The sequence below is a fragment of the Aphelocoma coerulescens genome (assembly GCF_041296385.1).
Source record: "Aphelocoma coerulescens isolate FSJ_1873_10779 chromosome Z unlocalized genomic scaffold, UR_Acoe_1.0 ChrZ, whole genome shotgun sequence".
Lineage (NCBI taxonomy): Eukaryota > Metazoa > Chordata > Aves > Passeriformes > Corvidae > Aphelocoma > Aphelocoma coerulescens.
In genome coordinates, this window is record NW_027184085.1 from 53588354 (window position 1) to 53732532 (window position 144179).

The window sequence follows — 144179 nt, forward strand, 5'->3', positions numbered from 1 at the left end:
AGCAGGGGAGGGAGGGGATTCTGCCCCTCTGCTCTTCCCTGGTGAGACCCCACCTGGAACACTGCAGCCAGCTCTGGGGTCCCAGCACAGGAAGGACCTGGACCTGCTGGAGTGAGTCCAGAGGAGGGCCATAAAGGTGATGGCTGGAGCATCTCTCCTATGAAGACAGCTGAGAGCATGGGGTTTGTTCAGCCTGGAGATGAGAAGGCTTCAGGGAGACCAAATAGCACCTTCCAGTATATAAATGGAGCCTACAAGAGAGCTGGTGAGGGACTTTTGACAAGGGCATGTAGTGAGAGCATAAGGGGTAATGGCTTTAAACCGAAAGAGGGTGGGTTTAAATTAGATACCAGGAAGAAATTCTTTACTGTGAGGGTCTTGAGGCACTGGCACAGGTTGCTCAGAGAGTTTGTGGATCCCCTGAATTGTTCAAGAACTGGCTGATGGGGCATTGAACAACCTGATCCAGTGTAAGGTGTCCTTGCCCATGTTGAGGCAAGTTAGAACTAGATGATCTTTAATGCCCCTTCTAACCCAAACCCTTCTATAATTCTATGATTTTGGAGGGATGAGCAAGAAGCTGGGCAATGCCACAGCATACCTGCAATATCCCTGCTATAGTTCTGATTTGTCAGTCTGCTCCTCTGGCTCTGCCAAAGATGTGTGCAGCCGTGGGAGGATCACACACTCCTTGCTGTTGCTACTTAATTTCTATTTTGCAACATTGAGCTTTGGACAGCCTTGGTATTCATTACTGAAAATGTTTAAAGACTCTTCTGGTTGGATGGACAATCCCACAGCCACTCTTCCTTTCAAGAGAACATTTTCATTATTTCCAGCATCTATGACAGGGGTCGTCTTTCCGTGCCGTCAAATAATAGACAATAACTTGTTTTCTGACAGTGAAGGAGCCTGGATGAAGTCTTTATTTATTTCTTAGAAATCTGATAACAGAGTTAGCTTCTAAGCATGAAAATACATATGACCTTAAACATCATTGTAGAATTTCTCACAGATATTAAGCGCAACTGCTGACCCCAGTGTGTAAGTATTCAAGGGGTTCCATATGGGGCATAACCTTTCTTGAGAGTGGTTGTGCGGATTGCCTTGTAGTTCCTGTGTTGTGGTATTGAAAGTCTGGATATATAACTATAATATAGCAATGGATTTTTCGTGAAAGAAACCTTATATGAAACTAAAACAATCTCACAAACACAGATAAAATACTTTTAACAAGGCAAAAGACCTGTGTCTCAATGTCTTATTGTCATATATATCTTTTCTTTGTTGTTGCTCAGAACAAAAGCCTGGCTACATGCATGTACACACATGTATACACACATGGACACACAAATGTTTAACGCTATTTCATCATGAAATAATAGAGAACATGCTAGTGTTGTCCTTTGGAAGATGGTCAAACCTGCTGCCAGGAAGAAAGTAGAAAGTGTAAGATGTACTTAACTTAGCAGTAAATCCTGTATGTCCAGGTGTATCTGAAAGATTTCCAGGCAGATTTTGCTGACACTGTGAAAAGTAGTGAAAGTTCTGCTGATAGGAGCAGGAACAGGATCAGACAGTGATATCTTACTATTTTGAGATTTACAATGTACAGGGTCTGAAAGAAAATAACTCTTCATTACTGCTGTGAACCTGAACATCATGCAGGCAACAAAGTCTGGGAACTACCTCTTGTGCCATCCTCTTGTGTTCAAACACTGGTCAGAGACAGTGACTCCAGAAAAAAATGCAGCCATTTTAGGATAATTTTGGAGGAAATGGTTTTGTCTGAAGTTTGTCGTCTGGTCCCCAGAGGATTATTCTGAGAATGGTTATGAGCTTTAGGGTCTCACAAAACTGGTCCAGAGAAAGGCTGATCATCACTTGCTTGGATCTGATGGCATTTGTTTGACACTGCATAAATTCTTGAGCAGCTGATAAAATGCCGTGGCTCAAAGTAGAAATCTGGCAGTCCAATGAGATGATCTGTTCCCCTTAAGTTGTTTTACAGGGCAGTTCATGGTAACCACTGAGAAACCCACTGAAACCCACTCAGTCAACTGTGTACCTCTCCTAGAACCAGTGTACATTTATGAGTCTGGGCCATATTTAGATTACAATTCTCTTAGTAGGATGGCTACAAAACCAGAAAAAACTGTCTTTGGAGAGATCCAGCATGACTTTCCAAGCCAGATTTTCTGAAACTGCAGAATGATGATGAGGATGTATAAAATATGCCTGTCTATTACAAAGCTCGTATGTGACCGGTGATCTTCCTGCCCAAGATCCTCATAAAGGAGAACTGGATGTGGGTGTGTTTGCAGAGCTCAAACACCTGAGCCCAACTGATCCATCCTCTGAGAAGGCTGTCAGGACCCTCCCAAGGCATCTGGATCTTCCAGAGGGAAAATAGCAAAGTTTTGTAAAGGATTTCTCAGCTGTTCTTTAGCTGAATTACGACCTTTTAGCTTATTTACCAGCTGCAAAGACAGAAATCTTCCTTTTTTCCTAATGTTCTTGTCTCAAAAATTCTCCTGCTATTTTTTTCTCCTATGTCACTTGGCAGTTTTTATGCCTCCAGGTAATTAAAATTTGTATATATACTTCTGTTCTGAATGTGAGAAAGAATACAGGAAAAATGAATATGTAGATGTAAAATAACCATTATATTATTTTTCAAATAATCTTTAATGGAATTTTTCAACTCATTCAGTTTTGAAAAAGTATTCCATTATCCTCTTCTGAGGCTCTCTCTGCAATTTCAAATTCAAGATAGCCATTCATAATGAAACTTATGTCTGAAAAACCTTCATTTTCACATGTAAGTCAAAAGAAAATTAACATTCTTCCTTCTGGCTGTTCAGTACATTCCCACATATATTAAATATGTGTGACATGTCCCACTGGTCAGCTTTCTTTCACATAATTGTGTGTTTGTTTGGAGCCACTGCTGCTAAGAATGTGTCGCCTCAGTGTGACTTTACTGATGGTTAACAGTGCAAGGTTTACTGGGAGGGATGGCACCTCGTATTACACAAACACACCCACTACTGACCAAAAAACAGATCAGGTGACAGGCACACAAGCTTTCTTTATATGCCCAAACCCAAAACATTAGATTAGAAGCTAAATGTGTGTAGACATTAATTTTCCATTTCCATAATTAAAGACATTTTGTGTTTGTGGCACAGGGTTATGTCAACAAGGTTACAGAACTCTTAATGCCTGGGAGGGGACACAGAAGGAGGAGAGATTAATTTTTGCCTCTAGACAGTCATTTCTGAAGTGGGGAAGATTGCATTTTGTTGATATTTTAATACAGATTTAAAAATAATATAATAGGGTAGCATATAGTCTCCCTGAGTCAGTCCAGTGGGTTCTATGCGATGAAACACATTTGTTTTAGAAGGGAAGCTGAAACGAGTCTATCAGATAATGTCTCCAGATAGATCATGTACATAGGAAATGGGTCATTAGTCATCATTATTCAATGATCTTTGCAGGACACTCCTTTCCCTTCTTCATCAAGGCTGCAGGTTTCATATGGCACATTCACTTCTGCACCACCCTGGGGTCGGCATTCCTGCAGGGTAATTGGAACCAGCTGTTTGCCTCCAAAAAAGGCAGAAGGAAGAGGTTATGAAAGTTGAATTTTTGTAGCCAGAGACAACCCTTTAGAGATAGGGATGGCTTTGACAGTGATATTTAACTTCTATTTGTCATTAAAACTACTGCATTATTTTCTTTTCCTGGACAGCTGCAAGGTCTGGTGGCCCTATTTCTGTGAAGAGTGAGTGCATTTAAACTCTTTTTGGTGAAGAGCAATGACTTTTTTCCCTCCATAAAAGCAAACCAGTGTAACTGCACTGTTAGTGCAGTTAAGTGATTTTGTATGCAAGCATTTTCAGGAGAGGTTGAAGAAGGTGTTAACAGTGAAAGAAGACACTTCAAACTAAACAGATTCAGCTGGGGGACAAATCCCTCAAATCACTTGAAGTTCAGGAAGCCTTGGCCGGAATGTGCATTTGCTTCCTTACTTTCTGAAAGACAGAGACAAACAAAAGCCACCACAAAGTTTTCATCCAAAAACTTGAGAGGTGAAGCCTGCCTAGGAGGTGGAACAGGGGACCTAGCAAAGCTGATGAAGTGGCTTTCAGAGGCAGTAGGAAGGAAATTGTGGTTTCACGGCTTCGTAGGGAAGCAACTGCAATGCCACTGCAGTATTTTCTTGCTGTGACTCCTTGGAACTTGCAGGGGGTGTCACAAAGAGCCAGGATGTTTAGAGTGAGTGAAGGTGCAGTTGGTTGGGTTGAAACCCCACATCTGAGAAATCTGAGCAGAGACCCAGGATGTGGGAGAGTGGGAAAGAAATACCTGAGAGCCGATGCAATCTGAACTGCAGCAACAAAGCTGGGGAGGAGACAGCTGTGGCCAACATTGTCTTGCCTGCACAGAGGAGAGCACAACGAGCCTCAAGCAGCTCTTGAACACTAGGTTGGACCACTCTTGGTCAGGACTAGACAAGGAATCTGTAGACTCTCTCAGAGCTGGGAGTGGTGTTTGTCCGCCTCTGAGGCCACGGAGTTTTGGTTAGCATCAAAAATGCATGCAGATGTCCACAGCATAAATCAGGAGTTTTTCCAGAGTTGGGCTGTTTCTGGGTTCCATCCTGTCAGGCACTTTGTGAAAGTGACTGGTCTCTTCAATCACTATCATGGCCTCCTTTTTATTTTAACAGCTTACCTTTTGTCCCTACAAGGGGACAAAACATTCCATGTTTTAATGAAGAAGCACCACTAGTGTGCAGATTTCTTTAAAATTATATTATATTTTCAGAGTCCTTTATGTTATGACATTTGTTCAGAAATGTCAGGAAACTTCTAGACAAAACTCAGTCATGCGGACTTATAATGTAACTAAATGGTGTTAGTAACTTCAAGAACCTCTCTCCTTGGCATTTTCAGTAAGTTACAATCAGCAATTACTTCAGCCTTATGACCCTTACTTCTTAGCTGTGGTTTCTGAGTTTCACCTCAAATTCAGCTTTAGATATGCAAAAAATCCCATGGGCAAGTTAAGGAAACACCAAGCCTACCTAATTGTTTTTTCATCACAGAAATGCAAGCCACAGCCTATGCTTTGAAAAGAGTATGAGCTATATCTCCAACAGGCCTGTGTTTGGTCCACTTCAGATGCTGCTTCTGAACTTCAGCAAAAGAATTCATCCATTTTTGATTTTGTTGCAGCTGAAACTCAGGATATTTTTGTATCTTCTCTGCTTCTTTTCTTTAAGCGTTTCTAATTTACCCAAACTTCACAGTTTGATATCACTCTGTAAATGAATTCTGCAATGTTTTAGAACCACTCTGTTGCCTTTGTGTGTTTTGAGTAGAAAGATGACAACTGTGCATATCTTGGACAAAATAGTTCACACTTATGAAAAAGGCAGATGATGATTCCAGTACAGAAGGGCAGAGGCCTGAAAATATCATCTGCAATCCAAGCAAGGAGTCAAACCAAATACAACAATTGTGAGATGGCCCAAATATCTTTTCAGTACCACTGAAGTCTGCCCATATTTGGCCTGCAACAGATGATGAAACCACAGTCAATGAGATTGAACTGGAGCAGAGGGGTTTGCAAAGCACTTACCTGCCAGGAGTGGGTTACTGGAAACACTGGTCAGTGTGCCAAGGGATGCTGACATGCAACTTATGTGTTATCACTGAGTTAATGATGTTGCCTGGAAATGAAAGAGTGGACATGACTAATGCCCAGTGAAATCACTTAGGGTGTCTGTCAGGATGACTGATGCAGGCTGTATCAGCATATTTTCTGTGGTGCCTTGTAGCACATCTCTTTCTTTGAAGAAAAAGATGGGCATTGTCTGTTGACCTAGATGATCTATGTCAGCAGCATTTTGATTCTGTATGTGTATGTTACTGAGAAGAAAAGTCTTCAGCCTGGTCTCAGCTCTGTGACACATCCCACCACAGGAGATCCCTTGAGTACTCGCTAATGTTGCAGGTGTGCTCCAGAACAAGGGCAGAGCGAGCACAGTAACACACAATCCTCCCTTGAGAAACACCAAGACATTTTATCTACAGAAACTTCTAACTTGAAAAGCCTGCCTGCTGGCAATTTAGGAAGGAAACAATGAAATAAATAGTGTAAAATATTCAAAGGGAAAAGCACTAGACAGGAACTTCAGGAGCGGTTTAAAGCATGTTCCAATTATAATGGAAGTTTTAGAAGTAAGTGAATGAAAATAACTTCTCTAGCATTCTTTAGATAGTCTGCATTATTTGAGAAAAACTATGTTGAAGCTATTTCTTTTAATTAAAAATAATAAGATTCCAGGGAAAGAAAACCAAAACCAATAGCATCAGCAAAGAGAAAAAGAAAAATAGGGAGGAGGACGTAAGCCTAGCTGAAGTTAAATATACAGGATAACCTAGGGTTTGTTTGCTAGCTCCTGGAAGACTGACTATAAGATAATGTAATGTGTGTAATAACTATTTAAGAGTTTCATAAAATAATGGGTTTGGAATAAAAAGATAGTATAAGGGTAGAAGTGCGATAAAGCCTTGGAGATCACCTAGCTCTGCACTTGAACTGCTGAATGCAATGAATACTTTATCAAATTTGGGACTGTCCTGGGTAACTCAAAATGTTATTGTATTCCATATGTCTCTGTGCTACGTCATATGCCAAAAATTACGCCAGGTCTTTAAGACCTGGTGTCTGGAAAGCGAATTGTGGAATTGTGGTTGGGAAATGCCAGGGTCTTTTTTAAGGTCAGGGTTGCTCAGACAGGTGCTCTCTTGCCTTTATCTTTCATTCTTGTGGGGAAGCTGGGATGGTGCAAGGCACAAGCCTTTTTTCCTGTCCCGTGCCCCCGAGGAGGTTGCTTCTGGCAGGTCTCCAAGTAGCAGCCCAAGAAGCTGCACTTTGCAGTCCTGAATGGTTTCAGGCAGATTCCACAATCCCTGTCTACAGCTTGTAGCTGTAGTGATTTGGGGCCAGGCTGCTGCTCTTCAGTGCTTAGTGGGTCCATTTCTTTCCCCCCTCAACACACCAGCAGCTCAGGAACCACAGTGCCAGTACTGGCTGGGTCCAGTTGGCCGAGGGAGAGGCAGAGATGCTGGCACTGAGCCTTTGATGAGTTCTTCTGTTCCTGACTTCCAGAAGCCAGATGTTCCTCTCCTTATTGGTAAAAAGGGGAGTGGTTAAAAACTAAAAGGGACGGTAACTCATTTTGGAGTGTCTGCCCCTTAAATTGTATTAAACCCAAACAGGCATCCACCGTACCCGAAGAGCCCAGAAATATTAAATATATTTTCCACATTATTGCCCATTTTAATCCCTGCTATGCTTTGCGATGTTGTGTAAGTCAGATGTTTAGACCATTGCTGCCACTTTCCTGTGACAGGCAGAGAGGTCACCTCCAGATCCACAGGTGACACAGCTCCCACTTGTCCTACTCATCAACCCCTTGAATGCAACATTTCATAAATGAATAATGGGGTGGTGGTTGTCCTCAGGGCTGGAGCATGAGCGGTACAAAGATGACAGATGCTACACCGCCTGTCTGGGTATGAGAGATGTATCTTGGGCTGTGTTTTGTAGTTAAAACATCTGACAGTGTTTTTTTACAAGGGTATTGGTAAGTCCAGTGCAAAGGAGAGAGGTTTTCTGCACTACCTCACACAAAAGCCTTTGGTGTACCTGGTGTCCTCTTACCTTTCTGGGGAGCGATGGTACCAGCTGTGGGATCACACTCCCCTGTGCTCAATGTTAATTTCCCACTCAAGCAAAGGCATTTTTGGCACTGTGACCAAAGGAAAATCCCAGCCCAGGAGCAACCCAAGGTGGAAATGGAACAAGTCCTTGCCAAATTATGTTGCCCATTATCACAAAAACTGAGAATAAAAAAATCCCAACAAAACCAAAAACCCCCAAGAATTCAAGAGTTGCAACAGTTTCCAAGAAGCTGTGCCTCATTATTGCATACCTTGAGGTTGCATCATGAGGTTGTCAATCACATACATTTTCTTTCAAAAGTCACTGTCTGCCACCAAGGCATGTTACCTGTTCTAATGTCAGCATGATGTCAGTCCAACACCACCACCACTGCCCCAAGGTTCTTCTTCTTTAATTAGTACTAATGGGGTAAATTGCAAGAGGCCAGGAGCACACACCTCATATCACTTTACAGAGGCCCATGTGGGTGGGTGCCTCTCCAGCTATTTCTGCACTGGAAAGGAGTCAGTGGCCTCATGGATGGGACCTTCTTAACTGAATGACTACATTCAGGGACACTAGAAGGCAAGTAAAGCAGATACCAGTTGATCTGTTCCTTTGGTCTCCCCAGATTTTTCAGGTGTCACTATCCAACCTACTGTAGCAGACATCATTCCAAAGCACCACAAAATCCTGAACAAAAGCCTCAGGACAGCTAGATTAGAAGAAAACACCCTCAACAATTTTTGGTACTGTGTAGTGATTTCCCTTTTCTTGATTTTACAGTTGCTAACCTTGCAGCAATCACTTTACTCACATTTTTAAGCTTTTTTTCACCTCTGTGAACAGTAGAAACTGTAAAAATGCATTTCCTGGGGCTTCATTCATGTTCATTCATTCAGTGTAGCCTCAAGCAAACAGCTGCATGAGACAGAGGATGAACAAGAAAAATACAACTATTTGATAGAAAAAAAAGAAGAAAAAGAAAATCCCAACAAGAATGTCAAATTGCTATTTCTCTTTTCATTTTCAATTTGAATTTTGGAGTACATTTATGAACCACTTTTTTCCCACTGCTGCATATCATTATGAAGACTACAATGGCAGCAGCAATAAATAGTCTTGTGCTACAGCTGCCTGTGAAGTTCAAGAAACAACTTCATGAGCAGAGACGGGCTCAGTGACGTGTACGGTGCTCTAGAAAAGGTGGTGAACTCACTGTTTGTGATGATGGTAATTAGCTCAGGATCATAGCACCACAGAGCTCTTCTGGTGAAATTTCACCAATCTAATAAAATCCTTTTCTTACTGCGTCAAAACAGATACAACACTTTTGTGAGATTTAACTTTTCTTAAGAGTTGTTCAAATGGATCTGGATCTAAAGCAAGCCCTAAAAAAGATGTGGTCTTAGTGGGGATTCATTTTTATGATGTGATCTAGAAATTGCTGAATTTGCTGGTAAATTTCTCTGAAAGCTTTGGCTTACACAAGGACTGTCATGAACTTGTTTTATTATTAAATGCCAGGTTTGCGATTCCTTTCACCCATTTGATCTAAATGAGACCCACATTCAAAAACGTCATGCACATATAACCTTGCATGTTTATTTAATGTTAGTTAATTCAAGACCACTTAGGATGAGGAGAAAGAAGGCTTGGTTCCTGCATGTGCAAAAGTAAAGGCATATACAAGCTGTGTTATGAGATTAAGGGCACACTTGGAATTAATTTGTTTCTGCATTGCTTTGAGAATATTGTATGCTGGGCTTGAGGAGTGCTGCTGATGTCATCTGCCACGAAAGCACAGCTGGAGCACAGCGTGAAGGCAGCAGATCCCTGAGACAGAATCACACTCTTGGTATTTCAGCCACAGCCACGTGCAGTTTTCTGGCAACTGGTGCTGTCTTTCAGAAAGGAAGCTTGTTTGGAAGCAGAGACATAGGTCTGTCCCTGCAGGTAGGAGGGATTCCTGCCCAAAGGCAGGGTGGCCCTCAGAGCTAGCTGGCACAGCCATGCACTGGCTCCCACGAACTCAATCAAGCCACGGCCATTTGGGTCTGCCTGCACCTGCACACTGACCTACGCATAAAAAACAATGAGCACTTCTCGCATCTGCGTTATGGAAATGTCTTTGTACCTGAGCAGGACAGACGTACCGACAAAGCACAGGGAACAATAGACTGAGAGCAGCAAGAAGGTAAGGAATGATGGTCCCAGTTTAGGGGAAAAGAAAAGAAAAGTTTTGACTGAAATTATGTCACTCCAAGTCCTGCGTATTGCCTTGAACCACAGGCTGGGAACCTGAGCCCCAAGTGGTGGTAAAATCCCCACTTGGCATATAAATCCTAAGCCAAGAACCCTTTCTGTTAGGGTAGATCCTAAAAGAGGAGTAGAAAGAAATACCTGGTTGAAATGAAGGCTGAATTTTCATGGTTTGAAACTTGGAAAAAGGGAAAAAGGCACGAGTTTTATGTCAGGCAGAGCTCAGTATAAATCAGAATGTATTAGGTTCTACATTTATTCAGGGCAAAATTACAACTGTAAGTGCACAGCTGTTTTCTACAGTGTTGTCTCACATCTTGTTGATGAGAAGCATGCACCTTTCCAGTAGCTCCCTTTTCTTTTTCTTCTGCTGTATCCTGAGTCACTGTCTGTGAGTCCCATCTTCTTAAGACTGGACTTCCTCTAACACCAGTGCAGTAAGGAAGCTCTTGCCCAGGAGTCTATTACTAATGTAGTGATCTTTTCAGAAGTGGAGGCAATTTCCTCCTGCTTCAGCCCTTTCATCTTCTAGATCTTGGGCTAGGAATTCTCCATCCTGTAACATGACATGCTGTTAAATTCATTATATTGCTGATATCTTTACTCATATTGATGGAGTTGCAGTTTCTCTTTCCCCGTTCCTTCATAAAAGAGCAGCATGTCATCTGTATTTACAGCTCAGTGAAGGCGATGTCATCTTTCAGTTGAAATTTGGCTGCACTGTGAATTGTTTTGCTCTCTTTTCTCTTTCTTCTTCTGCACAGCTGGAAATTAATTCCTCTCCAATCATTTTTCTGGATGAGGTGAAGAGTGGAGAGAGAAAAAAACAAAACTGGCGAGGAAAGTGCTTGTTCTAGATAAAGTGAAATAAGCTGAAGTTAAACAAGGCAGTGTCACCTCTTCAGGGTTAAGCTGACACTTGTGTCAATACTGGACATGGGGAACAGCAGCTGAAGTGTGGGGAGCATAAGCTAGAAATGTTCAGCACTTTGGTGAGAAGGGGTTGGCTGCTGACCAAAGGTTTGGGCACAGGTCTGTGAAATGTGCACACGCCCTCCTTGCCCTAAAATGGGGGACAGAGAGAAACACCCAAATGGGGGAGAGAGAGAAACACCCAAACTGTGGCTGACCCCTCCTTTGCACTCACTAGATGTGGTGAAGCTCTGTCTGGGTGTAGTAATGCAGCCACCACCCTCCCTCCCTGGAAACAGGGTAAAAATTACTGCTCTTAAAGGCATTTGACACAACTGCAGATGATGAGAACACACACTTGAAGTGAAGCTGAGATGCACAAGGCTCCTCCTGAAACACAGCTTGATGCTGCAAACCACTCAGAGTGTGACTCACCCGTGACTCTCCCCCGTCACCACTATTAGGGCTGCAGGACGGCTCTGCAGGCAGCGACAGACTGAGTCACCAGCTCCCCTGTTTTCATGAAGCTTGCAGGGGAAGAAATTAAATCAGACCATGAATCCAGTGAGGTTTTATTGGGGTTTTGCTTTTGGAAAGTATGGTGTGGGTTTCTGTTGGGCCTGAAGTTTTTCCACAAGCCCATCTCAGCAGTTTCCCTGCTGCCTACTTCTACCACTCATTGCACATATACATAGCCTGAATACGTATTCTTCTACCAGCTCAGAAAACATAAGGCTTCCAATTATGATTTTTAAACTTACGAGCAGTAGAAGCAAAACCAGAAAGAACCAGTGGCTTAATTACCCTGAGGCTATTTAGGGTAGTGTTAAGTGATACCAGTTGTGAAGATTCGTGAAGGTTAACCACACACCTCCTAATTGCTTTGAAATTCTACTTTGTCCCTGGAAGAGAATTCATGTCTGTAAGGGCTGATAGAAAGAAGTCTGAAGAGTCACAAAGAATGAAAGGCAGGCTAACAAAACGGGGAAAACCTCTAGCTTGTGCAAGGCGGGACATGGTAATTAACAGGAAATCCCTGAGGTTCCATAAAGTCCAAAACATACCAACTCAAGCCTTCAGATGCAAAACTATGCTATTTTCTTATGTTTGGCAGCATGCTACATGCTTATCAGGAGAAAAATCCTCTTAAATGTAAATAGCCATAATGTTGATTAGAAGGAAATAGGAAAATGTATTACAGCTCTTTGTTCTTTCAGTAGCTCCTTACATTGGGAAAATTTCTTTGCAGTGAATACTTGTTCTTGAACCATGCAGTCTTGTTGTCTTGTTTTGTGTATGTTCCTTCCTTAGGCTGTTGGGTAGAAATGGAACAAAACAAAAACAAAAACAAAAACAAAACAAAACAAAAAAAGGCAAAATAAGCAGAATATAAGCAATACTCAAACACAGAGGCTTGGTTTTTCTCCATCTCTCCTGTTTGGGCTATTCCAAGCAGTGAAAGGATAACTAGAAAGTTTAGAAGTAAGAGACTTTCCATCCTTCTAATTTAGGCATGTACAGTGGTTCTATATTGCTTTAATTGTTTAGTTAAAAATACCCACCAAGCACCACTGGCCCAGGTTTCTATGTAGACTAAACCTACAGAAAAAAAGGGAGAAAGAACAAGAAGTTATGACTACTAGTCTTTGACTAGATTCACTGCAATAGAAAACCCTTTAATGGTCACAGAGAAGAGGTCACCAGTGAAGTCTTGAAAGGGACTGAGATTCTCACTTGAGTTGACTGCACTACAAGAACATATTGCACCATACAGTGCTTTCCTGTCCTTTGATAGAAGTTTCTTCTCTTTATAATAGCTCCATTCATTCATGTTTAACTATATGGTGTCATTCATAATTTCATCTATATTCTCACAGTTATTTATTCCTGAACATATTTACTTGCCTTTTTCCCAGAGCTCTCCAACAAACCACTTCCATTCTCAAGCAGAACAACATACCCACAAGCCAATATAGCCATATAGTGACAGCCATAACTTAGAAGAAATCTGACAATCACTGGTAAGCCTGTGATAGCTGTCCCCTGAATGCCAGTCTGGCAGGAAAGGATAGGTACCTGCTTCTGTGACCCATGTGTGACTGCCACACCACTTATATGGCCCGAAGAAACAAATTTACACTGCATGTAAAAATGGCACAATGTGATGTTTTTGAGGTTTTTATTCTTTACCCATGATCTTAAAATCCTCACTGCATTTGCAAAAGCGCTTCAGACCCACAATTTCACAACTATTTCAGTTGCTGTATCATCATCCAAATTAGCAGTTTAACGCTGAAACTGTTCAGCTGTCACAAAAGCATAAAATAAGTGGTATCACCCATGTGTATGTACAAGGAGATATTTTCCTATCACCAACTGCATTTCCAGTTTGCTTCACTGTGTGAGTGCCTCTGGATTCAATTCCAGTAGAGGGCAGAAATCAACACAAGGTTCACCAAACACAAATTTGATATCCTCAGTTTTTTGCTAGAGATGCTCAGTAGAGATGTGGCCAGCCCAAGATTTTGCATCCAAATGGGATTTGAGAGAGTTTGGTGTTGCATGTGGTGCTAAATTCAGTGTTCACTGCAGTAGCCAATGCTCTAATGAAAAGTTTGTCATCCAGATATCACCAGCCTTTGGGCATATTGCGGTTTGAACTTGATCCCTGTCATCCAAGTCTCTCTCAGCTGTACAGTTCCTTGTTTCCAGAGAAGTAAAAAGCCATCATTTTTTAAAGCATTTATTGCTGTTAATATATTTTTAAGTTCTTAGACATAATGCCATTATATGGTCTGTGTAGCATACTGTTCAGTGCCACCTTTCAGTAGTATGCTACTTGTAGCATCTAGATACTAACAAGACAGAAAACAAAGAAGGAATTATATTTCAGAAAATGGTGTCTGTGCAAAGCAAGTGCTACAGGGGCACAAGCATTTTTCATGCAAATGATACCACCAGAAAGCAAAGTTAAAATATCTATGTGAGAAACTCCAGTTTGGAAATGTGCTGTATTTTGAAGCCCTTCTTTTTCCTCTCTTTTTCCCATGAGATCCTTTTCCCATATATCTTTGCTTTCATCTCCTCCCTACTGTTGGTGACCCTGTCACCCTTGCACCAGAAAAATAAAAAAGCCCCACAGAAGGTGTTATTTCTACCTCCAAGGACTACTGATGACCTCAGAGAGGCCCAAGATCCTCAAAAGGCAGGAAATTCTCTCACCCTCTTCCCTGAAAAACATTTCTGCTATAATCTGGTTAAAAAATATGCACCAAGGGTAACACATAACTTGTATCACCTCAAAAAACCCCATGTTTGTAAGTAAATTATATTCCTAAAGATTGTCATCATTTTCTAAATGTTCGGTTGTTATCCTTAATATTATGTATAATCTAGAGTCCCTGTGGCTCTTGGTTTTACCTTCCCTGTCATCTCAGCCTTGCAGGCTTCCTTTCACAAGAGCACTCTCTTGTTCAGGCTTGGTAAAATATGGGATGAAAGAAGAACCTATGCATTTGCTTTGCAACTTTAATTTGGTGAAATTCTTAACTGCATCTGTTTAGCTGTGGTAATGGTGGCTAATGAAAAAAATCAATAGCTGAATACTTTCAGCAGCTGAGGTAAGAAAAGACCTTCAGACAGGAAGGAAAAGAAAAAAACCCTAAAATATGTCTAAAATAAGAACAGAAATGAATCTTTTTCTATTCTAGAATATGAACTGGATACCTCAGTTAAAATAAGGAGGAAGCATCACACCCTTCAATAAAAATTCCTATTTCTTTATATTTTATGATAGTTTTTTCTTACTTGCATGCACACAGCTAGTCACTGCATATCAGATCAGCAGTCACTACCCTCACCTGTAAACAGAGAAGTGTGGTTCAACAAGACGTTTCGGAAGGAAAACAGGGAGAGAGGTTGCTCTTCAGCTCTGTTTCTATGGCTAAAAGCTTATTTCTGATCGGCAGTGGTGTTCAAGCTGAGGACTGCCTCTTCTGAAATATTTTGCAGACGTGTTTCTGGGGACAGCTGCTGTGTGGAAAGAGAGGCAGGGAAGGCACTGCTCCCTCACACCACACACCCTCCATCCTTATCAATGGTTTATAGACCTCAGTGACTGCAGCCTCCAATTTTGCCAGGAAAACCATAGTCAGAGGTGAGTGTGGAAGAACACTCTGCCCACATTGACTCACCAGGTTTGGTCTACCTGCCTGCACAGCTAAAAGCAAGGGTCCAAGGCTGCAACTGAAAACATCTCTGCCATGATTTTAAAGACCACAGACGCCACACTGGCAGAGGAACTGATACCTAAAGTGACCTGAGCTGTTGAAGTCTCAGATACATAAGAACTTCCTTTTGTGACGCACAGACTCATGCTGCAGTGCAGCTCTGTGTGTGGGGAGTCTGCTGTGGCCATGTAATAACCATAAGCAATTGCTTGGTCACACCTCATTTTGTAAATGAAAGCCACTTTGGTTCTCTGGTGATAGTAAGCAAATGAGATGGCAGGTGACTTACCAGATGATGCTAGCACACTTGGAAACTTGAAATGTTTTACAGAGTCTGAGAAAATTTACCTATTTCATGGAATGGGGCTAAAGGAAGGAGTGGTATGACATGTGTCTCTATATCCTCCTGTCTCAAAGCCTTCCTTCCTTCCTTCCTTCCTTCCTTCCTTCCTTCCTTCCTTCCTTCCTTCCTTCCTTCCTTCCTTCCTTCCTTCCTTCCTTCCTTCCTTCCTTCCTTCCTTCCTTCCTTCCTTCCTTCCTTCCTTCCTTCCTTCCTTCCTTCCTTCCGAATTCCTTCCTTCCGAATTCCTTCCTTCCTTCCGAATTCCTTCCTTCCGAATTCCTTCCGAATTCCTTCCGAATTCCTTCCTTCCGAATTCCTTCCGAATTCCTTCCGAATTCCTTCCGAATTCCTTCCTTCCTTCCGAATTCCTTCCGAATTCCTTCCTTCCTTCCTCCCTCCCTCCCTCCCTTCCTCTTGTGGTGACTGTTAATATATGAGGTTATATGTGCTTAACATCCTGTGCATACTTTACTTCCCCAGTTCACGCTGTGTGTTGAACTGGTCTGTCCAAATCCACATGAGTTCTGCTGCCTCCTCCTCTTGCTTCTCTGCCACTTCTTTCACCCTCTGAGCTTTCTTCTGAACACAGGACTGGCTCCATGGCAGCCTCCACTTGAGCAGGACTGCCTGCCAGGCACTAGGAGCCTTCCAGCACAGGATATTTGCAGGGGAGCAGCCTTTGTTCCATGGTTGTAGGAGCAAGAGAGCGCTTTCATTGACTGCCTACCTCCTCAGGCAATTAGCGTGGCAGTAATGACAGTTCTTAAGGGTGAGCTTCTTACAGGGCTACAGTGAGCTTTAGAAGGGACAGGCCTGATGACAGCAACTTCAAGATGTCTGAAATACCACAGGGATCCTCTAATAGGATACAGGAATGCCTTTATTCCCGTTGACTGGCTACAACTGGAAAGACATATGATTTTAATTTTAGCTAGCTCTGCACCATTTCAGAGAGATAGTTACAAGAGTATAAATAGACAGAACAGCTCTTCAGACCAGCACATTGAAGTACCCCCCCACCCCCAATGCCACAATATGGGACATACAGTAACACCTGATGAAATAGAAAAAAAAACCACAGAAAGTCTTCATGCTTAACACATGTGATTTTGTGTACTTTTTCCTGCCTGAGTGCATTTGTGCCTGTTCACTGAACAGCCAGGGGAAGATAAATGCCAAACTAGGAATCCACAAGGGGTTTTTTTAGAAAAAAACACACAGCCTGCCTTCCCCTCTAATAATTTTGTTGGATCCTATAACAGATATTTTATTTGGATTTTTGTTTGTTCAATTATCTTTTTTTTAATTAGCTTTTTTTTAAAGAAAAAGGTTGGTATGGAACTTGAACACCATTATTATAAGGAAGGACACAGCTGGAATAATACACACATTTCATGTGGCCAAAGAAATGATAGGCTGTCTTGAGGAAGATGGCCCTTCTAGTGCAAACCTGAAGGTTTCTGAGTACAGTAAAGGCACAGGAGAAGCAGAAAGTAAATCAGTAGGATTAAGAGGATCCCAATTTGGAACAAATTAGACTTACTGCATTAGCAGAACAACTATGATACATGTCTGGAGGTCTAGAAAACCCCCCAGGGATAGTTTGTCTTTGGGGTACCTCCCAGTGTCCAGAGCAGAAAGGATGCCATATGCTTCGTAAGTTAGTCCTGTTAGCCAGAAACAAGGCACAGAAGGGAAAGCATCTAAGTCCCGTGAGACATTTTTCAGATTTTTTTATTTTATTTTTTTAACTGGCTGTGTTTTGTCTATGTAGCCAAAAGCTACAAAAACAATAAATACTGTTTTAAAATAATGTGTTGAAAGCACTGGTCAGCTCCCTCACTGTAGGAGTTTTCAGTTTTTCAGTCATGGCTGATACATCTGACTGTGTAAATATGATATGGCTTCTTGTTAGGGACTAAACACTCTTTTAAAAAAAAATATTTTTTTTTAATCTGACACTGGAGAAACCCAGAGCTTGAGGGAGAAGACAAGGCTCAGTCTGAAAGCTCACAATGGAGCTGGACACTAGGGGACTTTGCCTCTGGCTGCTATCTTGTTGTTTGAAAAGACATTTAATTTTCCTTAAATTTTGTTATGAAGAATACCTTGAAACTGTGAGGGCATAAAAAGAACACAGCAGAAGGACATTTGGTTCGTACATCCTCTCAGTAGTCCAGTGTTTTGCAAAAAAAATGCAAGCAAACAGGGATAAGGAAATTTTATTGATTTTGAATTGCAAAGATCTCCTTTTATATCCAGTGTACTTACCAGCACACTGTTCCTTCTTTCCTTATCCTTCTTTTACTCTTCATTCCTGGAAAGAAGTATCTACTAACCATTTGATGATTTTTTGGCAAATTGCCAGCCCACCCCCAAGCTTGGTCCCTGCAGCTAAACTTGACCTGATGCTGTTGGTCACTGCTTTCTGTTGTAGAGGTCCTGAGTCTCCGTGCAGTACCTACAGAGGATGACATGAAGATTGCACTGGGGCAATGCACTCACCTACTCTGTGAACTTGTCTGGCAGGGCTCTTACCCTTCAACATTCCTGGTTTGTCTGTGGAAGAGGGGCTGTGGTACTGCTCCAGTGCGTGCAGAGTTGTGAGCTGAGTGACATTACAGGCATAAAAGCACTCAGGCTCTGCAGTGCTTCAGTGCTTCAGACAGGTCAGCTAAGTTGAAAATCTTAAGGGAAATCTTACCATGTAGAGACTGAGAGGGACAAATAATGAAGGGCTGCAATTTACCTAGATATGGGCAGTGTCTAGTGTCATATCTGTCCCTACAAAGCAGGGAACAAAGCAGCAACATACTCTTTGACATGTAATGTCACATCTTAACTCAGAGTTGTAACTCAGTGGGAGGATCACTGTGGGAATGTTTTGGTTTTGTTTGAAAGTGGAACTTGTGAATGCACTGCCTTGTGCACACTGGTATATATGTGCACATTTCAGAACCATACTTGTGTTCCCAGGAATGCTGTGACTTGTCCAGCAGATCTGGGGAGTCCCAGACCACTCCCAGTAACCCCATTCAGCAGGCAACAAGTAAGTGTACCAGTGATACCAGACACTTTGCTTCACGGAAGTACTGAGTTACTTTAACTTCATAATTAGTCAGATTTACCTTCCTGAAGTCCTACTGGAAAAGTCAACAGAGTGTAAGGGGTCTGTTAGCTTATGCTCTTCCAAAGGATTATTTGGCAAAGCACAGCACCAAGCAGGTAGCTGGCTCCCTGAGCTCAACAGTGCTGAATATCACACAGGAAAAGGTAACTGAGGTTGACTCAATACAGCATTCTATTTGCCATATCGGTAATGCTTCAGTGAATACAGTGTTCTGTCTCAACAGTTAAATTGCTGTGTTATCTGAACACCAACCACTGCTAAAAACCCAAAGTCACTTCAAGCTTTCACCACTCAAAAAGGTCAACTTTAGCCATAGCACTCCCATACAAAGGATATCATCAAGATATCCAGGGAATATCTTTGTAGAGCTCAGGTAGTGGTTCCCTGGATGCAGGGAGCTGACTGCAGAACAACATCCTGCAGCACTTAATGGGTGGATTGTAGAGGAGAGCACTGGGTAAAGAACAACAAAATTACATGGAGAAGTTGCTTTTGGGGGATCCTTCCTCCATGCCTGATAACAAAGCTACAGGGCACACTACTGCCAGGGTCCTTGTGATGGCCATCTATGAAAACCACTCAAAGGAGTTCATTTGTCCAAGACAGGAAACGCCCAGATCTAGAAGACAGAGAACTTACACTGGCAAAAAATCTCCATTGTAGCCATTGAAAAGTAACTCAAGAATCAACACAGCAGTGTAGGATCTCATAAGGGTGTAGGAGAATAAACTCACCAGATGCTCAGGTACTTAAGCACTGGAAGTGCAAAGAAGTGAATAGGAATGACCATCACCCATGAGAACAATGCCAGCAAAGTATGGCAGGTCTGGGTTAAAGTAAGGGGGAAGCAGCAAATCCCAATATTGCTTTAAACACAGTAATTCCTGAAGATATTCACAAGGAAAACCTGCCTCAGGTATTATCTACACAAGAGCAGCATTTATGAATAAACAGTACATTTACAACTCAGTGAAGTAGAAGCTATACAGTGAGAATTGGACTTCAATTAGATAAGAGACCTCAAATGTACTGAGAACTGTACCCATGAGGTTTCTTAGGGAGAAAATGGGAACTATTTTTCCACAGGGTGTGTAGATAGCACCCAGTAGGCTGAGGTTTGGTGACAGAACAACAGGAAGAACTGCCCAGATACACGACTGACCACAGAACAAAACTGTATTGGTGAGGATTAGCACAAGCCAAAAATTGGGGTAAACAGAGATAGATTCTTCCTAGGGAAAAAAAAAACAAAAAAAGGAGGAATTAATTAAATACAGCTGCCTATGATAACACAAATCAATAATAATGATTAGACAGTGAAAAACCTCCTCTCATCTGGAAAAATATTCTTCTGACCTCAGGTTCACAGCATGCTGAGCTTCTCACCAGCAGGTACACTGAGACCCCTGCTTGCTTTCAGAAAAAGAGAAAGATGCAACTTTAAACAGAATAGTCATCTTTCTTCATATTTTGAAGCTTCTAGGAATTTAATTACTAAGTTTCAATTCCTTTTGTATACAAAATTTAATTTCCTGGCTATTTTTTCATTAAATATTAGTATTCAATAACTGTAATCATTGTTGTGTTTCCCAATTATCTTTTCCAGTAAAGATGTTTCAAAGTCAATTCTTTAGAAATTAATCATAAAGTATTTCTGGGACAAGCAAAATTAGGTTCATCAGTGAAATAATGAAGGTGTCACTGCTTAAATTATGGCTGGAATTAAGATTAATTTGCAACTCATGAAGGTCAGGGCTGTAAACAAAAATTAAGCATGCCATTGCAAAGCAGATCCACATTAAGTTTACAAGGACAGACACTAGATTTTGCAATGAAAAAATTAAAGATTCTGTATCTCTGTCCCTAGAGCAAGCATAAATTTAGGAAGAGAGTTCAGGAAGAAGCAATCAGCGCCAGTCAGTAGACTTCACAGAACAAGATCTTAGGTCTTACAGTAACAAAATTAGGAACTAGAATAGGAACTCCATTTGAAAGGTTCAGCATTAAGTTTACAGAAGAAGAGATCATGCCAAATAAATGTAGTACAAAGCCGCACCATTTTAAGAGAGGAACTGCAGAAAATGAAGCAAACTATAAAGCAAAGAGAAATACTTAAGGCAGAAATGGAAAGAAAAGGAAAGATGGAGAGGAGAGGAGAGGAGAGGAGAGGAGAGGAGAGGAGAGGAGAGGAGAGGAGAGGAGAGGAGAGGAGAGGAGAGGAGAGGAGAGGAGAGGAGAGGAGAGGAGAGGAGAGGAGAGGAGAGGAGAGGAGAGGAGAGGAGAGGAGAGGAGAGGAGAGGAGAGGAGAGGAGAGGAGAGGAGAGGAGAGGAGAGGAGAGGAGAGGAGAGGAGAGGAGAGGAGAGGAGAGGAGAGGAGAGGAGAGGAGAGGAGAGGAGAGGAGAGGAGAGGAGAGGAGAGGAGAGGAGAGGAGAGGAGAGGAGAGGAGGAGGGAAAGGGAAAGGGAAAGGGAAAGGGAAAGGGAAAGGGAAAGGGAAAGGGAAAGGGAAAGGGAAAGGGAAAGGGAAAGGGAAAGGGAAAGGGAAAGGGAAAGGGAAAGGGCCTACAAGCAGACATGGAGGTTTCAAAAATATGGTGTTAGAAGCCAAAGTAAACTGGGTACCACTGCTCCCAAAGAAAACAAAGCAAAACAAACCCTTAATCATTCACAGTCTGTAAGAGCTAAAAAGCTTTCAAAAGGAAAACATGACATTTAAAAAATGGAAAGGCTACTTAAATGAAGACAACAGGAAAGTTTTGAAAAGGGACTGGGGCAAATTCATAAATGACAAGTCTGTCAGTGGGCTCTATAGTGCATAGGGAAGTGCTCTGGAACATCCCTGACAAAAGAAGTACGTTCCCAAGCCCCACCTCAAAAAATTTAAGACAGTAGATTTCTTTTCTAGAGTTTCTGAGAAACTTCTCACAGTCTTCTGTTCATTAATCCAGCAGGGCTAAGATAAGGGTTATACTCAGTGAAGCTGAAGCAAGGGGATATATTCATGGTATTCTTCCCTGTCCTAACACTCTCTATACATGTAAAAGCCCCTCTCCCTGTGTCTTATAGCCCCCTTTAACTACTGGAAGGCACTATAAGTTCTTCCTGAAGCCTTCTAGTCTCCAGGCTGAACAATACTGACCCTCTGAGCCTCTCCTCACAGCAGAGGTTCTCCATCTCTCTAACCACCTTGGTAGCCCTCCTCTGGACTCACTCCAGCAGGTCCAGGTCCTTCCTGTGCTGGGACCCCAGAGCTGGATGCAGTGTTCCAGGTGGGGTCTCACCAGAGCAGAGCAGAGGGGCAGAATCCCCTCCCTCCCCTGCTGCCCACGCTGCTTTGGATGCAGCCCAGGACACGTTTGGCTCTCTGGGCTGTGAGTGCTCATGGCTGGGTCATGTCCAGCCTCTCATCCACAAGAATCCCCAAATCCTTCTTCACAGGGCTGCTCTCCACGAATTCTTGTCCCAGTCTGTACCCACATCTGGGATTACCCTGAAGACAATCCTTCAAGTAGAATAGGCAGAAACTTCATTCTACAGGACACCACTTCCATTCATGCAATACTTTGTTACAGTGCGGATACTGCAACACGCGTATCAAACAACAAGGCCCGTGGAGAAGAAATATCTATGGATAGATTCTTGGTAGATGTTTCAGAGATGTTTATTTCCCCAGCCGCATGGCCGGGGCTCTGCCAAGGAACTGCTCAATCCCGGGACCCGAGGGTCCTTTGCCCGCGCAGGGGAACACAAACCAACCAATGGGGAACGAGGCTGACCAGGGGCAGGGAAATCCCGTGTCTGTCCCCTCAGGGCCCCTCTCCCAGGGCTACACGGCAGGGGGAGGGCCCCAACAATATTTAGCTTAGGATTTATTTTTTCATTTACTAGAATGGTATTTAAAGAGCAATGGCAGCAATAAGGAGCAAGCAGTAAATCCAGGACAGTAGATTTCTGCTTCCAACAGATAGAAGTACAAATTTCATTAGGCATCACTGAGTTACGTCTATGTCTAGTGTTAGTCCAGGTACATTAAAGAGCAATGAGAATAACAGTAAGGATATAATGGAAAGGCAGAGCCTTAGGTTAAAGGTTTGGGATGAGAGATATAACTGATCTATAGAGAAGACTATGCCAAACTCCTTTTTTTGACTAGTGCCCACAGTCCATTTAGAGTAAATTGTTTCTTAGTATCATATGTTTCAATTTGTGTTTTCATTTGAGCTATAGAAAATGAAGAAATTCTAAGAAATTCACAAATGTTAAGCTGCAGCAGCTTCCAGGATAGTGAATTTATGTCTGAGAATGAGTTGTTCGCCATGAGAAATCCAGGAAAGTAAAAAACCACAAAGTGACAAAGTTATTTTTTAAAAATGTATCTGGGACACATGGATTATTCCCATGGATTACTGTGGAACACCAAATGGGCACACTAGGTACTCCCCATAAGGAACACACCACTTCTCTGGGACATAAAGCAGTACTGCAGTCAGATGGATGGCAATGTCTACCTTGATGCGGACAAAACTTGCTATTGGTGAAGTATATCCTCAGTAGTGGAAAATGCTACACAGTTTCATAATGGAAATAAATGGCAAAATTCCCAAAAGACCTGGATCAAGTGCTTGCTTCATGTTTCCTGAAGTTGTCTTCCTACTCCAAAGCAAACATGATTAAGATGGTTATGATGTGTCTCCATGCAATTTGCAGAGCAACTGCTCTTAGTTGCCTCTCTGCCAATCTGTGACTTCAAAAGGTTACCTTACCTTACCTTTATATTTAGCTAAGAAATGGAAGCTCTTGCACCAGTATTTACATACTCTCAGTAACTCTGCAAGCAGATATGTTCTTTGCCATGTGACACAGCAGGTTAGAAACCCAGGTTTTTTATTCCTGAAGCCCATTTTCTTCTCTCATAGCAAAAGCAAAAATTTTAACTCTTTATCAACTGAAACTGGTCCTTACTATATAACTAATATCTTTACTAAGCACAATACGATATTTTTTGGTTTTGTTGTTTATCCCCTTCTTGACATGGGAAATGTGAGTTGGATCTCCAGGGTAATTTCTTCTGGTAGTGAGGGAAAACTTCCATCTAGGGATTAGAATGGAAGGGCTGTATATCCAAATTAATACAGATCTCCCCTTACAGTTTGCATCTAGCATCTGCTTGAGTCCAGACAGGTCCAAAGAGAGTTTGTTGCTGTCACAGCCATTTCTGTTGAAAAGGTTTGTGCCACACCCACAGCAAAGAGAACTTGGATGGAACAGACTTCTATTTTCTAAAAACCATCAGCCTTATTTTCTTCACAAAAGCATCTCGTGTGACTGGAACTCTGGCTATGAAATTGTAGGGCTAAATAGGGAGCACAGAGAGAATCTAGAATATATTAGTTAGTCATTAAGCTGCTCAGTTGGGGATTATGAGGATTGATGAGGTTGTTATTTCCATACCAACAGTTTGCTCATCACTCTTTCTCTGAAGAGCTTCTTAGATAAAGGCTGCAATTCTAGGGTACCTCAGAATGGGTAAGAGTTTAAATTAATATTGGATGAAGAGGACCCAGGGAGGTAGAGGGATCTGGACTTCTAACAGGAAAAAGAAACAAAGTTTACTCAAAAATTTCTCATGTTGAAATTCTGGAATTCTCCTAGGGTTTTCTTAATCTTTTGAGTAACTTCAATATGGGAATATGAAGATAAAGAAGGTAATTGTTTCCATTAGACAGGAACAATTTGTGCTTCCAGACAAATAAGTCTTACAAAAAAGCCCAATAAGGAAGGATTTGTTTGCATCACTCCTATCACAGTTTCCTAGACTAAGAAATTGTGTTAGGCATCTGGATATTTAACTGCTTTTCCAAATACAACTCAAATGTATTGAGGCTGCAGATTACTCCTCACCATGTACAAATTGCTGCTGAAGTCAGACAGAAACCCGCTGCATTCACATGTTTGCAATTGCTCTGTGTCCTCATGGAACTATGCAGCAGCAGGACATTAAATGGCATGAAAAGCATTTGTGGAACTGTGATTTGTTACACTTGTTACCTCTGACCTGCTCATAATTCATACTGAAGGCATAGAGCTCACTCTTACTCATGAACGTTTCCTGTGGCAAGTCTTTGTCCTGTGTTTCACTTGCATGCATCTCTTATTTTCCCATTACATCAAAAATTTTGTTCACAAGATGCAAAATATTGGAACATCACAGTTCCTGAAAAGCATCGAATCCTTTACTGAGGAATCTGGATCTGGAGATTACCCCATCCTTTCTTTGCTTGAAAAGAATTTCTGGAACATGAAAGAATGTCATCTCCATTCCTCCCTGCTCTGCTCCTGGTCTGAACGTAGAGTCATGTCAGGATGCTTTAGTGACAAACTTATTAGTTTTCATTGGCTTTCATTCTATCCAGCATTCACAAGCCACTCAGGATAACCGAGAAGGAGCCATCTTCAATTATTTTTTCTACTTTGCTGCACAATAGGTGCTCTGAGGCACATGCTGTGACTCTTGGGGATGGTGCTTTGCAGGGCTAAGAGCTGGTCCTGATGATCCTTGTGGGTCCCTTCCAACTCAGCATATTCTGTGATATTGTGATTTTGTTACTTTTTTCATTAAATTAATCACATTCATACCAAAGTGGCTGAATCATTGAGACAAATTATATCCAGAGAAACAGACTTCTAACTTCTTTGTGCATGAAAAAATTTGGGCTTGTCTTCTTGGTTCTGAGAATACTGAGACAGTTTTGGCTGATGCACATGCTGTTTAAAATACTATTCATCTTAGCTGTTGAAAGGGAAAAAAATTGATGGCTTCTTTGCTGGAGGAAAATGGCATATGCCATAAAGTGCCATACAGCACTTCACTGAGTGGAAAACTTCTTCATGCTAACAACAGGCAGCGTCTTCCTAATCTCCCCAGTTTTTGATCAACTGAAGAAAGTATTGCTAAGGCACCTGAACAGTTTTCCCAATTTCCTGATGTCTTGGAATCATGTTTCAATTCATTGGTGGTACAAGGTTTCCTTGCAAATCTGTAATGCAGAAGCTGCTGAGGTCATGCCAATACATCAGAAACAGTTCTGCATGCATGCAATAGGCAGAGCTTTGCTCTTTGAGCTAAAGATCAAGGCAGAAAGGAAGGAATGGCTTGTTTCTTCATGGGATGAGCCAGAGAAATAAAATTATCCTGTGTACACATTATGTTCAGTGCAAGGTCATGAGCAACAAAGAGTGTGGGCTCTTGTGGTGTTATTTGCAAGAAGAACAAGCAGAAGTCTTCTTTATTTGACTTCTGTTTGCGGACTGTAAGGAGATTTTCCTTTAAGAATCTGGGTTCTGGAAGATACAAGGAGAGGCTGAACACTTCAGACCATTTTCTGTTCTAAACAAGAGTTTCCTTCCACTGCTGACTGATTAAATACTATGGTTAAATACAGCAACCCAACTGTTTGGAGTTCTAAGGATTGGAAGGATTTAATTAGTTTTGGGATAGTCAATTATAGGAGTGCAACGTATAAGCGATAATTAGTTGGTAAAAAGCAGTGAAGCAAAGCAGGAGGAGTTCCCTTTCTTTCTCCCTCTGCTGATAAGCTCCCACAAAATGAAAAGACTTAAGGCTGAGGAAATGTCCATTACAGAATGTGCCCACCTTTCCTTGCAATACCATGTTTGTCCCACTAAAGCAAATTGGTGGTTTGGCAGTGCATAATTGTTGGAAATGCAAATGGTTGCAATGGCAGCTCTGCCCATTGCTTCAGCACAAGCAGAGCTTTCAGTCCTAGGCGTGACCCCACTGCTCCCTCAGGGTCTGCTGCTTGTATCACAAGCTGACAGTGGAAAAATATCCATCAGGCAGAACCACCTCCCGCAGAAGTCCACATGTTCACCACATGTTTTCCTGCCTCACCCTTTGAAGACTCTGCTGGGAGCATCTGTAAATGCTTCCTGTCCATATTGGAGGAGGCAGTGAATTCTCACATCCTTGAGTCAAACCCCGCAAACTCTGCAAGAATCTCAACCTGCTACTGACTTAGACCTCCAGTGTTAAGCAGCACCAGCAGAAGGGCTGAGATAACCTTTCCCCAAAACTATGGACCTTGTTACAAATGCCAGTGTGTTAAATAAGGGGTTAGCTAACCTGGTGCACTGAAGTGATCACAAAATGAATATGGGAAGCTGACCATCACATCCTATACATGTTCACCTGTTCTGTGAATTTACAAAAAAACTCCTGAGAAATGCCACATTGCAAAATGGATGGGAAAAGGCTGCATCCATGACAATAGTGCTCTGTAGCCTAGATGCCTAAAAGGCAGTGAAGGAGAGCCTTCAGAGCCACCATGAAGTTACTGCAGCTCACCTATGAGTGACTTGTGGCAAAGAAATCAGGACGTGCATTTATGACAGTGTCCTCCAGGAGAATCAGCACACTTCCATTGTTTGTGGCAGAGGAATGCAAACAACCCAGTCAACTTACAATAGCTGCAATTTAAGTCTTGTTTGCATCTGATAATATTTTATAACCAGAAAATATGTCTGTCATGTGAATAAGGAGGGGTTACAGAACTCCCAACGTGATGTGTGCTGCTGCCACAAGATAAATATATTCAGCCTGCTTTCAGGTGCACAGAGAAGAAGAGGACAGTAAGGAGTAACTTGCATGTGTTATTCTGATGGTTGTCTGCCCTTTAGTTTCTCCCAGAGGCCTCTGAAAGCATTCAGGAACTTAGCTCTGCATGTGCAGCCCAGTCAACTTAATGTTGCACGGTGGTCCACTCCTTCAAGGAACTACTAGACGTAGAGCACATGAAAAAGGTGTGATCACAGGTCACAGCCAGGGGATAACATCTGCCTTTCTTTATCACTTGGCCAGAAACACTGGAAATTTTAGGGTGGTTATTTTTGCATATATCCTTCCAAAGAACCATCTATTTAGAGTGCATGTACTCTAAGCAACCATGCAAACACAGGCTGCTGAGACCAGTTAAATGAAGTTCAACAAGGCCGAGAGCCAAGTCCTGATCTTGGGTCAAAACAACCCCATGCAGCGCTATAGGCTGGAGACAGAGTGGCTGGAAAGTGGCTCAGCAGAAAAGGACCTGAGGCTGCTGGTCAGCATCCAGCTGACCATGAGCCAGCATGTGCCCAGATGGCCAAGAAGGCCAATGGCATCCTGGCCTGTATCAGCAATAGTGTGGCCAGCAGGACCAAGGCAGTGATTGTCCCTCTGCACTTGGCACTGGTGAGACCATGCCTAGAGTGCTGTGTCCAGCTTTGGGCCCCTCACTGCAGGAAAGACAATGAGGTGCTGGAGCATGTCCAGAGAAGGGCAAGAGAGCTGGGGAAGGGTCTGGAGCACAGGTCTGATGTAGAATGGCTGAGGGAGCTGGGTTGTTTATCTTGGAGAAAAAGATGCTCAGAGGAGACCTTACCACTCTCTACAACTACCTGAAAGGAGGGTGTAGACAGGTGAGTGTTTCTTCTCCCAGGTAACAAGTGTCAGTACAAGAGGAAATGGCTTCAAGTTGCACCAGGTTCAGATTGGATATTTGGAAAAATTTCCTCACTGAAAGGGTTGCAAAGCATTGGTACAGGTTGCCCGGGAAAATGGTGCAGTCACCATCCCTGTAAATGTTAAAAAAATGCGTGATAATGGCACTTGAGGACACGGTTTGGTGGTGAACATGATGGCGGTGCTACCTTTACAGCTGGATGATCTTAGAGGTCTTTTCCCACCTTAACGTTCTCTGATCTGGCCCTTCTTTCTTTTATGACCACTCCTGAGAACTTGACACATTGTGGCAATGAGTTGTGCCTAGGGACACTTGTGCTATCAGAAGTGTAGAGGCAGTGTCCACACTTACACAGGATTAATGTTGTCAGTGCACACTGACTCTGTCCATCCATAACAAATCCTAATATCAATGGAAGGGAAAAGCAGCCACATTTTTAAGGGGTGTTTTAAGGGATGCTAAAAGCGTAATGTTTACGTTTTCTCAGAAGCACTTAACTTTTCTCTTCTTTATTGTTATGAATAACAGCAGGCAAGCTTCTCTAGGACCAAAAGAGTCAAGAACAAAGATTTCTTCAAGCTATTTTGGGAGCTTTGAAAGCCAATGATTTGTTTTGCATACATCTACAGTGGGTTAAGTGGATGTATCTGGTCTGTACAGGGCTGAGCCAGTATGCAATCTGTTCCCAAAACTTCCCATCTACTGCTCCTTTTACTTCATGGGGTGCAGCACTTGCAGAAAACTTTTCAGATAAGATACAGTTCGTGACTTGTTTCCAGACAAGTTTGCAGACATAGTTCTTGCAATCCCATTTTGAGCATTTTGACAATAATTTTGTGTTTTCAGTGTGCTGGAGGGATCTCATTTCTTTCTCAGGCATCACTGCTGAGTTCTGCCACGGTTTCTTTTAAGTTGTGGATGTCACATATCCTTAGCATTACTGCTAGGACTTTTTTGACTGCTGCTCTGTTGTTTTTCATCTTCTCAATTGCAGCTTACATTTCTGACATTTCTATTACCGCGATATTAATGATATCTTGGCTAAGTTCCTGCATTTCACTGGATGTTGTATTAAGGTGGAACTAACTGTTTGGAAGTCCTGTGTCTTCTATTTTTTTTTTTTTTTCTGTGTCGTTCTACCCAAATCTGAGGATGTTTCACACCTTTGCTTTCAATTCACCCATTTCTTCTTTTGCAGATTGTCGCTTGGGAGAAGGCTCTGCATTTACCCACTTTACTGTAGTTTCTCCTTCAATCATTAGTTCTTCACTTACTTTTTTTGCATTGCATTTCCCTGCTCTGTCTGCTTCCTTGGGCGCCTCCCTCCCTCACCTGGAGTTTTCCAGTAAGCTTTGCAAGAGTTCTCATTGTGGTTTTTTTCTTTCCTGAGACGTTCTCCACATCTCCCAGTTTCTCCAGTTCTTGCTCACTAGATCGATATCTAATGGTTCCTCAAGTAGCTTGATGTGTGCTGTATCTGGGTAATGTCAATTATTCTTTCAGTGTGCCTTTTCTCCTTTCTCTCAATCCATTCCTCAGTAAAGAAGGAGCTTCTTGCATCATTATCTTTCTTTTCCAGTACATGATCTGCCCTACATTACTGCATCTACTCTCCATTTTCCATGATCTGATTTCTCCTTGCAGGAGCCTAGCTGCAGTGTTAGCTCAGCTCTCTCTACCATGCAACACTGCTTAAAATAAAATAAAGTATTTCTGAGAACTGACTGTTCCTCTTACTGTGACTGCAGGAATAAAAGTGCAACATGATCTTCTTCGTCACAGGAATTATAATGCTTTCTGGCTGAAGGATAGGAGTTCTGTTTCTGCTTTGTGGGTCCTCCTGCCAATGTTATTTGTGCTGAGTTGTGTCTTGCTAAGCTGGTTCTGCTCTTGAAATCAAAAGAGGAACCTCAGAATGAGGAAGGGCAAAGGGATTGGTCATAGTGTTATACATTCATTACTAAAGCTTTTGCTCAAAGTACTGGACAATCTTCACAAACCTTAAAAAAAAAAAAAAAAAAAAAAAAAAACAACCAAAAACACTACCACAGAACCAGAGCATTTGGAAACATTAGGAACTCAGCAGGAAGGTGAAAAGTTTAAACAAGTGAAAAACACAGTAATAGACAGCTGTTGAAGATTGTGGTGTAGATGGGTTTGTACAAAAATATTAATGAAGTACATTGTCAAAGACATAATACCTCTAAATCAGCCATATGTAGACAGGCACAACTGCAGACGAGTAAACCAAACTCACTCACTTAAACTCCGACTTCATCTTTGTGTGTGTCTGTACACAGAAACTGCATTTGAGAAAGAAGGGATTTTACTTGTGCGTGCTTGGACACATATCAATTATAAAAATCTTTGAGTTTATTTTTAAAGTATATTTTCATTTTCTGTAATTAGAACTGGGCAAATTTTGGACATGTCTAGTTTCTTCATTCTGGCACTTGGGAGCTCCAGAATCCTGTTTTCAATTGCTAGATCTCACAGCAATTACATGCACAGCTTTGAGGAAAGCACTAAATCTCTCATTTCTTAATGGAGAATATACCTCTTCTCTGTCTCCTGCTCTTTGCTTACTTAAACTGAAAGCTATAGAAAGTATGAATATCTGTTCATATCTGGCACAATACAGTCCTGATCCCCTTGGATGGAGTCTCAGAGGCAGGAGAGGTGCTGCTGCAGTAGAGTTTCGAGATCCACCAGCAAAGGACTGAGGTACAGTGAAGGGTAAGCAAGCAGGCAAGCAAGAAACAAGCACTTTAGTAGCCATGACTCACAAGAGCTTTCATGCAACCTATTGCTCACTACAGCACAAGGCAAGTGCTGCACAGTTTAAGATTAAACAAAAGAGCAGAGATGTGTAATTACTTCTTGGTGCGTTTGGGTTTTTGGTTTTTTTCAACATAGACATAAGCCTTGTAACACTGCTATAGTTTGGTCTTGTTTATATGTTTATAGCTATGGCTTTCCCACTCCTGCTGATAAATGATCCCTTCTGCCAAGGTCAGTACTAGTTGCTTCTGTCTGAGCACACCTCTCAAAGACACAAGAAGGTGGTCTTGTCTGTAAACAACACTGGAAAACTTACTACAAGAGATATTCAGTAAGACAGAGGTGTTTATTAGACTGAGCTTAGAAGTCTCCTACATAGACTAAACTGACTGGCATTTTGAAGTAGACACAGATAAAGAGACAAAAGAGGTCAGTGTACTTTGAAAGGAAGAGACCCAAATGAGAAGGAGGAATGTGTGTCCTTCAGCATGTACATTTCTGCTTCAAGCAGTTACCTCGGCCTTTGAAAGCCAGCCTACCTTTTTTCCCTGAAATGTTCAGATACACAAACCATGTATTGATCAAATCTTAGTATGAAATCTAAAATCAGTCATGCCTAGAGGGAAAAATATGTCGTTCACTGCTGGCAGGAGAGATTTATGGCATCACTGATGACTTCAGTCTTAAGAAAAATGAAAGAGAAATATGCTTGCTTTTAAAACATTCATCTTAGGTGAGGTCTTCAGGTATGGTCAAAACATTTTTTTAAAAAAGCACAACTCATTTTTTCTGCCACCATGTTCCTATAGCATACAGATGACTGGAGACAGCCACAGTTCTTTGACTAAATGGAAATTTTGTCTGTTCTCCAGATAATGTTGTTTGCAAAAGGAAACAATGAAACCCATGGGATGATATTGAAGACAAAAGGCATTTTATTATTATTATGCTAGACATTTGGTTTTGCCAGCTTCAGTTTTCTTGCTTTTTAATAAAATTCTGCTCTAAATTCCCAGAACATTACACAGCCATTCAACATTACTGCTCTATAGCCAGTCTTTTCAGTCCATGTGATTCAACCAAATGCATCTTCTTAGCACAGTTTTTCTGAATGGCAGCAGCACATTGACAGTGGTGGAGTTACAAGAGGGTTTGATAGCCAGGTTTGCATCTTTTGTGTTGTCCCCAGCTATCCATATTTCAAGTGCTTCATGGACCAGAGGAGGAGGAATGTTCAGAATTAGCCTGCTTTCAGATTTGCTGCAGGGTGGAAGGAGAACTTTATGGGTCACAGCTGTGCTTATTTGATGGTTTCCTGGCTTTTTACAATTCTGCCACCCGTGAGCCACCAAGTCTGCCATCACACAGCGGTGGGTGGAGCTTTTACAGAGTGGCTCCAAGCTGTGACATGATCATTTTAAAATCCCAGCACAGGATTTGTTTTGCTGTTGGAGATTGGCCTCCTTTTGTCACAGAGGCCCTATTTTATCCTTGTCCTCTGTGGCCCTGCACCACATGTCCTGTGTTCTGCATCACTGAGAGTCAGGTGTGACATTTCCACTGCCAGCTGGCAAAGCCAGGCCAGTCTCGTGGCTGTGATGTCATCAAGGAGCTCCAGTTCATGTCTGTGTCATGTCAGTGACATGCTAGTTTACACAGAGCTAAAAGCGTGTGGCACAGACTGAAACCAGGACAATGTCTGCATCAGTAAGAGCCCATAGCAAGACATGGCAAGGAGTAAGGATACTCTATGCCAATGTACCTTTTATGTCATTTGTAACTCCAAGCCAGGAGTCACATGCTTCCAACAGCTAAAGATGTATGGGGTGGCTGTGCACCAACTGCATTTCTGGGTTTTTTTTTAAATTATAGGACTTGTGGGTTGGTCTTAAAACTGATGTTTCACTCTTCCGAAGACTGTCAAAGCCTGGTCTCCACCTCAAAGAGTTTACAAATCCCTGCTGTTGCTTTCACCAAGTTTTGCACCGATGCATTTAAATGGAACATTTGAAGCAATAATATATTTTTTTGACTACAGTTATTAACTTCAAAGTTTTCAAGGGTCCCCCTCCATTCTGTATTCTGAGGAACTCTCTTCTTGAAACCTCTGACCCTGGCATGATCCAGAAATCTTGGGACCTGTTCTGGACTGCAGCAGCTGCCCACCTCAGAGGTGGGTCCCAGAACTGCACATGCCACCCTCCTCCCCCACTTCTCCTGTCTCCAGCTGAATCTCCACTACTCCATGTTGATGAGAGTTTCTAAGGATAGTGACCTTTTAGAAAACAGATACTTTTTTACAGGCAACCATTCACTACTCACCTGAAGATAATCCTCCTCCAGATAAAATCCATATGTGGGTAGAAGAGAAGCAGATTCACTGTTCTTGGTAGACTCTTGGAGGCAGAGTGGAAACTAGAATGGGATGGTACATGTTCTCATCATGCCAATGATGCTGAAAGGAGCTTTTCCTACTCTGCACAGGCAGCATACTTACTATGAGAGATAATCTGCTATTTCTTGTAGTCAGAGTATTTTGTACTTCCAGCAATGTAAAGCAAAATAAATTTTTAGTGTAACAAAGCCCAAGCTCCTGACTCAGTAGGAAGCAGAATAGGGAAGTCCTGCTGCCTTTTATTCTCAGGCTTCATTCCAGGGAGCACGGGTATTTGTTCTGCTGAATGAGCAGTGTGAGGAGGTTTGCAGTTTGACGAGCAGCACCGTGCGCAATCCTCGCTTGAATGACTGACCAAAAGAGCATCTGGAAACCAACCGTTCTGCGTCACAAGGAGCGCATTGCTCCAGGCTTCCTGGCAATGTGCTAAAATACAAGGCCGTGTTCCTATTTTGAATATGAGGGATATTGTTCTGTCACATTCCTTTCAGGTACTAGTGGGAGTCTCAGGCCAAGCTGCCTAGGCACGAAGACAGTGGTGTGGACCCCTTCATGCAAAGCCACTTAAATGACACTGGCCCTTTACTGACACTGAGAACTTGATTCTGACCCCAAACATTAACTCACCGTAGCCTATACAACCTTTGCACTTTGTGGCAGTAACTGATTCCTGGAGTTCACACACTTATGCATGTAGCTGTGTGAATGACTTCATGGTCTTCTTACTAGGTACTATCACCCCCAAAAAATGTAATCTTTCACTTACTGTACTAGGTAAAATCTTGGCTGAATCATACTAGGCACAAAGAATGGGTCACAGTTCAAAAGGAAAAAGAGAATAATAGGGTCCAGAAGAGTTTGGCTGAGAATATATTCTTTAATGCAATAAATTTAAAAGCTATCTCAGCAAAGTTCATGAAGGCGTAAGAAATCATGGTACTCAAAAGGCTTACTTAGCACATTATACAGATTTTAATTTAAAATTTAGAGACTGTACAAAATTACAGTCCTCTCATAATTTTTTTAAAATAATTTTGCATCAGGATTTTTCAGATCTGTCACACAATAGGTAACTTCACTTAATCAGTGTTTACAAGACCACATAAGCTCACCTCACCTGAGTTGCAAGAACACTCACTACCATGCAACTGCATTGACCCTCGTCTGGGAAGAACCCAGGGTGAGGAGTAGATTTCACTTGACTCATTCAGCTGCTCAAAGTCCTCAAATACACCTTGAAGAAGAAAGGTAGATTCTTTGCAGTCACATAAAGGGAATCCTTCCTTTCTGTCATTGCAATTTTCAAACACATATATTTTTTTACTGTGTGTTAGAAAGTAAGAGACTTTGCCAGGATGATGGATCAGTGACTCAAAATGGTATCTGGAAGATTTTGTCTGAAAAGGAGGCTTATTTCTGTTTATTTCTTTTTCAGGCTATGAATCTTGTCCAATAGATGCCAGCCAAATGGAAAGAGGCACAGTGATACTGCTGTTTCCAGTGATTCAAGCCTTACTCCACCTGAGTCAGGAGTCATTTCTTTGACCAAGAGATTGGGTCAAATCCCTGGCTTAAGAATTTCTTTCCAGCTAGAACAAGTTCAACAGAAAACAATCTGAACAGGGCAGATTTGTGAAGCCTTGATGTTACATACCTTAAGTAAGTGGCCACGAGCGTGTGCAATTCAGCAGTAAGGCTCCCATTATATAGAGGCAAACAACCTTGCACCCTGACCTATTTCTTCTTGTTCAACCTCAACATTTTGCAACTTTCATAAGTGTTTTTGCTGAGAAGGAAAAAACCCCAAATAATTTCAATATATCTGTGTAAGTGCTAAAGACCAAATTTCTGGTTGAGCAATTTAACAATGTGGGTTTTTAACTCCACCTTCCTGTAGGGCAAATGCTTCTGCAGTTCCCATTAACCTTCACAGGGCGTGTGGACCTAGCTCAAAGAAAGAAAAAGTCTTTGTTTTCAGACTTCATGCACAGCTTATTATCTGGAGACTGAATTTTGGCCCAGGGTCTTCTGTGGACAGGTTCCAGAACAATTTGAAGAGATCAGTCTCAGGTGGTATATTAAAGATTTCCTATTGCCTTTGATTGTTGCATCCACTTAATGATCATTCAAATGGTGCCTGTTCCTCTTCATTAACTATAAAATAAATTTTAAAATCATGTTCTTAAAAATTACCATTATTCTTCTGATGTTAAGTTCAAATACTCCATTACAGGTTCATCTCCTAACTGCTATGGGGGAAAAAATTAATGCCCATTTTAATCACTCACTGTTAAGTTCTGGTTGTTAATTTAATCCCAAAACTAGCGAATATCTTCCTCTATTCTACTCTGTTGAATAGTAGTAGTGGGCAAAACCATACAGCATGGTCTGTTTCTAATTATCCTCTCATGTTTCCTCCTAATGAACAAAAAATCTCCATTTGGTACATTGCCTGTTAACCTCTCTAGAGGTCAGTCCCTCATTCCTGTAATGCAGCACACCTTTTTCCCTTACATTTAACACATCTATTACTTTCTGGAAGGCAGGATGTTTCATGTTCAGACTGCTGCACAATCAAGCTGGCCCTTTTCATTCAATGTATTACGTACTTCTGTATTTGGAGGCTCAGGGAAAGGTAATTAAGTCTGACCATGAGGGTAATAGCTGCCACAGAGGTTGCCTTGGCTACTCATTCTTTGTGTGCAAAATTGATGGCTGATAAAACATCATATGATAAAACAACATATCCATTACTACCATCAACAAAACAATAGGTATCAGCAACCCATATTCTTCTGCCTACCAAATGGCTTACTTCTGTCATGGTCTAAAAACCCCAGGTCTGTGACAGGAAATTTCAACCAATATACTTTATTGCTAATTAACAAGCTGCTAGTTACTGATTCTGTACTGAGAAATAGAACAAGTAAACACATAGGGAAACATCTCAGCTTTGTGCCTGACACCTCTCCTCCTCCCTTTTTACTCTCTTTGTTGCACTCAGCCCTTCTGACATGTGACTGATGACACAGGGGACTTGGTTGTTGTTCCTTTGCTTTTGCTTTTCTCATTTCTGATTTCACTGCCCCAGTACAGGGTCCTGCACAGGCTGTACACCCTCCTCAGCCTCCTCCCTGCCCCTCCTGGGTGACTCTTTGTTCTGTGCTGCCTGACAGGCTCCTGAAGGCAAAAATTAAAAACCAAAATCTGATGGGGCCCCAGGTTTGTTTTATGGCACAGCTCAAAAGCCAGAGCTGGAACTATTTTTTGTTTCTCTAAGTGCTGAGGAGGTCACCATCAGGGCAAGTATGTCTCCAAAGAGTTACTATGGAAATTACCATGCACTTTGAACACCTTTTTCCTACTGAAAGAAAGGAGAACTGGGCACCTAGAAACCTTAGAAAACCACAGAAAATCACAAGCCAGCCAACTTCTGGCAGCTGGTAAAAAAAATAGATGTGCCACCAAGAAAGGTGTTCTCATATTTTAAAAATATGGGGTTAGACTTCCATCAGTTTTAAAGTGGCTTTAGTTGATGAGGTCAAGGACTCTGTTCCCCCACTTTGATGGCATTAAACAAATGGCTTTCTACTTGTTTTCCATTGTAGCCCTTACCCTCCCTACCCTGTGAAAGAAACATAAAGGAACTACAAGAACAATTGCAAACAAATGCTGCAAACACTATGTGTGGGATTGTAAACACAAGCAGTGATTTAGCCCTAAATGGCAAAGGGTGTAGCAGGCAATCAGGCCTTCAATTATTAACTAACAAGGCTGGACTGACCCCGAGGTTTCCTCCGTGCTTGTGAGGCAGAGCAGGGGCATTTCACCGAGCGCACAGCATCAGCCTGATTGGGAAAGCAGTGCTGTGGGAGCCAGCCAGCAGAGCACTCCTAAGGGTGCAGCAGCTGGGTTACATGAGCTTTGCTCCTGTGGAGCTGAGCAAAGCCTTCAGGTATCTTGATCATCCTAGCTTACTCTCTCTGTGTGGGGAGCTGAATCCAGACCTACACACCTCTTTCCATCTGGGGGGCCTTAGAGTGTCCTCTCCCCCTATTCCAGAAAGACACAGAAGGGTTTTCTGCAGCTTCCTTGTGTGCCCAACACCTACAGGATGGGTATTAGATAACCCTAACAGTGTCTGTGGAACAAGTAATGAGATGGTGTGGATCCCATTCTTATAAGCTGGAGATCATTCCCTGTCTTTAGCGTCCCTGAGACGCAATGCTGAAGCTCAGGAGAAGCAAATCTCACAGACGATCCCAGGAAAAACCTGCAATGTTCTTCTTAGGGAAGTGGAGTTTCCAGATCTGTTATCTGGTATCCATATCTCTTGACTTCCTGCTAAGGAGGGTTGACATGAAAATTTCCCCTACAGCCTGACCTCTGCTTCTTTCTCGGTGTGGCCGTGCCCCAAAAAGCTGTATCAGAGATAACTAATTTCTACCAACACCAGCAGAGGTTTGGGGGAGCTAGGTGAAAAAGGAGGCAGAAGAGCCCCAGGAAAGAGAAGAAAGCAGAACTTGCCTCCAAGGGTCTTGTGAGCAGTCACCATCCACACTTGTCTACTTCCATTTTTTTCCCTCCTGTTTGTTCTTCGCTGTTTTTTGGGGGTTTTAAAAATTTATTTTACTCTAATTTTAGCTTTCTTAATAAGTGCAAACTCAAAAGGACTGAAATGGAAGTAAAATAAGAAATAAGAGACCTGGTGTCGCTTCCAACACTAGGGATTGGAGCCTTTCCAGCCTCTCAAAGACACGTGTGTAGCAGAAGCCCAGCTCTGGTAGAAAGCCTTTGCTCACAGCTAACCTAATTCTAATTTTGATTTTTTTTATTTTTTTCCTGTCCATTATGTCTGAGTATCAGAGATGAGCCACAAAGGACAGAAATATGTTTGTTACTACAGCAGGCCTTTTTGTGACAAAGAGTGCCGGTGGAGCCATGGTGAAAATAGAGCCATTGCTGGAGTTGAGTACTGGAGCAGAGAGAAAATTTCAGAGGAGGTGTGTAAGCCGGAAAAATTAATCTGCCTGTGGTAACACACACAAGGAAGTGGGTTCCTAGACTGTTCATTAATTAAGCTTGGAGACCAGAAAGATTATTGCAATAGGAATTATGTTTAATAACGGAGGCATCTGCTCTGAAGGAAAAATGTATCTCCTAGTGCCTATCATTGTTCCTGTATTTGCACATATCAGGAAGGAATTTCTCCCTATGTACCTACAACTATGATTTTCTTTTGTCCTACATATTCATCACAGGATAACTCCATTGACTATAATGGAGTGTCGCCTGGCATGCGTTTCCTGTGCCTTGGAAGAGTATATTGTGCGTGAATCCTGCATACATTATTTAAATGGAAGAACTAAGAAAACAGCATGAAATGTATTCATCAGCTTGACTGACAGATGTGTTGCACACCTGCAGGTCAGGCAAAAGTGGGGACAGAGGCATCTTCTCTTTTGCATTCTGAGGAATTCTGAGGTTATTGAAGGTTTTTAATGGTGCAATCAAATCATTATAAGCAAAAAAACTACAAAATCAAATTCAGAACAATGAATGCATCAGTTCATTAATGGAACAGTTCCAGCCATCTGGTATTCATATGTTCTACTCTGGGGCTGCTATTGTGCAGACATAAATGACCCAATCTTACCTTCCAGCAACAGCTTTCATTAACTAAATATATCCAAATTCTTTATTGCTCAGCTAGTATTACAGGCCCTGTCCTGTGTTTTGGGAAGGTTGGTGAGTGGGAGTGGGTTCAGTTTTGGTTAAACCTTCAGTCCCACAGTATTTCTCCTTTGGGTTTGTGTGTGTGTTACCCATCCCATTGTGAACATGGCACGTCTTGGAAAACTTTTAGTGGCTTCTGCTGCTGAAGCTCTAGAAGAGAGAGAAGGGATCAATCATTATTTCAGTAAAAATAACAACACTTAGACACTAGTAAGAAATACTGTCTCCTGAAGGAAACATAATTCTAATGTAGGACTGAATTTTTCACTTGACGTTATTTACTTTTTTCAAATGATAGCTCCAGCAGCTCGTCAAAGCCCACAGAATCACAGAATGGGTAAGATTGGAAAGGACCACAGTGGGTCATCTGGTCCAACCTCAGGGTCATCCCAGAGCACATGGGAGAGGATTGTGTGTAGACACTCCTTGAATATCTCCAGTGAGGGAGAGTCCACAACCTCTCTGAGCAGCTTGTTCCAGTTCTTGTTCACCTGCACAGTAAAGAAATTCTTCCTCATGTTCAGGTGGAAATTCCTGAGCATCAGTATTTGTCCATTGCCTCTTGTCCTATTACTTGGCACACCGGCACCACCAAGAAGAGCCTGGCTCCCGTCTCTTGGCACCCTCCCTTCAGATATTTTCAGATGTTGAAGAGGTCCCCTCTCAGTCATCAGCTCTTGAAGCTGAACAGGCCCAGCTCCCTCATCATTTCCTTGTAAGAGAAATGTTCCAGCCCCCTTGTTGTCCTCTGCTGGACTCACACCAGGAGCTCCATGTAAGACCTGACCTAGATCTTGCCACAGAGGCTACGAGGAACAACAATCTCCTCTGCTTTTGTGGATACCTCCCTAACCCTCATTGTGCTCAGGCACCTATGGGCACCCATTTTTCCCTCAATCCTGGCCTTGCAGCCCAGCTGTCAGGGGCTGGGCATGGGCAGAAAGGCATGAAGAGCCAAAGCTTGGCATCAGGAGCACTATGGTTCCATCAGCTTTTCAGCAATGTGCTACACTTCAGAAGGACTAGGATATCCTTAGGTCCAGGCAACAAGAGGCTGAACCAGGGAAAGAGAGACTTTCCATGGAAAAATCTGCACTTTTACCTTGAGAACTTTAGAGGTTTTAGAGGAGTTTGTGGCTCACAGGACATCATGCACTGCTCCTGCATAACAGCAGGAGCCCTGAGGAGACTGAACCAGGGCAGAAGCACTGCTAACTGTCACAGAACAAAGATGACATGGCTTTATGGATAGGGCTGCTTTATTTCTGTGAGATTTCTGATGTGTCTGAAGTTTTTCTAGAAAACAGCATGTTTTCTAACTGTAGGTAATGTTACTTGTTCAGATTCCTCTGCATCCTATTCTGAACAGGATGCAGAGATCCCCAGCATGTGAGCACTGGGCTTCAGATAGTATGTATGTAACAAATGAGCAATAAGTCAAACTCCAGAGAGTGCTTTATTCTTTGTGAGTTGTTGGAGACATTCTTTGTAATGTAACACATGCTTTAGCAATCTACTGCAAATGGCAGGACTTTAAGAAATAAAAGATGATCAATAAAAAGTGAAAATATTGTTCAAGGTCTCTAATTATTCCTATCTCAGATAGTGCTGAAGCAAGCCATTTGTCCCCACAGAAATTAGTAGTGATCTAATGTTTTGTTCAAAACACCCATTGCACTGAAAATTTCAGCACATTTCCAATTTCAGCACATTTCCAAAATGAAATTATTCATTGATATCCACATCAGAGTACACTGCATAGAGAAGTGAGAGAGTGAAGAAACATCTTAAGTGTAAATTCCATGAATTTTTATTTTTGATTAAAAACACCAGAGGTACTTTCCAGGCCCAGACTGAAGAGGAATTAGATGTTTAACTTTTCTGCGTTTGTATGACTAACCTTGCAGCCACTCAGCTGAAACTGTATGAATGCTGAGAACTAAATACAAATATATCAGTGTCTGCACATGTTAAGCATGCTTATGATTTGAATCAATTCACTAAATTGAGCACATGGAACTTGCATGGTTTGTTCTGGAAACAGAAGTTTTTCCAGACTAAAGGATGTGAAAACTACTTCCCTATCTAATGCAATTCAGTACATCTGTGTGTGATTACATAAACACGTCTCAGACCACAGAGCACCATAGCCAAGTCTCATAGCAGTTACATTCATTAAACGTCAGACCATGTGATCTTCCCTGGACCTTCAATATTTGCCTGTTAGTAAGATTTACTGAATATTCCTTAAAATTTCTATTTAGAGCAAGAGTGCTTGACTGAGAATTAATTACATTATCCTTGAATAAATCACAAGTCAATGTTTCAGGGCTGGGCAAGCATGCCTGTAGTCACTAACAGAAAATAAAAGAACTGAAAAAACATTGCTTTACCTACATCAGTTCGCTGAAAGTAGACTCAAAAATACTTTTCTTTTAAATGTTTGTGATCATTTTACCTGCATATAATTCAATCTCATGCACAGATCAGCCTTTCCCCATGAGCTCAGGACTGCTATTTTCTGCTATTTTCCTTCAGGGGTCAATAGCTAGAGCTGCTGCAGAGAACATCCCAACCAGCAATTTTTGAGTAACCATAGGGATGCTAAGCAGTGGTGATTTCCAATTTGGAGATGCAGTAGCTCTTAGCAGCAAGCACTGTCCTTCTGAAGAAGGCTCCTGCATGCCTGAGGTTGTAGGTCTCACCCACAGAGATGTAAATCTTGTCAGATCACCCTTTGCTTGAAGCCTTGAATGCTTTTAATTTAATCTTGGTTCTTATAGTGGTATCTGGGCAACTGGCTGAGGACAAGACAGACTTTGTAGACATGTACAGGCAGTTCATGTCCCAAAAAGATGAGTGAAATCTGGTTTATAATGAAGCTACAGAAGAAATACTGCCACAGGACTGGAAGAATCAATTTTGCATTCTGAAGACCTGCTCTCTAATCAGCGGCTCATGTAAGTCATCCCTTTTCTACCACCAGCGGAGGACACATGCAGTTTGAGCACACTGTTTCAAGCCTGCAGTTGTCCAGGATGTGGCCTGAGCATAGGTGAGAAAATTACTCAGATCTGCCACCATAATTGGTGTAGAGATGCTAAACCATGTATTAGAGCTTGTAACAGAACATGCTTCTTGGTCACTTCTTGCAAACACTTGGTAGCTTGCTTTGAACAGGTAGAAGACGAAATCCAGCATCTTCCAAAGTTAATAGCCTGCTGAATACTTAACAAACTTTTCAGCATGTTGAAGTACAAAAACAAGATCTGTTTGGTGACAACAACTTCCTAAAGAGAAAGCACCTCACCAGCCATGACAGCAAGAGACCTGCTCTCACTGATGCAAAAAACCTTCCTAATAACCACACCCTTGGTGCAGCAGATACTGCCAGTAGACAATGTCATCACTGTGTTGATGGCGTACAAGCAAAGATCAGAGTTGAGAATTGTCTCTGCTACTTTCTGGTTCCTTGAGAAGTATGAGTGCTTTAAGTGGGTTTGGTGCTTCATTATAGGCTTTTGTACTGCTGAAGGCATCGATGGCTTGTACAGCTGTGTGTAACCTCCCTAGAAATCTCCCTACAGGGGTTAGAAACACTTAGCCATTTCAACCACTGAACACTAAGTGTTGTGCAACATATATCTTTCCACTCGATACATGTACATGCAAAAGTGGCCTCTAGATGCTCCTGCAATCCAAAGAAATCAGAGTATTTCACAGTAAAAACTGATGGGGGGCAGGGCGTGGGGAAGAAGAAGTAATTCGAACCTGGCTTTCTACAATAAAATAATTCTTCTAATCTGGAAAACTGTCTATTGTGCAACCCTGTCCCTTTCCAAGGATGAGTGCTCGGTGAACCTGCAAACTGACTATTCCTATGACTGAGGTTCCCAAACGGCTCTTGCCGACATCGGCAAGATATTCGAAAGTTTCACAGGACGAGCACTGCGGCTGCTCCATAACCACCTGCATACCACGCCACGCAGCCCAAACCCCACGGCCCTTTCCCGAGGTAGCCTCCGCGACCGGCCAAGGTCTGCTGCAGAGAGCGGGCGGCCGCAAGCGCAGCGGCCGCCGCAGCTCCCGTCGCTGCCCCGCCGGCGCTGGGGCACGCGTGGGGTCTGCGAGGCGGGGCGGGCACACCTGGGCCCCGCCCGGCGGAGGAGCGCGGGCGGAGCGGGGGCGGGGGGAGCCCGTCCCGTCCCGTTCCGTCCCTCCCGCCCCGTCCCGTCTCGTCCCGCTCTGTCCCTCCCCGTCCCACCCCTCATTCCTCCTTCCCTCCCTCCTTCTCTCCCTCCCTCCCTCCCTCTGTGCGCGCCGGCGGCGGCGGCGCCGCGCTCCCTCCAGCCGCGCCCGCGCAGCCCCCGCAGGTAAGCGCAGCGCGGCGGGCTCGGGGGCGGAGCGGGGCGGGGGGTCCCGCCATTCTCGCCTGCGAAAAAGTGCCCGCTTCCCATTCCCCAAGGGCTCCGTGCCCACGGCACCCTTCCCCTCCTCACTTCGGCTTTTTCTCTCGTGTTTCTGATCCTGGTGTAAGTCCCGCAGCGCGCAGTGGTGCGTGGGGCGGCGCGCGTTGGCAGGGGGCCCTCGGCGGTGAAAGGCTCCTTCGGAATGGGCTCGAGTGGGCTGCAAGCGTCGGGTCAGGCTGCGGTTCCTGCTGGGCTAACGTCTCCGGGGCTGGCCTGGAATAAGTGATGGGCACTTGTTTGGTTAAGGCACACTAACAGGACTTATTTAGGGTCTATCTTCATATTTTTCTTTACTTTTTTTTTTTCTTTCCTCCCCCCGTTCCCCCTCCCCCCCGCCCCGAAGTCTCTTTGGATTTATTTATACCAAATTAAGGCAGTGGAAAAAGTCCTAGATAAAAAAATGGTTGCCACCTCTCTCTCCTGACTTCCTCAGTCTTTCGGACGAAGAGCCTGCTAAAGTCCGATGGGAGCAGTGTCGGTGTATCCATGGTGTTTATAAAGGTAAAGCACAGGGAGAAGATAAATGACAAGCGTAAGGGTGTGGATTATTAGAGAAAGACTGAGAGCGGGGGGAACAGGAGGGAAGCTAGAGGACAAAAGCTAAAGCCGTTAGCAAACTGAAGTGAGAAGACAGAGGTGGAACCAGAGGGACCAAGTTTCTTCCTCTCACTTCTTTTCCTATGTTCTTTTCAAATAGCTCCACAGCGGGAACCATCCCAAAAAGCTGCTTCCTATGGAAATATGTGAAAAGTTTGCGTTATCAGAAAAATGTTGGAGTGTCTAAATTTAATTTTCTGGGGGATTTCTCTGTGAAACAAGCTCACACCTTCATTATTTCAGTTAGAAATGTGAATGTTAGAAGCTGCCCAAATCCTCCCTTTCTTCTTTTTTTTTTTTCCCCATCCTTATTTGCTCCAGGTTTGGGTTGGTTTTTTGTGTGGTTTTGTTGTCGTTATTGTTTGCTTGTTTGCATGGTTTTTTGTTTGGTTTGGTGTTTTTTGAAGTTTCAAGGCAAAATAACTTGGGGGTGACCCTTTAGGCAGCTTGTGTTCTGAAAGTGTGGGGCAGTTGGGGTAGCTGCAATCTTTTTACTGCTAAGAACTGCTGCAACTCTTATCTCTTCAAAGAAAGCTTTTTCATTGTAAGTCAGGTTTGGTGTGTTGTACCATTTGGTCTGAAATGAATCACTCTCAGGTCTGGGAGTCATGTTTCAATTTGGCGGCCAGGGCTGTGCGCCATGCAGCCTGTTACTCTTGTGCGAGGATGGGCTATACTGTAGTACTAAAATAGTATTTCTGGCAATTTCAGCAGTGGACTGAAGCAATACTCTGTGTGCACAGGCGTAAGTGAAGCTCTGCCCTGCAGCTCGCTATTACTGGCTCTAGGCGTGCCGCGTGTTTTTCCTTAACTGCTATGTGCTCGGACTTACAAAGCAACTTGATAGGCCTGTGTTTTACTCTTTTTTTTATTAAATATTAACCACACAAAATCAAATGCTGTCTTGCTCCAGAATAGATTGACACTGTCTCATCCTGTGCAGTTGTATGTGAACAGTGGTTGTTTTCCTTTTTGTGTGGCAAATAACCAAGGAAATGTTATTTAGGAATACTCAGAAGCATTTTTGCATGATCAGTATGGTGTTGTCTTTATCACTCCCTATTACAGATTGCACTAGTTAGACCCTTGGCTGCTATAAACCTTGTTCTGAGAACTTAGCAGTAGCAGTGCTGGTTGGAGAGAGGAAAACATTGGCTGGTGTCTGCTTTCTCTTCCTCTGCTCTTCAAAACAAATATTGAGGGTCGAAAGGTTAAACAGCTTTTGAGACAAAACACATGGAAAATGCAAAATTAAAGTAATGCTACACTGCATACCCAGCTTTAATATGTGAACTCCACGTGTGAGTAACAGACAATCTTATCGCTGTGTGCAAAAATACTTTATGGTCATGTGGTTTTCATCAGTAACTCTGGAAGACTGTAACTAAAATGTAATTCCTTCTCTGCTTAAAAATGGGAGAAAATAAAAATCTGTCTTTTACTTTGTCTTGTAGTGTCACACAGTGAAACTATTTGGGGAATCCAAGAGAGGGTGTTGAAGAAAGTGTTTTGCTCTGGAGTAGAAATTTGGGTAGTAACATAGGATTCACTTTTATATCACTGTGATGAGCCCTTAATAACACCTTAATGGATAGTTAGCTGTTTCTCAGTAGCCTCTCCATATTAATCTTGCTTTGTCTCATATTCAGAGGTTTAAATCAAAAGGCAAGTAATTTTTCTAAGCAGTTCATTCCTTTGGAAGACCACCACCATCTTCCGTTTGAGTACCCAGCAGTTTGAGCGCTCTCAGAGGTGAGCTGCCTTCTGCAGATGTCAGAAGAGCTGGCTTTGAGCACCTCTAGGTGGTGACCTGCCAGCACTTACTGAGCACTGTTGCTGTGTATCTGGCTTTTTTTATCATATGGATGCAGAGGAGAACTGAGTGCAGCTCTTTTTGCCATCTGGGCTGAGTGGGGAACTCTTCACAGCTGTTGCTTATGGTCTTGTTGATGCCCAAGTGGGAGAATTTGAGAGTGGGAACAGGTTGTACTGTGTGGCAGTTGTCCTTTTCACTGTCATTTCCCTCACAAAATTAGAGCCTGCTACATAAGTGCAATTTCCTTCCTTTCATAAAGAAAAATGCATATAATTTAAGGCGCACTTAAATTCAACCTAAATCCATCTAAATAGGATATTTGAAGAGTGGCTGCTACACATAGTGCCAGGGGAAAGATGCATACAACTTTTACTGAAAGAAGGATAGAACAATCAATATTTGATCCCTCCAGCATCTTTAGTTAGTGGATTAGTTCTCTACATGTTGTGCATTTCACTGCTTCATCTTTCATGCTGAACTGTATTATTTTTTCTATCAGTTTAGTAGGGTGAAAAGAAAACCAACTTTTGAGAAAATAAACAGGGTGTCTTTTCTTTTTCCATCTTCCCATGTCCTTTTCTTTAAGATTGCTTGCAATTTAGGTATGGTCCTCATTTGTTGGCTTAGGATTTTTGATAATCTGAAGGGAGGACACTGCTCTCCAGAAATGCTTGATCATGAGGAACTTGAGACAGTAATAGCTTGAACTGGCAGTGGTTATGTAGCACCTGATGTGGTTTTGACTTTTCCAGGTGTCACAAGGTGATACTGTAGAGATGTGGCACTCTTCAATAGTGCTGCAACTTACACACTACGTGTTTTTCTTCATAGCTAAAGCAGAAGCTTAAGGCTTCATCCATGGCCCATAGATGTCAACGGTAAAGTCTGTATCGGCACTGAATGACTTTGGATCAGGTGAGAGGCTGATGTGTTGCTTTGACAGAAATACAAAATTATTCACAGGGCAGAAGAAAGCTCTGTCAAGGAAATGAGAGCTGCTGTTCTACTGACATGTCATGGAACTTGAATTTTGGTTTTCTTAATTTTTATTTCAATCTTAGCTTCTTTAAAATGTGTAGAAGCATTGCCTGTTCATTCTTGCACCTTCATTGATGTGCTGATACCTGTGACAGTGAACATCTGAATATCTGGTGCTTTGGTTTGATTTTTGGTGAAAGTAGAGGAGTTCTGAGAAGTGCCTGTCTTTGTGTACCCAGATCTCTCCTTCTCTCATCCGTTGGTGTTTCTTGACTACCTGACACTCTTTCCATACTCCCAAGCTGATTAACAGCACACCTGATTTGCAAAATCTTGCTAATTGTTTGGCTGAAGGTTGCACTCTAGGATCAATTTTCATTTTTTAATGACTGGTGTCTTTAATTGTTGAAAGTACTGTTTCTATTTGTGCAACACTGAGCACCAGAAAAGAAGAGAGCCTATGTGGTGATGCTGGTTTAGATAGTGTATGTGTGTCCTCATCTCACATGGCAACTCCATGGTCATGGTATTTCCCTTACAAGCTCTTGACAAAGAACTTTTGAGGTGGTTAAGGTATTGTATTTCTCTACAGAGGAACAATAGCCTTGCTTGGACTAGTGCAAAGTGTCCAGAATTTCCTGATAGGAACAAACTACAGGAGTAGTTTGTTGACCACACTTGTTTCAGTCCTGTACCTACTTCTTACTGGATCTGGCTGCTTCTTGAGCCAAATGTTGTAGGCAGTTCGGTTAGTGCACATAAAGAGGGGAGCACTGGTGCATTTACCCCAGAAGTAAAGAAGTGTTTCTCCTGAAAATGAAAGTGAATCTTCTCCCTTTGCTTCTGGCAGGCAAAACCAGCCACAGACTTGCATGGCTGCTGTGGTTCAAGGAGTCTGGGTAAGGCATGCCTGCCCCTTCCAGCAGCTCAGCTGGAGGGGGGGAACCACATCCCTCCTCCTCAAGACACTCCCAGGATGAATAACCTGGACAGGGTTCTGGGCTGGCATGTGTGGAGAGTGTTTTGCTTTCCAAATGCCTTGAAGATTTGTGCCAGTGGACTTGGTGATGGATAATGGCCTGGCTGCTGGTCCTTCTGGGGAAACAGGAGCAAAGTGTTGTGCCTTGCTATTTCCCACTCCTACATTACAGTGTGGTCTGCTGCTGAAATGCTGGTAGGTGGTGTGGATCAGTGGCACAAGAAATGCCTTCAGTTGCAAAAGTGGGGAGGCTGGATGGCTGGATCTCTTTTAGAAGGAAACATATTTTGGGAGTACAGATACTGTATCGCTCAGAACCATATACAGACTTTTGTGCCAACTGAATTATCTTTATTTTAGACTTCTTTAACTTGACATGCATTGGAATTTTTTTTTTTTTTGGCTTCTATGTGGTGTACTCTAGATAAAATTTGGAGGTACTTTCATTTTCTTTTTAAAAATACAAAGGGGATAAATATGAGAGCCCAACATTATCTTTCTGCTTTTGCTTCTCGCTGTGACTAAGAAGCAAACGCCTCCTGAAGTGGATTTTTGAAACTGCTGAAAAAAGTGCCAGTAAGTTTGATAGTCATATGCAATAAGCTTCAGTTCAGTGCCCTCATGTTGCCATATTACAGACCATTCTGGCTTTTCTGTAGGAATTTACATGCCACAGTGACCTTCGGAGTACTATGGATTTCGCTGGCACTTTATGCAGTACATCCATTTCTTTGCCAGCTAGAAAATGTGTTGCATATTGCAGTGCTTGCAGGAGCAAGCAGAAAAGCATTGGATTGACATCAAAGGCAAGATCTTTCTGTACAGAATTCTGGAAATTGTAAGAGTGGTAAAAATCTGGCAAAAGAAATGCATATTGTTTTCCATTGTAAGCCCCTTTCCCTCCCCTCTCTCCCTATCTTTTAGGGTGTCTATGTCAGATACAAAATGGTGCTGGTACATTATTTACGGGAGAGAAGTTTTTCTTAGAAGTTCTTCGGCCATTTGAGGATGATTGTTTTCACCCTGGATGGAAAAATATAGCTATAGTAGTATCCCTTTTTTATTAAGAAGAAGTTAGCTGCAGCTTAAACTAAGAAAAATAAATGTTGGATGAGTATTGAATGTTTACTGCATAGAGAAATTTGTATCTTCTTTGAGTAAGTGGGTGATTATTTAACAGCAGTGAGCTGAACGTGAACTCCAGCAAAGACTTACTGCAGTCCAGAGAGTCAAGGGAGATGCTGTACAGGTCACACCCATTTTTTAGGTGGTTATACTTCAGGTTGGTGTTCGTAGGAAAGGAGAAAGACTGATAAACTCTCAGTAGGAAATACCTACATAGCTTTCAAGTGCAGCAAATGTTGTTTTGTCTGCTGCAAAAGAGTATTGATAAAGGGTTCGTAGCTGCTGGATTTCACTAAATGCTTAGTCTTTGATAGTGCAGTCTGCTTTTGACCTGTTGTGGTTGTCAGGCCTGCCGGACAGTGTCCTGAAGCCTTGAGCTGCTGCTGGAGACAGAGCAAGGGGACTGGGGTGGCATTGCATAGCTGCAATATGTGAAGGGCGGTGTGCCTCCTTGAGCCAGGATATGGGTGTCCACAGCCAGGATGCTGGTGCAGAAGAAAGCCCAAGTTTGTTTGCTGCTCAATTCTGAATCACCTTTGCTGGTGTCAAGTGAGGTGGAAGGGCTGAAGGGGGATGGAAGCGTCTGGGGATGCCAGCAGTGCAACAGTCACTGTCCCTGCAGCTCACAGCACAGAAGCCCAGTGGGTGGTGAGCACCCCTGCTCTCCTGCTGCTTTGGAGCAAGGGGAAGCAGATTGTCAGAGTGGCACCAGCTGCAGCTGCTACCCATTGGCTGGCTGGTGGCAGGAGACCTCAGAGGAGGAAGGCAGGTTAGTACCTCGAGCCAATGGCAGTGTCAGGAGAAGGTCACCTTAGGCATTGCCGTGCACTGGGAGGGACTGTTGTGGTCGGTATTTTTTTGGTTTGTGCTCCTGCGTTAGGTGCTTACTGACTTTCTTGGTGGGATCTGTTTTCTTCTGGTTACTGTGTTTTTTACAATCTCTATTGCAACAGTGGCATCACTTCTTGGGTCCTAGAGCTTTCAGGGTTTTTTTGTGTTACTAACCATTTTCACAGTTACTTGTAACCGAATATGAAGTAGCAAAGGCCCGCAGTGTGGATGCCTGCTTGATGTTCTATCCAGACACGTTTGAGCTCTTTCATCGATACCCCAGCTAATGGAATAAACTGTTCACTTCTGTGCATAATTCAGTTGTTTCCATGCCTATTGTGAGAGGTGTGTTTTCAGTGATTGTGTCTAGAGACTGGATCAGTAGTTTTACAAGATACGTACAGTCCTCTTAGGAGTTGCAGTGGAAAGTGTTGCTTTCATGTGGTAGTGAAGCTGTAATGTAGGACACAATGTGGAAATTTGGCTACCTTGCCTCAGGTTGTGCTTGTAGAATAAAACATTTCTATAGTTGCATCCTTGCTTTGAACGTATGAAACTAATTATTGAAGTAAAAAAGCATTTGGAAAGTTGGTAGGGGAGTGTTAGATAGACCAGCATAGATTCAGACTGATGATGATAAGTTTGTCAATCCCAAAGGAGAGCAAAGCACAGTAAGGTCTATATTAATGCTGTGTTGCATGTCCTGACTATTGCACTTGGAAGGTGTCTTTGCAAATGTGTACACAGCCCTGCTGAAGTGTTGTATGTCATATTAGCAAATTATCAGTACAGGATGATAATTTGAATGTTCCCTGTATCCATCTGAGAATGTCTCCAGATATTTCTGTCTTGTCAGGATGAACCAGCCAAGCTAGTAAGAGCATGTTGTCCTATATGCCACAGTAACACTAGGATGTACTAGGAGTAGTGTTTGAACATGTGTTAACCATCCATGTAATCATTAGATTTGGGAGAGGAGCAAAGCCTGGGCTTTCAGTGAAGAGTTCATTGGGGTTTTCAGCTGTTTCTATCCACGTGTCTCCCTGTTTGTTGCTACATTCCCGCAGACACAAGTCCAGTGCATCAATAGGTCATTGCCCCTTCATTCCGCCTGTCAAGGAAATGGAATTCACTAATTGTTTTCCTGAGATGCTGCAGTGGGACAAACAACTTGAGGGAAATGAATGTGTGGATAGGTACCCAGCATTCAAGGAGTATCATCTTGAGTGTGACTTGAAAGATACAATTATAAATGTTTGTCAAGTCTATTGGTCTTTCTGTCTTTCCTTTTCCTTGCTGTCCCTCCCACAATGTGTCATACATGGAGAGCAATTCTGTGAAAATGAGCTAGGTGTCTTTGAGCTGCCCCGGCATGGTTTTTGCACAGGGCTTTGTGAGCTGTCCCAGTGTGGTTAGCAACAAATCAGTATCATTTTGCTCCTCCTGAAGCTTTTGATGGAACTACTGAAAACTTTACCTCAAAGCAGTGTATTTCCCTGTACAGAAGCTTTGCAAACAAAAGAAGACTTTTCTGAATTAGTGTTTGCTCCCCTAGTCTTTTTGCTTCTTGTTTACAGCAGTTACAGTGTCCTATTTCAAACAGCCCATTCTAGTGGGACTGGAAACTGACTGAGGCTTCAGGGTATTACTGTAATCAGAACCATCCTGGTATTTAGTGAATAGACTGAAAATAGGTCTCTAGAATTATTTCAATTTTGCGAACATTTTATAGGAATAGCATAGGTTAGTGCCTGCTTCTCCACGAAGTACAGTGTGTTTCTGTTTCCTGCCCTGGATTGCTTAAGTTTCACATGCAAAAGCATCCTAGGAGGTTCAGCCTAGAGGAAAAAAATCAGGGGGAGATGTGCAAGCTGATGACAACCTGATGACAGGAGGGAATTACATGATTGTAGAACACATAAATGCCTTAAAAATAATATGCCTGAGCAAACACTTATGCCATGATCCTGCATATTTCCATCCTCAACATCTCCTCCACAAAGTCTCTTGCAGTCAGTTGCCCAGATTTTAATGACAAAGTTCTGTTTGAGAGACTTGTTTACAGCTTTATCAGTTCTACTTTCTAAATTGTTCCTAAAATGCTATGAACTCTGTGAAGGGACCTTTGGTATAATTTTTGTGCAAAAGCAGTTACTTTTTCTCTCAAAAGAGTGGCACAAAACTTCAGGAACAGCTTTGGCAATGAAGCCACACCCTGCTCCTTCATGCTTTGTTATTGCCAGGCATGTGAGAAAGAGGGGGAGAAAATACTGGGTTTTCTTGGAGCTCCCAAGATGAGGTGACATTTCTTGGTTGGTAGGAAACCCAACTGTGCGCTCGCCATGCATCTGCGTCCTACAATTGTGCCAGAAGTCATTCTGTGTTCTGTATATCCCTCTGGCTGTTCCTCTTGTGGTTTGATTAACTTTCCCCCCAAGACCCTGCAAGTGTCATCTCCTGCTTGTATAAGCTGTGTCTCCACTAGAGGGGAACACCAGTATAACTGGAGTGGGAAGCTCTGAGGATTTGGTAAGTTGTGGTGCTTTACTCTTCCTTCTGGCCTGGCAGTGTTGCCCGTTGGGTTAAGTGGAGTATTCTTGGAAGAAGGTTGCTGAAGGCAGCAGCTGACCAAGTAATAGGCTTTGGGTTTCTCCAAAACACTGTCAATTCTGCCAGCATGCCATAGTGTTTTTTTGTATGGAATTATAGAATGGTTTGGGTTGGAAGGGACCTTAAGGATCTTCTAGGTCCCAAGCCCCGACCACATACAGGAACACCTTCCACCAGACCAGGTTGGTTGAAGCGCTGTGCAGCATAACCTCAATACAGTTCCAGGGATGGGGCATCCACAGCCTCTCTGGGCAACCTATTCCACCACCCTCACAGTAAAGAATTTATTCCTAATACCTAATCAAAATATACCCTCTTTCTGGGTCAATTACCCCTGCAATATCACTATGTACCCTTGTAAAAAGTCCCTTCCCAACCTTTTTATAGGCCCTCTTTAGGTACTGGAAGGTGCTATAAAGTCTTCCCAGTACCTTCTCTTCTCGAGGATGAATAACCCCAATTCTCTCAGCCTGTCTTCATAGGGGGAGAGAGGTGCTTCAGCCCTCCGATAATTTCTGTGGCCCTCTCTGAACTTGCTTGTTCTTCAGAGGTCCAGAGCTGGACGCAATACTCCAGGTGAGATCTCCTGAGAGTGGCGTAGAGGGGGAGTGTAAGGTTGGCTGGCTCAAGAGAGGCTGCTCAGTAGTGGGAGGCTGAAAATCAGACCCAACATGCCTAAGCGGGCTGTGTCAGGGATGAGAGTAACTGTGCATGGGCCTCAAGCTTTGGTGTCATGGACACCGCTGGTGTGTGCAATTGTGGGATGCCTAAAAAGTCTGGTTTGTGGGTGGATTTCAGTACATTCTCCTTTTGTGGCCTGGATCCCTTGAACTTCTTAGTTTATTTGTGCAGTCACAAAAAAAGTCTTAGTGGTTCCCAAGTAATGCTTTATGGCTTATGCTTTTGTTGCAAACTGTCTGAAGGAGGCTTTGAAGTGTGTATGTGTTTGATGCTTGTACCCATGCTAATGTGCACCGAGTTCCAACAGAAGAGCTGGAGGCAAGCTACCAGCTAGTTTTTATTCTCTTTTTTCTTTACGAATAGTCCACTGATATTCAGTTCTACTTTTGTCCAATACAACTGTTTTTTCACCTTTCTTACTCTTTAAAAGAGGTGCAAAAGGAGTTTAGCTAAAAAGTGGTGAGACAGACTAGATAGTGCTTGAACGCTAACCTGTGATCGTATGGGTTAGAACACAGGTTTTTTTGGTTTTGTTCTGTTTTTACATCAACTCCATTCTGCCTCCTGGCTTTCTGTTTTCCACTTAAATTTGTGGCATCTCCCAAATATTCTGATTGAAATATTTGTTGTTTCTGCTGGGCGTTGTGTATATTGAGAACCTAGTCAGAGAAGCTGAATAATCACTGAAGTATGGTGTGAATTTACAACAGCCTACTTAATTCATGTGACCTCTTGTATGCTCTAAGAGCCTGTCTGCTAAACACAACTCGGAGTTAATCCAAGTCAATTCTTAAAGTGAGTTAGTCAAGCTGTGAGCTAATCCTCTGTATTTACCTGCTTGTTCAGATAGGCAGCAGCTTAAGTTGCTTTAAACCACTTGATAATTGAAAGGGGAAGGGTCGGAGGGAGAGGTGATGAAATCTTTGTGTTGTCTTCATACCTCTCCTTTAAGGGCGTATTTCAGTAGTGCTTTGCATTTATAAGTCTTGAATTCCTAGAATGATCAGCATAAGCTACCCGAGGCCAAAACCCAGTACTCTGCTGCAGTTCTCTGCATATCTGACAGCTGCTGCTGCTCCCAGGGTATTTTGGGGAGTGTGTTACATCCTGATCATCCATAAAAACAGTTCCACAGAAAGTCCAACTGGTTGAGTTGGCATACTGTAGACAGCAGGGAGCATGGGGCAGACTGTGAGGACAAGGAAGCCCGGTCGACCTCTGCCAAGAAACTAGTAACCAGCCCCAATTTTACAGCAGGGATTCACAAATTCTGGGTGTATTGTTCTGAGCACACCAGAGATTTGCATGGTAGAGAACAAGTAAATCCCTTTCATTCGTCAACATCAGGATTTTTGTTGTCTTCAGCTACTGGGTTTCCTCCCCCTCCATCTTGACAAGATCAAAGGTAAGATCTTATTTCTGGGTCACTGCTAGCCATCAGATAAGTTTGTTTGTGGCCTTGGGAAAGAGCAGTGACATGAGAATAGGGAATTTAAATCCTGTCATTAAGATAATTCTTTCTTATTGTTAATTTTAGGTTCCTTTCAAACTTCATTCAGATTAACTATGCAAAATACAGCACTGTAGAAAGTGTCTGGAGAACAGTCAGTTGAACCAATACAGATGTTGCATAAATATTCCTGAAGAAGCATGACTGTTATTTCTGGTTTGAGGGGTTGATAAATAGTTCCTGTGTCTGCATTGGTGGTGGCCTGAACCACCTTAAGCTATTGCCTGGCAGTCTTTAATGTATTTTCAGGAGTAGGGGGAATAGTTGGCAAATTTCTATTTCAGATAAACTAAATTAAACTGCTGTTTGTGCATCACTGGTCATGGTGCATGTAGATCTATATTGAAGTGGTGCCTTTGTAATTTGGGGTTTGGCAGGCTTAATTGTGAACTTCCTTGGCTTCAGCATTTCCAGATTATTGTATTTTGTGGTGGTTTATTCTGCCTGAAGATTGAACATCTGTTTTGTGGATGTGGGGGAAAAAGGAAGTACTCACTTTAAGGCTGGCCCCCCTCAAAGCTGCTTAGAGAATTGTGACATTTTGCTATCATTCAGATGATTTTTTAATCTAGCAAAAGGATATTGCCTGAATGTTTAAATACAAACTTGTTTCAGAAGAGTGCCAGCCTATTACTACTTCTGAGTTTTAAACAAAAGGTGGAGTTTACTAATGGAGTCTCTGTTGCTGATCTATGGAAGTGTTGAATTGTATTACTTGTTATTTCTTCTTAGAAACAAATGTTAAAATTCTTTTTGTAAGTTGTTGAGAAGATCAAGTTCTTGTTACTTTTTCTGCTGGGGAGTGATAGTTGGAGAAAAGCATTCTGATTTGGTATATAGTGATTCATGCCTTGATACAATCATAATCATACAATGGCCTCAAAGCAACCTTAGAGATCACCTAGTTCCAGGCCCCCTGCATGGACAGGGATACCTTTCCCTAGACCAGGTTGCTCAAAGCCCCATCCAACCTGACCTTAAACACTTCCAGGAATGGGGCATCCACACCTTCCCTGGGCAACCTGTTCCACTGTCTTACCACCCTCACAGTAAATGATTTCTTCCTAATACATAACTTAAATCTGCTCTCTGTCAGTTTGAATCCATTCTCCTTCCTTCTGTCTCTACATGATCTTTTAAAAAGTCCCTCTCTGTCTTTCTTGACAGCTCCCTTCAGGTATTGATAGGCTGCAATTAGGTCACCCTTCAGCCTCCTCTTTTCCAGGCTGAACAATCCCAACTCCCTCAGCCTTTTCTTGTAGGAGAGATGCTCCATCCCTCTAAACATCTTGGTGGCCTCTTCTGGACTCACTCCAAGAGGTCCATGTCCTTCCTGTGCTGGAACCCTGGAGTTGGATACAACAGCACCACTCAGCTTGGTGTCCTCTGCAAATTTGCTGAGGGTGCACTCTATCCTTGTAGCTGTGTCATTAATAAAGTTGATGCAAAGGTCTTTTCCCACTGTTATCTTATTATATTGATTAGTACGCAAAATAGTCATGAGAATTTATTAGGAGCTAAATTCTGTCTATTACCCTTGCAATTCCAGTATTCAGAATCATTTTAATGAGCAGCTCCTTGCTCTGTCACTCTTTTTTTTTTAATAGCAGAAGAGACAGAAGAGGACAAAAGCATGCACCATACTTGCTTCTTTTATACACACGTGCACACAATGCTGGCAGCAGTTAATAATGCATCTTAAATGATGAACTATCCACGGTTACTTTGAACTTTTCTGCCTCTTAGTTTACTGCTTCAAATTTCATGTCTGTCAGTAAAAATAAACAATTTTAAAAGAGTTTCAGAAACTGCTTTGAAATTACTTCTTTTAGAAGGATTTGGTACTATGGAAGTCAGTACGATGAAAGTGTGTATTTTGAAAATATATTCATATGACAGCAGCTTCATTGTGGTTATGCTATGAGAGACCTTCCATGTTGTAGCAACTTGTTTACGTAAGCCTGAGCAGATTGGCATTATTCTCCTGGAACTGGTGTCTAGCTGTATTTTTCCTCTTTATTTTCTTGTGATTCTAGAAGTTTAAAGCAGTGAGATAATGTTGAAATTAGATGATTGCATGAATTATTACTCTGGAGTCTTCCTAGTTCATCTTGCTTTTACTTGAACTGAAGAAATTAAAAATTCGCTTTCAGGGATATCTTGCTGTTCCAGTACACATCAATTAAAAAACATTGTGAAGCTGCTGCTGCAGTTGGTTCTTGAAGATGGTGCTGTGGCTAGCAGAGATGTTTTAAAGCAATTTTTGTGTGTCGGTATTTTTCATGTGGTTGTTTTACACTGACCTGCTCATTGTGTTGAAGAAGCTCCTAATACATCCAAAGAGACATCCATCTACCAGCCAGCAATTCCTTGCATTAAGGCAGATGCTCACTCTTTTCCCCCAGAGAGTGGGAAGAGGTTCTCCAGCCTTGATGAGTGGCAAAGGAATGGTCATCTCTAAGCAATTCTTAATAAGCAAGCACTAATGGAAGTCATTAGGAGAAGCTAGATAATGACTGAAATAATTCTAGATGTGCTGGATAGTAATGGGGAGGCAAACTGATGTGTTGGCTTTAAAAGGGAAACTGCAGGAAAGTGAGAAAACTGAGGAAGCCATGCAGAATTTTTTTGAGTTTTCAGACAAAGCTCAGCTTTTCAAAGAAGTAGGAGGCTTCAAGAGAAGATGAGGTATCATTCTGGGTTTAAAAAACAGCAAGAAAATGCTCCCCAAGAGATGGGTGTGGAATAGATACAATATGGAAATAATCAGGAAAGGAGGTTTAGCAAGTGAGAGAATTGCACTGGATGGCGCAAACTGACCTAGGTCAGGGAAGTATAGAAAGGATTCTGAAAAAGGACAACTACATAAAATAAGTGGAAGTTTTGTCTGACTGCAAATGAGATTTCTGACTGCAAATGAGATTTCAAGTGCCTCAATGTGTAGCAGAGAAAGAGGTATCCTGCGTTTAACAAAGGAAAGGAGTATGATTTGTTTTGGGCAGCACAGTCATGACACTTAGCAAAATAAGTTGAGATGTTAATAGAAAATTAGGAGTGTGTTTCTCTTTTTTCTTTATTTGGGTAAATCTCCTTTCATCAGTATGCAGAGAAACGTGGTGTGCTGGCTGCATCCCTTGTGGATTAGCCTGCTGCTGATGTGAGTCCAGTTTGTATCATAATTGACATGATGAAGGGTGAATGTGTTTATGATTTCACACATTATAATGCCAAATACTATGGGTTTGTTCTTTCAAAGTATAAAATGTGACATCTTCTTCTCCCTCCAGAAACCCCAAACAACAAAATACACAACTCCAAGATAAAAACAATCCCTGAAAGAATGAACAGCTTGTAATTTTGGGAATAAGCTACTCATTTAAGGTCTTCTGGAGGGTCCTTCAAGGGCTGAACCTCAGAGTAGGTAAAGGAGACATTTGTAGTTTAGTTACAGACTCTTGAACTGTCTGCTGTTTGGTGGAACCCAATGCATGACTGTGGTCAGTTTGCTTTTGCCATCCTCAGAAGGAGTATGAGGCATGGTGAGAGGCAAATTAGAGTGGCATGTGGAAAAGATTTCCCTGCAAGATAAAGGCTTGAGGATATTATACCATCTACTGGTTTGTTTGATTATTTTCATTGAAAATCTCTGAAGAGAGGTTTTTGTCTTTTTATACGTTCAGATTGATGATCTGCTTTTATGTGGGGATATGGGCAGGGTCTCTAACCTTGCCCTGGTGGGATGACTTGGAAGGTATCTCTGCTGAGCCATGTTCTTTGTGACAGCAGATGATCTCTCTGAGGGAGTGCAACTGCATCATGATACTATTTAATTGTTGTAAATTAATTCAGTGCATGATAAATAATTAAGGTGACAGATTATCTCCCTAGTCTCACAGTGGGGAAAGCGGGCAGTTTAACACAACACTCTCTCTTCAGAGTTTGTGAAACTATTTAGCTCGGTTAAGGAGGCTATACCTGGGGCATCTTTGCTGAACTTCCAGGCTGTATTCTGTCATGGGAAGCCTTGGCAGCAGTCTTGTAGTGCTCATATTGTCAAGGCCAGAACAATGATCTTCCCCAGATTAGCCACAGAGCTCCTATTCAAAAAGGTTTGACTGACGTAATTTTTTTTTTTTCTTGTTTGAAGCACAGACTGCACTGTGAATGCAAATGACTTGGATTTGAGATCCTTGTGTTGTGGAAGAGTCCTACTCAATGTAAAGGCAGTTTTTAAAATTTATATAGAAACAAATTTCTAGCCTGAGATCACTACTGAAATCTTCATCTTTTTTCCTTACATAAAAAAAAGCTAAGAGCTGTACTGTGAAAGTAAAGACTGAGGTAGTGGAAACTGGAAGTCTCTTTTAGCCTCAGGAAGTTGCAAACTTCTCTGCAGCAGCTTTTAAAAAGTCTTTGAGATGTACAGGTGTGAGTTGGTAGAAGGCAGAAGGAAAGGTAGGAAAGATGAGTTTATTTATGTTTACTTTTTTTCTCATTAGTAATACATTTTGGGACTTCTGCATTTTAATTTGATCTTTAAGTGAGCTCCCATGTTGGTTTGGTTTGGTTTGGGTTTTTTTGTCAGATGCTTTTCAAGTGCCTGGGCATCTTGGGATTAAATTTTCCAAGGTGTTGTCTTTTACTTTGATTTGCTTAAATAAAAGTTGAGTGCTCTGGCCAGCTGATGATTCCAGTAAAGCAATCTGCAAGCTGATACACAGCTAAACATGCTGCCGTCCTGCTTTTAATGCTGTTAGTGGCTCAAGAGGTGGTTGCAATTAATATTAAGCCGAATATATGCTTTGGCTGCCAAATTGCAATCAAAGTAGGCATCATACCAGTGCAAAAGTAGATGTATTACTTGCATGGAACCACAGCAGTAATAAAATCTCTGACTCTTTGTTATATCTTTGTAAGACTGCATCCCTTCCAAGACAATTGTTTAGGGCACTGTTGTTCTGAAGAGGCAGCAATAGTGTAGGCATTACCTGTTTCAACATGTTCAGTTGTTGGGTTTGATCTGAACTTGGGAGATTTTTGTCCTGTTTTTCTGGTTGTCGAAGTCCTGAGTGCTCAGATTGCTGAAAACAAAGAAAAAAATCCCATGAAAGCACACACAAAAAAAACAACTGAGAAAAGCCAGAAAATACGTTATGTGCATGGGATAAAAGGAGGGTGTTTTTCAACAACCAGAAGAGGATAATGCCATTTTTGTGATCTGATCTGCTGGGGTGTCCATGCTGTTTTCGCCTGGTCTCCCCTGAGATTTTGAGGTGGGTCAGGCAGCATGCTGGAGATCAAATGGCAGGTAGTCATGGCACTTGCTCCACTGGTCTTGCTGGAGGCTGTTCTCCTGTTCTCTCTCAGTGCCTAGGCAGGAGGCTGTCTCAGCTGGCCTCACTGACAACCTTCTGTAATCTGTCCCTGTCACACAGAACATCCTGTGAATGCAGCTCTGGTAGTGCTTCTGCAGCTCTGCTTCAAAATCTTGTTGTGCTGCATACACAACGAGAAAAGTTGTCAGGTGAGTGAGGTCAGGAGAGAGGGTTTAGTACCAACTGGTTCTGGGTTTTGGGCCAACCAGCTCAACTGTCCATTGCAGTTCCCAGTTCGTTTATTATTGATAAGTCATTTTTTGGTGACAGTGAAACATTTAAAACATTGTGTTATTCTTGTTGCAGGTCTCCCTCCCTCTCCTTCCCTCCCTTCTGAGCCTTAATGATATGTTTTTTAGCCAGTTTCTGTGTTGTTCATTTATTGTGTCAGGTTGGAAAATGATCCTTTTTAATAATTGCTCTGGATATGTTTGTGCTCAAACAGTGCAATGCTTCATCAACAGTGGGAGTTCTGTGAGCAGAAGCAGCCTGCATAGAAATTGATGTCGTTGGATTAACGTTCTCAGTCTGTGAAATAAAAATTCTGATCTCTTAAACAATATCTGCAAAGAATTGATATTTAATGTCAAAGTGGATTAACCATTGACAACTGCAAAGAAATTACTAGGTCTGTAGGGGATTCCTCCACAGGGACAGGGATTTGATGGAAAAATGTTTCTGGATATAAATTGATTTCCAGTTGTGGTTTGGGTAAATACATGTGTTTTGGGGATGAGGTATTATTCATATAAGCATCTTTTACTCTGTGTAGTTATTGCCTGTGTTGGTGTAAGATATTTTGACCCTATATAGCATGCTAGTCCAACAGCAGCATGAAAAATTCATTTTGTTTCCTGTGAGGATCTCAGTTTCTTCTGCAGAAGTGAATGAATAAGATCAATTTTGTTGTACCTTCAGTCTGTCCTTGATCTTTCTTCTTAAAATTAAATATCTGGCCAATTTCTTAGAACTGTTTGTAACTTTGTTACTTTTGTAACTTTTGTCACTCTTGATACTGGGAAAGGGCAGAGTCAAGTATGTTTTACTCTGGGTTTTGGTTTTGTTTTTATTTCAATATTAGCAAGGTAGAGATTTCCTATTGTTGTTTCTGAACCTCTTCATATGTTAGCAAATTCCATTCTATTTTCCTAGACAGTGAAGTTAGACTCAAGAAATGTCTGGCTTTACTGGTAGGGACGGTTTCCAGGAGGGTTGATGGTGCAGCCAGCACAGGAAACTTGGTGAGCTTGTCCCTTGTTTTTGGCACTCCCCTTCCAGACTTCCATGACCCCTCAGTAATACTTCACAAATCCGTTTTCACAGTGAATTTGTTCATTCTTATGAAGAGCTTCCAAATGGGTGAGCAGCTATAGCTCTGTGGTTCTTTAAAGCAGTCTGGCTAGTGATTAGAAACAGCAGACAGGAAGGCTTTGGTGGTGGACATGTTTGTAGAACTGGTCTTCCTGGGAGCAATGGAGGGTAGTGTTGCATGTGCTGCAAGAACAGGTGTAACTTGTGCATTTTGTTGGTAGTTGGTCTGAAGGTGTGCTGAATAGTTGCATTTACCACTTCTGAACATGTTTCATCAATGCCATAAACTAGATCTAGTAGTATTCCAATACTTATTGCCATGGTAATAGATAGTGGATGTGATGACACTCTTTATCCTGCTTTCTGGAGAGGGGTGTCAGGTGATAGAGTCTGGCCGATACCAACCAATGTGCAGAATTTGTATTGTAAAATGTGTATATTCGAACACACGCGATCAGCAAAGTTTGACTGGAACAGTTAATTTTGTGCTAGCTTCCAAACTGTTAGTGCATGTGCTGAGGCAAGAGAAAGGGTAGTCTCTTTGCTGAGACATCAGAAATTTGATGGGGAGATGGTACAGAGTCTCATTAAGTGGAAAAAATCGGTCACTGTTGTCAGAAGAACTTCAAGGCAAGAGTATAACAATGGGCCACACCATCTGTCTGGAAATCCCCTCTTTTATTTCTTTTCTGCTTCTTTTGCCCTATACTGAATTGCAACTATTACCTTTTTGCAGCTCTTTTAAGTATTGAACAGAGTGCAGAAGGTTATCCTCATTTGCAGATACAACACCCCATGGAACAGAGAGAGGGCAGAATTAGGAGGAAATTGTAAAGATCATAACCGCTTCCACTGAGGAACACAGTAAATGCAGGCAACTCAGCTTGCAAACTGCACACACTGAGCTACCTGCATTAAATGTATTCCTCAAAACTTAAATTAGTTTGGCTTGTCCTACTGCTTTGGTGGTGCCCTGGTTTTTGATAAAGTAAAATCAAGAAAACTGCCCAGGAAATTCAGTTTTTAGGAGTAAAATGACAGGATGGACTTTGTCAGTTTCCAGTGGGTGTAATCAACAAAATAGCAGCTGTGTCCCCACCAGCCAGCAAGAAGGAAATGCAGACTTTCCTACGCATTGTGGTTTTTTGGAGGCTCCATATTCCAGAATAGAGTGAGATTGTAAGCCCTCTCTATCATGTGATGTGGAAGAGGAATGATTTCAAGTGGGATCCTGAATGACAAGAAGGTTTTGAGCAAATTAAACAGGAGATTGTTCATGCAGTAGCCCTTGGGCCAGTCAGGATAGGGCAAGATGTAAAAAGTGTGCTCTACACCGCAGCCAGCAAGAATGGATCTTCCTGGAGTCTCTCACAAGAAGTACCTGGGAAGACTCAAGGACAACCCCTGGGGTTCTGAAGTTGGGGATACAAAGGATCCAAGACATGCTGCACCCAGTCTGGAAAAAAATATCTGGCAGCTTGGGAAGGGAATCAATCTGCTTCAGAAGAGATACCAAAGTATGGCTCCTCCTGGCACCCCAACTGCCCAGTGCTGGCTGAATGTTCAAAGGTGAAGTTCCTTCCACACTTCATGCCACTGATGCTAGGTGGAGTAAGTGGGTTGCACTTGATCACACCGTGAGCTCAAATAGGAAATCGAAATCGCTACAAGTCATCATGCTCTGGCCCAAAGGCAAAAATTTCAGATTATCATCAGAAGAGGAGGAGGAGGAGGTGGTGATATCCTGAGGAGGCCCTACCACATAATCAGCTACCTGAAAATGAGAAGCTATACTCTCTCTTTACTGATAGTTTGTACCATATCATAGGGATATGTCAAAAATTAAAAGCTGCTGTAACGAGTCCTATATGGCAAGTTGCGAAGCTGTTGAGGGAAAAGTTGGATCAAGTCAGGTTGCAGAGCTTAAAGCTGTCCATCTGGCTTTGGATATCGCTAAATGAGAGAAATGGCCAGTGTACTACCCTTTACACTGACTTGGGGGTGGTGGCAAATGCTGTGTGGGGTTGGGTGGAACAATGGAAAAAGGCCAGTTGGCAGCACAGAGGGAAGCCCATCTGGACTTCCGAATTGTGGCAAGACATCTCTGCCTGAGTAGAGGAGTTGGTGGTAAAAATATGTCCTGTAGATGCACATGCATCCAAGAGTCAGGCTTGTGAAGAACATTGCAACAGCAGACAGGTGGATGAACTGCCAAGGTTAAAGTGTCTTGAGTGGATCTGGACTGGCAACAGGAATTATTTCTGGCTCAGTGGGCCCATGATGCCTCTGATCATCAGAAAAGAGATGCAACACTCAGATGGGCTCATGATCTAGGTGTGGATTTAACCATGGACAGTATCTCCCAGGTGATCCATGACTGTGAGACATGCGCTGCGATCAAGCAGGCGAAGCGGGTGAAGCCCCTGTGGTATGGTGGGCGGTGGTCCAAATACAAGTATGGGGAGGCCTGGCAGATTGATTATATCACATTGCCTCAAACCTGCCAAGGCAAGCGCTATGTGCTCACAATGGTAGAAGCCACCACAGGATGGCTGGAGACCTACCCTGTGCCTCACGCTACTGCCCGGAACACCGTCCTGGGCCTCGAAAAGCAAGTCCTTTGGAGGCATGGCACCCCTGAGAGAATTGAATCTGACAATGGGACTCATTTCAAAAACAGACACCTGGCCCAGAGAGCATGGGATTAAGTGGGTGTATCATTGTCCCTATCGTGCCCCAGTCTCTGCAAAAATTGAACAGTGCATTGTACTGCTAAAAGACCACATTGAAAGCAATGGGTAGTGGGACCTTCAAATATTGGGATCTACATTTAGTGAAGGCCACTGGTTTGTTAACACTAGAGGCACTCCCAACTGAGCTGGCCCTGCCCAGCCAAAACCTCCATGTACTGTAGAAGAGGATAAAGTTCTTGTGGCGCATAAGAGAAGTGTGTAAGGGAACACAGTTTAGGTTAGTGCTGCCTCAAGAAAAGGCAAACCCATCCATGGGATTTTATTTTGTTCAAGGACCAGAGTGCACTTGGTGGGTAATGCAGAGGGATGGGGGAACATGGTGTGTACCTCAAGATTTGAGTTTTGGGTGAGAACAGTCTGTAATATTGAATTATATAATATTGGTTGCTGAATGACACTGCCCCTATATGCTGTAACTGCCATGGGCAATGATTATGGATGCTCCAGATACAGCAGTTGTGAGATCCTCATAGATCCTACAGTCATGAACTAAATTACACAACTGACATCTTAGTGGGATGGCCACTGACTATGGAAATGATACCTGTGTTTGTGTATACTTATATATGTATGTATGTATATAAAGTTGCAAGGTGTAGGATCTGGGCATGATGTAGATGGCATAGAATAAGGGGTGTATAGGGCTTGGGTTTTGGCCAAGACAGACTTAATTTCCTCACAGTAGTTGTGAGGGGTCAAAGCTTGGAGCCCTGTGGGCATGCCTAGGTGGTTGTTCTACCCCATGCACATCACCGCAGGGGGCTGGAAGTAAGGGTATCTCGCTTCCAAGAAAGAGTGAGGGGGTTTGCAGTGGGAAAAAAACAATATGGGCACAGAGGGTCTGTGCATGGTTCATTATCTCAGGTGCAGCATGGCACCAGGTTGGTCTTTGAGCACTTTAGCATGTAAGCCACCTTCTTTTTGTATACTTACGTTATTAATATTAATGTTGTTGCTGTTACTGTTCGTATTCCTATCTCATCGCTTTAAATTGTTCTTATCTCAATTTGGGACAGTAGGAAAACACCTCCATGAGTCCATAGTAGGTAACTAAAAGTTTGTGCTACCACTATCATTTCAACAAGTAGTAAAATGAAATGCTAGGCAGGACAAATCAATGCTGCTGCTCTTCCCTGGATGGCATTCGTTTTTATTTGTGATGGCAAGGCTGCCATGGTGGGGTGATGCATTTATTTGTGAGTTGAACAACTTAATTGCGAGCAGGATTGTTTAGTGAAGGCTGCCAGAAGTGAGTGATGCCAAATGAATACTTTCTGATGGCAAAAATTCAGATGGGACATCTGGAAGTGTAATATTTATGTGAGATCTTTTTCCTACTTTCTCACCTTTTTTACATGGCGTTCAAATGTTTTATTTTCTTTGATGAGTTTACAGGACCTATCCATCTGGGATCAATTAGTACTTTATACTGTAAGCTAAGTTTTTATTCACTAGTGCAGTAAGGGTAGCTTTGTTTAGCTAAATTGCACTTAACAGCTTCAAGGTCACAGTATCACCATCTTCAGAGTCATGTAATCCAGAAACTTGAAGTCTGTGAAGTCAAGACAAAGTGATACCAAAAGGCACTCTCATACAGATGCAGGAAACCAAAGCTGAAAGAAGGCAACAATGCAGGAGACCTGGAATTGTCTGACACAGGAGACAGCACAGGGTGTGAAAATCCAGTTTTCCATTCTGTCCCAGAACCTTAGTGGAGGGGAGCAATGTATATTTATGGCCCCAGATGAGATACTCAGTGATGCAGAAGTGGTTGGTATTGCTCTATTACTGGAAATTTGCAGATCACCAGTGTGCTGTTCAAGGAACTGGGCAGGAAAAAGGGTAATGACTTTAGTCACTGGGTTTTGTAATGGATTTTCCAAAAACAGCTCCTTCAAGAAGATGCTTTGTGATACACAATTGCATTTCTCCTAAGTATTCCAAGTAATGACAAGACTGCATGGTTCCTCTTTTCTGTTGTATCAGACAGCTGATCCACAAAGTATGATGCTTAATCATGGCATGTCAGAGAGCAGAATGTTTTATTTGGTGAGGATGCATTCCTTCACAGACAATCAGAAATTTTATCATTTTCATTTTATGAATTTTAGATCCTGATCCAACATGTTTCCCCAGTTTGCAGTTCTCTAAATGTACTCAGTAAAGACAGCAGTGTCTATCAAGAGAAGAGTACATTAAGTGGTATTTGCCTGCACCATCAGCAGTTCCAGTCTTTGGGACATGTGAATCTGCTTCCAAATTTGGGGATTTTTTTCAATGCTCTGCAGTGTAGCAAGCTATCAAAATCTCATTAATAAGAAGCTACTCCTGTGCTTTTGTTTTTCAGAGTTTATTTTTAAAAAGAAATTACATTTCTTGTTATAATTCCTTTTGTGAAGTTAATTTGAGGATCCTGTTCCCTTTATTTGCAGTTCTTGAAAACACAGGGCTGCACCCTAAACTTAGATAGGTATTAAGTTAGGAGCCACTTTTATTTGCTTAAATGGAGTCTTCCTGTTCCAGCACTGCTGTGAAATCACAGTCCCCTCTTGTATTTTTTTATTGCTGAAGATGATGAGGCAGGTGGGGAGTGGGGGGAGAGTTCTTTTGTACAGGCTGGCCCTTTTTTTGGCTGGAGTGCTTTTATGAGCCTAACCATTTGGCAGAAAGTGTTTATCATTGTGTACGTCGTGATCAGAAGGTTGGGATGAAAGCTGTTTGCATAGGAGCTTTCCTTTTCCCTCGCCAAATTGAGAGATCAGTGAAATACAAGCAATGAAAATATAGGTGTAGAAGGGGAAACAAGAAATGATCATAGGCTTAGGAAATTTTTACCACTTCATGTAGAAAAATTACTACAGGCATATTTCTTCTCTCAACTGCATTAAACACTCATTGGATTTTATGGATTAAGCTTTTTCTGGCATTTGTGTTATACTTGAAGTACACAGAACTAGCTAAAGATTAAACAGACTTCAAATTTTTTTTTTCTTAGTTTTTCAGGTTTTTCTTCTTTATGATGCTCCCTAGTAAAAATGTTTGTTTTTTCTCCTTTTTGTTTGACAGACAGGATTCTAAGCATAGCTCTGGTTTTGCTTTAGACAGTATTCCTTAAAGTCAGCTTCAACTGTAATTTTTTCTCCACCTTCATTATCCAAAAGTGGCAGCATTTCAGGATTAAGAGAAAAGATTTTAAAATAAACTAGCAATGACCTGTTGTAAAGTAGGTGCAGTGAAACTGCTGCTTTTAAGTATGTTATGAGATGAACAGAAAAAAAGTCTTCTGAGATGTTATTTAAGTTACAATTGCAACAGCTCACAAGACATTAAAGATATGCTGGTTGAGGATTTTCAGGCTGTTGATAGTTCTACTGAAAATCAAGTTGCAGAAGCTTCCCTAAGTCAGAACTCCAAGGTGATGCTATCTGTTTCCCTCATCCATCCATGGAAAAATTAGTGAATTTCAGAAAATTAGTTCAACTCTCATTTTTGGAAGAGAACAGGAAGCCCAAAGGTTTTCTTTGTTCTTTGACTTTGTGAAGGCTATCTTGGAGAGATGCTAAGTCTCCATTTTCTGCCCTCCCCATGAGTATAGTAGTAGAAATTTGGAGGAGGGAGTGGAAAGAATGAATGGTTACTAGCAAGAGCTGAGTAGGAAAGAATAGGGGTCACTGGAAAGCTATATAAAGATGGAAAAAGTGATCCTAGAGCTTGGAAGATGAGACAGCTACATGTGACGTAAGGCATGTGGGGATGTGTTGAAATGCGATGCAGGCATTTCAAGATGATGCTTTTTAAGAAGGAGGAATAATTTCCACAGTGGCGTGCAAAGGCTGAGTTTAAATTAACAAGACCAAGAAGAAAAGACATAACTGAATCAGAAAAGCATGTGAAGCATAACTTTCCTACGGCACTTATCTGTTCTTTCTTGGCTTGGTAAGTGTTGCCTGTGAAAAAATGAACTTGTGGCCAGGAAAGTTACTGGCATTGTCTGTGTAACTATAGCATGGCCTCAGTTTGAAAAACACCACTGAAGTTTGGAGTAATTTTTGGTGTGTTTATTCAATGCAGGTTACACTTTGTATGAGTAGATTTCTGCCATGACTTGCAGAATAGGAAGTGATAGATACAAAGAGCAATAGGTGTCTCTCAAAAATCCTTTCCATGGTGACTAATTTGTGGATTGTGCTGTATATGTCTGGTCTGGCTAAGGGAAAAAAGCAGCCGTAGTCTTAGACTAGAATTTTTAAATGGGATTAATATCTTGGACATTTACAGTTTCCCCCTCCACCTTTTTGTTTGTTTTCTTTGCACACAAGAGTAGAAAAAGAAAAAAGTAGAACATATCTGTGGAAGCTGGACTGACCTTGATAAACATGATAGCTATGGAGATAACGTCATTCTATTGAATCAGCTGATTAAATTTTACAGTTCAGTGTATTCACGTACTGCAAATTTGTGGCTACCTGGAAAGAAGGGTGTTATATTTTTAAGTCATAATGTGTAAGGTGTTTTTCTTAACAAAGAAGAAAAGTTCATGTGATCACTGAACTGTAGAACAATAATTATTGAGAGAATAAATGTATCCTGAATTCCAGCAAGAAATTCTATGAGTATTAATTTGTGGGGGTTTTCTTTTTTCTTTTGTTGTGGGGGGGAAAAGGTCAACACAGTTCCAATGTTCTGTAGGTGACCATATTTTGTTGCAAATCTGGGAGCGGTCTGTGTGTTAGCCTCTTGCTGAATTCATTTTGTGTGATCCTAGTTTGTGTGGTGAAGTGAATTTTCTTCCTATTCTGGAACAAACTCCAGTATCCCCTTTGAAACTTCCGCAAATCTGTCGTGAGTGGTCATGTCAGCAAGTGGGGCTGTACAAACTCAGACTGGTTTTGCAGCAGCCCAGGGGCTTGGGTGTTGACTGCCCACCCAGTTCTCTTGTTATTCTCAACAGTTTGGTTTTTTTCCCTCCCTGTTAGGAATAAATATCAGTATGACTAGAATCTGAGGAAGAGCTTCTGTGTTCCTACAAGAGCTTGCTGGTGCAGAGGAACAGTGCAAGGACAGCCGGAACATTTTGAGCTACCATGGATATCCCCACCAATTTGGTGCCATCTTCCATGATGTCCCAACCTGAGGTGATTGAGGTGAGTAGACCACGATAAAACTATAGCAGGTGAACTGATTAGACCTCTTTCTTATTTCCTCATTGAATCCTAGCGTTTTCTCCTCTGTCATTTTGAGTCATCAGGGAAATATTTCCTGAAATACTGTATCAAAGACACTCATCACTTACTAAGAGTGTTGTTATACTGTTACACATGACATTGCTGTGTTATACTACTATTTGTAGAAGCATATATATATGGCAAAATATGGTCTTTATTGACTCCATATAGGTGATGACTGCACTACAGCTTGATTTTTACTGTGCCTAATAAATACAAAATAGAGGCTGTAATGTGGATAAGTTGGACTAATACCAAAGGAAATTTCAAGTTCAGTGTTCTTAATCAGAAAAGTTTTAAGTGAAAAACAGTAGTAGAATTAGTAACACATTTAGAATTACTAACACACTAATCTTGCTTTCATTAATCCACTGTGTCTTTCAGACTCATTTATAGAAGTGATTTCTTAGCTTCACGTACTGAACACCAAGTACTTGAGTTTTCAGTAAAAAGGTAAAACTACAAACAGAAAAGGAAATGCTCATAACAGTCAAGATTTCATTTCAGAAAAGCATTTTCGAAGTGCTTTTGGCTTCACAGAGACCCAAGTGCCTGTTACAATTTAAAACATTTAAGAGGTGTATTTTACTGAAAAAGGCACCACAATTAATTAAGGTAGATATCAGAAAACTGGACAAAAAGAATTTGCCTTTTTTTTATTCTTGTTTGCCGGGGATTCTTTGGCTGAGGAGACTATAGCTCTCAGCAATATGCACTGAGAAGTGCCGTATTTCAAGGATCCCTAGACTCTGTGAGATTAGGAAAAAACATGTCCACTACTGGGTGATGATGTGATATGAGCTGAATCCAAATTCTGCTTTGGAGAAACTTCTTTGTGCTACTCTTCTTCCTGTGTTTCAAATGGAGACCTAGTGTATTTTAAAAGCATTTTTCTTGCTTTTGAGTCTCTGTTAAGGTCCCAGAAAAATTTAGTTTCTTTACAGCACAACAGAATACCTGGTAGGAGGTAGATGCTGCATGCTTCTGTCCCGGGCTGCATAGCTACTGCCAGACTCCTCCCTCTTTCTGGGGAAAGGCTCTGCCAGGCCACCACTGCACATTTGCACCCCTCTCTTTACGGGCTGCCTCTTCAGAGCCTTCTTTATGTATGAGTGCAGTGGGTTGACTTTGGCTGAGCACCAGCTGCCCACCAAGCCACTCTATCAATCTCCTTCCCAAGGGAACAGGGAAGAGAAAAATAATATGGAAAACAACTCTTATGTTGAGATAAGGCTGTTTACTAAAGCAAGAAAAAAAAGCAAAATTTGTATATGTATAAGTGAAGGGAAAATAAATTAATCTCTAATTCCTATTGGTGAGCAATGCTCAGCCACTTCCCGGGAAGCTGGGCTTCAGCGTGTGGAGCGGCTGTTCTGGAAGGCAAACACTAAAATGACCAATGCCCCTGTTCCTCCTCCTCCCCTCCCTCAGCTTTTCCATCTGAGCTGACATCATATGCCATGGAATATTCCTTTGGTCAGTTTGGGTCAGCTGGCCTGGTTGTGATCCCTCCCTGGACCTTGCCCACCCCCAGCCCCTTGACAGAGGCAGGAATGTTGGGGAGACAGCGCTGATGCTGTGCTGGTGCTGCTGAGCAATAGCCAAAACACTGGTGTGCTATCAACTCCTTTCCAACTATCACTGCAAAGTGCAGCAGCACTATGGGGGCTGTTGCAGGGAAATGAGCTCCAGCTCAGCCAGACCCAATACAATCTCCACCCCTTATTCCATACTGTTTATGTCATACTCAGATCCCACATCATTCATCTATCTTCTGTTCCTTTGTATTCTTCGTTAACTACTGTCCCCTGCCCTTTCACAGATAGATACTATTTTCCAGTTTCATAAGTTTGCTTCATCCCTCCAGATCTCCCTTCCATCGGGATAAGTGGTCAGGACAGGAGAAGTGGTATACTGGGTCACTGGGCACCGACACCAGCTCAGACTGGGTTATCATCGCATTCTCCTTGCTCTTCACAAAATTCGTTCCTCATCAGTTCATGTCATTCCCGCTACTTTACTTCCTGCACCATACAACTTATACCACAGATTATTTTTCCGCCAAGATTAAATCTCCTTGAGGCACACACCAGGTGTCCCCATCGTTTCTTATCATCTTATCATCAAGTCATCACCCACCAAATACACCCAGGTCCTTGGGCACAGAAAATCCTACAAATGGGTTTGCCCTAGTGAGAGGAGAAGTCCACACTGACTTCCCTATGTGTAGTGCAGGGACCGTATCTCCTCCCACAGCGTGTAGGGATTTTGTTTGGGTAGGACCAGGGCAGTCAGCAGATCCTCTAGCGTTAACCAGCCAGGTGGCTTCTGCTAAATCTGCATCCCAGTGCTTCCATGCCCCATTACCTAATGCTCTTAACATAGTCTTCAGCAGTCCATTATACCTTTGAATCTTCACAGAGGCTTGTGGGTGATAAGGGATGTGATATATCTGCTCAATGTGATGTTTCTTTGCCCAAGACTTTATGAGGTTATTTTGAAAATGAGTTGATTCCCTCCGGGGTACCATGTCACCACAAAATGTGTCTCTGAAGGCCTGAGCTGGTGTTCCAAGCAGTGGCAATGGTTTACAGGGTATGTTGCTAGCCAGCCAGCCAGTTGTTGCCTCTACCATGGTGAGTATGTAGCTCTTGCTTCGCTGTGTTTGTGGCAGTGGTCCAGTGTAGTCAATTTGCCAGGCCTTACCATATCAGAAACCCAGCCATCACCCTCCAGTCCAAGGAGATTCCACTCATGTGGTTTGCTTGACTGCCCTGCATTTCATGTTTGTGTGTATCTAAGGATTGTTGTTCAGGACAAATTCCTTCTCAAAGGGAGAATAAGAGCAGCTGTAGGGTGAGAATGAGTGGAAGAAAAGCTATCACATGTAAAGTGATCAGCATGGTCACCATTCTGTTGTGTTGAATAAATGCACATGTCCTGTGTCTGCAGGGAGTTTTTGCTGAATAAATTCTGCCTGGACTTATATCACTAGGCCAAAGACTAGAACCAAATAGATGATTCTGGTCATTGATTAGTAATCTAGAGGTCTCCCTCCACACTCAAGTTTTAGAAACTGTGCTTCAATGAGATTTGACTTGGGAGCCAGAAAGAAATGACAAGAAGTGAAGGAATGACTGGTATTTCAGTGTGGGAGATTGGTAGAAAAAATACCATTCTCATCCTCATGTTGTAAAAGGCTCAAAATTGATATCTGTGTGAGAAGACTTAAATGCTTGCATGAATTCCCACAGATTTCAGTAAACTATTGTGGATATGACAGTTGATACAAGTCTTCAGTCATATATAAAGAGTAACATCTCCAGACAATCTGCTGGGAGCCATGTGTATGTTTCTGAGAGAAAGGCAGACCTTTTTAACAGACAAGGACATAGTGACATACATATGTAAAGAGACAATTCCTAGATTAAATATTGAAGTAAAGCACTTTCCATACTTGGATTTCATGGGCTTTCACCTTTCATGTTAGTGTTGACATATAAATGAATTTTTGGATACAGTTTAGAAAACAACATTGATTAAAATACTTTTTTTTCCCCCCACAGAAGACATTATTTTGCCTTTTGAAATTGAGGAGATGCCACGGCATGCTGCAGAAGTCATTTAGAGACTAATGTTTTAAGGAAGGAATTTTTTTTAAACTTGGAAGTAACTTTGCATGCCTTTTGCATGAGCTAGATGGCATATTAGTTGCGAAAAGAAGAATTTTGCTACTTTACTTGAAACTTTTTTTTTTTTTTAATCCTTTATCTTGAAACTTTCCTTTGGCATTGCCAGCATAGTTGGCTTCCTTCACATTTGGTCAGTTTAGAGTTAGAAGCAAATACTATGTTTTCTATACCTATATATGTATATGCACACATGTTTATACATTGCAGTAATAAATACTCTTCTACTTATCATCAGTCCTTTAACTGTGCCAGGCAAACAAGCTTATTTCCCCTGGGAGAGAATCTTAGAGACCTCAGGAGGACCTTTTGTAAGCCAGAGCTCCCTCTAATAGGTTTCTGCTTGGAGTTCAATCTTACAGATGCTCATGGTGGCACTACAATAAGAGAACTTCCTCTTAATTTAGTGGTAAATGGTATTTTCCCCAAGATTTATCTTCTGAGCCAGGCAAAAGATTACATTTTGAAAAAGTTTTTGGAAGCCACTTCTTGGTACCAGATGTGAAATTGCTAATACTGTTTTAAATATTCTTACTGCTAGTGTGTCAACATAGGACCTGCTTCTGGTGCTTCTCACTATTGAAGCAACGCATTTGCCACAGTCATGTTTCTTCACACTCTCCCAGTGCACTGACTTACCCTCTCCACTCTTCCTTTCCACCCCCAACATCTTGTAACCAGACACAAGTGGAGATTAAGAGCACAGGCATCTTGGTCATGTGTACAGGTGTAGAGTAAATAAAGTTTCAAGGTAGTTTAACTGTCTGTAGCTGTGATCTGAAATAGAAAATAATTACAAAACAGCATTCACAAAATGTCAAGTCAATGAAACAAAAAATTTTCCAAATATGCTTTGAGTTTTTTGCCATGGGATTTCATGGTAAGGCAAAAAACTCTGTCAAGTTAGTCACAATAAATCAAAATTTAGTGGTTTCTGATTAGATAAACTGTTCTGTTCCTAAAGATGTAACAGAACTTTTTGATTTTTAATTTGGAGATATTTTGTGTATGTGTTATGACTTTATACCTCAAATATGGATAAGTAAAATGATCTTATAGAAACCTGACTAGTCGGTTTAATGCATTATCAAAGTTAAATAATTCTGTAAGAAGCATTTAGCATCCCAGAGGTCTTTGCTGTTTGCAAAAAAAGAAACATCACAAGTGGTGACCCATACTGATGAAAGTACTCTCTGAAGTGATTAGTATTTTCTCTCTTTGTGAATGGCATGAGTTGAATTCTGCAGTAAAAGCTTTGAAGAAGCAATGATTTGGGCTCCAGTTACTTAATGAATCAGGGACTTCCAACAGTGCCTCAGAAATGTTTAAAACAAGAAAACAACAAAAATTCATCAGTCTCTCTTTGCTTTTGCCAGCAGTGGATCCTACCAGCCGAATACTGGAAACAAATGAGTACATTTAAACGCTGCCTTGCAGCTGTTCCAAAGAGAAATCCAGAGTAGTTTCCATTAGAGTGGCCTTTCATGGCCAGAGCCAAAAACCACTTCTCCCACTCTGTGCCATTGAATACAACTCTATTTTCTCCTCATTTTGTTTGAATTGGAGTGGGAGAGACTTAAACTATCACTGCCACAGAACGGCTATCCTTTTCATAATATGTTTGAGAACAGACTGCTGAGGGATGGCACGGCTGTTGTCACCCCTTTCCCCAACAAAGCGCAACACAATTTGTGTTTTGGATTTGGTGCCCAAATTTCTGCAGTCAACAAGTGTGTGGATTTTTTTTATCCCCCTTTAGCTGAATAAACAAATTAGTCTTGTTACCAAAACAGGGCTCTGGTGGTGGTAAAAATGGTAAACAAGAGAACAAAAGGAAATGGTGAGTCTGGAAAAAACAATTTGTGATTTAAAGTATATCCACCCAGTTACAGACATCACAGGGGAAAATAAAATACCAGTACACATTTTATAAAATTATTTTACTAGATGAGACTACTGTAGGTTCAAAATGCATCTCCATTTTGTTTAAAGTAGACTAATACTGCCTTACAGGCAGTAAGTACTGTGTGAACAAGTTACTTATAGAGACCCCATTGTTTCTAAAGCTCTGAGACAAAGATTTTTCTATCTTCTGTTTATATATTTCACAAATATTTCAGTACATCAAAGCAAAAGAAACCCAAATTGTCTAATGTGTATTTCATTAAAAAATGTATTTGGTATTATAAACACAGAATAGTCTTCTTATTACCATCTGTAAATCTCTATTTCCAGTCCCAAAATGAAATTTGCTATGCTCATTAACATAAGCATTCTGCTTGTAGGCTAAACTCTTCCAAGTGCTGGCTTTGCTGGCTTGCTTGGTGAGGAGTGATGGGAGGTGTGCCCTGGAGGTGGAAGTAGCCCTAAGAGCCCATAGGATTTCTTCAGCATAAAATCACAGTCTTTGAGCTGTTATAGCTAATAATTAACTCCCAGTTTGGCTTAGTGAGCACCTAACTGGGCCTAAAAGATGCATGTTGTAAGTCATTATGCATGAGAACTCATTTGAGATGTTATAGGTGCAGATTTTTTTTCCCCTCTGACTGCTTGCTCTCTGGCTTCTGAAGTGCATGGATAGGACACTGTGTGCTGCACCTCTCTCTAGAAAACTCCTCCCAAGGTGGGGGTCTTTGACAAAGATCTGTCCTGCACTGCACTCATCCTCGCAGCAGCATTCAGGGACTCAGCAGTTTGGATGTCTGTCAGTGATGTTCAGGGTAAGGCAGATGGGCACTGGGGGTGAACTGGGCAAAATAGTGTAGCCCCCCCAGTCAGCATCATGGCAAAGACTTTTTCTGAAGGCATAAGAGGTGGAATATTTCAGTCACTAAATGAGATGATGGAATATAGTTGTCTTCCTGTGTCTTCCACAAAGCCACAAAGTGTTGAGCCTATGCCCATGTTTGGCTAGTGTTTGTGAGCTCAGCTTGTCGTGAAAGCTACCTCAGAAGGAAAAGTTTTAAGAGCTCTGCAGAAGCCCTTTCTGTACTTTGTATGGAACACTTGGGCTTAAGTATCCAATTTGGGCTCAATATGCTCTACCTGCACCACAGCCAATTACTTTATCTTTGCAATATCTCCACATTACAGTGGGGACCTCCCTTTGAGAGAAGCTTGCAAGTCAGAGATGGGGTGGCAGAATAAAAATAAATCCTTATTAATCAACATATATACGCCATTCTAGCAATGTAAGGGAGGATGTGATGATGCAGAACTATGCCCTGATGCATCTTCATTTCTTCCTCCACTGGAAAACCTTCGTGTCTGAATTGCTGGCTAAGTTGTGGACAGATGAATTCATTCTGTCTTCTTTTTTTTTTTCTATTCTTCTAGCTTTTAATTTCTTAAATCTCCTTTTGCTTGCAGAATTTTGGAAGGTCAACAACGTCCGTGGTTTTCTAGCCAATCTGTGGAGGTCATAATCATAGTTAACCAGTGGGATCTGTGTCACTTGTCAACTATACCTCTTTTCACACTGTTGCTAGTGGCTGGGTCTCTTTAATACACTGAGATATGTTGGCTTACACTTGCAGGTATAAACTGTAGGATACAGAGAAATTCCCAGTTCAGTTTCTAGTAGCTGGGACATTCGTCAGCTCCAAGACTCTGTAGTAATACAGTCTGCTACAAAAGCATCCTAAAAATTACTGGATACACTAGCTCTTGCCACATGATCCTTAAGTAACTTTATGATTTAGCATGTTGTAATAGCGTTAAAGGGATCCCCTTGCAGAGAGATTAATTTCCTCCTATCTTGTCAGCTTTGCGAAGGGCAAAATGAGTCTAGTGAAATGAAGTAACCTGTTGTGACAGAAGCACCACATCTTATTATGCACATTTAGCTTTAAGTCCATAGAATGCTTGCTTCAAAAGATGCAATTCTGAAGAGGAGGAGCCATTCTATGTTGGCGATGCGGTTTCATACTTTCATTGTGCAACTGAAAAATATATCTGTGCATAAAGCTATAATGATCAGGATCCTTGTCTTGTGACTTTATGATTTGATTTTTTTTACTTCTACTTTTATCTTTAAAGGAAACGCATCCTTTCCGCTTTATTTTAAAGCTTTTCTTTCATGTTTTGCAGTTTGAAAAATAGTCTGTGTTTTTCATTAGGTAACAGAGAAATGTTTTTTGCGAATTGGATTTTTTTTCTCATCTGTTACAACTTTACTTTCATAAACCCCATGTTTAGCAGTTGTGGGTTGACGAAGTATTTACATATTGATTCAATTATGCCTGTACTTACTTGCTTATCCTTATTTTAAAGATATTCTTAATTTATACCCTTCTTTGGGGATTTAGAATTTGGCAGTTCCCTGAAGTTTTCCAGCTTGATCCCTTCTGGTATGTTGGTAAACTTAAGATATTTGTCTAAGTTGAACACAGTGGTACTGATTTCCATTCACTGTTGCACTAAATGTAAAGATATAAGATATTTATTACAGTTTTGTAGTCTTAGTTTACTATGCCAGTATTAGAAAAATGAATTTTTCATCTCCTCTGTGTTCTGGGTAAGAAAACAGTGGCATGTGGAGGTTAATTCAGCAAAGGACAAAAAAAAGAGGAGCAGAGTGTGCTTGGAGAGTTTAGGGTTAAGATATTTTTAAGAGATTTCCTGGATATGGACTCATTCTTCTGGCTTACAAGTTTGAAAAATGCTGTAAAAGTCAGACCTTAGTATTCAAAGAATGTTCCGCTCTGTTTCTCTCAGCAAGAAGTAAATGCACCCATGGATACTGGGGGTGGGGAGACAGGGGCCCGCCTTTTTTTGTTAGGTGGATCAAGGAACTCTCCAAAGTCTGTGATGGCAGAAGGTAAACTGATCGTCTTCACCTCAGGCACCTTGTGCTAATTAATGCTTTTTTTAGGCAGTATGCATCAGTGGTATTGGAAAACTTTCTGATGTTTGTTTTCCACCCTGAGCATCTCTCCATCTCTCTCCTGAGCAGCCCTCACCAGGTGAGCTGTCACTCACCATGGAGCTGGCAGGATCCAGAGGTCCCTTTCGCCTTCCTGTTGCAGGCAGACAGTGTCTTCTCCTCTTTGGTCTCTGCCCCGGGGGGGCAGGTAGTAATGGGCTGCTCAAGGACATCCCATGGTCAAGCTACTGTGGATCCAAATCCGCACCGTGTTCTTTAGGGTGTGATGCAGAGGTGGGACAGAAGCAGGACGAATCAAGCAGAAAACATGGGAAAGCTTACATGAGCTCTTCTTCCCAATGTTTCCACTGGCACCCCTGTGGTGTGATCCCATACAACCAGAGGAAAGGAGACAACCAGGCAAATAGTGCCTGAAAAGGCCAGTGCTAAGGTGACTTGAATGACTAATTGCAGAAGGAAAGAGGGTTTTGTTTATCAAGTCCAGGCACCAAATTTCCTGGTCTGTGCACTGCACTGTGGTTACAACTATGTCTCATGATACTAAGACATTTAACTCCATGTACCTGTGATTTTCTTGTTCTTTGATTTGGGACAACTGTGTCCTGAGTCAACATCACATGGCAGGAGGAGACTTTGCTTTTAGTCTGCTTTTACTCCGTTTTTCTTTATCTGTCTTGTTGGTTTATGAATCAGTGTTTTCTTCCACACTGATGCATCCTAGAGGTTTAGTTAGCATGGGCAATTTGCAGCTCAGTTTGTTTAAAACTTCTGTTGAGATATACTGAATGGATGAGGTAAATCTCCGGGCACCACACATCTGGCTTACACAGGCAGTGAAACACACTGAGTGAAACTTCAGGAAATTAAAATATAAACTTCCCTGCCCCTTTTCCTGCAGGGGCAGGAGAGGGGATGGGGTCTGCCTGCTTGCATATGCCTTTGTGGTATGTTAACACTTTCAGTACTGAGAGATACCTTGCATTTCTGTCCTGCTTGAGCCTTTCCAGTCAGCATCACAGCTAAATGTGATGCCTTGGGATTTTTATGTTTGTGACCTGGGAGGTCAAAACCTTCCTTTAAGATATACACTGGCATCCGAGAAAGCTGATCATCTGGAAGTCCCCTGTTTGAACTTCTGTCAGCAAACTATCTCATCTTCTTCTCTTCTTTCCCTTGGGGGTGAAAAGATTACTTTTAAAGGAGATCGCAGGTTTTAGATTAGAATGCCTTAAAAACAAAACTTCTCCAAAATCCCTTACATGAACACAGCATTTTTTCTGTCTTCAAAATGAAAGAAGCAGCAAGTGAGCCTTATGCTAACATCCCTGAGATTGCTCGAGTGCTGTCGTGTTTTTAAATTCAACAAGTCTGACTCTGTAGCATTTTGCATACTCTTATGTATGTACATACGTTCAGCCTTGGCTTGGCATTTTGTGAATAAGTCAAATTTTTTGTTATCTTTTGTTTCAGATTTCATACGAAAAGGTAGGGGAGAATATTACACAATCGGGGAATAATTTACATCCATTTTAAACATTTTAAGCCCCTGTACAAAACAGAAACACAAAGAAAATTAGAAGGACAAAGAAAGTAAAAGCATAATACCTCCCACATTTTACATTTCTGAATTAAAGTACGTGTTTTTCCTGGTGTAGCAGGCCTCTTTCCACAGGAGCAGCAGTGGAGCAGGAATCATTACATATGGGCAACAGACGCCTGAAAGAAAAAAACAGCAAAAAATACATAGTCAAAGAGAATTTATTCAAGATCACAAATATCCACTAGATCCTGCATCCAGCTAGTCCTACAGCAACTGAAAAACCTGTGCATTACATAATTAATGCAGATGTTGGCAAGCTTTTATAAGGGCCACTAATTCATTCATACGACTTCCTCTCTCCCTCAAGGGTTCTTATACTTGACCTGTTATTACTACAAGGTCTTTAACTAAAGAATTAAAGCCAGATGTCTTGTAGCTAGGTCTCCTTTTGTTAAATGTCCCTTATAAATAATTTTTTTTATATGCGACAGAGAGATCCTACATGAGAACTTTTAAAATTTCTTAAATAATTAATGCTAAAAGGCTTAAAAACAAAAAAAAAGGGTGGATGTATCCTAGAGGAACAATAAAAGTATTATACTCACTGTGCTGAGAAATACTTTTTACTTTAACTTTATATTATCCTGGGCCTGCAGGTGTTTCTGGTTGATGTTTAGGCTGGAGGTAAAATCTTTCTCAAAAGACCTTTTTCTTTAACATAGATTTTAATGTCACGTAGTCCATTTGGGATATAGGTGGAAGGTTTTGTATATTGCTTTATTGGCATTGGCTGAATTGCATTGACAAATGTAGAAATGAAAAGAAACAGAAATAGCTTTGGGTAATTCTAAGGAGATCTTTATCAGATACTATTTTCACTTGATTCGAGTTACGAATTCTGTACATTTTTGTTTTCAACAAGAAGGTTAGGTTAGCTGTAGCACTTCCTGCAGGGTAACTGGAGCTGTCCAAAACTTATGGTTTAGTTTGTGTGTTTTAATGGGAAGAAACTAGGGTCTTTTTGTATTGTTGATCTGTTCTTTGACTGGGCTTCTTACCTGCATTGCTAAAACTGGTCTGGTTTTTGTAAAAATTCAAGTTTAGTTGATAGAGTTCCAGAGCAGTAAAAGCAGACGGGCAAAGGCAGATCTTGTAGAAAGAGACTTCTTGACATGTGTTTCTTGGTTTGAATTTTTTTTTTAATTATTATTTTTACATCCTTGTTGTTTACCCATGCTATACAAGGAACCAGGATATTATTCAGAGGGTTTTCTGTTCTTAAGGTTTGCCTTTTGGGAATTGCACCTTGTGTAATTGAATGGAGCTGAGAAAAGAAACTCATTAGGCATTTTCTTATGAGCCAACAGTTTTATCCAAAACTTCCATATACTGGTGGAATATGGGCTTCTTTGTTGCCCCCCTAGCTGTTCTCAGCAAAATACTCTGCAAAGAAAATGAATCGTGTTCTCTGACATAGCCATGACAATATTTAATGCAGGAAATAAGGTTGGATGTTTTTAACACTAGTTAAGCCAAATACTACTTTTTTAATTTCTTGGCTCACTTCTATTTCATATTGGAATAAGTCAGTTCTGGTGAGTTATGCTTAAAAGCATTGTGTATTTCAAACTATTTCTAAAAACGTGGCTGATGCTCATAGAAATGCTATGTCATGCTTCCTTTATTGCTCATAAAAGCACTTTGTGCTTTATGGATATACATTGTCCCTGGTAATTCACAGTCTCAGCGCGTACTAACAATCTTTATTTAGGATGTTCTTCCCCCTTTTTAAGACAGGACAAGAAGGAGTAGCCATGATGGAATGAGTTAAAACCTGCTTGGGAATGTAATGCACATTTCCTCCTCTTTGAAGAGCTATTCTTCCTCTACAGACAAACAACAGTTTTATGCACTGATAACATAAATAAGGTGTCTAGCAGAGTTAACTTTTTAAATTATGAATTGCATGCCTTTCCCTTTAACTGAATCTTTCAGCAGGTCTACTTGGCCAGAAGCTCATTTTCTATGCAATTTAAAACTACATTAGAAATCATGCTGGCTTCCAGAGCAGATGGAACCATTTCTGGCTGTTTCTAATCTGGTTGCCGTTACTAGATTCCTCAGAGCAATTGTTTTGTGAGTTGTGGAATGCCACTTGGTCTGAAAAAATAAGTTTGTTCTGAAGCGTGTTCCTTTCCTGTCCCCCTCCCCACTCTCCATGCATGTCTCATCCATGGAGGCAGTCATATGTTTTCAGTTCTGATGTCATTCTTTTTTTTCTCTCTCTCTTTTTTTCCCTCTTCCTTCAGTCCACAGCCATGAGCGAACCACAGTGCTACTACAATGAAACCATTGCCTTCTTTTATAACCGAAGTGGAAAATATCTAGCCACTGAATGGAACACTGTCAGCAAGCTTGTAATGGGACTGGGGATTACCGTCTGCATCTTCATAATGCTGGCCAACCTCTTGGTTATGGTGGCTATTTATGTCAACCGCCGATTCCACTTTCCTATTTATTACTTAATGGCCAATTTAGCTGCTGCGGACTTTTTTGCAGGGCTGGCCTACTTTTACTTAATGTTCAACACAGGACCCAACACTAGAAGACTGACTGTAAGCACCTGGCTTCTCCGTCAGGGTCTCATTGATACCAGTCTGACAGCCTCTGTTGCCAATTTGTTGGCCATTGCTATTGAGCGGCACATTACAGTTTTCCGAATGCAGCTGCATACTCGGATGAGCAACCGCCGAGTGGTCGTCGTAATTGTTGTTATCTGGACTATGGCCATCGTCATGGGTGCCATACCGAGTGTCGGATGGAACTGTATTTGTGATATCACTCACTGCTCCAACATGGCACCGCTCTATAGTGACTCCTACCTGGTCTTCTGGGCTATTTTCAACCTGGTCACTTTTGTGGTCATGGTGGTCCTATATGCTCATATCTTTGGGTACGTTCGCCAAAGGACTATGAGAATGTCCAGACACAGTTCTGGACCCCGCAGAAATCGGGACACCATGATGAGCCTCCTGAAGACTGTGGTCATTGTCCTTGGTAAGTGTTGACTTTGCTCACCCTGTTGTCCCTGTTCTGTTTCTCATCAGGTGATTTCAGTAATGCATGGTCAGTTCCTGGGAGTCAGCAGCATTTGGAAGATACTAGAAGAGGTGCAGACAGTAAAATACCCAGAGTTCCCTACTGTGACCACTGGGACTATCAAGCTTATTTATGGAAGTTCACATAACAAACTTGGTCACTCAGCCCTGTAACATGAAACTGGTGAAAATCCAGATGTAATGTGGTGGGGTTTTGCAGCAAGGCATGTTTAAAACATTTTGTAGCAACCTATTATATTCAGTGTTTGCCCTTTTGCCTTTAAAGTCGCCAAATGGCTTCAAACTTAAAATAGTAAAGGGAAAGCTCAGTATTCCACTGAAGTACCTATTTATTGTCTCCTTTTTGCCACCCAAAAGGTATTGTGTGTATTCATGTAAAGTTCCAATATATTGAGAACAATGAGGGGCTACAGGCTATTCATGAAAAGATTGTGTGTTAAGCAGCACTGCATGTACTCAATCCTATAGTGTTTGGCACATACCAGTATGTGACCATTTGCTACTACAGGAAAGTAGCATGTGAGATGCTGGTGTGCTTCAGCACACTGCTCAGGAGGTACCTAAGCTTCAGAGCTTGGCATGAGGGAAATAGCATAACACAATTTGGATTCAGGAGGTTCTTGTCATTTTGTGACTAGTATTGCTTGGGTTTTGTCTGGGGCTCCCAGTTTCTTTATGTAGAAGCACAGCCTGAATGCCGAGTACCACTCCCTGGTGATCTTCTTTGCTGTTTGTTCTGTTCTTTGTTGCTGCAGATGACAGTGAGCTGAAAGCAGCAAGGATGGTGCAGGTTGTCTCCTTGTCCCAACATGTGTTCTCACCCATTAGGTCTTCCAGTACAGTACCTGGGTCTCTAGGTATCACAGTATCCTGTAGTATCAGATGTTTGCCCTAATAGTCCATAAATGTAATTGTTATACAGTCCACAAAGCCCAAAACTTAGGCCCATTTCTCTCCTTGACACTATGGTTCCCATAGGTTTATGCTGCAACTTGTGCTTTCTATCACAAACGTGGCAGAATAGTTGCAGAGTGAGTCACTGTGTCACCTCACTTGTTAGTTTAAGAATTTACATGTTGTACTCTGACCTAGTGATTGGCTTTTTAACCAGAATATGAATTGTGCAGTTAACTAACCTGCTAAACCATTGATAAGACTTATTCCTGCTCTTCTCTTCAGGGAAAGAACCTCCATGAGTTTTGCAAGGGAGACTGTAGCAGTTGGTAGAACTTCTCCTGACTTCTTGGTGGTTCAAAAATCTGTCCCTTTGCACCTCCATGATTCTCATGGCAGAAGGCAAGATGAGCTCTTTTAGGAAAGAGTTCCCTGTTTTCCCTCCCAAAGGAATTACTGTTCATACAGGAGTGTAGTATTACCTAAGAGGTGAAAGAACTGGCTCAGACTTAAAAAAAAAAAAAAGCCCCCAAAAACAACAACCAAAAAAAAGTGGGTGGAAAATAGTAGACATGTATACCAATGCAATGCAGAGTTGTAGCAATAAATAGTCTTTGAATAAATAGCAATTGTCAGCTAATCCCAAGCACGTGTAGGACTAGAGGTATGTGTATGCAGCAGGAAGGGTAGGTGGTGACTGCACTGTCCTTTTCCTGTGAGATCAGAGGGAAGACCCACTGTGGCCACAACAATAGTGGTGTACAAGGGGCATAAAGTCCTTTCTTTCCCTAATAAGTTTTCTTTTTTTCAGATATTGTTTTAGAAAGAGAGAAACTCCAGGAGTTAAGGGGCATTAGCTAAACGGAAGGTGTTTTCAGTTTAGCTGCAGATGTAGTTCAATAATACCCGTGACTCCTCATTAGGGTGAGATTTTTCAGGACTGCAGGTAGCACATGTTGAAGCTTTCTTCAAAATTCAAACAGGACCTTATTTCTTGTTACTGCTGCACTTCATTTAGTGTTTTGACCACCCTGTGCTTTGGCACCTCTCTAATCTGCATAAAATAACCATTTACAGAAAACAGTAACTTATTATCTTATTAAATCTGTTCAAAGGAAACAAAGGCACTTGTAGGTTGTGACACTTTTCATCCTTTTTGCAGCTCCCACCTTGGTATTATTTTGCAAAGGGTTTGGGTTTTGGTTCAGTTTGGCTTTTTCTCTAAGCAGTGTGGTTTCTAGAGGAAAACTAGAGGAGGTCTGTCATAGGCCTGACTATGTAAAGTGTAAAGAAGCAGCAGTGCTTTCACCTCCTTACCACCTGTGAGGCACAGTTGCAAGATAAAGCTGGTTGGGAAGTGGCTGTGGGTGTGTTGTGTAAATTCTTTTAATTTAAGAAATAAATAAATATTAGGCTGAAGCAAAGAATTAGGCTTTGGGGTAACCACAGAGACTTTTGGAGAGTTAAATTATTGTGCATCAAGGTGTTACCAGACTGCTAGGTGCACCATGAGAAATGTTCATTCGTTGCCATCAGCTGGCAAGTACCATCCCATATTACTGAATTTGCACTTCAGTGGAGGATTGTTTTGTGGTTGTAGAGAAGAAAAGCTAAGCATCACTTCAAAGCACTTCTGGGCAACAGATATCTCAGCTATCAGCAGGTATCTCTCAAGCAAACGGTGTGGTCAGCACTGTTGATCCGGCAGGTGTGCTGGTGCTCTATCACTGTTTGTAGTCTACTTGTAAGTCTGGCTTAAAGTTTTCTTAAGCAGAAGATTTAATTTCAAGGGTCATACTTCCTGAGTGCCTTCTTAAAAAGGTAGTGCTGCAAGTTTATCTACTGGTGCTTTGGGAAGGGCAGAACAGGTGAGTGTCAGGCTGCATGGAGCAATTTGCTGAACATTTATCTCATGTGATCTGACTTCTTCTACATCTGTGAAGCTCAAAAACGTGGAGGAAAAGAACCCCTGCCTTTCTTGATGCTGCAGATCAGGGTAATAATACATTACTCAATACACTGGTTTGAGGCAGAAGCCAACTTTTTGCAGGAAGTGAAGATGGGAAAGAAAGCAGTTTATTCTGAAGATCCCTCTCCCTCCTCTCCTACCCCACAGCTGAGTGGGGAAGGGAGCTGGTTTGTGTCAGCCTATTTTACGCAGGAGAAGACAATTCATTTTGGAGAAGAGGGAGGGTGCCCTGGGATTCAAAGGAAAACAGAACTGGGAGTCTGGGTAAACCTGTGAGCATTGGCAGAGGGAGGCAAACCATTCCTCATCTTAGAATCTTTGTTAAAATGCTGCTCAGCCGTGAGTAACCCCACTGTGAATTGGGCAGCAGTGAACTGTTCATTTGACTTTTAAACTTCCATAAACGGGTGGCCTGGAGTTGTCTTGCTGGCTGTACTCCCAGGCAAAGCCATGCTGCTGCTGCAAGCAGAAGAGCATCTTTTCCCCCGTCCGCATTCTCTCTGTGCTTTTGGGGGCAGGAGGGGGAGGGAATAACACAAGAGCTTCTTGTTTGTTAGCTGCCTAACACGGCCTGCCCTCCTCATGCCTTGCTGCCTTGCTCCAAGAGGAGAAGACCTGCCCCAAAGGGGTGCACTCCTCCAGGCAGTGATGCTGTCAGCATGTGCAGGGAGGGTGCCAGCTGCCTCTGACAAGAGGGTGATTGTGTGGGGAGGGCTATGGCTGCTTGACGCGCTGACTGGAGCGGTCGGGATCTGGCACACTGCGTCATCCCACAGAGCGGGTGGGATGCTGAATCCTAGGAACAAGTCAAAAGCAGAGAACAGATTTTTTTTTTCATGCCCTCTTGTTGTTTTTTTCCTTGAGTAAAATAGTTTAAACAGAAGGAAGTGATTTCATAGCTGAGCCCTTTTTTCTTTTAACAAGGCTGCTTTTGAAATCTTTCAAAAGTAACAAGGAACATAAAGCTCTTTCTCTAAACCATGCCTTTCCTTTGCACTGGAACTAAGGAAGGACTGATCTGTGCACTGCACATAGCCATAAAATCATGTCTGGTTTGGCTTGCAGCTCAGTGACACTTTGCCTTTCGCCACCACCATGTGTTCCCTTTAAATGAGCAATCACGGAGCAGGCAGAAACTGAGCAGATACATCAGCTGAAACTTGGCATCCTCTCTTCTGTTCTCCACTTTTTCTCATATTACATTTAAAGACAAAGTTAAACTGTTTTTCTGGTGGGGATTATAGACTCTGAAAGCACTTGTCTGGGCCAGTTGTAGGTTTGGCCCAACAATGGGTGACAATATCTAACTGTTGTTTTAAGAAGTAGTGAAAGCACCAAATTAAGGATTTCAGAACCCAAGTCTGGATAAACTAGCTCTGGTCCAGATTTGCTTGGCCTGCAATCAGTCATGAAAGGCTAGGATCTTTCAGTTGTTTTCAGGTGCATACCTGCATTTGTAGAGAACTACTGGCTTAGAATGTTACTGTTGGAAAGTTAGCCTATATTGCTCCTGCCTAAATGCTGATTAAATATCCATCCCAATTTGTAACCTTGTTTTTACAGTGTGGATAACTCTGCTGTATACCTCCATATGCATCTTTGGGCATTCCTCTCTATTTAGAATTTAGACTGTGAGATTGTGATACTGAGGGTTTGTAACTGTATTTCAAATAAGCACAATACCTACAACCATTCTTATTTGTATTTTACTAATTCTGATGATTAACCTTACTATGTTGGGTGAGTTCTCAATGTTGTTTGCCCAAAATTAGGCATGCCTGTTTACCCGAGCACCACAGCTAGCCCCCAAGATGTAGGGAGACCAAACAATGAATTCATAATTGTTTACCCTTTATGTTCCTGGGAAGTAAAAAGACACTTAGGACTTCCCTGCCGGTAGAATCATCCACTTTGTTTACAGGAATGTGGTTTACTCTGTAAGATTGGGAAACTAATGTGGGCACAGATAAAAAAGGTGAAGGGTCTTTTTGTATAAACTGTTTTGACTTAAGGGAGTCTCACTGTTTTTGAAGACAGTCCTTTACTTATTATAACGAAGAAATAAGTGCAAGAAAAACATCTGGAAGTTCACTATAAACATCTGGAAGGGTAGAACTACTCAGCAACAGCTTTTTTCCTGCCCTCTCTGCTGCAGTTATGGATTGCATTAGACTTATTTTTTTTACTTTTGTAGCTTTTCTTTCACATCTAGGTACCAAATAGGGTTGGAAAGCAGCAATATACTGTTAATGCACATGAGTGTTCATATATGCTCTAGCTACACAGCTAAAGCAAATAAAGTTCATTATTGACAACTTTAAGCTTTCTGAGTGGTTGTTTTGATATGCAGTCTGTATCTTGTATCTTGTAAAACTGTTCCCTGTTTCCTCTCATGCAGTAAAAGCACTTGATTATCAGTAGAAAATAAAAAGATTGTGAAATAGTGCTACAACCTGATTGAAAGCACATGGTGTCTTCACAGAGGCATGTCTTTATTTCCATATCCCTCATGGAGTGTCAGGTAATTAACTGGAATGGCTTATCTTTGTTGGCCTTAAGGCTTAAGCAATATGAAATATATTTCACCAGTTACCAGGGCTGTGGTCCTGGCTGGAGATGAAGATGATCGTGTCTAGACAGAGCTTGGTTATGGTATCACTCAAGCTTTGATAGACCTCCCCTGCCCACAGAACATTATTCCTGTGAGTCAGAGGAAGCATCAGCCCCCATAGCACAATGCATCTTATAGGAAGATCTTCTGGAGAAGCCAGGGTTTAACTCTTAGTCCAGTGACTGTAAGGAGACAACTTCACCTATTTACATCCTCCTTGAGGAGTCCTGCTGGTGTCAAGAGAGATGAGCTTTCCAGCAGCATTTTCCCTGTGATGACTGAAATTGAGGGTGCCTTAGATTGGGGATGTCCTTCCACCAGGTAGCAGTGGCCTCATGGGGCAAAGAGCAGCATCCAGTCAGGTATTTTTCCTGTAATTCTTGCCTTAGAGAGTTGGGCTGGGCAGTAAGATCAGGCTGGAATTCAGATGAGAGCAGCATTTTTCACAGCTTCTTCTCTGGAAGTGGTGCAGTGTGAAGCCATAAATACCATGTTACCCTGTAGTCTGTGCAGGGGGCCCGTTCAGAGTCACCAACCCTACCTGACCCCCGTGTCACAGAAATGTCGCTTGCGTATTGATTTAGTCCTGACGGAAAAACAGGGGAATAAACTCTCGAACTGGTGTGAGCAATACAGGTCTGAGCATCAATGACTTTCTGTTCTAGCGCACAGGGTGCCGTTATGTGTAGTCCCAGTGGTTTTAGATAAGTATATTTTAAAAGTGCATAAACTGGGAATTTAACCCTACAGTCAAGTAAACTGGGAAATTGTTGCTGATGACTGTAGTCTAAATGGAGAGCTCAAAGAGTTTAAAGGATAAGTTCTTATTGCATTGTTTGGAGAGGGAAAATTTGTAGTAAATGCTTTCAGAGCTGCAGTGTGACAACAGTACTTTCAAGCTGTATCATCAAATAATCGTATGAAAAAGTGAAATCTTGATTAAAATTATTATTTATAGCACACCTTATCTATCCTGCAGGATTTTGATGACTTGGGTTTCTCTCTCTTCTCTCAAGGCCTTAGGAGTAGTTCTGATTGCTCCTCAAAAGCTTCTTGCAGGAAAAAACATGCAGTTCAGGGGGTCGGTGATTTCCAGACCTTGCCATTTCTACTTATTGTCTATTATGTATTATCTTTTTGGTTTTGTTGCTGGGTTGTTTTTTTTTTTTTATTTCCCCTGTGCATCTTAATGACATTTTAATATTGACTTAAGTAACAGTGTGCTTTTAGGTTTCAAGTAGATGAAGGGGAATGGAAGTCCTCATATTATTGCATATATTTGTTAGAAGGTTTCATTGTGAAATCACTCAGATTTAATAACAAGAAGTTTAATTTTTAGTCAGTGATTCATAACAAGTGTACTAATATTTTTGTGTTTGTAAATGTATTCTATTTTCTTGATAAATACTGCTTGATCACTATATTAGACAAGTCTAGCACTGTTTTCTAACAGGAAGATAAATTTTCACAAAGAATTATTAAAAATCAGTTAAGTTTTCTTTTTGCAATTAAAATAACAGAGGCATGAAAACTTGCCAAGGATCTATGTACAATATGTACATTACTATGCAGTGATTGTAGTGTGTTTAAAATTAACACCCTTCACAGGATGTTTCTTGATTGCTTGATACATTTCATGCTGCTAGTAAAAGCAGTACTATGTGTGCTCTCTCTCAAAATCTCAGTCACTGATCATTTTTGTTGTCATTTACAGTTCTTCAAATGAATACTAGTGGATCTTCTTGAATTTTTTCTAGTAGTCCCAGACCAAATCTCTACCTGTTACTGGTTGGCTGGTGAGAATGCTGAAAGGAAAAATAATAAGGAAGCACAGCATCTGGAAATCACAGTGTGGTCAGTTTGTTTGTGTGATAAACTTCCTAAGTAGCTTTCTTTTCCAAAACAAGCCCATGCAAGCTCCACTTCATGAAGCAGAAGTTTACTGGTGCCTTGTATCCAGGCAACTCTCCCTGAACCCAGAGTGTGGCTGGGTGTGTAGGGAGTCTCATTCTAAATGTTTTGCTTTATTTCTTCACCAACTCTCTCAATTTTATTGCATCCACAGCTAAAGCTGATAGATCCCTGGTAACTTTTCTCTAAAGGATTCCAGGTATCCTTGTGGCATTCATGCACCTGGGGAACCCAGTTGCAAGTTTTCCCCTTCTTTCCCCCTTCAGTTAAGAATAAGAATTATTTATTTTCATTCAGGATCCTTTGAAAATGCACTTTGAGGAACTTCCATCATTTCCCAAGATAGGAATGTGGTTTTATTTTATTTTATTCTTGAGAGGGAAAAATGTCTCTAGTAAATACGTTCCTTTAAGTATGATGAAAATGAGGCCTTGTTTAATAAAAGTCTTTCCCCTGACTTCAGTATAATTTATTACCTTTTCAGGGAAAAAATAATTTTTTGCTTATAATTTTTTTTTGAATCAAAATATGAACACGAGTGCAAGAACTACTTAAGGTATGCCCCTTTCTGGCAATTCTTGGAAAAAGGAAGAGAGCTTTCATCTGCCCTTCAAATTTATTTCTAATTGCTTGCATAAGTTTCATCCTTTTTCAAAGAAGCTTCTAAAATTAATTGCATTGGCAAAAGTAGATATATTTCTCAACAGGCCCTGAGAATTGATTTTTATTTTCCTTTAATTTAATAATAGGATTTGGAAATCACACCTTGACCCTGAAAAATAGAATCCAAGACTTTCACTTTGATCCAGGTAAAATAACAAAATGCTGACTACGGAGTGATAGTCACTTACTGAAAATCCACACTAAATCAAAATTAATTAGTAGCATGTCTTTCTCTGAGATCAGACTCCACTTAGCAGTGCTACATCCATGAGTGAGTACTCATCAACCTGGGCTTTTCTAAAACAATGCAGATGGGCACGTTTTGTGAGACATTTGCTCTAAAACAGAGGCCTTGGTAAACTTTGCTGAATACCCAGGCCAGAAATTGTTACCAAGAAGAGATTTTGAAAATCAGATGTATGAGAAGGTTTACTGTAATGCCAGCACATGACAAAGTCCTACTGATCTCTCAAAATTTGAAAATTTTGAATTTTGAATTTTTTTTGGAAGAGAAGTGGGAATCCATCCTTTCTTTAGAAGAGGCAACAGTAGTGCTTTTACAAAAGGGCTGCTCACCGCATAACATTTTTGTCCTCTAGAAAACCCATAGTTACATCAGGATTTTGATTGTAAATGTTTTGCTTATTTTGTTCACTTACTTTCTGGATTATATTTCTTGCCCCCTCAGCTAAAACTGATACATCCTTGGCAACTCTTGAAGCAAAGCATTTGCAGTCTGAAGGTTTGGAGTAAGGTCCATGCCCAGCCACTGGCTTCTGTTTTCACCTTTGTGATACCATTTGTCCTTCCTGTGTTTCAGCAAACACCACTCAGGTGCTAAATCAAACTTACAGCTAGACCTCAGCTTCAGAAATTATGTGAACAAAAATGCCAGCTGATAACTTCTCATTGTAAAACTGCATTCAATGAGGCACTGAACTGTTGTTTGTTTCCACCAGTGGAAAGCACTGACAACAACAGACTGTTTTGTGCAAGGGGAGCAGTGGTGCTCCTTCTGCATTGCTTCATTGCACGTGAGCAGTGTGATTAAGTATTCTGGGTTGTTTCTTTATTCTGGGATAATCCATGAAAATGGAAAAATAATGATTTTCAATATCAAATTATTTTTGCCTTTATAGTTTCAATGAAACTATGGCTCTTAACATCGAAGCACAGAGTTATTGCTGATGGCAAAACTTGCTGAGACATCTGAGGTACAGCAGCCAGTCAGTGCAGTGGGAAATGGTCAGCAGTGAATGATAGCTTTCAGACAGCAGCCATGCCTCCATCCTTCTAGCCTCAGCATGAAAAGAATGTTCAACAAAAAGCTTAGTTTGAAAAAAAAAAAGAAATTAAAAGTGGTCCATCAGTGAGCTCAGTGACAGCACCGCCATGAATATGAAACACAAAAACAGGAAGCTGTTCTGCCAGCACCAGAAGAACTCAGAATTGTATTTTCCTTTCAAATTCATATTCTAAATACATTTATTTTAGAAAATGCACAAAGATCTTTTTAGGTTTTTTTCTTTTTTTTTCCCAGCCCTTCCATCATACGTTTCTCTCACACACTTACACATTTGATATCCTTCTTTAAAGCTGGAAGTAACAACAGCAGCAGAAGATCCCCATCCTTTCTGCACTTCTTATTTGGGAAAACTTTGTGTCTCGCTTCTACTTTCCTCAGCATAAGAAAATGTCACTGAAGTTCATTTTCCTGTATCCACATGGGTACATGTAGTGGTACTATGTCCAAGTGTGCTGCTTGTGAAATGTGGCAGGTCTGCTGGTGGACACATATCCTTTCCCATCAATGCCGAGAGAACAGCAAGGGCTCAGAGCTTGTATGGCAGGTCATGAAATTTTGGAACCTGTGACACCATTTGTAAATCTGAGGCATTTAATTCCCAAGCTCTAGTGCTGTCCATCAGTCTGCGCTATTTAGTGATGTACTGGAGCAAGGGGAATTGCTGTAAGTGAAAATCTTTGTTTTCTGGACCTACCAGCAGACAGGAGGTGTTTGAACACCATGGGATGAGTGCTTTGAAGTTTGTGGATAGGGTGACCTAAAGTTTTGCAACTGGGAAAGTGAGAACTTGGTCTGTAAATCTGCTCCAGACATATCTGCCATGGGGGTGGCCATCTGCTTCTGCTAGGAGAATAGCCTCTTATGTGTTGCATAAGGTTGCATGAGGTTGAAGTAACAATTCCTTGATGGTAGCATTAAAAGCCTCTGAGGTTACTGTAAAGAAAAAAGTTTGAGAGGAGAGAGAGAGAAATTCTGTTGCATTTTTTTGTGTTTGAGTAAGAGCTATTTGCTTGGGTCTTTCTGTTTTAATAAAGTACTTGGTATCTGATTACAAGTTTGTTAATATAACCATAGATATGTGAGAACACTTAAGATTTTTGAAATATCTTCCTTCATGAAAGAAGTCATCTCCTAAAGAAAAGGGAGGGAATTTAGCTGTTAAAAGGAGAAAAATCTGCCAAGCTCCCCTGGACTCAGTACCTTCCTTGTTCTCCTAAAAGCAGTTTTGAGGGAGCTGTTTCCCATCTTCTGATATTGATATAACCTCAGAAGGAACTTGTTCTGACATATGGCATTGATAATTCTCATCTTCCCTTGTTTTAAGTTGCTTTAAGGTGCTCATTTTTTGCTTTTCTAGAGAAGTACAAGGAGTAATTTAGAGATTAATTTTCTAAAAATTACTCAGCAAAAGCTGAGTATATAGAGAGTAAAAAAAAACCTGTGTAAAATTATTGTGTATTTGTAGAATGGCTGCCACTTTCTTCTTTTAAACAGACTAAAACTGAAAACTGGATAGATGCAATGTTGTGGGACATAGCTCTAAGGGTGCTGGGTGCCGAGGGAACATCGCTTGCTGCCTGCATGCTGCCTGATACTCAGCCTTGTGAACACATTTGGCCTTCCAGATGCACTTTTTATTTACCCTCCTTCAACAAGGAGAGAGTAATACCAGAGTGTGTTGTAGCTTTACTTCTTTCCCACTTTTGTCTCACACACACACACACACAAAAAATAAAAGGTAAAGTGAATGGATATTTGTTAATAGGCAATAATTGTCCCTGTAGACCAGGGGGACTGAAAATGTCCTGCATTGAGGGTGATCTGCATCTGATCCATGCCTATTTAGCCAGAGTTCTGCACAAAATGAGTTGTGTGGGTTTCTGTCTTTCCAGCAGAAAAGCTCGATTCACTCTGTGGGGAGGAGGGATCAATTTAAGTCAACAAACAAAGCAAAGTACTTAGCTTGAAATAAGTAATGTAGCATTCTTTAGATGAACTTTCAGCTTATTCACCCATCAAATACCTGAGTGCTGCACTCACCATGTGTAGTGCTGTTACAAAGCAGAAGGCTTTCAGGTACACTGGCCTTGCCCCGCCAAGTAGGGTGAGAGGTGTGGATAAAGCCACAGAGACTCCAGAAATATGACTTTTTAAGCACATTCCAGAGAACACAGTACTGATTGATGCTGTTTCCCATGAGATTTTCCTTTCATTTAGTTTTTTTTTGATTCCTCACCCTCCTGTCTCTCCTTTCCCTCTGTTCCCATCTCTCCACTGTCTTATTTATAACTTTATCTGTGTGGCCTTGCCGCTGTTTGGCTGGTGGGCAGGAGCAGCACCTCTGACAGCCAGACAAACTGTCAGGATAAGCCGTGGGAGCCTGAGCTGTCGGAGGATGTTCTGGGGCCTTCACCCTCTCCTGGAGCACTGGTGGCCCCATCTCACGTGTCTCTGAGCTGGATTGGGCTGCCAGACTGTCCTGGCTTGTGGCATGGCATAGAGAAGCAATTTCAGGCCTATTTCCAGAAAACAAAGTGTATCCATCTTCCTGCAAAACATTGTCATAGGCATAAAGATCCAGTGTATAGAGATTTACTCCTAGAAGAAAGAGCAATGCTTTTTTTTCCTGAATTATTGGAACCACATTGTGCAATGATAGGCCCATCTGTTCCATTTTTACCCTGCTAGTTCGCCATTTAGGCCTCTCATTGATTTATCTCTCTGATTGAAGGAGAGAAGTACCTCAGAGGGAGGAGTATTGAGTTCTTTGCCTGCTGAGTAGGCAGCCATTTGCTTCCCAGCTTCCCTGAATATGCTGATCCAACAAAGGGGGGCACCAGGATGCAAAAGACCATGCTGCCTTTGGCCACTGGCCAGGCACAGGTCAATTTACAATTGCTGCTGAGATTTTGGGGGTCAAGGGGTTGGGTTTCTTTCCTCAGATAGCTCCCTCTGCATCCATGGGAGCTCACAGAAACCAACCAGTGCTGACACATCCCGTGGTTAAAGCTGCAGAGGATACCTGACTTTCCAACCTCTCCTCAGTGCTCTGGGAAACTCAACAGACGTTGACAACATCAGAAAGATACTTTATAAAATTTATTTTATTTTTTGTAGTTGTCTTGTACTTCCAGTTCCTAAGTCCTAAGTACTGATTGATCATCAGTAATTGAAAAAGTAGATTGCACAGAAATACTGGCCAGTTAAGGTGTGATCCATAAGAAAATTGCACCTGTTTGAGTATTTACAATTGGGAGGGATGTATAGCCATCCCTACAGATGTAGCAATTCTCTAGGATACAGTGCATACAACAGTGCCTCAAATTCCAACATCGGCATTTAAAATGAGTGGAGAGAGCTGGCTGAAGCACAAGTTCTGCATTTGTCTGTATAAACACAAGGATTTTTCCGCAAGTGCTGTTGAAATCTTAGCAGGGACACAAACCAGATTTCAAACCTGGCCTTGACCTTGAAAACAGTGATGAAATACATTAAAACCTTGACCACGAACCATTCATAAGCTTTGTACTTTATTGCACTTCACTTTAGAACAATACACCTTTCTCCCCAAAGTTTGAAGACTGGTCTCCTGCGTCCATAGGCTATCAAGAATTACCCTTGACCCATACAGTACAGGGAATCTTGCAAAGCATCACTTATGGGATGTCTCCATGGCATAATGCACTGTTGAGTGCAGATTTTCCCTGAAATAACAAAGAAAATGTTATACTTGCCAGAGGCTTTATTAGAGAAGCTTGACATCCTTTTCATTTGAAATTTAAGTTCACCACCTCTTTTTGCTGCAGTTGCTTTCAAATAGAAGAGATAAACGTCTAATGGATGCACCAGTTTCACTGAGTGTCTCCTCAGATGTATGTAAGAAAGCAGAAAGCAGAATAAATAAAAATGTCAGCCCAAGCAGAAAGCTTCTTATGTTGTAAAGAGTTAAGTTGGTTTTTTTTAATAGAAAGTAGTGTTAGTACAGTGCACAGGCTCTAGTACCCTGATATGCCTAAAAATCTGCATGTATGCAATTTTGAAGGCAGCATTTTGTAGCAGTGTTTTATAGTGGAGTTCTGTGTGTGCTGAAATCTGTGATAGTCAGATGTTTGTTGCCACACCTTGAAACCATATCCTCCACTTCTGTGACACAGACTGACCACTTTCAAAAAAACAAGAAAAGTCCACATGCTTGGAAGATGGGTAGTGTATTTTTTTGTTGTTTAAACACCTCTATTTCTCACACTTCAGAAAAATAAAACACAAAGTGCTTGGAAATCCCAGGCACATTGCCAGCATTTTAAAGACCTGAAAAAAGTTGTTAGGCTAGCAGTAGGTTTGGAAACTTGATGAACCAACATGAGAGATATCAATAAGAGAAATATCTGGAAATATTTAATGATTCAGTTGCTCAGTTCTTGTATGAATTTTTCTTTAATTTAGATGGAGGACTTGTGTTAGAATATTTTCACCCTTATTGATTAAAGGGTGCATATAGATATTGCAGTTTGTGCCCTTGGTATGAGGGTTTTCCAGGGGACACCTCATTTTTGTGACCCTCTTTGTGGCAGTGTCTTCTGGCTCCAGGACTTGGTTAGAGTTCATGAGCACTCATGAGCTGATAAAGACATCTCTGTGATGCTGTCACATTAAGAGTAAGGCAAACTTTTCTGACACATGAAGAGTAAGGAAATTTAACAGGAAAATAAATGCCCTTGTGTTCCAGCTGGTCCTCAGCTATCAAAGGAGCTGGTGGCAGCTGGGCTTAGATTCTGGGTCATAGACAATTCATAGACTAAGCAACAGAAATACAGAGCCAATACAGCACTCTAAATCCCGTCATGTTTAATGAGAACTACTCCAGTTCCAGACTCACAGGTAGAACAATACCATACTATACACTGTAAGCCCAGTTGTGCCCAGTGAACCCTCACAGCCAGAATAAAAACGTCTGATGGCATTCAATACCTCTCATGGCCAGGTAAAAATAGTGTCATTTCATGAGCAACAGAGGTGCGGGTTCTTCTTGGATTGCTCATGATCAGTACTCTCTGTGGAAGCATGTGTGAATACTTAAAATACAAATAGTACAGCTGATAACAAATGCATTAAATTGTGAGATGAGTATGTGCAATGAAAGTGTGATGACAACGTAAGCTAGCTTTCTGAATTTCCCAAAGTGCTTAGTAGAGCTGAGTCTGACCCAGTAGGTGTCCCTAAGGGTGAAGAGATGTGCACAGCCCATTGACCATCCCTGGATACATTCAGAAAGTACAGATAGGAAGAAAGATGGAGAGGTGGCAAGTTACATATGGCTCTCTTCTGCCATAAACAGCTCTTGAGGTTGTCTCATTCCACCTGGCTGACATATCTCAACAGAACGTTTCTCTGGAGATTAAGTTTTAACTGCATCCATAAACTTTTACATGTGTGTGTCGCAGTGATATGCAATGCTCTTGCAGGCATTGGTACCTCTGCCTCTCCCTTTCCCTGTGCTCATGGACAGTGCTCATACAGTGCCCACTGTTTATAATTTACTGGAGCAAAACTCTCCTGTTTGGGGAGGGTAAGAGAGGTCAGATCTCCCTGTTCTCATCATTCCCTTCCCCAGGCACACACAGCTTGGGTTTTACAAAACCCCATGGTTGAGGTACTGATGCAAGCTTCTCCATCCATGGGTCAGGTGGAAGGAAAGCAAAGTTCACATGAAAGCCGTGTCAATAAGGCAGAAGGGTGTCTGGATTGTAACCAGGACAACATCTTGTGCAGTGGAGCACAGAATGCACCAACCCAAGAGACTCACCTGACATCCCAGCACTACGGGCTTTGCAAACTGCTCAGCCAGCTCCACACATGAGATCCATAAAACACTGATTACAGTAGCAGGGAGTGAAAACTGTCCTGCACAGACTGTGTTACTTGCCCCACACATGCAGCAGTAATAATCTTCTTAGCCACTGATGCTGCATTCTTAAAGGGATTTGAGCTGGTGAAACTTGAATGAGCCTTCTCTAATAAATGCAGTTAAAGACAAGAGGATAGATAATGAAAAATATAATTAGTGAATGCTTGTTTTCCAAAAAATACGTGCTGAAAATACTGTGAAATCAACAAATTTACAGTAGGCCTGTCTGGAAGTTCTGCTTAATGTTACCCTGTTCTTAGCTACATATTCTCATACTCATAGATAATTAATGAGCATGATTCCAATATCAGGGTTTGGATGGCAGGACAACAGCAAGAGCACCAATACCAATAAAACACTTGTGGTGTCACTGGATGCCTAAGGAAGCTGAATGCTCATTATTTTGAAGGGCAAATAAGTGGGGTCGTCTCTGCTCTTTTTCTCCCCTCATAGTTTGCAGAACAGTAAGAACCCAGCAGATAGGAAGCTTGCAGTGGTGGTTGGATTGGCTCCTTATTATTTAAGGCACAGCTGTGGTCAATCTCCAGGCTATAAAGTTAAAGAAGAGGAGCTGGAAGCATGGGTTTTTCCTACAGCACTGAAGTGGCCCCTCTGCCTTGCATTTGACCTCATCTAGCTAGCCTGACTGTGGTATGGCCACTGCTCTGAGCTCTGTAGAAAAATCTGGAGAAGCCAGCAAGTATCACCAGGAACTTTAAGTGAAGTCTAGCAAAAGCTGATCTGAGTTTACCTCAGGGCTTTTTCTTTATGCATCTCCCCTACACACAGCTGCTGTGTTGGAGTTTACCACAGTGTTGCCTCAATATTCCATTGTTAAAACATTTTAAAAGAAAATAAAGTCGTCTCTGAGTGGTGTCCTTCAGTACATTGCTGAGTAGTTAGGAGAGTTTTAATCTTTTCTGAAAAAAAGAAAAAAGCTTTGTATTTCATTTAGAACAGCAGAGGTACTTCTTAGAAGCAGCTAATTTGCTGACTAGAAGGATTTTGCAAGTGATTTTCTTACAATGTACTAATTGCTTGTTTATCTCTTTTTGTTTTTAGACCCAAAAATTCCTCAGTGGAGGGCCTTTTTGCCTGGAAGGTCTGAGTTTATTGCAGGCAGTTTCCTGTTTGCTTTAGGCACAAGCCTACAAGTATCTGCTAAAACAAACCGAAAAAACACAATCCTGGAGAAGTCTTGCAGATTCATATATCAGCATGTCTGTCCCAAAATAATCTGACTTGAACTATTGTGAGCAATTATGAACTAAAATATCAAAATCATCCCACAAGTACTATTTTGGGGGTGTGTTGGAGGAGGGGTACTCAGTGTAGTGTAGTGTAGATGCTTTGATTAGCTGGCATTGCTATGAAACATATTTCCTGTGTCCCCAGGTTGTACCTCCTGGGCATGTGCTGGTGATACTGAGTAGTGCTGGTGGGCACAGCCTTTCTGCTTGGTGTGGTGCATTTGTTTTTTTAACATGGACCAATACAAAAGCTGGCAGCAGGAATTTGAGGAGGTGTCCTTTTTTTGATCTTCTTAGCCCTGTTTCACCCCTTTTGCTAGTCTGTCAATTTACTGCCTCCTCAGCCCCACAGGTGATCTGCAGACGTGCAGCTGCTAAATGTAATGCAAGTGGAAATTGCCTTTGTGGTTTGGTAGCAGTCTTGGTCCTTCGGTTCCTCTTCCATCAGGCAACAACAACTGATGTTGTGCTAGTTCGATTTTCTATTTCACAATCCTGCCTCCATTGTAATGCTTAAAGCAGAAGCACACAATACAATAGATCCCCTAGGCATATTAAGACCTTCTTTTGAAGACTGATAACCTTGCCAAACCTTCTTGTGGTTTTCCACCAAGTGTGGAGGAGTCTTTTGTTTTCCTTTCAGAGGCTGGCTTTCAATGCAGCTGTAGCGATTGCAACTGTTTGTTTTTGCAATTGCTTGTGGGAGTTAGTGGAGTTAGAATTTATTTGATGGATGACTCCCTGCTTGTATGCTGTCTCCTCCCTTGGAGCAGACATCCCAGCCCTGCACCTAGAGCCTGTTCACACAGAGAGGTCAGGGCAGCATGCTCCACAGACATGCCTGGTGATGGCACAGGACCAGTCAGACGGGATTAGACAGCTATAAGGGCCATCAGAGAGACACTAAAAATTAGGCTTGCTTTCTGGATGCTTCATCACTGTCTGGAGGAGGTCTCAGGCATTCCAAGTGTGAAGCAAATGGTTTCACAGGTATTTTCTGTCTCTGGCAGTCACTGGTGTGATCTGCACTGTATGTTGCTATCTGCCACATCTGATGGAACTGTTATTAGTGGTTCTTCTAAAAAGTAGAGATCTGCCCTGCTGTACATAAGGTGATGTGCATTTTTACCAGATCACCTTGCTCTGCATATTAGAGAATTGTTTAAATTGTTTAAACTGTTTTAAAAATTTCTAGATTTTTTTAATTTTCAGCTGGCAAAGATTTTACGTTGGATGGCATGTAAATCCCCTATCCCTTGAGGAGTGAAGTCTCTGGCAAGCAGAGTGCTAAAAAGGAAGAGTTTTCAAGTTCTTGCCCGGCAGAAGCAGCACATTGACTGGCAGGTCCATGGGGAGCCCCTGTGTAAGCGCAGCCATGAACTCTGCGCTGGCAGCAGCTTCTCTTCTCTGTGTCACTGTGAGAAACAAGTTGGCTTTGCCCTTAGGCTGGAGACAGGTGACAGAGGAAAATGATTACTGTTGTCTTTGACGGTCTCATCAGAGAGGCCAGGAGTTCAGTGGGAACAGAGACTCATGCTCATGCAGCAGAAGACCCAGGACAAAGCTGACCAGCAGGCAAGGCATGCTGCAGAGAAAGCAGCAATGTTAACACCTCTGCCTTCCTTGCATGGTAGATAGGGACTGGATCTAAATGACCTTTGTCTGGCACTTCTCATGAACACCCCTGAAACAGATGAAGGTGGCTGGGAGTCAGCCCATTTTTGGCACAGGCAGTTTTCTGCTGCTATTCAGTTGCTCTTTCATGAAAGGGTGGGAGTAAGAGAATTGAAAGTTAAGACTTAGTGCTTTTATTTCATCATTGTTGTCGCTTTTTATATATAGCCAAAACCTACAGTCTTTTGCAGGGACACTGGAGAAAACTGTCTGCCAGAGGTCAAAGGAGTCACATCCTCAGAAATACGCAGATTGAGCAACCTTCAAAATAACATGATAATGCACTTTTTTGTGGTTTCAGAGGCTATTTGTATAGCAATCTTTAAGCCAAGTGACCAAGGATGTGGTGCTAACACAGTGGAAGCACTATTCTTGGGTGGTTTTAGGTGCCATACATTTCTTAGCAGAGGTTAAATTTAGAAGAGGAGAGCAGACTGCCAAAGGTAGAAGACATTCCTGTAAGCCAATAGAAATACAAGGGTCAGTTCTGTATGCCAAATCAAGCTTACATCTCTGATAAATGCAGTGATTTGGGGGGAGCTTAGTCATAGGGAGAAGACACATCATTTGTTTAGCTCAGAAGCCTTTTTAATGACTAACCCTCTAAGTGGATGAGACTGGGATGCCCTCATTTGTAGTTATGAGGATGTAGCTGCATTTCCAGAGTTTTACACCAGTGTTTACTGCTGAGAGAAAGAGCTAGCTTAAAATGCATCTTTTTGTCCCCAGAAAATGCATGATTTGGCAAGGTGGCTCTTGATTATATGACTTGAAAGAGAGGTTAGATTTTATTCGACCTCTCTACTGTGTTTGCCTGAAAATTTTTAATCAATATAGATTCTGTCATGGTAAATAGATAAAACTAAATTACAGAGAAGCTGCCCCTGGAATCAGCAGCAGCAATGAAACATCTCCAGTCCTGTTCACTGAATTTCTCATTTGAAGTATGGGAAATACCGTTTTTACCACAGTGAAATTATCATCTGCAAGATTATTAATCTGCAAACACCCTAATGGGTAATCCAGAGGCACCTGGGAGAGCCAAAGGGTCGCTGCATCACTTTAAACAATGTCTTATTTTTACAGTGTGGAAATACAGAACAAAACCTGTATTTTCTGCCCTAGATATCAGCCTCATCCAGATAATTTTAAACAGGTACATATAGAATTAAGAATTATAGAATTAACCTGGAATTTACCCTTTTGATAAGTATATACTTACCACAATCAAAACATGGGTGGTTCTTCACTCAGTGCTTCTCCTGTGATGTGCAATGCCACATGTGTCTGCTCCCCCCTGTTTTGGCAGTGCCATTTGTAGGTGCCTCCCTGGTGGTATGATAGCCGGAGTAATGTCTGAATGATCTTAATACTGCTTGGGTGGTGAGGTGTGCAGGCAGCTAAGTATAGTGCCATTCATGTGCAGTCTGTCCAAGGCTGCTTCTGCTTTAAGGCAGTAGTTGGATTTCTTATGTTCAGGTGAGGAGTAGAAAGGCTTTTCTAACTTGTCTATATTAACTCGTCCAAAGACAGACAGATTTTCCAATCAGATTTATCTTAGAGTGGCATTCCCTTATTCATAGGGGGTTACCCTCTTGTCCACTTCGCTTTGGAGCTTGTGCTCTTCATTTTCTCAGAGGCACAGCTGTCAGCATGGATTCTACTTCTTAAAACTGTTTTATGTGACCAGTCTTAATACAATTCCATCAAATGGTGTCTACCACAGCTTAACCAGATAGCTATAATGAGGTAAATGTTAGTATGGCTGTATAAATTAAAAGCACACACAGGTTTTTTGCAGTTGAGGTAGAGCTGGTGTTTAATAGTAATTTTAATTATTTCTACCCCTTGGTAACACTTTCTCCTACTCACAGTCGGGTATTAGCATGAGAGAAACAAGTTTTATTCATATTAAGGAAACTGACAGAGGCTAATACTTTTCTTCTAATATTATTAGTTTAATCTTATGTAAGAAACAAGACTTTATATATTAAACTGCATCCACCCAGCCTTTATTTAGAAGCTTGTGTTGCAACTGGAGCTTATCCAGGCATAATACCAGTAACACTTAATGTCCTTAACAACAAAGGAAAATACAGTTAAACAATCTCACGTAGCAAAGTTGTTTGATATCTGCTAAATGTACTGTATTGTTTGAGCATAGCATTGTGACCATGCCTGGGAAAGTATCAGAGTACTGCAAAGAGTATGTGGATTTCTGTAGGAAAAGTGGGCACAACAGGGCATTTTCAAGTTGGCTGTGAATTATTTTTCTGTGATTGGAAACTGCAACTACTAGAAAAGCAGCAAAACACCCAGGTCCCAAGCACACTAAACGTGCAGAAGCAGGCAGAGGAGAGTCCAGTCTACAAGCCCTGCTTGTAGGGTGCCAGCTGTCCTGCTCGTGCCTCAGATGACCTCTTGCAGTAAGCCTTCACTTCTGCATAGGCATGTTCACATTTCACAAGACCTGGTTACCTCCAGCTGCCCCATATCCAGGACATGAAAGCCTCACCCAGGCACTTCAGACAAGGTCCTATTGCTGTTCAGGGAGAGGTCTGTCCCCCACCTGAAGTCCCAAGTCATTCCTACGAGCAGTCAGGGCCCCTAAAGAGAATCCTAGCTGAGTTTGGACTAGGGGATTAAAACAGGCTGCGAGGTATGAGCTGTAGATTGTTTCTTGAACCCATTAGAGCAGACCCAAAGGAGGGCCAAGATGATCAGAGGGCTGGAGCAGAGGCTCAGAGCAATGGGCTTGTTCAGCCTGAAGAAGAAAAGGCTCTGGGAAGAACTTAGAGCACCTCTCAGTACCAGAAAGGGGCCTACAGGAAAGCTGAAGAGGGACTTTTTCCAAGGGCATGGAGTGACAGAACAAGTGGGAATGGCTTTAAGTGGAAAAGGAGTAGATTTAGATTAGAAATTAGGAAGAAATTCTTTATTATGAGGGTGATGAAGTACTGGAACTGGTTGCCCAGAGAAGTTGTGGCTGTCCCATCACTGGAAATGTTCAAGGACAGGGCTCTGAGCAACCTTAACAGGTGGGTGACATCCCTTCTCATGCGAGGGGTTAGAACTAGATGATGTTTAAGGTCCCCTCCAACCCAAGTTTTTCTAGGATTCTATGATTCTTGCTTCTCGTTTTCCCCAGACATCTCTTGCCTGTTTTCTTTGTCCTGTGACCCAGGGAGACCAGTATGAGCAGCCTCTTATCAGCTGGGCTTACGTGTTCATTTTCCGACCAAGCTACCAGCACTGATTTGGGACTGTGGGAGCATTTCAAGTTACACTATAAAGGCTTGTCTAGAACACCCAAAAGTTGAAAAAGACACCAAAATTTCCTCTGTGTGTCAGGTTTTTTGGCAACAGAAAAACTGCATTAGGACTACTGTTTGTCTTTACACAGAGATAAATAATCAGATTGCATTGGCAACAGCCAAGTTTTTATTCAGACATGAGCTTCACATATCTTTATGAACATAGAAATCAGTTGGAATGCTGACCACTGGCATTTAATGACTTCCTGTTTTTGTCTAAAATGCTTTCTATAGATAAAGGCTTAGTTTCTCCATTTGCAGAGGAGCAGTGCACCATCTCTCTGATGCAGTTACTAGATCAGGAACAAATTCCATTTTTCTTGTTTTGAGGGGTTCAAATGGTTGCAGATAAATTGCAACAGGATTAAGCATTTGCTTTTATTTTTGGAATGCATTTTGCACATTCCTCTTTGCAAGGTGTTCTTTAAAACCATAACAAATACCTTCTAAAAGAGGACTATCCAAATACATTGGTTTGCAGATGTCAATTGAGAAATAGTCCTGGTCTCCTCCATTTGCATTAGCGCTTGAGTTCTCCTTCAGAGATGTCAGCCATGGAATACTTGAGGGCAGCTGGATCAGCTGGCCAGAGACCAGTAAACTCATTTTGTGAGACTGTGAGCATCAGGCAGGGAATTATATCAAGTGTTAACCTGGGCTAGAGCTTGGCAAGTGAGCACCCATGAAATAAGCAGGTCTGTTCTGGTGGCTTGCTACTGCCCAGTTTCATTTTCTCTTCAGTTATTTTTTCTCTTCAGTTTATATTATTTCTCTTCAGTTTATTTTGTCATGAGTCCTCCCCAGGCTTGTCTGTCTGTTGTTTCAGATTTCCAAAGCTTTAGGTGCTACAGGGATAGGCAAGTGCTTGGACCACATGTATTGGAAACATCCACGTCTGGTGCCAGGTTCTGTGGACAAGCCACCTAGTGGTATCCAGGTGGGAAGACACACAGCAGATAGGATCTTCACGAGGAAAGCCAGGAGTCCAAGTGTCAGCATACCCTGCCTCCAGCACATGGCAGCAAGCACTCGGGGCAGTAAGCACAAGGTGCTGCAGAGAGCAAGCTCACAAGGATTCCCACAGCTGCCACTTGTGAGTCCTGCTGAGGGAAACCCGTGCTTCATCACCTCTGGTCTGGACCTGCAAACTGAAGCAGGAAAGGGTGACAGGTGTTGGCCCACCCTGAGATAAGGGAAGGTATGGTCACTGTAGATGGCAGCCCTACTGACCATAGTCATTTTGTGTCTGAGTATCTCCATGCTCAGAGGCGGTGGTTGTGCACATACTGGTGCCAATGGAATTGTTGGCTAACGGCTGTTGTCAGCTCCCTGTGCAACACCATGATAGGTCAGGTGTTTCTTCAACTGACCCTTTATGTAGTAGGTATAGGTGCCAAAGTGTGTTTCTGGTTTAAAAGAAAGGCTTTGACCTAAAGATTTCACCAAGGAATCTGGTGATAAATTGTCAGGAGCAGTATGGTGATGTGAGTACTGGAAGAGAACAGGTAGAGCAGAGGCCAGCCTGTAGCAAAGGAGTCTAGGTGCCAGCAGAAGTATCATCTGTGGTCAAGACAGTGTGTCCCTTTAGAAACAGTCTTTTACTTTATTTTTTCTGAAATGGAAAAAGGTGATGAGGATTGGATGGATAAACAGACACAGGTGAAATACTAAATATTAAGGCCCAGAGAGAGGTGATGCTAACATACACAGCTTCATTCTTTGGGGTCAAGGCTTACTGCTCCTCCCAGCCCAGCCAGAGCACAGGCAGAGCCCCAAGGCTGCTTTCATGTTAAGTCATTAATATGTTTTAAACCAGATAAATGTGTGAAGATGGAAGCAGATGGGTTCCTCAGAGAAAGAATGGTTTGTTGACAAAGATAGCCACACCTTGAACACCAAAAGAATTCTATGCACCTTCAAGGTGAAGACAGATGTTTGAAGCAGACACATTCTGTATTCCTGCTGAGAAGAGGAAATACATTTTTGAGTAAGACATGATCTCTCTGTTCCTACACAATCCAGCCATTATTTTGTACAAAATCTGGCCAAGCTCTCCTGCTGAAATTCCCAGAACAAGACTCAGGAAGAGGTTGGATTGTGTGTGTCCAAGTAGCTGTGGAGAAGGTAGGGAATCAGGGGTCTGATGCAATACTAGCAGAACCAGTTTCTTCTAAAATCCCTTTACAAGCCATGGGTACAGTAGACTGAAAAATCTCACAGACTTGTCAGTTACAGAGTTCACATGGAGTTAAGATATTTGATGAAGCTGAGGTTAGGATTTTATCTATAACTTGCACATTCAGAGCTTCTCAGCTCATGGGAGACTAGAACAGGGATCCCTAGGGATGGGGCATATATAGTGTTTTGAAAGATAAGCTGGTGGCTCATATCACCCAGCTCCTCTCATACTCTCTCTAGTTGTGTATTTTCTCTTATGTACTCACATTCTCTTGCCTCAAATCATCCTAGAAAAGTATATGTAAGATAGTGGTGCATGAATATGAATGCAGATTTTATTTATCTTTGCTTTGTTTCTCATTTCCTGTTTTACACTGCTATCCCCTCTTTCTTTCTGGAGATATCTCCTCTTTCTTTTACACACAGTCACACCGGATAAATGTTTGGCTTTGAACACAAAGGCACACGTAGTGTTAAAATCTCCCAGAGGCACCTCAGAGAAAGCAGCATTTTACAATCAATCAAAAACTGCAGAAGGAGTGTGCTATGAATCTCTCACTCTTTCAGAATTCATGCAGCTTCATTAAATAAAGACACCTTGAATAAATGAAGCAGTTTTGATAGCACCTTTTTCAACACAGCTGTTCTTACTGGTACCCTGTAGGCAGCTCTCCCCCACCTGGGGTATTTTTCAAGGACTTTCCTTCACTGTCATCTTCCTCAGGTCTTTTGGAGTCTGTGGATGGAGAGGCAAGCCTTTCATATATGAAGTTCTTCAGAATTTGCCAAGTTTAGCATACAATTATTTTAAATTTACTAATCTGATCTATATGTGGTAATCTCATTTTATTTGTTCACATGAAAATTCTGTGGGTGGAAGCAAACATTATCCCTTGTTAATTATTTCCAGCAGAAAATGCAAAAAATAACAACAACTGTGTTTTTATCCACCAAGAACTATTAGCTATATTGTAGTAACGTTATGGCAAAATTGGGGACTATGTCTGACTAGAATTAGAAAAATTGCTCTTACACTCTGTATGTTTACAGCATGATGAATGTTCTTCATGATCTTTGGCATCTATAATCCATTCATTTTAGATTTCATGCACTCATATTTGTGTCAGGGGAAAACAATACATAGCTGTAAATAAGCACTGTTGTATGCAGCACTTATCTCTATGCATGCCATGCACAAGATAATGCTCAGTGATAAGGAGGATTATTGATACAGTTTACAGATGGCTAGGACGTGAAGCAGTCCAGTTGTGCTGCAGCTGATGAGCTTGCTCCTCAGGTATCATAGCAAGTGGCTTTCCCTGCTGAGGGTGGGATTATATCAAAATGTGGAAAATGCCAGGCACTTCTGTAGACCATTTTCCCTATGGTTTTATTAATTATCACAAATCGTTCGCCCAGATCATTGCTTTCAGCCTGCACAAAGTGCAGAAGGACTTTTCTCCCTATTGATAGCTGTGATAACAGTGGTGCTCAGTGTCTTTTCCTCTCTCAGTCACCATTGTGCCAGGAAAAGGGGGGGTGCAGCTGCCTGTCACAGGTGCCACTCTGAGGGCAGGAGGGGATTTGGAGAGGACAACAGGTGGACAACAGTAGGAGGACAACAGCAGCAGATTGTAACTGTTCCTGCAATTAAGCTGGAATGGATCTTTTGTCTTTGATATGCTAGTGCCTTATCCTATTCCTGTAATCTTAAAAAACTGCAAACACAGGAGAGTTGGTTTTTTTTCTTCTCTCCCTCCCTAAAAGAGGCCCTCTCAATATTTTTCCTCTCCATGTAGACTGAGGAATTTGTGGGGTGAGTGTGAGCCCATGCCAGAAATCAGGGTTAACACACAAGATGAATAGAAGAGGGCACATCAAAGGGACGCAGTATGGTTAAGGCAGAGAAGAAGGGTGTTTCAGAATAGGTGTGCATTGACAAGAGCTGCATCCCTCTGGAGCCTCTGAGGGACAGCAGTGTGTGACTTGGCAGAAGTGGAAGTCCTTCCTTTATTTTGCTCTTGTGAGTTAGAGGAAAACAAATGTTCATGCAATAAACACAGGCATTGGCTGTTCAAGGCAAAAGACAAAAACTAAGAAGAAAAAAGAATGCTGCTTAGGAAACACTTGGCCTGCTAACACAAGAAGTTTCGTGAGCAGCCATCCAGTCTGCTATCCTAGTAATGAGTGACTAGTTCATCAGTGTTTATTCTTGTGCAGCTCACTTCTTTTCTGCTGCTGGTTTTTGGAGTTGTTTTCTCTTTTTACTCTTCTACTCACTGATTTTTGTGTGATTTATCATGGCTGGTTTCATAGGCCTACTGCCTACAACAGCCTTTACTCTCTTGCAATCAAATCTGGCTGTGAGGCCTTGTCACATTTACCCAAGGCTTTCCACCATCCAGCTACCATGGAAACATAATCTGCAGTGGTGCACCAGACAAGGGTTCAAGACAGATGTGATGTAGTCATATCATGGTCATTGGAAAGCCCCCAGTGGACTTCTGCCACAGCTCTGCAAGATAGACAGTACATGAGGAGTTGGAGTTTTATTTCTGGATGAGAGGTATCATACAGCAGCAGAAAATTAGATAAGGTCATAAATGCTTTTTTGTAACTCATATTTCCTGCTGTAAAACATGCTTCTAAGTCCATAGGGACCTTCAATCTTTTAAGAAGATGTGGTGCTATTTCTCTGGTTCCTCAAGCTTTCCTGTCTAATGGCTAGCCATTCACCCCTCAGCCTGATAGGCGTTTCTTCTTCACCCAGCCCTCTATGGCCCAACCCTCAGGACAGACCTCGGCCATGCACCATGGGAATGTTCCTCCTGCTGCAACTGAGGAGCTCATTCAAATTCTTGCAGTGCCAGTGCCTTCAAGTGACTGCCAGGGCTGGAGGTAACATCCCAAGGTGCTCTCTGTCCAGGCAACAGTGCTCTTCAGACGCCCAAGGATTTAAAATCTGCACTGTTTTTCAAGTACGTTGGGCTCTCCTAGTGCCATGGTATGACTGTGGCATATCCACAAAGGTTCAAGTCATTGAATGCAACAGATCTGCTTTGTATGTCATTGTAACTTGGGTTTGACTGAGTCTGTAAAGTGTTAAGATGCACCTGGAAATTACTGCTACTGTACTTTAGGCTGTTCTCAGTTCTGATTCTGAGCAGAAAAACATCAATATTTTGGTGTATGCTTAAGGCTTTCCAGTATATGGCAGCAGGAAGCTTTTGGATGTCACTGTTTTATTAAATGTGATATTTTTAGATCTTCATTCTTGGTGAAATCAATTCACAACAGATTTCTGGGAGAGGAAAAATTTAACCTCACTTTCAGCTTGCTTCAACAAATATTCCAAATAAGAGAAGAAAAAAAAAAAGAAAAAATTTCAATCTTTGTTTTCCTTCCAGAAAAAGAATTCCATGTTTAACAGATGAGGTTTCCTAAATCTGAAGCCTGACATTTATGTGTTCCTTTGTACCTAACTCAAACATGTCCTTACCATGAGTGTTGCCTCTCAGTATTTTCCAGTGTACAACAGTTAAATAAAAAGTGAAGAAACCTGAGGCATTTTATGTGATCATTTACAAGCACTTAATAAGCTGCCAGAGCCGTTAGCATGGGGGGATGTTTTGCTAGGAGCAGAAGGGTGACAACTTACGCAATAGTGACTTCCTTCCAGCGCTGGGTGGGAAAGCAACCTTTGTTTTTATCATTTTTCAGTGTAGTTTGAGCTGCACAGAGCAATTAGTTGCTCAACCACAGTCCACTTTTTCTTCAGTGCAGCCAATCAAGCCTCAGTACATAGGTTGTCAGACCTATCTGAGATACTGAGGAGCCCAGAGAGGCTCAGGAACTCCACCTGAGACCAGTGTTCAGTGCAGTGAGCCGCATGTGGATTTTTCTGGATGACTTTCGGGCTTTCTCAGGAGCAAGTTCCTGTCTGCTTCACCGTAGAGTTTCTTGTTGCTGTTTCTAACATATCAAAAATTATGGCAACAGAATGTTCTGTTGTTCCTCAGCAACACATTTTTAAAAAAAGGTAATAAATTGGAGAATTGGAAGCTTTCAATTGCAGCTTTGAACAATGCTATGAGGGCTTTCCTGCTAGCTCCATTGTTTCCACATTGGACTTTCCTGCTACAGGTCTGGTGAGGACGCTATTGTTGTCTTTTGTCCTTCACTGTAGATCCCATGACTTACAGTGTTCCCATGTCTGACGTGGTTCTCCCAAGGCAGCCTATCATAAAGAAAATACATGGTCGAGCTAGAACAAAGTCCACTGCTGCCTCGCTAGCTAGGAGGCTGAACACAGTATGCACAATTTCAAGTGAATGGTTTAATTTGAATTACTAACTTAGTTTCTGCATAAACCAGCTCAGCAGAGATTTTCTGTGCAGAGAACAGACTCTATCAGCATGGACAATCCTGCAAATGAGAGATGCAGTTTTCTGCTCTTGTGGGAACAGGTACAAGGAAGGCACAAAAGCCTGTAGTCCTTTACATGCATTTCAAGTACTCTTTTCTAGGACTGCTGGAATCCAAAAGAGCTTCAGACAAAAGCTGTGAAGTGGATTCATGTGTTTGGTGCTATCTCAGCATGGGAGAGTTTCATCCCCATGCTATCAAATTGCTGCCAGAGACCCTAACAAAGTCATTTGGTGAAAGGGCTTGATGCTTTGTACTGGCAGCTGGCAATTCATCCCCCATCTTTTTTCCATTGGCAAGCTTTTTTGGTCAGCAAAGTGATAGGCATTGAGTGGCACTGTGGCACCATTAGTTGCAAACAAGCTCAGTTTAGGGATGCTTTTTGGTGTGTAAAAAGCCTGTGTGTGTGGTTTCCTTGTTGCTAACCAGTGTCTAACCTGGCGTACATTGCATGTTTGCAGGGCCCTCGGGAAAATGTTCTTTTATTTCATCTGGGTGGGTTTGCTGTCCAAACAGAAAGGTGTCTGCACAGCTTACAGTTGCCACTGCCCAAGCTGGAAGTTGCTGGCACCTTCTTGGCAGGCATGGCTAAAGGTGTGCATGCTGTGTGACCTGATGCAGAGACCATCACTGAAGAAAAGACGGGAGCAGTATGTTAACAAATAAATACCACAGTGACAGGAGAACCAGTTTGAAAACAGCACTCACTGCATAGTGCTGGGAAGTCTTATTGTGCTGCCTGTGCTAATCCTGCTCAGTGATGATAAGACATTGGTTTCCACCTCAGTAAAGCAGCCTGGAAAATCTCAGGAGGCCTGTCTTTGTTCTGACATGATTGGTGTGTAAGGGCTTCCCCAGCAGTGCTTATATTTAACACCTCCCTAACCTTCAAGGAGTTACCATCTTCCTTTAATTCAGTACTCCAAATAAAGTACAAGGCATTTAATTTAATTTCTGCATTGAGCTCTGAATTTTGTTCTGGGCTTTGTTCTCCTCAGAGCTTTGGAAAACAGAGAAAGGAGGGGGGAAGCATTTTAATCGGGGTAGGACTCTTTGGCTTTGACACTATTGAAGCCTGATGAGCCTGTGAATTTCGATTGAATAGAGACCTAAGAAAAGAAGTAGATCTGTTGAAGGGCAGCATTTCAGTGCAAGAAGGATGTGTGTTTAGGACTTTCCATTACATAATGGGGCTGAAATGGATTAACAAGACCCAGGCTTTCTTTTTCTTGGGAATTGGTGCCTGCCCCACTCTTTTTCTATTACTGATGCTTCAGTCACAGCACTCACAGAAAGGTTTTCTTTGTTTTTATTAGTTTGAGAAGTAAATTGCAGCATTGTTTCTCCTGATCAAGAGATTGATTAGTCAGAGGTCTCTAGCTGAAGGCAAAAAATGTTCCTCATTATCAACCCTAAATGTAAATGTATCTGCCAAGCAGAGTTTCAGATGGTGGGGGGCTGGGGCTGGGGCTTGGGGGTGTGTCTTGCTCTTTTGATGTGCTGCCCATAACTATTTACAGATCTTTGAAAGGCATCCCTCTCATCAGGTCAATGAAAATAGAGTGTGGGAACAATGCTCTTGAAAGAGAAAATTAGCCATTTCTGCTTCTGGCTGGATGGTTCTTGTGGTGTTTTGACAAGTAATGATGCATTAGTATATTTGTGGAGTTTGTGTTTTGTCCATTCTTTCTCTTTTTAGGTGCTTTCATAATCTGCTGGACCCCAGGTTTAGTCTTGCTGCTCCTTGATGTTTGCTGTCCCCAGTGCAATGTCCTGGCCTATGAAAAATTCTTCCTGCTCCTGGCAGAGTTCAACTCTGCCATGAACCCCATCATCTACTCCTACCGGGACAAGGAAATGAGTGCGACGTTCAAGCAGATCCTCTGCTGCCAGCGCAGTGAGAGCACCAATGGCCCCACCGAAGGCTCGGATCGGTCAGCATCCTCCCTCAACCACACCATCTTGGCTGGTGTCCACAGCAACGACCACTCCGTGGTGTGAAACCACAGCCAGCCGTGTGACCAGCAAAGAGCAGCAGGCGACGCCGCAGGGCGGGGCAGGTGCATGGCCCCAGGGAAGGTAACCCACTCACGTTTTCTCAAACACTAATGGACTACAAGCGCATCTTTTCCAGGGGGCCTGACGCACCAGCACAGACCGCCCTGTCCACAGGACTGGCCATGCTGCAAGGCCTTTGATTCCTACTTCAAAAAAGCAGAACATAGTTGCTTTGCAGCAGAGGTCATCGATAGCCCATGAAAAGCCTTGCTGAGACTTTGTTGGACTTTGCTGCATCTTGGTGCCAGTCTGAATCAACTCTGATTAATTAAGCTTATACCTGCTTCACTGCATTTACATGTAGCCACTTAGTATTTTTAAAAAGGGAGTAAAGGGGATAAAAATATGCCTATCATTTAATAGACATGTAATATGTATCACCATCAGCATGCTTGTGATGAACATTTTCTGTGCAGGGAGTAAAACTGTGCTGTAGTCCTTGTATCCTTAGCCACACTGTCATAACTACAGTAAAAAGAATTTTTTTCTAACACAGGCAACAGGAAGAGGAGGGAAACTGACTCTTCTTACCTTCATTACCGGCGTTAGAGAATGCATGTTCTGTGTGTATGCAGATTGTTTTAATTATGAAAAAAAAAAAAAAAGCTCTTTGTAAAGTCTGCCGGAAAGTAGAAAAGTATAGACTGTATTCCAGTGTTTGTTTAGATTATGAAATAAACATACTTTAGTCACAATGTATATAAGGTTCTTCTTTGAAGTACGGTATGAAATATGTAACATGTGAGGGGTACCAAGTTTTTTATGGATAAGCTCTTAAAGTAGAACACATCCCTAAGGCTCTTAAAGGGCTACAGTCAGGTTGGTAGATTGCAAAAATTGTATTTATTGCATATTCTTGGAATGCTTTTCTTGTTCATGGCAAAAAGCATATGCATTTTTAATGGGAAAAAAAAAGCTATGTTTTTATGGAACCTTTCTTGTAATTGAAAACAAAACACCTTCTGCATTTTTGCACTGAGAAATATTTGGAGAGTACTGTTCAAATTATACACCCTTCATTTCAAAAGCAGTGGGCCGCTAAGAACCAAGGCACAATTTTATTTTGTAAAGCCAAGACTTTACAAGGTAGTAATCTATTGCAAATGACTGGACCATGCTACAGATAGTAGCCACACATGTACACTGTTATAAAAACCTAAGCTAACAGGTGGGGTTTTTTTTCATATGAGACTGTTTTGAAGAGAAATGTCATTCATGTGAATATTGGTTGCGAAGAATCAGTGATACTAAACAAAACTCCTTAACAGGAGCAAATGTGAGCAAAGGTGGGATCTTGCTGATAAAAAACTTGGGACCTCTTTCTAGGAAACTGTGTGTTCTCCTAACAATGTAAAATACATCAACAGTAAATTCCTGGCACTGTTTTCATCATTGTAATTTGTCTCTATAACAAAAAGAAACAAACAAACAAACAAAACAAAAAAAACAATTAAAAAAGAAAAAAAAAACCTACAAAACCCACACTCACAAAAAAATAACTCCACAAAACAAAACAAAACAAAACCCCAGAGATGTATATCATTAATTGTACCGTACTGGAATGTAACTTAAGGGACGATATTCTCCCATTTGAGCAGGGAGAAAATGGAGGGTAGAGGGTCAGCCCAGCAAAATCCAGTGTTTTCTGGATCTCTTGCTTTGAGGAGATGCTCAGGTTTTATGCTTCCAAGCATGAAATAGCTTGGAATAGGCAGTTCCTTGCTGAGCGAAGGAAGAGAAACAAGTGAACAAAACCTGCCTCCACTGAATAAAGTGAGAGTTTTGACACTGCTTTCAGTAAAACTGAAATCCACCTGAATTGTCGAGCTAATTTTGTGTGGACACTGTGGAAGGTAGAGTAGGCAGAGAGAATAAACATAACGTTATCTGCCAGTTGACCAAGGATTTGAATATATCCACTTACTTTGAACAAAACTAGTCTTTTTTTCTGACTGTATTTGAGAGCAAGTGAAAGTACAGGTTGATTTGGTTTTATTCACAGAACTGTACTTAGAAACAGAAGAACAGGCTGTATGAACTTTTTCATTTAAAAGCATCTGCTTGCTAATCCACTCATAATTTTTCCTTAGCGCCTGCTTGATATGAACTAGTGCAGGTAAGCAGAAAAAAGGAGAGGGTAAGACTGCCTCCAAGGCAGGGCACATCTGACTGAAAAACAATTTCCTTTTCTCAAGAGTCCTTGGAGTTCCTTTCTTCCTTGGATCCAGGAAGAGCACTTTTTCCTGTCCCTAACATCCCCACAGAAGTAGAAGATCACAGACACTATATTCTAGGGTTTGGGGATTTTTGGGCTCTGGGGTTGCCCTTTCCAAGTGTCCTTCTCACTGCTGTTTGCATGCTTTTATTGAATCTCATCCAGATAGGGTGGGAGGATGATGTCACAAAATAGCAGCAAATCATTCACCCTAGTTTAACCTGCTGGAAGTGTGGTGGGTTTTGCGAAGCCATGGGTGAGTAATTTGAAAACAGGGGTGGTGTGGTTGTTCGAGACATGGGTGGGTCCAGAGGCCCCTTGTGAAGACACATGCCCAAGGAGGTTTTCTGTCATCATTGTGATTGTGACAGATGGTAGTTGCTGTCCAGGTATATTGATCAACCCAAGGAGGCACTCAATAATTCGAGAAGCTGAACCTTTTGAACTCTTGGGAGCAGTTAAATTTCTGTTGTCAGGTATATTAATCCAGGAGCATGTCTGACAGCAGGTGGCTTTTCTTCTAATAGGTGAAGTGCAATGTTTCAGATCAAATGCAACAGGAGGAACGTTGCTTGTGCAATTCTGCTAAAGGAACTCAGCATGTGACTGCTGTATAAAAATTTGATTAGTGCTTTGTGTTGTTGACATGTTGTCCCTATATCCTTAAGAAATCTGATCTGTGAATTGAGTGGTTCTTTGCAAGCTAATGAAATTACAGCTCCAGTGAGCAAAGAGAATAAAAACCAGAGCCTGGAATAGAAGGATTCATTTGCTGCGTTCCTTAGAATGGTTCCCATACCATTTGTTTTCATCTCAGAATTTTTTTAAGTTTTGCTCTTCTATTCAGATTTTCCAGCCTCATTGTGCAGTTGTAGAACTCACTTCTGCTATGTGAAAACATGGTGCAAAGTACTTAGGGAAAAAAATTGCCCCACTTATTTTTACTTATCTCAAATTCTTCAAAAGGTTTTAGAAGACTTCTTAAAATACCAACGATCCTCCCACAGTCATTAAAATTCTTCTGTTGCTGACTGCCTCTGGTCCAAGTAAATCCTCTTGAAGTTCAAATGTAATGGTGTTTGTGTCAGCAATTGTAGTGGTGGGGAGTTCTGTATTAAAAGGAACATCATTTGCAGATCAAGGAAAATGTGTTTTCCTACTTCATGTATTTTCTGTGGCAGTATAAGTCTGAAAACTAATTAAAAAGATGGCCTTTGAATTTTAATTCCCTGTTACTGTGATATATAGGGAGGCTGGGTGACCCATGGTCAAAAAAAGCACAGCTTTTATATAAACAGTTGAAAATATATTCTATTTGTGTTTGACACATTGGTTTTCTTGTCAGCACCTTTTTTTGTTCTGAGTTTTCTGAGATCCCTTGGCAGCTTCAGGCTGGCTTCTGACTGAGATGCTAAAAGCTGGGCAGATAGAAGAGAGGGGCAGACCAAAAAAAAGGCTTTTTCAGTGATTCCTTGAAATAAGCATATCTCTCTGTCCGTAGTGCACCAGTAACAGAGTTTTTTAAATAGCTGCCACAAGATTCACCATTGTTTGTTTTAACTCTGCCCTTGCCAGAGAGTCACAGCTGTAGCAGCATTTAAACAAACAGGAAACAAAGGCTCAGAGTAGGCCACGTGATGAAAAGGACCAAGGGCAGGCCTGCTATCTTCATGGGGCAAACTAAGCCTGGGCAACTTGGATGTCAACGAGGAAAGGACATGTCTTATGTCCAGTGTTTGAGTTTTCCGTCCTCTCGAGACTAAGTAACTTCTCAATAGCAGCATAAATTTGTCCCAGATGGGATTGCACTGAAATGAAACTTTTTGAGTCACCTATGCACTATGTCTTTTGGTCTGTACTAGCGTACTGGGCAGGGGTTTAACCATGGCCAGTCTGGGTCCCAGGAGCAGTGTGTCAGGGAAAACTCAAGTGGGCTCTGCTTCTGAAGCAGGTTTTGTAGCTTTTTCTGACCTTTGTGTTGCCCCAGAAGTATGCTACCAGATACCATACTTAACTGTTGTAAAGCCATCTGGGGTTTCTGTCTGTGACACTGCTGCAGCCAGATCTGTCTGCAGTAGGTGTCCATGGACAAAAAACACGCAGCTTCTTCTGTGAAAGAAATAAAATTCTACCCTGTAGATTGCTCTTCCCAGGTAGGATTAAAAAGAACACCACCAGATGGAGAGGCTTTGATGCAAACATCCCTGGTCTGGTTTTCTGTGTGAATCAAGGTGACGCAAAGCAGAGCTGGCAAAGGCATTTCTCTAGTGCATTGTCCCCACCTTGTGAGGAGGCGTGACCTCATCCCCAGTGTCCCTGTCATTGCCCTGTCATTGCTCTGGGTCCCTTCTGACCATGAGACTGGAGGTAGCTGGCAGAGGTCAGTCTTAGCAAACTGGCCGGTTTTTTCCACTTGCTGCAGAGGTAAATACTGGCTTTTCCTTTTTCTGGTCCTGTTAAGGGCTTTCCTGTTACTGCAAGTGTACCTGTTATGCCCTTTCCAGCCAGTTCTTGCTGTGAGCCATCAATCTGTGCTACCCAGTGTTGTCTGTAGGGAGGGGATTTGCAACTGCAATCTCATTTGTTCAGACAAATTCCTTGGGCTTTACCATTTGATTGGGAAGGCCACTTCCAATAGAGAGTTAGCTTAAAAAGTATTAACACCCACACCTGCCCAGCCACGGCGCCTTAAAAAAATGTGCCTGTATCTCTCCTTCCATTTTCCTCTCTTAGAGGGTTTTCCAAGAAGTTATTCACCCAGCTCCTCTTTTCTAAATCTTTCAGGGATGAAAAAAAGAAGCTGATATGTAAGGAAAACAAACAAAACACCCAAACAAAAACAAAAAAATTACAACAAAACCCTCACAAAACAAACAAACTAAAAAAACCCACAAGAAAAACATGAACACAAGGCTATTAAACTATGCTGCTGTCTTCTGTGGTACGTGGAAATCCAACACACTGATAGCTGCCAGCATTTTAACAAGAGCCTCCATGAAATGTTCCCGTTTGCCTGTGATAAAATTCTGATAACCAGAAGTGTATGTGGGAGACTCAGGAATCTGTTAATTTTTCCTGTTTAAATAAAGCTGTGTTTGTAATTCAAAAGTATTGAGAGAGCCAATGAGGTTTGGCAAACAATTTTGTTACTAAGTGCACTTACTGTAAATGTTTAGAGGTTGTATCTAGTACAATAAAGTATTTGGCATGTGTAATATGGAGTGTGAAAGAAATACCCTTTTTCGGGAGACCTGGTATTTTTTGGATGTGGAGGGGAATTATTCAAAAACCACTGTACGAGGCACAGGCTTGTCTCTTCCAGGAGATAGCATAGGGCTAAAACACAGGGACAGCAAAAGGACAGATTATTTCCAGTAAACCATTTAATCCATTCTGTTTGTGATTCTTAGGTGCCCACCTTCCTTTCTTTGAAGTCCACATTTCCACCATTTAACCTCAGGCTTCATCTTGTTGCTGTAGAGAAAACTCTTCCTTCACAGAGAAAACAAATTACTGCTTCTTTTCCCTGTCCGTCTTCCTTCCTTTCTCCCTCTGCTTTCTTCCTTTCCTTTTGCCCTTCACCTTCCTTTCCTTTTTGCTCTGCAAGGACATGTTTCTCCTACAATGTGTCCCCAGTTTGGATTTAACCATAAAAAGTTAACTAAACCAAATTTGATTGGCTTATGTATAGGAATGGATGTGTCCACATAAAGATCTGCATAGCCATAGGAAGGAGGCAGGAGTGAAATAACATTATTCTTTCAGTGCCGTTTAAGTATAGCTCTTTAAGACTCTATTTTTGTGCTAACTCCTATTTCATGTTTTGAAGAGGACTTATGTAAAGGGTTCATTAGCCCCCTGCCTTTTGTTAGAGAGGCCAATCACTTACACACTGATGGAAGCCAAGTGTCTGCTTCAGCAAAATGACAGAAAAAGAAGTTGGTGTTCCTAATCACTCTAAGCATTATTAAGGACAAAAATAAAAAATGAGAAGAGTTCAAGTTTTTTCATCTCCCCAGATCCTGGTGATTCATGACTAATGCCCTGGTGCTGGGCTTTCCATGGCATGGCATGTGTAATGTAAAGTAGTCCCATAGAGCTTGATTGCTGGACATAATGAGCAGAAAGACAAAATACACAATTGCAAAATAAATCATGTCTCATGAAAATGCACTGCAATACCTCTGGGATTTTCTGCTTAAGCCCTGGATCACCATTTGCTGGGAAAGCCAGACTGTTTATATGGCGATCTGTTAACATTAAATACACAACACGTGCAGCGCCGCAGCTCGCAGCCTTGGCGTGCAGTAGGAGACACAGAGCAGGAGCTCTGAGAGCAGAGAGCCAGCACATTTGAAATCACAATGCCCAGAGCCTGCAGTGCACTTCCCTGCATCACCTGGGCTAACATTCCCATCTTGCTTTGTGCCTTTTTGTGCCCCTTCAGGACAGGTGTGTCTGGGTGAGCAGCACTGCCTCGCATGAGCTGGACCCAGCAGGAGCAGATGCAATCAGCCTCTTTCATGTTTATCTAAAGCCTTTCTCCCCTTAACTGCTCAGGCTTCACATGGTTATGGATCTGCTGCTCCCCCTCTAGTCCTTGCATGCCCAACCTCTTGCTGAACATTCTTGTCACCTCTCAGCATCCTTCCAGTTCCTCAGTTGTGTTGCCTTTCCCTGTGCCTTCTCCAGAAAGCTTAAACCATCTTTGTGGAAAGCTCGAGGTGACAGCCAGGTGTTTTACACCACAGATACAGTTCCTCTGTAGTTCTCTGGAGTACAGGATGGAAATGGAGTTAAAGTCAGTTGGCAGTATATCACAAGTGGTGTTCCCCACGGCCTAGTTTTGGAGCCAGTTTGGTTTAGTATCTTCATCAATGATGTCTTAAGGGTTTCACTATCCCTGGAGATATTTAAAAGATGTGTAGATTTGGCACTTAGGGGCATGGATTGCTCCTGCGCGACAGTGGTAGGTTAAGGGTTACAGTCAATGATCTTAAAGATCTTTTATAACCGAAACAATTCTATGATTCTATGGGAAATAAGTAAATACAATATATAGAGAACAAGGAAGTGGAAAATTGTGAGAAGGAAGGGACAACACAGAAGACACTCCCCTACCTTCTGTGCAGAATTTGGTTTATGACCCTTTCAAAGGCTTTCTGGTAAGTTCAGGAAATAATTCTTGGTTGTGGCTTTTGTTCAAGAGGAAAGAATAATACCCCTTCCATGGCATTACTTTTTTTGTCTCTGATGGAAGACTTTGTTGTTTTAGGTGTATCTAGTTTATTAAGAGATCAAAAGGCCAATTGAAACAAGGAGAAGCCTTCCCATTTACCACCCACACTGAGCACAAAATTAAACTGTTTTTAAATAAATAGTGTTCTACCACTCAAAAAATTGAAGGATGTGTCAAGGATCACTGATATAGGTTGGGGTTTTTCTACTCTGTTTTTCCAAAGTTCATGATATCTGTATATTTTGCTGCTTACTCTGCCACCGATTTTAAAGTTTGTACATTCTTCTTGTCCTCAAGTGTCTCTTTGCAATCCTGCTTTTCAAAATATGTAAACACTCCTTAGTTCAAGGGAGTTACTCAAAAATGTGCCTGATATGAGCTACTCCAGCTGCTACTGCCTTCCAGACCTCTCTACTGTCTGATCACAGTGAGGGCTGATTTTGAGACACAAATATATGCTAGAAAGTGACAATTATTTTGTTTAGAAATTCTTGTGTCAGGGAAAATGTTTGTATCATACTTATGTCCCTACAGCTAGTGCAATGTGCTTCAGGCAAGCTGGCTGCCCATATGGTGTTTCTTAAAGAGACTCATCAGGAAAACAGGCTTTCCTGAGCTGGACTGGGTTAAGGGTTTGGAAAAGGTGACTGACTTTTATTTTTGAAACATCATTTCTACATCTTTGCATGAACATGCTTAGAGGTGAGCTGCTGTTTAGTCTTCAGATCATCTGTCCTTCCTCCTGCTGTTCAGACATATGCACACTCCTGTCCGTGCCCCTGAAAAAGCCTGCATATTTTCCATAAAGTGCAAAACCTGTTTTTCAGTCCACATGCTGAAAAGCACAAGGCATCCACACCTGATCTACCAGAGGGACTGCACAGGAAAGTGGGAACTGTGGGGCCCTTGAATGTCAGACCTCTTTTCTTGATAGCTGGACACATGAACATTCTGAGCTGTGATGTCTCTTTTGGTCTGAGAACACCAGACATGTTTAGTAACATTCTAAGGGCACATATAAAACACAGTTGTGACACAGGCAGTGATTTTGCTTAGACAAACTCCATCAAAACTTGCAGGATTGGAAAACTTTCACTTGAAAGGTATATTTTTTTGATTTCTATTTTTTATTTCTGTGCAGAAAACTGAAAGACAGTGGGCAGCATTACTTATCTTTTTTTTGTAAACAGAACATACCCTGAATCTAAGTAAATGTTCCAAAATCCAGGAAAAGTACAAAGAACAAGACTAAAGGGAGAAACTACTTTTTTTAAATAGCAATCCATAGATGACAGCTTCTTTTTTCGAACAAACCATGTTAAACCTAGCTGCTGCAGGAAGATTACTGTGCTTGAAAACTGCTGCCAGCTTCTGAACCTGACCTGCACCCTGTGAGCTCAGGGGTGCAGTCAGGGAGGTTTTGTTCACCCCCCTGCCATGGCTGCGGTGGTGTAGAGGGCAGCAGGGACCAAAGAGGCTGTGGAGGAGGGGTCACCTTGTGTCTCTGGGGTGTGAAGTCAGCCCAGGTGGGCAACTGTGCCAGGGCAGCCCTGCCAGGAGTAGCAGCCACAGGTGAGCCACAGAGCCATGTGGCAAGAGGGACATGGCAAAAAATGTTTGCAAGTAGTTATATGAAATGGAACCAAGCTGGATTACCCTCTTGTCTGCCTCTAGCACTTTACAAAGAGGTGGAATCTCTGGGGGGATACAGCAGAACACCACTAAATTGGGATTGAAGGAACTATATGGTCATAATGAACTTTTAAGGTGGATTGTAAGGATTCAAGACCTGGCCCATAGAGCAAGGATATAAATTTTGTCTGGGATGAGGCTTGTTGTCAGGAGATATCACAGTGCTCCACAGTGAACTCAGGATGGGATCCTCTGCACGGTCCTTAAATTGTGCTTCATGGCTGTAACTCAGCTAAAAAGGACAGGTCAAATGACATATATGGCTTCGACGATATGAGAGGGTCTTTCCAGGAGAGTGTTAAAAATGGCAGCCTGGTGGCCCCTTTGCCTCTCCAGTGACTCCTGGACAGTGGAGATCTCTGGCTTGCGTTGCCTGGCCCAAAGGCTGAGCTGTGGCAACAGAAGCCATCCCACAGCAGGTGTTGCCAGCAGGATGTGTGTATCCTGCACACAGAAGCAGGGTGTGGGATTCTCTTTCTCTCTAGCATTTGAATAGCATTTTAAAAGTTTATTGCAGCATAGTAACAACCAAGGTAGACATTTTATTTATTAGTGAGCAGACACCAGGCAGTGGCATAAGAAAAAACATCTAAGTCATCTATGCAAAATTCAAGCTCTTGCTTTTTCTACTCATTTCCAATGAATGGTAGTATAAAAGTGCTTGTAGCACTGTTGTTTGTTTTTTTCTCTTGATGTCTGTGCTCTGTTCTTTTACTTGCAAGACTAGCATTTCACAAAGATGAATAAGAACCAAGTTTTATCAGAGTAATTTGGCTCTTAAAAAGTCAAAAACAGTTTTCTTCACAAGTGCCCTAAATATGCACAAATGTGGCTGCATTCATTTTACTGAGTTTGATAGAAGCAACACAAGTCAGCTTGTGTCAAGATATCTGTGCTAGTCTCCTGTTGCTTGTGACAGACCAGGTTAATCTGGTTCAGGAACTAAAAGAAACTGCACTAGTAAAAGGCACCTTTGTTCCAGTGTCTTGTATTTCTGTCTGACGGTGCAACCATTGAAGGAAAAACATCACATCCAGTCCAACATGCACCAGTGAAACTTTTCTGGTGTAAGCCATGGACTCCTAAGTAGCTCAGACACTTTGAAAATATTGCTCTTCATCCAAATAAAGTAAAAGAGCAGCCAATATTCAGGGTAAGTGGCTTTACTAGTAATGTTGCTTAAAGCAACCTCCCACATGCTTCACCTTCAGTGACTAACTCCATAACTGAAACGTCTGGCGATGGTCCAAACAAAACAGTGTGTTTTCCATTAAGAGTGGAAAAAAAATTACAGTGTATAAATTTACAACGAAGCCATGTTGTTTGCTGTGAACTAGCAGTGACATAGTGTGATTTTAGTAAGAAACCCCATAATTTCATTACTTAACACTGTGCAAGTCAAGCATACAATGAAAAACAAAGCAGATCCCGTCATTCATCAAAGAATTGTCCATCAGTAAAACTCCTGAGCCTTTGGAATCACACCACCAGTGTGGGTGGGCTTCTGCCTCCTCCTCCTTCTTCCCTAATCATGCCCAGCCCGTTTGCAGCTGGCTTTGTCCCCACGGTCAGTAGTGGAGTGCTGTGCTGAGGAGGGCTGTGGCTGTGGTCCCGGTGCTTGCTCCTCTCCTGGGGCTCAGTGCCGATGCACAAGGCTATCACATGATACCATGCAGCAGTCCCAACACTGTGCTACCCCGCACCTTCCCTTTTGCTCTGCCTCTAATCCAGACACCCGGGACACAGTCAACAAATGCAAGGGATAATCAAAAGAAAGAGGAAATACAGCCAGATGAATAAAATACTGTGCCGAGAATCCAAAGATAGAAATTATGCCTGGCTCTGCCACACATTACATACCACTAGGCAATTAGCCCTCAGTATTTAAGTTTTCCATCTCAGTAAGGGGTATTAGGTTTGTGCCCTCGCTCCCTTTCCACCATGAGTTCTACAGTATGGGAAATACCTCTAATAAATATACCAGAACAATAAACGAACATGTTAATGGGAAAACATTTCCAACAGCAAATGAGGCCATTTCTGGATCAGGACTCTAGTCACTCAGTTAAACAAGTCTGTCACCCAGCTGACTCACTGTCAGCTCGGGCGTGAGCTGGTTAGTAATCTTTTTACCTCATTCTTGGAGGAGAGTTTGGATAAGAAAGAGAAAATTACATAAGAATGCAGTTGGACACCAAAAAGTAGTAATGAGGGAAGAAAGCAAAATATGTGTTTAGGGATTATAAACTAAAAAGAGAATTGTAGAAAAAAGTAAAAGTAATGGATTAAATGTAAAGGTGAAAAACTCCTTGTTCGTAAGCTTTGCTGAACCACAGACAGAAAACTAATGGGCTGCTAAGCTTGATTTTCTGCAGGCCTGGAAAGGAGGAAGCCATTAAAGGACCTGCTGAAAAGTAGGATGCTGAAGTAGTGTCCATCAGGAAATGGCTGTGTTTCCTGAAAACCTGGAAGGCTTGAGTTAGTCAGCAGGTTTATCATTTAAACAGACTCAGACCCTTACAGCTGCTGAGAAGGGTTATGGAAAATCAGTGGAACCATGTGGACCTGTGGAGTGGTGTTGAAGGGGAGCCTGTGGTGCTTGGGAGGAGAAAAAGGGAATGGGCTTTGCCTGAAAAACAGAGAGCAGAGACCTTCAGCTCCAAAATATGACTAAAACACAGAGCAGCATTTGTTTGAGCAGACTTAGTTAACAAGAGATCCATTATGGAGGATCTTGGCTGAAACCTACAGCATCAAACTCACTAACGGGTGTGATGGCTGTTGGATGGGAGCATGAATCCTCAACGCTCTATGAAAAAACATGACCTGAATTTTCCCTGGTTTTCTCCCCTGGGGTTCTGGTCCCTTCAGGCATGGCGATTCCTCAGGAGCAACCAAGAATTTTCATTCATAAATACTAAGATGAAATGGGACAAAAAGGGCACTGGTGACCATATCAAACTGACCCTCTGTGCCAGCTGCAGGCTCACTGGGGCTGATTTCCACCACACTCGTTGCAGGATAGAGGCCAAGCCATCCAGCTGCCAGCCCCAGTTTCCTGTTGTATTTTGTTCAGTTGGACTTATTTCTTTCCTCCCCTTTGTGATGGCTGGAAACGTGTTCCTTTCTTCCCACACTAGAGCCAAGGCCATGGCCATGGCTGTGTTTTGCTGAAACAATCAATTGGACACTCTCCTGTTGAATTTTGGTGTAACAATTAAGTTCAGAAGGAAGGTAGTACAGTTGCTCAAATTAGGCGTCACGACAGAGTGCTTCTGTCTCTCTGTAGAGACAGACCAAAAGGCAGAATGGATTTTCCCCTGCTTGTGCAAACAGAATGGAATGTGAATGAGACATCCAAGACTGACAAGGTTGGTGCTATTGGCAGGGATTTCCTTCTAGCATAACTGAAATTATGAAATTCTAATGGTCTCAGGGCACATGAAATCCTTCTCATTTAAGTTGATTTGCAAGATCATTGATTTCAGAGGTCTGCTACCGTCTCCCAGGACACTAAAAGTGATGCAATGAAAGTCCTGCTGACTTCAGAGACTTTTGGGTGGGAATATCCCTGCCATGGAAGGAAGCAGGAGTCTCACCAATGGTTCCAGGGGCTGAAGCCAGCACAGAGCTTCCCATATTGCCCAGCACCAAGCCTCTGGATGGGATATTCAGGATGCTCAGGATGTCAGTACCCTCTCAGTCCTTGGACATCTCCTTGGAAGCAGAAAAGAAGGCACCACACCAGGGGTTTAACTGGAATGCACAATACCAACCATGTCCACTTCATGTCCACTTTATAAGAGCATTTGTCCATTAGACCAAACAAATGGTTTTCAGGCAGGCCAGTGGCCCTTTTTAGGAAGAAAACAGTATTTCTCTTTTATGTATTCTCAATCAAATTTGCTGCAGTGTTCAGTACACTGGTGGGATCTACTTCTGCAATAAGATCATTAACTTGTTTGCACAGTTTTGCAGAAAGAATACCCTAGAAAAATCAATTGTCACAGGTTTAAATTCCTACTAAAATAGATCTTTTAAGCTGTTTACAGAACCACATGAGATGAAATGCAGGAAGTGGTGTTACTATCTTCCATACAGTCATGGTCTTGCCTTGTTTCTCTGTAAATTCCAGATGATCCTATAGTGATCAGAAAATCAAATTCAGGTGTATGTCCATAAGACCAAGATCAAAACCTGGGCACTGCCTTCTACACTTTTTTAAGTGGGAGCTATACCTGTCTTTGAGGTGATCTCTGAAAACTCATGAAAATAAAAACAAAAGCCAAAGTCCATACTAATATTCAGGACAAGGGCAAAGTTTCCCTTTACCAAGGACTGGTATTAAGACTCTGTATCTGTATTAAGCTGTATCTGTGACAGCAAGTGATCAGGCTGAGGAAGGCACAAGCATGGCTGTGGGTCACTCATAGCAGCTGGATGAGTGTTAGCCTGGAATCTGGATTTCCTTCCATCCTAATCATTATCCTCATTGTATTTTTGGGGTTAAGGTAAAGATGAAGTTTGTGGTTTGAAATCATATTGATGCAGTGGCTGAGATTTCCAAAGAAAAGTTTTCCATATTATTTTTGATAGAATTAGTGCTAACCATGGGGGGGTGGAATTAGATCTTGTTCACAACCAGTGAGAATCTTAAACCACCAATGCAAATGTGTTTCAGAGAAACATTTCCACCCTACTTCACAATCGCCTACAAAACTGCCGCTACAAATCGTGGGCCATTCATAGCATACATATTTTGGAGACTTTTCAGAGCCAGGAGTGGTTGTCAAAAAACTGGAGCTCTGAAATCAGGTAGTGATCAATATCCAGTGGGGATAATGCCTTTTCCTTGGTACATTATCCTCTCTGGGGAAGCAAGCAGGAGTTTGGAGACCCAGTAACATGGTGGCACCCTTGGCAAGAGACAGAGGCACTGTTGATATTATCAAAGGTAGGTTTCAGAGTAAGTGGAACAACCTGCTTTTCCTGTAGTTGTTTTTACATATTGTAGACATTTAAAACCTTGTGTTTCTAGAACCTGACTATTGAAATGTATTTACTTTTCAGTTTTTCAAAGGTATTTGCCTACACATTGTTCTTCTAGAAATGTAAAAAAGATCTTAGGATAACATTATTTACCATTTAGTTTGATATTCACTGTTTTTTATCTGCTACATATCCACCTACAATACATTTTGCACTGGTATAGAGTGATTTTCTTTAAGGTATTTATTTTTCAGCAGATAAGTTGGCATCCAAAAGGAAAGAGAAAAGAAGGACAACCAGAAATACTGGTGCAGTGTTTGGTGTGTAAGTTCCCTCTTCACCTCAGTTTGACCATGTGGTAAGCTGTTCTCAGGAGGCATTTCCAAAGTTTGTACATCTGCTTAGGGGCGACTCTCTCCCTCATATGAAAATCCCCACTGCATTGTGGTGTTTATTATAAACAGAGGTCATGGTGTGGTGTGGAGAGAGGAAAGCTTAGGGAATGTATAGGAGACTGGCTGAAGGATGCTTTTGGCATATGCTTTATTGGCCAAAAGGATGATCTTAATCAGCTGAAGAATGCTCACATCTTCAGGCATAAAGATGGTCCATCTTTAGAAAATACCTAGAATTTCTGACCTCCAAGAATTATTTGTGGGAGTTAGAAAGCTGGTCCCAGTAAATCACCAGCGCTTACAAATCCCAGAATGTGCCTCTCCCATCTCCAAGCACAGTAGAAGGGCTGAGGAGCCAGAGCTGCTCTGTGACGACTTGCCTTCAGCAAACTCTGAAGTAAAAATCAGCAAACTCTGACAGAGTAAACAGAAATAATGCAGCTGAATGATGACGGGCTGCTGGAGGTCTTTCCAGAAATCATCCATCGTACGTGAGCACAGACACGTCGGGAGCACTGACTGCATTTCCTATTTATTTGGTGAATGAGCACTCATAGCTGTTGCAGTAAGGATAGAAATTAGCTGAATTATGGCTCTAGGAAAGGGGTGTCATGACAACACTCACAGTATGGAGAGGCGTTAACAGCAGGAAGGGAGAAATTTTTGGAAAAAGGAAGTGTGGGACCTGTAAAGAGGAAATGGAAACTGAAAGCACAGCCTGAATAGATGGAGGGTTTTGTCTGTGATCCAGGCAGCAGTGTCACTACAAAGTGGTTTGAGAACTACTGGTTTGGATATTCCAATCCAGTGCACACAATTTTCACCCAGGCAGATGTCTCTTTCATACAGTTGTTTAAAACAACTTCCTTATGATTTCAGAGGTGTGTTTTTCCATAGGATTTGGTACTACCCTGTTTCTGAAATTGGTGCTAGAACCCTACTACAGGTAAGGAAAACAGCAAAATCGGTACAAATAATTTGTTTGTTTAGAGTATCTTCCATCAACTATTATGGGATGGAAATAGCTTTTAACTCGTACACTGACATGACCCAAACACCAGTGGCCAGGAAATGCTTGTGAACTCAACTGAAATCTGAGCTCCCAGCAGACATGAAAGGAAAAATCAGGCAGGCATCTGTCCTGAGGCACCTGAGAGGAAAAAAGAAACTGATGCAGCAAGTAGAAAATGTTGCTGTCTTCCACTGAGAAGATCTTGCATGCCGGAGGGCCTCAAAGCACATTAGAGAACATCTGTATTGATGCCAGCCCCCCAGGACGACTGTGGACCTTGGGAGAAACAGATCAAAACTTGTGTGTTGGCACAGGAGGATCACTTCATCCACAGATGTCATCTCTCTGTGGTGAAATGGGAATATGGAAATCTAATGACATTGCATACCTTAGCTCTGCATCCAGAACAGGCAGATTCATCAACTAGTCTATCTTCTAAATTATGTTAAAGTGAATCAAAACACGTGCTGCTGCAGAAACTGCACAAAGCATCATAGGCATGTGAGTTGTGCTGTAAAAAGCTATCCCAGTACTTGGGACTGCTCATACTGACAAGTCTTTTCCTGCAGCTGGAAAATATATATTTCAGCAATGTGATGGCCAAGGGATTAGTGGAAATTCTTGTGGGACAGATTCTTGCAAGAAAGGGTGTTATTAAGTGACCTTTCTCCCATAAAAGTCTAGAAGTGGTCTGGAAAAACCTAACTGCCTGGAATAACTCCAGGCTGCTAAAACTTAGTTTGACCACTGCAGAAGTGAAGTGTCTTCCTTAAAAGCAAAGGAGAATTCCTCATTTTCCACCAGCTGGAGATGTTGATTGCTTCAATTCTGTTGCCACATACCAGGGCTCTTCCCTCTTCAGCTCTCCATCTCTTTGTTTTTCTTTGACCATGCTCCTCATCTTCTAAGTGCTTCCTGACTCAGTGATGCTCTGCCAGTCAGTTCTACTCCCTGTCGATTACTTGCTTTGACCAGGGCTCCTTCAGGATCCTTTCCATTAGAAAATTTCTTCTATTTCTGGGTCACACTATCTGCAAGAGCAGAACCTGAAGATGAACTCAATCTTTCTATCTTTCAGAACTTTCCTTTAAGGTACACATCTCACTGGTTTGAGCTCAACTCTTAGTCTCGTGAAAAAACCTCTCATCTGTAGCTCTGGATGTCCCAAGCACAATTCTTCAGGACTATTCAATCTCAGCATTTCTTTGTGTCCAACTGCCATAAGAAGACCAGAAGCAGTTTACATAATCCAGGAAGAAATACAGCTGCAGACAGTGGTCTTCCAATGACATCTCTAAACAAATTCGCTGCACTTGTCTATCTGAAAATATGCTTAGAGTACTATCTTGCTCTCTCCTCTCTCTCCCTGGCCTCTTGTTTCCTCCATCTGTTGCATATTGTCATAAATATGGGGCAAAATTATTCTATTTCCTGAATGCTTCTGCATGACCTAGCACCATAAAGTCCTAACTTTACAGAGAACCCTTGGGTACTACAAAGATTTGTGCAGAAAATTTAGACCTCTTAAGTTAGGGTCAAAGGATATGTTTTGAGGCCTTGTCCCAGCAGGAAGAAATAAAAGGTTTGGCATTTTACATGTGTTACGATCATCGCAAAATTATACTGGTTTTTATCGTAAATGAGCCCACCCTCCAGAAAAAAGTATCTGGGAGGTTCATTTCTGCCTATCCTTGCATGTTAAAGCAAGAGAAAAATTGTGCTGTCAGAGAAATGGCATGCTAAACTCATAAGCTGCATACTTGGTGGTGTGGAGTGTCACATGTGGGATTCTGTCTCGCTCTGTTGCTAAGCCCTTTAAAATGCTTTCGAACAAATAGACGGTTACTCCTCCAAGGATTCTGGTTCAATTATAAAACTGTCTTTTGGATCAGTGAAGATATGAATCAGGCAAGATATTTTCTGATGCTCTCTGGATTCCACAACTTGAAATAATCTTGCTGGAGAAAACAAAGTCAGGACTGTGGGGAGCAGTTAACATAATTTTGGAAAGATACATGATAGATTTGCATTTCCTGGCCATTTTTTCCCCTTTTTTCACAGTAGTTTGTTCTCTTTTTCTGTACATAATAGAATTTCTCCCTTTTGTATTGCATAAGCATTCCTCTTCTGTAGCTATATGCTATTAACAAAGATGCTGCAGCAGGAGAAAAAATAGGTGCATAAATGGTAATATAAATATCTTCCCATTTATTAGACCCATTTGACTGTGACAGCCAATTGTACTGGTTTTAGTGGGACTGAAAGAACAGTTAACTGTGACCTGGGCAAGGAGTCCCAGCTTGTCCCTGTTGTAGGTATGGAATCACTCCTGTAGCCACAGGCAGAAGACGAGCGACTGTGTGCACACGGAGACTGTTCAAATCACAGGGAAAGTCTGAGGATTACTTCATACAATTCATTCAAGACTGTTCCCAGCCCAGTTCCTATCAGCAGTCTGGTTAATGAATCAAAATTCTTTGAGCTGGCAACTGCTTTCCATGAAACTGTCCTGGGATGAATTTTTGGCTAGTCACAGAGGCCCGTTAGTGAGAAATAAATTTTCTGAGCGAAGAACTGGTATGGGAATTTTATCACATTGCAGTGGTACAACCATATGCAAAGATGAAAAATTATTCCCAAAGTGACTCTAAAGAAGGGAAAAAATAAAATTACCTCATACCAAATCACTCCTTGCAGTCACATGCCTTGAAATTAAAACTATAGGAAATCATTAGCAGATTTGGTAATAACTCCCATTACTTTAAAAGAAAAACTGCTACAGAGCTACAACCTTGATTCATATTAATCAGTACAGCCCCATCAAAATCACTCTTCAGTTTCTGAAACCTAAAGATTAAAGGAAAAATTATAGGAAAGGCAAGTCATCCCAGCAGCATAGATCTATTCTACAGGACCCTAAATATCCACCCAGACAGGAAGGGCACCACACACTGCAGAACAAATTCAGTCATAACTTGGATGGAAATTATGTTGGAAAAGATTTATAATAGGTTAATGCAAGATTTCAAATGTTTCATGTTTAATGAGTGTCATGAAGGATTTCAAGTAACTCTGAAATAAGTAAAGGCTAGAGGTAACTCAGTGCCCTCTGGACACCTCACAAATTGATTACCAGTCACTAAGGCAATCTATTAAGCACTTAATAAACTTTTTAAAGCTATTTTTATAAAAGTCTCCATGAAAACTATGACCTATATTTAATTTCTAACCCTTCTTCATCTACAAAAGACCCTGTTTTGCAACAAAAGTCCCTTTTTTACAACAAATAATCACTGTCTCTACTGGAGCTCATGGCATGATTTGCTGATTTCAAAGGAGGTGTTCTGCAAGTAAAGTACAACTTACACTGTTCTAAGAAGGCAGAATCGATCTCACACCCCCTGTTATTCTAAAAGAGGAAATTTTTTTTCATAAAGAAGAAGAAAACTGGCTGCAGATTCATGGAGAGATAGCAAGCATGAGATGTTTTCAGACAGTTGCAATGCAGAAGTCAGAGCCAGGATGGGTGAGGCTCTGTGCCTGCCAGGCACATAGGAGCAGCAGATAATACACTCCTCCAGATGACAAAACCACCTGCCCTAGCCCTGGAAAATGCATCTGTACTCTGACTTAACTCGTTAAACCTACCCTGCCTTGTCCTTACTATTCTGCAGTAAAGTAAAAACCGCCTGTTTGCTTTCACAGAAGGAAAGAGCATAAAAGAAGGCAACAAGGTAATAGCTTGGCTCATAAAGCTAGGAAAAACTCCATCACACAATTAGAAAGTCAGATTTTCTGCACACCAGTTCAGATTATTAGAAAACATTATGTGGAAACCTCATGAAGAGGTGTTTGGGGGTAAACTAGTTTCCATTTTTCTTCTCCGTACAGCTGGGTGGACTTTATAAGGACTAACCATCTTGAATTAGCACAGCAGAGTACTAAGGACACAGCTGGCAAGGGAGGACCTTTGGAGACTCACTTTGGACAGGGAGAGGTTAATAGCAAATGTTGGCACAAGGGCTGAAAATTGGAAGAAAATATGTGCTCGGTGCTTTTAGAGGAGCATGAAAGGGAAGGTTTTTCTTGAACTTGTCTTGTGTTCAACTGTAGGGTAACGAGAGGAGTGCCTGTTTTACTATATTGCTTTTTCTCAGCTAAAATTTCCCTTGAGAAAGGTGTTGGGTTTTCTTCCCATTCTGCTTCCTTCTTCTTTGTTTACAGTCTCCTTATGAAAGCCCAGGAGCACTGTGTGAGTGCATGGTTGTAGAGTGGCCCTGCAGCTACACAGCATGTTTTTTGTCAAGTTCTGCATGCTTTTTTTGCTTTTTTTTCGGCTGCATCCCCTCTCTGCTCACAGACCCCTCCACTGTGTGTCACTCATGATCCATAGCTGGGCCATCTGTACATACAGACCTTAAAAAATGAAGCCTCTGACATGTTGGCTTCACATTGTCCCTGCCGCTTCCCACAGCACAAAGGGGTCACATATCACCCTTGAGTCTTCATGGGCTTTGAATGGATCAGCACCTGGAAATCATGGGCATACATGAGACTGTGCTGGACTTTGATGTTTTGGTTTAATTTTTGGGTTTTGGTTTTTTTAAGTTAAATTTTTCATAGTATAGTTTTTTGGGGCTTGGAAAACTGGGAAATAATAGTGCCTTCTCCCTTCTCTCCTTTCCCCATAGATGCTGCTCCATCCACATCAGCAGGCAAATGATGCAGATTGGTGTGATTTACGTTTTGTGAAAGCTGGGATTTTGCCAACAAGCCACTTTCTAAATCTTTTGGGTGGAGATCTAGCTGGCACCATGGTTAAATACCATGTACTAGCATGTTTTCTCTTGCTGTCAGAAACTGAACTACTCCAGCAAAAGCAAAAGGACAAACCCTGAAGAGGAGTAACAAAAACTTTTTACAAAAAAAGGCCAAAAAGTATGAAGCAGCAGGCTGCCCAGGATGGGTGATCCAGCTATTGCATGTGATCTGCTTGTAATAAAATAATAGAAATCTTGAGCCATTTGCCATGTTACAGTGCCCAGTGGAACAGGACAGCCCTGCTATTTGGCCTTCCAGGGTCTTTTTGTTCCATTAATTTTCCTTATGTTGCCTCTCTTTGCTTTTTTCTCTGAATTTCACTTTCTCCTCGTTTCATTTTTGCATTGTGCAGGAGGAGCACAGTGCAAAGAAAAGGGAGTAGAAGAGTGGCTGTGCCTCATTCTCATGCCGATTTGGTGCATGTTGCATACTTGATGCAGACAGGTGGCAATAAAGCTGCTGGCTTTCATGGAGGAAGATATGTGTGCTTTACTATTTTTGCCTTGGAAAACATATGGTGAGTTCCTGTGTGAAGTTTGCCAGTTCTGAATTTTCTCAAGGTGTTTAATACATTAATTTGATTATTTTGCAACACAATTTTCAAAAACTGTTCCTGGTTGGCTTATCTTTTAAGTCAGACCATCTGGATAAAGATGTCTGTGTTTTTTGTCACTGTGAGACAGCAGGGATACACTTGTTAGTTGGATCATTGCATTATTTTGCCCTTAGGCAAGAGGTGGAGAAGATGAAAAAGAAGATATTCATTTGATATGTGCACACAGAATTTCAGCCGTTTTCCATTTTCACCAGGAATTTATCCTGTTATTTTTCACCTCTCTTGGCACTCCTGCCATGAAGTTACATGTTTGCCCTTGACAAATATCAGACACTTTCTTTCTAATCCAATGGGATTCGGCCCAAAGATTTTAAAGTCAGGTCTTGACCAGTCCCTTTTGCTGAAACAAGGACTCTTCTGGTACCACACCAACATTTTCAGCATCTCCAGATCTTCATTACATTCAGGAACAAAAATGGTCAGTTTCCTTTTTTTAATTTTTTTTAATTAATGGAATGAAATAAACTGAAACAGTAGCTCTCTGTGATATTCCTAGCTTGCATGAATCCAGAAGTGACACACATACCAGAGATCAAGCAAACTCATTTCTGTACCTTTCTGGAAAGAACAAAGTTTCAGCCCTTCAGGGTTTTCTGCAGTAGCCCTAAGGACTTCTTTTATACTTTCTGCATTTTACTTTTGTTTTGTTTTAGCACAATCATTCTATATAAACCCAGCAATTCAGGTTGCCTTTGAGCATGTGACTTTGTTACATCTTTTAAAATCATATATAATATTAAAGTTCGACATTAACTTAATATCATTTCTGATTCACTTAATCATCTGATAAGAAAATAAATGCATACATAAGTGCGTTTTCTGTTCTGTCAAAAAGTAGTTATGTCACCTCTTTTTTTGGATCTTTGGCAGCCTCTTCAGCATTTTGTAATTTCATAGAGATGGCTGTTTTGACGTAACTGTGTGTAATGACTTATTGTGTAACAGTATATTCAAACCATGAGATATTCAAGAACTGACCAAGGGAATATATGGAGACATTAAAAATCTGTAGTGTGAAACTCGGCATTAAAACCATATGGTGTACAGCTACATCTCTGGTTATGTCAGAGGTCTGTTGGGGAGCAGAACCTCTGAGCAACAAATACCATGCTTGTTAACCACAATATTGTTTGAAGACCCATGAATGAGTGCATTGCTTTGGTATCAAAGCTTAGCAATAACTCTAGACTCGAACATCCAAAAGTTATAACATTGCATTAGAAGCTATTTATAGTTTAAAACAATGCCTTTAGGGCACTTTTGTTTGTTCCTCCCCTAGAATTTTTCCAATATATTCCTATCAGCTACAGAAACGTTCAGAGCATATGTCCAGACTCAGACTTGACACCAGCATTTGCAGAATTTGTAATCTGAAATTGAATAAACTGGGATCCTTGTGCTTGAAACTAGATGGGGAGGTTACTTTTTGTTACTCTTTCACCTGCTTTTTGCCCTACCCCAAATAATCCCTGTTCACTCGGGTCCCCCATAGCCTACAGAGAACTGAATGGCCAGGTTTCACAAGCTGCCTTAAAAGGCCCTATCTGTGGTTTAAAACTGAGTTCTTTGCACTTTCCTGCATCAATGGCACCTCTGTGGTAGTCTGCAAAGTCAGATAGAAGAGTCTCCCTGACACAACTCATACCTTTGCATCATTGTTTGTGGACAAACTGTCTTTGCCCTCATACTGAGGGGGTTTGCAATGGAGTAGCAGACAGTTTTCCTAAAGTACTGACTTGAGAAAGTCTCTACATCTTGCAGAGGGAGCATTTACTCCTTATTTTCTTAAGGTAGTAACAGCAAAATTTTTAAGTTTGTAGCTAGCAGCATCGCCAAAGTTTCCTCTCCTCTCTTTGGAGGCATGCCCATAACTTGCAGTAGTGTGTGGTCCAGAGCACTGTGAGAGGTGACGAGGTGTCTACTACTTTTGTGGAATCTTTTCTGACCTCTGGTCTCAGAGAATGCTTTCTTCAGGACCTTGACACCAAAGCAGTAACACTACAGGAGTGGATAATCTGAAGGAAACCCTTGTTTGGAATGGAGGTTGCTGACTTTTTGTTGCCCCTTGGGATTTATTTTGGCTCAGCTCAAGTTCAATCCTCCAATGTCCTGAACATCTGCTGCCAGGGACTGGGCCTTGTTTTGTTTTCAGCTGACCACAGTGTTTTACAGAACTCCTGGAAAATTCACCCCGACAGTATTGTTTAATTGTTTATTCATGAGTCTCCTTTGGCTAGGGAGCTGAGGAAAAGAGGGCATCCCAGGCTGCAAACAGGAGCACCTCCACAGCCAAAGCTTTGTAACTATTCTGTGGCATGAAACACAGTATGTGTTCCCTTCTGGGAGACGTCCTTCCTCTGCTCAAAAGACATTGTCCCCACTGTTTCAGGCATGTCATGTCACAAAGGCCCTGACCCTTTGTATTAGTTTTGTTCAGCCTGGTTTTTGGTAGTGGGGGCGGGATGGGGGTGGGGAGGCAGAGGTGGCTTCTGTGAGAAGCTGCTGGAAGCTTCCACCATGTCCAGCAGAGCAAATCCCTGATGGCTCTGAAGATGGACATGCCCCTGGCCACTAGTTGATAACACCTCTGTGATGACATATTTAAGAAGAAAATCAAAACAAAGGACAAACAATTTTTCTTCCAGCCGGAGAAGAGGAGGAGGTGAGAACACGTGAGGGAAACAACATGGCAACACCAGGGTCAGTGGAGAAGGAGGGGCAGGAGGTGCTCCAGGAGCCGGAGCCGAGGTTCCTCTGCAGGCCGTGGTGCAGACCATGGGGAAGCCGCTGTGCCCCTGCAGCCCATGGATCCACGGGGGATGCCGAGATCCACCCGCAGCCCCTGGGGGAGGTGCCCGTGCCGGAGCGGGTGGATGCCTGGAGGGGGCTGTGATCCAGCGGGAGACCCGGTGGAGAGAGAGGGCCCTGCTTCCAGGCAGGAGCAGCCTGTCCTTGGAGGGCTGCACCCCGTGGAAAGAGAGAGCCCCGGCGCAGCAGTTCGGGAGGGCCGTGTGCCCGTGGGAGGGGCTCACGCTGCAGCAGGGGCGGTGGGGCTGCTGCTCCTGAGAGCGGGCCCACGCCAGGGAAGTTCAGGAGAACTGTCTCCCGTGGGAGGGACCCACGGCCGCACAGGGGAAGACTCCTGTCCCGGAGCAGCGGAAGGAAATCTCGGTGATGGACTCACCAAGCCCCCATGCCCTGTCTCCCTGTGATATTGGTGGGAAGGAGGGAGGGGCTGGGGGAAACAAAGTGTTTTAAGGGCTTATTTTACTTCTCATTATCCTCCTCTGATTCTGTTAGTCATAAATTCACTTTGCAACTTAAGTTGAGCCTGTTTTGCCCTTGAAGTGTTTCTCCCGGTCCTTATCTCAACTAATGAAGCCTTCGTTAATTTTTTTCTCTCTTCTGCCCAGCTGTGGCAGGAGAGGGTGAGCAAGCGACTCTTCTGGGCGCCTGGCACTGGGCCAGCATCAAACCACAACACCCTTTGTTGGTATGACCGGGAAAATTCTCGGTTGTTCATTGTTCTCTGTTATAACCCCCGCCTCTCCGTTTCCCCCAGTGGTTCCTGTTACATTGTATCCTCCCCCTGCCGTGTACCTCATTGGTTGTTTTCCCCTTTCACCGCGGTTTTCAAACTCTCTGTAAGGCTGAGGGCAAGCCTCCGGGGAGGATCCCATCTCATTCCATCCCTTCTCAGCTTGTTCAGGTTAAACCTGTTAGAAGCCAGACCAGAACAGCCTCTCCCTTCCTTTGTCTCCGAGCTAACGTGAGCCGATCCCATCGGCTCCTGCCATGTTCCCTCTGCCGAGAAGCCAGCTAGCGAGCTCAGCCAGCAGCACCCTTCCCGATGCCAAGTCGCTCCTGCGACGCACCGAAGTAACACAGCGGGACTCTCTCTGACCTGGTGAAAAGCGGAAAGAACTCCACTACTGAATAAGTAGTAAAGTAGGTATGCTTTATTCCAGCGCTGGGACGCACGGGGGATCGCTCCTCCAAAATCATGCGTGCCGACAGCTGCATTCAGCTCGGTGTTTATCGGGTTACAAGTTCCATATTCATTAAGTTTCCTAACAAACTCATACATATTCATCACCTAGCCAATCTAATACAAGGTACAAATCCTATAGCATTTACATAGAGCCTATAAGAGTTATTACATTACCATAGAGTGTTACATTTTAACTCCTAAAAACTACTCCTTGGACCCCTTCTGCTGAGCTAGTAGGGTCTGCTCTGACCCTTGGACCTGTCTGCAAGCAGAGGGTATTGTTCAATCAAGAGGGGATTACCTTCAGCCGGCTATACCATTGTTTTCTAGTTGTTCAGTAACTAAGACTTTATATCTCAAAGGTGGCCTTCATTTCGATGTCGCTTACAGTTTTCATATTCCCAAAATCTTTTGTCAGGCAATTATATCTATAAGGCTTTTCTGTTTCATCTTCCCCAACACCGCTGGTCTTATCAGCAGTCTCTTATCTTTTTCTTCCTGCTCTGGTATGCTGACCAAGCTAGATGCATTGTTCCTGACAAACGAATTCTTCTGCTCCCCATCCCCCTGATTCACTGGGGCACACCAGAGCTCATGCCACGAGCACAAGTACTGCGTTAACCCTTCTCTTGCATGACAGCCACCACTTGGCCACAGATGGGACCTGCCAATCAAGGACTGCAAGACCTTGTGCTTCTCACGGTGAAGACTGCAGGAGCTCCAGTGTTGTACACGCTGAACAGAGATAGGCGCCCTTTTCTGCACTGAATAATGCAGGAAGATCACGTCTTTAGAGGAGAGTTTCTCTCCCACCTGTAGAAGAACCTCAGCCAGAAATTTCTATGGCATCGTCACTGAAAAAAAGGAGCTGGAAAGAACTTGACCAGGTACATGTGAAGGAAAGGGTAGGCTGGGTGCATATATCTTCCTGAGTTTTGGCCTGCTGACAAAGTGGGAGACTTTATAAATTACATACACACAGATGATGACCTGTAATGAAAACATTTCAGAAACCCAGCACAGGCCTTTGGAGATTGTATTTCTGAAATATATCTTACAATGCCTCTACAGTCTGTAGACTTAATTAGGAGAAAACCACTGGCTGAAGACCAGCTTATTCTGTTTTGGGAAGTCAGTGCATATTACTGATGCAGAATGAAGACATGAGGTTTGAGTGGTACCAGATTGTCCTCTAAGGACTCTTACCTCTTTCTTAAGTTCTTTAATAAAAAGTAACCTGGTACCAATACAGCCTTAAATAGAATATATATGCAACACCTGACACTTGCTGTTTCCTGTAAAAATTTTACATTCCCCCTACAGCATGCATTCATCCTCCTGATAATTGGGCAAGGAAGACTTTGCAAAGTCCAGGGATGTAATATTACCAAGAGGTTCATGGAGTTAACAGCTTCACTGAGAGAAAAGAAGATCTGGCAAAGGATACACAAAAGCTTCCTGGGAGTGCTCAGGAACCAAATGGGCAGAGAGTCACACTTCAGCTCCTGTTTTCTATTAAAGAGAAGAGCTTGATCCCTTGCACACACACAGAGGTTCTCATGGGGTAATAGAGCAAATTCCTAGGTCTACAAAAGCCTGTGGGGTAAGACTTGCCAGCTTCCCAAGTGCTGGGGTGTCACAGCAGCCCTGCAAAGGTCAGCTTCTACCATGAGTTAAGGCTCTGTATTGCTCCAGCAAAGCATCTGAGCACAAGGTTGAAATTAAACATGCATTTATTTGTTTTGCTGAGTAGGGGAAAGGAGTAGAATTGAAGCCAGTGAAAAGTAAAAGGTGATATTTTGAAGTATAATATAAAGGCCCAGTTAAGTCATTGAGTTATACACCTTTTGCAGCCTGTCAGAAAAGCATTTTGAGAAATTATTTTCTGTGTCTTGAAGAAAGTGCATATCTTGCTTACAGATAGTTCTTATTTTTGCAAAATATCTGTTGCATTCCCTGTGGTTTTTCAAAAATTTTCTCAGACATCTAGTTTTGTCCTTCACATACATGGTCTATATCTCTCTGCCACCACAAGAACTCTGCAAATGAAGTATATCCTGGATAGAGACCTGATCTTCTGTATTTCAGAACAATGAGTCCCACTAAAACTATTTTTTTTCCTCTGTTCCTCAGCAAAGGAGTAACACTCTAGTGAGTCCTTTCATACTGTGGCATTGATTTTTGCAAAACATTTCAGGGGGTTTTATCATAACAAATTTCCATTATTTGTTACACTTTTAAATTTATCTCCAAAATCTGTTCTCAAATTTGTGGTCTCTTAGTCCCCATGATTTGTATTTTATACTATAAGGCAAATCAAGAGCTGTGAAAAGAACATGCTGGGGTCTGTTTTATTATTCAGCATCCTCCTGGAAACTCCTGAACACATACAGAAAAGTCATTAGCAGTCTCTATAATTTACCATGAGGTCAGAGTAAGCAGAGTATGCACACAGCTTTGAAAAGCAAGATTTCAGTGGAGAAGCCAGAGATTGTCATGCTCCCAGGACTCACATCCAGGCTGGAGGGTTTGATACCAGGGGAGATAGGGGACTGCATGCCATTACTTCAGCTGTGTTATGAGTTGGCCCTGCAGATGTTCACCTCTGCAGCATTTGGTAGGATAACAGAGCTGCCAGTGTCCTGCTTTTTGAGAGTAGCCTCAGGGGTAGACAGCATGGGCAGCATCAGGTACACTCTTGTCATCTTTGGCAAAAATCTGAGATTTTTTACTGGCTGCCTCCATTCCTGTTGCATGAAAGGCTCTGGAAACACCAGGCACATCTCTCATCTTGTCTCATCTTGCTGGACATCAGAGTTTCTCATGTCGTCAGTGGTGAAATAAATGTATGTCTCGTTCCCTCCAAGAGGCTGGAGATAGGACATGTAGTGAGGTTTCAAAAATTCCCCAGAGTGGATGTGGCAGGAAAAATTAAGCAAGACTCAGGACTTTTAGCCTCTACTGTCATGGTTCTTTTGCTCCCAGTACACCTTAAAGGCATGCAATACTTTGAATTTCTTTGCCTTGCAAGAGCCACAGAAAAGTTAATAAAATTGCTTCTTTTCTCACTTTTTCATGTAGCCATGAAAAGAGTTGAGAGCCAAACCAACCAGCAAAAAAAGTAGGAGAATCTTTCCACACAAATCCAATGATGTGCAGAAGCACTGGCCAAAAAACTCCTTTAATATGAGCCATGGCTTAAGACACGCAATTACTTTACTGAGTGCCTAGTGGATAAAATATGCCAAGAGGCTGCTGCTCTCATGCCAGTGCTGCTTGACTCCTGTGCCCAGACTTCATTGGGGTCACAGATACATTAAGCTGAGTGCTGGAATAACACAAAATAAGAGGCATCTTCTCTCCGAAAAAACTTTCCTTTAAGACCTAATCCCAAAGTCAAATTTATGTGGATAGAGCTTTTATCCTAGTGCCAGCCAGGACAGGGTTAATTTTTTGCAATAACCAAGAGGAACCATGGATAGGAGTCTCAGTGAGAGCACTTAATTGGGGAATACCATGGCTAAAGGTTGATAGCTGTCTGTGCTCCAGGGGCATACTCGGAGCATTGCCTCAAAATATACCAGTTGGAGCAAGACTTAAGCCAATGCCACATACTGGGCCAAAAGGAAGAAGCAGAGGAGAAGGAAGAAGCAGAAGAGATATAACTGGAAATGGAGCGATGTACTTTATCTCAGTGCATTATCCACAGGCTTCAGGCTTTTCCTTGTCCGACAAAGCTGTGGACTTCTCACCAAAGTTTGAAGCTCCAAGTTTTGTTCAATATCTGTTGCTGAGCTTGCTGCAGGCCAATCTAGCCCATCCTCCCAGACCATTTGGGTTCTGTTTGTGTCTCATGTGATTTGGATCAGGGAAGATAAGACCATCCACATCAACCCCCCCATTTCCTCATATTCTGTAGTCTCTCACCGATCCGCTGTGGCTCATCTTTTCCTCTCTGTCCCCGGGTGGTGTACTATTGTTTAAAACATTGTGCTAAGCCTTGAGATCTATTATCATGGTCAATTAAAAAAAAAAAATAGAACGACCCAAACGCCAACAGCTTCCTAATTTTCAACACTATCCTTCTGCTAAAAAAATCCTTGACCTCTTAGAAAAAAAACTATTTAAATTTTGAGGAAGACATTACATTTTCCAAGGGCCTGTACTTCAAGTGTGCAAATTGATTCCTTCAGACAAGGATGGCTTCCAGTTTGCAGCAGTGAATTTCTGTTTTGGCAAAGGCCAGCACAGCCTTCAGAGGTTTGGTTTAGTGCCTGCAGATGTGATCCAGCTGCAGGAGCTCCAAGGCAGATTAGGACCAAGCCCTCACCCACAGGCAGAGGCACCTTGCTGGTAAGTCCCCAGGCCTCCCTGCCAAGAGAAGGGTGAGAGCAGTATTTATCCCTGCAGGAGACCCTCAGCATGGCTGTGTCTTCTCATTTGGAAGCAGGTCAGTGAGTCAGGACACTGGGGTGATGTTTAGCTCTCTCCTGTTGGTACTGGCCTGAGTGGGGCTAGGACTGTGTGAGCTGGGACTCTGAGTCATTATCAAGCTGATGTATTCGTGCTTGATTTCCAGCAACATGTGAGGTTATGGGGAGAAGTTATTTAGTGTCTCTAAAAAAAATATATAGTCACTTATGGATTAAAAAATACAGCCTCGAGGGTCATGTTTTGAGCAGTACTGGATTTTGCAGCCATCCTGCAATTACTTTATTTGTGAAGTGGGGAGGGGGAAACTGCTTTCCTTGTGCTCAAAAATGATTTTGCTGGGCAATTACCAGACTAGTTTAGTTAGGTATGCTGAAGCCCTATCTCCCCCATTCTGATCAGAATTGTCTTACTAACAGCTCTCTGTCTCTGTAAGTGACAGACTTGTAAATATTTATGAGCTAATTCCTTGCCCTGAAATGCAACGGCTGTTGTTTCTAGGAGTCCGTAGATGTTGTGTGTGGCCCGAGACTGCTTGATTTGGCAGACATCACCACAAGTTTGAGAGCACACACAAAGACACACGAAATGTGCTGGCAAAGAGAACTGTGGTCCAGAAACAAAGCGTGAAACAAAAGCTGTAAACCTTTACTGTTCCCCTCCTGGCACTGGTATCAGCTAGCCAAGAGTTGGTTTTGTCTCCCTCACAGGGCATGTAAGGAGAACTCAAGTGAAGGAACTATTAAATGACCTTCAGCCAGCTCTTCCTCATGACTTTTGCTTTCCACAGAATCACAGACTTTTGCTTTTCACAGCATGCTGATTTGGAAGGGACTCACAAGGATCATCAAGTCCAACTCCTGGCCCTGCACAGCACCATCTGCAAGAGTCACACCATGTGCCTGAGAGCATTGTCCAAACACTGCTGTGACCACTTCCCTGGGGAGCCTGTTCCAATGCCCAACCACCTTCTGGGGAAGAACTTTTTTCTAATATCCAACCTAAACCTCCCCTGACACAACTTCAGGCTGTTCCCTCGGGTCCTGTCACTGTCACCACAGAGGAGAGATCAGTGCCTGCCCCTCCTCTTCCCCTCACAAGGAAGTTGTAACTGCAGTGAGGTCTCCCCTCAGTCTCCTCTTCTCCAGGCTGAACAGACCAAGTGACCTCAGCCACTCCTCACACGGCTTCCCCTCAAGGCCCTTCCCCATCCTCGTGCCCTCCTTTGGACACTCTCTAACAGCTCCATGGCTTTTCTGTGTTGTGGCACCCAGACCTGCCCCCAGCACTCGAGGTGAGGCTGCCCCAGTGCAGAGCAGAGCAGGACAATCCCCTCCCTTGCCTGGCTGGTGATGCTGTGCCTGATGCACCCCAGGACACGGGTGGCTCTCCTGGCTGCCAGGGCACTGCTCACTCATGTTCACCTTGTCATTGGCAGGACCCCCAGGTCCTTTTCTGGAACACTGCTCTCCAGCCCCTCATTCCCCATTCTGTCTGTACATCCTGGGTTGCCCCATCCCAGCTGCAGAATCCAGCACTTTCCCTTTGTAGAACTTCACATGGTTGGTGACTGACCAGCCCTCTAATTTCTCAAGGGCCTACCTGCCTTCAAGGGGGTCAACAGATTTTCTGATTTCATTCTTGTCCCAAAAAAAATATTCTGCGCTGTTTCTCCATTGTGGCAGCATATTCTGTGGCTGTGATTTGAGTGTGCATCATATTTTGGCAGTCCAGCATCCCTTAAAAAATAGGCACACACCCCCTACAAAGCATCTGGACTCCACAAACCTGTTGTCACTTTCCCAGTCTTTTACTCTTTACACCTGTATAGCTCGCTCTTGTGTGACCCTTCCCTACATCGCTGGAGCCATGGAGCAGAGATCAGCAGTTATAGTTCCTCTTGGGGGTTTTTTTGGAGGGAGAAACTTACTTTTCCCTGAAATTTCTTAATTCTGTTTAAATAGAAGACCACAGTTGATTTTTATTTGGGCTTTTTTTCCATCCATGAGTTTCTAACTTTCTGTGTTTCCATTTGATGAAAATGCAACCTGTAGCTTTTTAGGTAGCCAAGAACTAGTC

General features: G+C 42.1%; 1 protein-coding gene and 1 long non-coding RNA gene across 4 annotated transcripts; both read left to right on the forward strand.

Annotated features, from left to right (window-relative positions):
* The first annotated feature begins 37123 nt into the window (after positions 1–37123).
* Positions 37124–40572, forward strand: LOC138103105 (uncharacterized). The gene is made up of 3 exons (XR_011147660.1): positions 37124–37267; positions 38179–38315; positions 38574–40572. It is a non-coding gene; the product is annotated as an uncharacterized lncRNA (long non-coding RNA).
* A 2777-nt stretch (positions 40573–43349) lies between these two features.
* Positions 43350–116411, forward strand: LPAR1 (lysophosphatidic acid receptor 1). 3 transcript variants are annotated; one of them, XM_069001122.1, is made up of 5 exons: positions 43472–43580; positions 43951–44018; positions 69060–69227; positions 81732–82479; positions 112341–116411. In XM_069001122.1, the coding sequence occupies exons 3-5, from the start codon at positions 69168–69170 to the stop codon at positions 112640–112642; spliced, it is 1110 nt and encodes a 369-aa protein (XP_068857223.1). In that variant the 5' UTR covers positions 43472–43580; positions 43951–44018; positions 69060–69167; the 3' UTR covers positions 112643–116411. The 3 variants fall into 3 exon arrangements, with proteins under 3 accessions (XP_068857221.1, XP_068857223.1, XP_068857224.1); XM_069001120.1 differs by lacking the exons at positions 43472–43580; positions 43951–44018 and adding an exon at positions 43350–43421; XM_069001123.1 differs by lacking the exon at positions 43951–44018.
* Positions 116412–144179: the final 27768 nt, after the last annotated feature.

Coding starts and splice junctions, on each gene's coding strand:
- LPAR1 (XM_069001120.1), top strand. CDS start 69,168: ATGGATATCCCCACCAATTTGGTGCCATCTTCCATGATGTCCCAACCT. Junction 69,228..81,731: donor CCCAACCTGAGGTGATTGAG/GTGAGTAGACCA, acceptor CTCTTCCTTCAG/TCCACAGCCATGAGCGAACC. Junction 82,480..112,340: donor GACTGTGGTCATTGTCCTTG/GTAAGTGTTGAC, acceptor TTCTCTTTTTAG/GTGCTTTCATAATCTGCTGG.